The sequence below is a fragment of the Scyliorhinus torazame genome, chromosome 14, assembly GCF_047496885.1.
Source record: "Scyliorhinus torazame isolate Kashiwa2021f chromosome 14, sScyTor2.1, whole genome shotgun sequence".
Lineage (NCBI taxonomy): Eukaryota > Metazoa > Chordata > Chondrichthyes > Carcharhiniformes > Scyliorhinidae > Scyliorhinus > Scyliorhinus torazame.
Genome location: NC_092720.1, coordinates 193082344 through 193226522, shown reverse-complemented (window position 1 = coordinate 193226522; position 144179 = coordinate 193082344).

Below are 144179 nucleotides of genomic sequence, written 5' to 3'. Positions count from 1 at the left end.
TCGTCCCTCCAAAACTGTACAGGTCATGTTACTACCCTTGGCCAAAACCACCAGCATTTCCTGGTGCCGTATCCCTCTATACCCATCCTATCGATTTATTTGTCGAGATGTCTTTCAAAGCCGTTAATGTGTCAGCTTCCACAACTCCCCTTGAAGCGCGTTCCAGACACTCACTACCTTTTGCGTAAAAGATCTGCCTCGCGCATCTCATCTAAACCTTGCTCCACGCACCCTAAACCTATGCCTCCGAGTGACTTATCCCTCCACGCTGGAAAAGAGCGCCTGCCTATCCAGTCTATCCATACCCCTCATAATCTTGTAGATTGTGCTCATCATATATTTATCGTGCGTTCAGTGTTTTGCATGTACGTTTATATGTTTTCATGTACGGAGCCTTCCCAACTGCGCTACAGAATCACATACTTGTGACACTATTCCCACCCGCAAACAGAGAAACGGCCCAGTCCTCCCCCACACCTGCCTCCTGGCAACGCCCCACTTCACTTCCATTAACAAGCCGGTCCAGCCAGCATGGTGGTCCTCGGCCAAATCCTCCAAATATGTCTCTTCCCATTAGTCCCCCACCCACCCCACCCAATCCCAACCACCAACAGCCAAAGAGTAACGAAATCCTCACTCACCGTCATTGCTGTCCAGCCAACACTTGTCCGGAATACCCACGCCGCACAATTTTAAAAGTACACTAAACTCGTCCACAGGCCAATGTTCACAAACTCCTCCCAGTCCATTGTCCCTCATAAGGTCCGCCGGCTCCCCTGGCGTGCCAATGCAACGCTCTTGTTTCTGGCAAGTCGCATACAGGCGGACTCGGTAGAGTATTCCAAATTCCACCCCTTTGCAACGAGGGCCGACCTTATCTGGTTGAATCTGGCTCTCCTCTTCGAAGAAATCCCTACCCATGTCTTGGGAGACACACAGTTCAGTTCTTTCCTAGGAACACCTCTGGTGCTGCCTCGTCCATCGTAAGATATTTTCCTTATCCAAAAAGTGATGCAGCCACAGCACCATTGCTCGGGCCCTTCTTGCCGGGATGTATAATAAGTCGGGAACAAGGGATACTAGATATAAACCTAACTTCTGCAAACTTTTCAGACAACCCACCCATTCCACGTATTAATACAGTAAATATGTCGTAACTGTTTCTATCACATTCTTCTATTTCCTTAAATGAGGATAGCAGTAGTGTGCACAATGCTTCAGATGAGATTCACCCTGTACAACTGACTCATAACCTCCCTACATTTGCAATCAATTACACATTCATTTAAATGAATGATTACAAACTATTAGCTTACCGTATCTGTCGTAACTGTTTCTATCACATTCCTCTATTTCCTTAAAGGAGGATAGCAGTAGTGTGCACAATGCTTCAGATGTGATTCACCTTGTACAACTGGCTCATAACCTTCCTACATTTACAATCAATTACACATTCATTTAAATGAATGATTACAAACTATTAGCTTACCGTATTACTTGCTGAATATATATACTAGCTTCTGCGATTCATGCCAAGGACACCCAGATCCGTCTGGACCTCAGAGCTCTGCAACGTCACACCGTTAAATAAAAAACGCTTTGTTATTCTACTTTCAAGATAATTAAACAATGTTGACATGTTTGTTCAGGATTTCTGTTTCCCCCACTTTTTGAATAATGGAGTTACATTTGTTGCCTCCAATCTCGTCGACGTTTCCCCGAATCGAGGTAATTTTGAAAAATTATAACGAATTAATAAACTTCACATTAGACCCTTCTTGCAAATGTGACGTCTAGCTGGACCCAGTTTTTGTAACCTGCTTGACCTAAACGATGGCTCAGTGTCACGTTCCTGGTGACTGTATTTTTCCTCAATCGTTACCTAAGTCTCATCTAATGCTATTTCGGGATGTTAGTTGTGTCCTCTACAATGATGCCCGATACAAAATACATGTGCAATTATTCAACCATCGCCCTGATTTCTATTATCAATTCCGTAGGTGTAATTTCTGTAGAACGAACGCTCAAATTATCAATTATTTTCTAAATGAGAAGTACAAATATCTAGAAATTCTTACTCTGCGTCTTTCATTACCAGCTAGCTTTCACTCTAGCCTTTTTCCCACCTGTTCAATCTCTTTCCCATTCTTTGATGTTCTTAATACCCATTTCAATTTTCTGACAAGTCATTCGGCTTTACGCAAATAAATCACTTTTTTCTCAGTTTATTATGTCTTTCACTTGTACGGGTAACCACCATGTCTGATCTTCCGCTGGATATTTTTTCTTTCTTGTGGACCGTGTCTATACTGTGCATCAAGAAATATTCAGTTCATTTTGCCTGCCACTGAACCTCTATGATCTATCCCTTCAGCATATTTGCCAGTTAACTCTGGCTAGCTTCATTTTTGTGCCCCCTTAAGTGTGCTTGCTTTACTTCAAAAACCTCTCCTGGATGTATTTTATTCAGTCAAACTGATTTTTAACGTGGTCACATTATAAGAACAAAACAAAGAAAAGTACAGCAAAGGAACAGGCCCTTCGGCCCTCCAAGCCCGTGCCGACCATGCTGCCCGACTAAACTACAATATTCTACACTTCCTGGGTCCGTATCCTTCTATTCCCATCCTATTCATGTAATTGTCAAGATGCCCCTTAAATGTCACTATCGTCGCTGCTTCCACCACCTCCTCCGGTAGCGAGTTCCAGGCACCCACTACCCTCTGTGTAAAAAACCTGCCTCGTGCATCTACTCTAAACCTTGCCCCTCGCACCTTAAACCTATGCCCCCTTCTAATTGACCCCTCTACACTGGGAAAAGCCTCTGACTATCCACTCTGTCTATGCCCCTCATAATTTTGTAGACCTCTATCAGGTAGCCCCTCAACCTCCGTCGTTCCAGTGAGAACAAACCGAGCTTACTCAACCGCTCCTCATAGCTAATGCCCTCCATACAAGGCAACATTCTGGTAAATCCCTTCTGCACCCTCTCGAAAGCCTCCACATCCTTCTGGTAGTGTGGCGACCAGAATTGAACACTATACTCCAAGTGTGGCCTAACTAAGGTTCTATACAGCTGCAACATGACTTGCCAATTCCTATAGTCAACATCATTATGAGCGATGTACCCGTGGTGCTTTCACGAGGATTTTACCCGTGGTGCTTTCACGAGGATTGTATCACCTAATCCTACTTGATTGCGCAGTATCAGGTTTAGCATGGTGCACTGTCTGGTTGCATATGGAACGTGTTTTACGAATAAAGTATCCGTAAAATATCCTGTGAACTCTTCATCTGAGCGAAATTTTCTATTGGACTTCTTGAATCTATCTGCAGGTCACAATCCGCCATTATCATCGCTGTCTCAGTCCGAAAGCTCCTGTTGTACAGTGTGTCATCCCGTTCAGTTACAATTAACGGACCTGTATACAATTCTCAAAAGTGGCCCTGTGACTTCTTCCATTTATCATTTATCGCCTTAGCTTCTACATCCATGTTACCTGAAGTTATGCCATTACCCGTAATGTGCTCGTCACAGCACGCAGAACAGGGACATCGAGCACTCCCCCTCACCGCCATTGCCCGAACGCCCATTCCATCCATAATGTCAGACCCGAAGATTATTCAGGCCCCAATAAATCTCGACAATGCAGCTAAGTCTCTCCAATGACTATCAGATCGTATTTGTTAATTTCTATTTTCATAAACAATTATCTATTTTCTTCCGATTTCTGCATGCGTTTACATACAGAGCTTTCAGCATTCTTCCTGTGTTACTGTTCAGCATCTATCCTTGACTGTTGAGTTACTATCAGATTTGTACATCCTGTTATTTTCTGCCACGGTCTGTTTATCGATCACATATTAGAACTTTCTCACTTGTCTTCTCTCTTGACTTTGCCATATCCCAATTTTTTTCCGTTCCCCCAGCATTCTGCTTACAACTCTTTTTACATTCCTTGTTATTCGGCTCGTAACAATATCAGGATCGCAGAATGATGCAACTCGCGTCGCTGGACTGGAACATCTCGGCTAAGGGCACGGTTAATTCTGGAGCATATATTCTCATTACTAATGTTGACGAACGAAGCATTTGCATCGAATGTCTTTCTTCCAAAACTCATGTCAACTGCGTGAATCACATTGGCTCACTATACGAATCAATGACGTTGGGGAGCTCAATTCGAGATTAAGAGCGATTCCGAATCTGCAACCTCTGGCTTACGGTGCTTGAAAATGCTTCACTTCTGCTGCTCGAACTCATTTACTGGATAGACACTAGTGAATGAAATGAATAATTGCACAGCCTTCACAACCAGTTATTTATTTAACTGTTAACCAGAATTCATAGTTCGCTTTGTACTGCTGCTGAGCTGACATCTGCTCTGTAATCTGTTGGATATCTTGCCTGTTCATTGCATGTTGTTTCCACGTTTAGCATGCATCTTGTACTGAGTTCTATCTTCAGCAGGAAGAAACTTCATTTTGTGTATGCCTGTTCGAGCCGCTGGCATGATGTTCTGCACTCTTCGTTGAACAATTATATATATCTGGGTTATGTGGGTTCAATCCTAGCAATCGAATGGAGGATCAAATGCAATAGGACTTCATAAATTGTGATTTAATGCAATTCTGCTGCAGACAGCCGGAAGTGACTTATACATGCTAAGTTTGAAGCTATTCTAGGAAATCTATACCATTGTAAATTGGTGGTAGAGCAGAACTACACAGTGGAAGTTAGCCTTAAGTAGCTGGTTTAGCTCAGTGGGATAGCCAGCTGTTTGTGATGCAGAACAAGGACAGCAGCGTGGGTCAATTCCCATACCAGCTTTCTCGAACAGGCGCTAGAATGTGGCGACTAGGGGCATTGCACAGCAACTTCGTACTTGTGACAATAAAAGGCTTTTTTTATTTTAAATTTAGAGTACCCAATTTCTTTTTTCCAATTAAGGGGCAATTTAGCATGTCCAATCCACCTAGCCTGCACATCGTTGGGTTGTGGGGGCGAAACCCACGCCAATACGGGAGAATGTACAAACTCCACACGGACAGTGACCCAAAGCCAGGATCGAACCTTGGACCTCGGCGCCGTGAGGTCACAGGGCTATCCCACTGCGCTACCGTGCTGCCCATTGTTATTAATTATAAGGCGGAGATCCATTTCCACAAGGGATTGACTGTCATAGTTAGTTCCAATGCTGGCATTGATAGATTGCATCGACGACAGGTTGACAGGTGAGGACGAGTGGAAGTATACTTCATCGTGTTCGTTTCTGCACCTCCTGTCGCTACTCCAGATGAGCAGCGGGGCACTATGGGACCTGGCCTGATCGGTGCTAAGGAGCCAAACTGGTTTCGAGACGTTGATGTGTCCCACCCTGAATGATGCCGTACCATTATCCTATTCCTGCATAAGCATTTGGTTCTCAGCAAGTCGTAGTAAAGATGTAGCGAAGCGTACCCGCATGGGTCATAGCGATGCATGAATTTTTATGGGCTATGTGGAAAATTCCTGATTCCAGGCCTACCGGGTCCCCTTCCTTTACCGGTACATTGATAAGTATTTTGGTGCCGCTTCATGCTCTCGTCCGTACCTGGAAAAATAAATCAACTTCGGTTAGTTACCACCCCTCCATCACTTCACATCGTTTCTGTCTCCATTTCCGGAAATAGACTATCTACTAATATCCAGTACAAGCCCACTGACTCCCACAGCTATCTGGACTACATCTCTTCGCACCCTACACCCTGTAAGATCTCCATGCCTTTCTCTCAGCTCCTTCACCTCGGTCGTATTTGTTATGATGGTGCCACTTTCCAAAATGCGGCATCGAAAATATGTTCCTTCTTCCTCAACCGGGATTTCCCACCTGTAGTTGCTGACAGGACCCTCAACAGAATGCACTCGATCTCCCGCGCCACTGCCCTCGCCCTCTCCCCTCCCTCCCAGAACAAAGATAGAGTGCCCCTCGCTCTCACATTTCACCCCACCATGTTCTGTATGCAAAGCATAATACTCACCTTTTTTGCCAACTCCAGCGTGATGCGACCATCAAACACATCTTCCCTTCACTCCCTCTGTCAGAATTCCGGATAGACCGTTCCCTCCGAGATAATCTAGTCCATTCGTCCACCATACCCAAACCTGCCTCATCACACATGGCACCGTCCCATGAAATCGCAGAAGGCGTAACACCTGCCCCTTTACCTCTTCCATGCTAAACAACCCAGGCCCAAAACATTAATTTCAGGTAAATGAGAGTTTCACTTGCACCTCTTTCAATTTGATCTATTGCATTCGCTGCTCCCAATTTGGTCTCTATTTTAGAGAGACCAAACGCAGACTGGGTGATTGCTTTTCTGAGAACCTTCAGTCTGTGCACATTCAGAACCTTGCCATTTCAATACAACACCCTGCCCCTTTACCCAAATACCTGTCCTTGGCCTGCGCAATGTGCCAGTGAAGCTCAACGCAAACTGGAGGAACAACATCTTATCTTCAGTTTAGGTACGTTCCAGATGATTAGCACGATCTCACGTCGACCCCTTTGTTTTCATTCCATTTCATTTTAACTTTCTTTTACCATTTATTTATTTCTTGTCTGACTTTATACATATCCCCCCCCCCCCCCATCGTATCCCCCTCTCGTTCCCTTTTCTCCCCTTTGCTTCCTTTTCCCTCCACGCACATCTACATATGTTACAGTTTACACTCGGATGTTAGTTTTTCTGATGTTTCGCCTTTCACAATCTTTATCTCTCTTGGGTCTGCCTGTAGCACTCTTTCCCCTTGGTGTTTCTGGCTATTAGCATCCTCTTTCCTTGGTTTCTGTGGCTATGACTCATCTTTCATCCTCTGACTCCACAATATAAATATTTCCCCATTTCTCTGTCTTTTGACTTTAACAAAGTGTAAACTGGACTCGAAATGTTAGCTCTTTTCTCTCCCTACAGATGCTGCCAGACCTGCTGAGATTTTCCAGCATTTTCTCTTTGTTTTCAGGTCCCAGCATCTTCAGTAATTTGCTTTTATTCATTAAGTTGGAGTAATGTTTCATTAGCTGATGCGTCACGGTATGGTCAATGAGCAGAGGGATATGTTGCCTTAGTTTTTCCTGATGCCAAGGGACATGATGAGACCTATCTGCGGCATTGCACGCAAGGTGTCATTCTATAAGTATGACAAAGTCATGCTGTTTCTTCACTCGTTTGTCTCAAAGCGCTTTCAATTTGGGTATGACCCGCAGATATTATCAAGGAGGAATTCAATTTCGGCGAGCCATGGTTTTATTGATGCGACGTGGTCCACCTCCCGTTTCATTGATGTTAGACTTCCCTGCGGAGTAATATGCAAGGTTCTTTCAGAAGGCCAGTTGAGTGATAATAAATGTATTTGAGCCTGCAGTCACTCTGACCAGACAATGTAAGGACTGCAAATTTCCATACAAGCAAACAAATCGTGATTAGCATACGACTGGCTTAGTTTTCGCATTATTAATTGAATTGAATCTCGACCAGTATTAACCTCAACCTCTGAGTATTGCGAGTTCTGAAATACCCAAACAACACCGAATTCACCAGAACAGTAAGTAATTCATAATGCATAAACAGAGAGATGAGAGCTGGGAGTTTCAGGGTTTAAAAGAGCGAGAGCAGAGCTGCGTGCTTCAGTGTTTAAAACAGCGCGAGGAGAGCCGGGAGTTTCAGTATTTAAAACAGCGAGAGGAGAGCTGGGAGCAGAGAGGAGCGGACCTGCGCGGGACACTGCTGCAGACAGGAGAGCTGCTTGTCTGTTTGTTTATTTCAAATTGAAAAAAAACCCAGTAAAGTGACATCACAGGAGACTGTGACCTGATTGGCTGAAAGGCAGACAGGGATAAATGTGAATATCTGTGGAGTTACTAGTTTTAATTTGATTTGAATTACAAATTTTCAGTTGATTTGAATGACTTTGTAAAAAATTGACTTAAATTACTATTTTGTAGTTGATTTGAATTCCTATTTTTAAATTTTTTAATCTCACCTAAATAACTATGTTGAGTTGATTTAAATCACTATTATTAATTTGATTTAAATAACTTTTTACATTTTAATTAAATAACTTTTAAATTTCAATTTAATAACTATTTAATTTGTTGTCAGATCAAGCAAGATAAACACTCAGGGATAAAGCTAATTAAATACTATACAAGAGATTGGATATAATCCGACAACGACACAAAAACATCATTCTAAAGTTTAATTTTGAAAGTTTAAATTAAAGGAATAAATCATGGCAGGACAACTCCAAGGCGTAGTCTAATCCTGTTGCTGCATGTGGCAGGCTGCGGACAGTTCCAGTCCCCAGGGCATGTGTGCAGGAAGTGTCTCCGGTTACAGCTCCTGGAAGCTCGAGTTTCAGAGCTGGAGTGGCGGCTGGAGACACTGTGGAGCATCCGCGCATCGGAGAGCATCGTGGATAGCACGTATATAGAGGTGGGCGCACCGCAGGCTCAGATCCCGTAGGCAGGAAGGGAATGGATGACCACCAGCAAGAGAGCGAGGCAGGTAGTGCAGGAATCCCCTGTGGCCATTCCCCTGCAGAACAGATATACCGCATTGGATACTGTTGAGGGGAATGGCCTCTGAGGGGAAAACAGCAACAGCCAAATTCGTGGCACCACGGTTGGTTCTGCTGCAGAGGGGAGGGGTGATAAGTATGACAGTGCAATAGTTATAGGGGATTCAATTGTAAAGGGAATAGACAGGCGTTTCTGTGGCCGCAAGCGAGACTCCAGGATGGTATGTTGCCATGGACAGAAACAAAAGGCAGTAAGGGGAAACGTGTAAGGCAGAGAAGCCATAGTCAAAAATCAAAAAGGGCGGCAGGAGAAGGTACAGTGACTGAGGGGAGCTCAGTGAATAGGCCCTGTAATACTAAAAGGAATAAAACGGGAAGTAAAAACATAAATGCAAAACGACGTGGCAGGTTGTTACATGAAGATATGGGTTCAATGACTCGGAAAATTAGGAGAAACGTTAAGAGGAAAAACAACTCAGGAGAGGTTACTGATCAAGGTGTTAAGAGTCAAAACAGTGGTATACATGCCAACGTAAGTGTACTTTCGGAATAAGGTAAATGAGTTGCTGGCGCAAATCATTGTGAATGACTATGATGCAGTGGCCATTACTGAAACATGGTTAAAGGATGGTCACGACAGACAGTTAAATATCCAAGGGTATAAAACTGTACGGAAGGACAGAGTAGATGGTAAGGGAGGTGGTTGAGCTCTGTTATTTAAGGTTGACATTCGTGCGACTTCCGGTTGCGGCTATGCGGACCTAAGTCGCGCGTTCGGCAGCTCCCGCTAAACACAAACTTTTGGGCTCTTTCTAGGACCCGTAACGGCGCTTGTTCAACGTTTCCCGTTGTGGGAAGGGGACAGCAACATTCACCCGATAGTGTATGGATTGGGCCAGGAGTGCGGCGATTAAAAAAGTGGCATTGAAGCAAAGATATGTGCGAGAGTGGAAGACCAAGATGGCGGCTGGCGGAGATTAGGCAGCGGGGAGGCAGTGGGCGCAAGAGCAGCAGGAGCATCCCCAGCGCTGTTTTAAGGAACTGAAAGCAGAGCTGCTGGAGCCGATGAAGGCGTCAATTGATAAGCTGCTGGAGACTCATATGGTCCAAGGTGCAGTGATCAGGGAGGTCTGGCAGAAGGTCTCGGAGAACGAGGATGCGATCATGGGCCTGTCGGTGAATGTGGAGGCGCACGAGGTGCTCCACAAGAAATGACAGGCGAGGTTCGAAGAAATGGAGAACCGGTCGAGGCGGAAGAATCTGCGGATCCTGCGTCTCCCGGAGGGGCTGGAGGGATCGGACAGGGGGCTTAAGTGGTCACCATGCTGAATTCGCTGATGGGAGCGGGGGCCTTTCAGGGATCCTTGGACCTGGAGGGGGCCCACCGAGTGCTGACGAGGAGGCCCAAGCCCAGCGAGCCGCCGCGGGTGGTGCTGATGCAGTTCCACCGGTTTGCTGATCGAGAATGTGAGTTAACGTGGGCAAACAAGGAGCGGAGCAGCAGGTGGGAGAACGCGGAGTTCCGGATCTACAAGGATTGGAGCACGGAGGTGACGTAAAAGAGGGCCAGTTACAACCGGGTGAATGCAGTGCTGCACAGGAAGGGGGTGAAGTTCGATATGCTGCAGCCGGTGCGTCTGTGGGTCACCTATAAACCTACATCATTATTGCCAGTCCCCGGAGGAGGCGTGGGCCTTTGTTCAGGCCGAAAAACAGGACTCGGACTGAGGGTCGGGGACGAGGGGTCACGGTGGAGGGATGGTTGGGGATTGTTGTGTTGTGTTTCCAGGGGGTGTTCTTTGTTTTTCGGAGTTTGAGTGGGCATTCTTTTGATTAGGTGCGCCGAGTGTGCTCGTTGGTGGGGGGGGGGGGGGGGGGAGGGGGGGGGGAGGTGGGGGGGGGGGGAGGTAAACTGCTTGAGGGGTTGATGGTCGTATGGGGAGATGGGGCCCCGCGGGGGGTGGGGAGGGGCCTGAGTAGGGGCTAGTGGCACCGGGCCTGGAAAGGGAGCTGCGCCACGGGAGGTGGGGCTGGGCGAGTGGAAAGTGTGGGCTTTCTCCCGCGCTTAGGGTTCAAGGGGCGGGGCTGAATCTGGGAAGTGCGGCCATTTTCTCATGTGCTGGGAGTGGAATGGATGAGATCCTGCTGGTGGAAAAGGGGGGGGGAAGGGGAGTTCCACACTGCGGGTGGGGGGGGGGGGCGTGGTTGATGGAGCGGCGGGAGTGGCCGGTGTCAGCAGGAGTCAGCTGACGTACTGGAGTGTAATGGGGAGCAATGCAGCTAGGGCTGCACCTAGCTGGGGATGGGGGAAGGGGGGAAATCGGGGGGAACCGGGTTGCTGCTGGAATTGTCAAGGTGGAGCTTGAGTTGGCAGAGGAAGTCGGGCCGGGGGAATGGGTCGTGCGGGGGGCACGGGCACGTGGCTGGCCGAGGAAGGGCTATGGCTTGTCGACGGGGGAGGGGGTGAGTAGCCCCCTGATCCGGCTGATAACCTGGAATGTAAGGGGACTCAATGGGCCGGTCAAGCGGACCAGGCTGTTCGTGCCCTTGAAAGGGCAGAAGGCAGATGCTTCCGGACACACACCTGAGGGTGGCGGATCAGGTAAGGTTGAGATAGGGGTGGGGATGGCAGGTGTTTCATTCGGGTTTGGATGCAAAAAATTGGGGGGGGGGGGGGGGGGTGGCGATCTTGTTGGGGAAGAGAATGTCGCTCAAGGCATCAAGCAGTGTGGCAGACAATGGCGGTAGGTATGTGATTGTAAGTGGCAAGCTGCAGGGGGAGCCGATGGTGTTGATCAATGTATAAACCCCTAATTGGAATGATGCGGGGTTCATGGGACGTATGTTGGGCCGGATTCCAGACCTGGAGACAGAGGGCCTGATAATGGGGGCAATTTCAGCTCGGTGCTGGACCCAGCACTGGATGGCTCCAAGTCTAGGATGGGCAGAAGCTCGGCGGCGGCCAAGGTGCTGAGGGGGTTCATGGACCAGATGGGAGGGGTGGACACATGGAGGTTTGCGAGGCCGAGGGGGGGGGGGGGGGCAGGGAATTTTCAGTCTTCTCCCATGACCACAAGGCCTACTCCCGGATTGACTTTTTTTGTCATGAGCAGGATGCTGATTCCGAGGGTGGAGGAGACGGACTACTTGGCGATAGTCATTTCTGATCATGCTCCGCACTGGATGGACCCTGAGCTGGGGGAGGAGAGGGACCAGCGCCGGCTGTGGCGCCGAGAGGTGGCGTTGCTGGTGGACGAGGAGGTGAGCGGAGTGTATAGATCCGGGGGTGTATAGAGAGGTACCTGGAGGCTAATGACAATGGGGAGGTGCAAGTCTGGGTGGTCTGGGAGGCGCTGAAGGAGGTTGTCAGAGGAGAGTTGATCTCCATTAGGGCACACAAGGAGAGGGAGGGAGAGCTTAGTGGGGGAGATGGTGAGGGGGGACAGAAGGTACACGGAGGCCCTGGAGGAGCGATTGTTTAGGGAGCAGCATAGCCTCCAGACTGAGTTCGATTTGGTGACTGCCAGGAAGGCGGAGGTGCAGTGGAGGAAGACGCAGGGGGCAGTATATGAACACGGAGCAAAGGCGAGCCGGATGCTGGTGCAGCAGCTTCGGAAGCGAGAGGCAGCTAAGGAGATCGGGGGAGTTAGGAATGGCGGAGGGAGCACGGTGCGAAGTGCTGTAGATATCAATGGGGTCTTCAGGGACTTCTACGAGGAACTGTACCGGTCTGAGCACCCACTGGGTGAGGGAGGGATGGGTCGCTTCCTGGATGGGCATAGATTTCCGAGGGTGGAGGATGGCCAGGTGGCAGAGTTGGGGGCGCAGGTTGCGTTGGAGGAATTGGTCAAAGAGATAAGGAACATGCAGGCGGGGATGGCACTGGGGCCAGATGGGTTCCCGGTTGAATTTTACAAGAATTATTCGGACCTGCTAAGCCCGCTGTTGGTAAGGACATTCAACGAGGCAAGGGAAGGGGGGCTCTGTCCCCGACAATGTCTAGAGCGCTGATTTACCTGATCCTGAAGTGGGACAAGGACTCCCTACAGTGTGGGTCCCATACCCTCTTAAATGTAGATGCAAAGTTGCTGGCAAAGATTTTGGCCATGAGCATAGAGGACGCCGCAGGTCATACACGAGGGTCAGACGGGGTTTGTGAAAGGGAGGCAGGTGAATACTAATGTACGGAGGCTCTTGAATGTTATAATGATGCCGGCGATGGAAGAGGAGGCGGAAATACTGGCGGCTATGGATGCGGAGAAGGCCTTTGATATGGTGGAATGGGGGTACCTGAGGGAGGTGTTGAAAAGGCTCGGGTTCGGGTAGGGGTTCGTCAGGTGGGTGAGGTTGCTATATGAGGACCCGGTGGCAAGTGTGGCCATGAACAGAAGGAGGCCAGAGTATTTCCACCTACACCGGGGGGGGCCTGTCACCCCTGCTCTTTGCGCTGGTGATTGAACCCCTGGCCATGGCGTTGAGGGAGTCGAGGAACTGGAGTGGGCTGGTGCGGGGTGGGGAGGAGCTTTGGGTGTCGCTCTGTGCGGATGATTTGCTGCTATATGTGGCGGACCCGGTGGGGGGAATGCCGGAGGTGATGAGGATCCTTAGGGAGTTTGGAGATTTCTCCGGGTACAAGCTTAATATGGGGAAGAGTGAGTTGTTCGTAGTGCACCAGGGAGCCAGGAGAGGGGGATTGGTGAGCTCCCGCTAAAAAGGGCGGAGAGGAGTTTCAGGTACCTGGGGGTCCAGGTGGCTAGGAGCTGGGGTGGCCCTACATAGGCTTAACCTCACGAGGCTGGTGGAGCAGATGGAGGAGGAGTTTAAGAGGTGGGACGTGCTGCCACTCTACCTGGCGGGTAGGGTGCAGTCAGTGAAAATGACGGTGCTCCCGAGGTTTTTGTTCCTGTTCCAATGCTTCCCCATCCTGATCCCTGGGGCCTTCTTCAGGCTGGTTAACAGGAACATAATGGGGTTTGTGTGGGCGCAGAAGACACTGAGGGTGAGAAGGGTGTTCCTGGAGCGGTGCAGGGATGGAGGGGGGGGGGGGGTTGGCGCTGCCTAACCCCTGTGGGTATTATTGGGCCGCCGACGTGGGGATGGTGCGTAAGTGAGTGATGGAGGGGGATTAGGCGGCACGGAAGAAGCAGAAGATGGCGTCCTGTGTGGGCACGAGCCTGCAGGCGATGCTGACGGCGCCGCTGCCGCTTCCTCCAACAAGGTATCCCACGAGCCCGGTGGTGACGGCCACCCTCATAATTTGGGGGCAATGGAGACGTCTCAGAGCGGAGGTGGGGCCTCGGTGTGATCCCTGATTCGGGGGAACCCCCGGTTTGTCCCGGGGAGGATTGACCTGAGCTGGCACCGGGTAGGTATTAGAAGGATGGGGGGAACCTGTTTGCGGGCGGGAAGTTCGCAAGCCTGGGTGAGCTGGAGGAGAAGTTCGGGCTCCCCCGGGAAACACCTTCAGATATATGCAGGTAAGGGCATTGGTTCGGCGGCAGGTGGTGGAGTTCCCACTGTTGCCGGCACGCAGGGTGCAGGACAGGGTGCTGTCGGGGGCTGGGGGTGGGGGGGGGGGGGGTTGGAGAGGGGAGGATCTCGGCAACGTATCCGGTGATGCAGGAGGAGGCCTCGGTGGAGGAGCTAAAGGGTAAGAGGGAGGAGGAGCTCGGTGAGGAGTTTGACGAGGGGACGTGGGCGGATGCCCTGCGTAGGGTGAACTCTTCCTCCTCATGCGCGAGGCTCAGCTTCATACAATTTAAGGTGCTGCATAAGGCTCACATAAACGGGGCAAGGATAAGCCGGTTGCTTAGGTGCGAGGACATGTGTGTTAAGTGCTCATGGAGTCCAAAAAATCACACCCACATGTTCTGGGCGTTCCCAGCGCTAGAGGACGTTTGGAAGGGTGTAGCGACGACCGTGTCGATGGTGGTAGGTTCCAGGTAAAGCCGGGCTGGGAGCTCGCAATATTTGGGGTGGCAGAGGAGCTGGCAGTGCAGGAGGTGAACGAGGTCGATATTCTGGCCGTTGCGTACCTGGTAGATCGGCAAAGGGTTCTTCTTCAGTGGAAGGATGCGAGCCCCCCCCCCAAGCGTGGAATCCTGGATCAACAATCTGGCGGGGTTTATTAAATTGGAGAGGGTAAAATTTCTCTTAAGGGGATCGGTGCAAGGGTTCTTCAGGCGGTGGCAACCGTTCCTAGACTTCCTGGCAGAATGCTAGAAGATGGTCAGCAGCAGCAGCAGCAACCCGGGGTGTGTGTGGGGGGCTGGGGAGCGGGGGGTGGGGGGGGGGGTTCTTGAGTGGGTGTTCATATTTACCTTTGTGTTGATGAAGGCTGTTGATTTATTATTTATGTATATGGGAAGGGGTGGGGTGTTCTTTTCTTTCTGTATTTTGTTGTTGATATTTTGTGAAGATTTGAATAAAAATTATTTTTTTTTTTAGAAAGGTTGACATCCGGGCAATAGTAAAGGATGATATTGGTGCGATGGCGGATAAGGTTGAATCCATTTAGGTGGAAATCTGGAATAGTAAGGCGAAAAAGTCACTGATAGGAGTAGTCTGTTGGCCACCAAATAGTATGATTATGGTGGAGCAGGCAATAAACAAAGAAATAACGGATGCATGTAGAAATGGTACAGCAGTTATCATGGGGGTTTTCAAACTACACGTTGATTGGTTTAACCCGGTCGGTCAAGGAAGCCTTGAAGAGGAGTTTACAGAATGTATCCGCGATATGTACAGTATGTATTGGACCAACAATGGAACAAGCTGTCCTGGATCAGGTCCTGTGTAATGAGACAGGATTGATTAATGATCTCATAGTTAGGGATCCTCTCGGAAGGAGCGATCACAATATGGTGGAATTTAAAATACAGGTGGAGGATGAGAAAGTAAAATTAAACACTAGTGTTTTGTGCTTAAACAAATGAGATTACAATGGGATGAGTGAAGAGCTAGCTTAGGTATACTGGGAGCAAAGACTTTCTGGTGAAACAGTTGAGGAACACTGGAGAACCTTCCAAGCGATTTTTCATATTGCTCAGCAAAGGTCTATACCAATAAAAGGAAGGGCGGTAGAAAGAGGGAAACTCGACCGTGGATATCTAAGGAAATAAGCGAGAGTATCAAATTGATGTAAAAAGAATACAAAGTGGCAAATATTAGTGGGAGACTAGAGGACTGGGAAATCTTTAGGGGGCAACAGAAAGCTACTAAAAAAGCTATAAAGAAGAGTAAGAAAAATTATCAGATTAAACTTGCTCAGAATATAAAAATAGATAGTAAAAGTTTCTACAAATATATAAAACAATAAAGAGCGGCTAAGGTAAATATTGGTCCTTTAGAGGAGGAGAAGGGAGATTTAATAATGGGAGATGAGGAAATGGCTGAGCAACTGAAAAGGTTTTCTGGGTCTGTCCTCACAGTGGAAGACACAAATAACATGCCAGTGACTGATGGAAATGAGGCTATGACAGGTGAGGACCTTGAGAGGATTGTTATCACGAAGGAGGTAGTGATGGGAAAGCGAATGGGGCTAATGATAGACAAGTCTCTTGGCCCTGATAGAATGCATCCCAGAGTGCTAAAAGAGATGGCTAAGGAAATTCAAAATGCACTTGTGAAAATTTACCAAAATTCTATGGACTCTGGGGTGGTCCCGGCGGATTGGCAATTAGCAAACGTGGCACCACTGCTTAAAAATGGAGGTAGGCAGAAAACGGGTAATTATAGGCCAGTTAGCTTAAATTCGCGAGTACGGAAGATGCTGAAATCTATCATCAAGGAAGAAAAAGCGAGGCACCTGGATGGAAATTGTCCCATTAGGCAGACGCAGCAGGGGTTCATAAAGGGCATGACGTGCCTAACAGGGTAGTGGAATTATTTGAGGATTTGAGCACATTTCCAGTGCGGTAGATAACAGGGATCCAATGCATGCAGTATATCTCGATTTCCACAAAGCTTTTGACAAGGCCTCACACAAAAGGTTCTTGCATAAGAGAAAGATGCATTGTAATTAAGGGCAAAGTAGTAGCATGGATAAAGGATTGGTTAATTAATAGAAAGCAAAGATTGGGGACTAATGGGTGTTTCTGTGGTTGGCAATGAATAGCTCGTGGTGTCCCTCGGGGATCAGTGCTGGGACCACAATTGTTCACAATTTACATAGATGATTTGGAGTTGGAGACCAAGTGCAATGCCTCCACGTTTGCAGACGGCACTAAGATGAGCGGTAAAACAAAAAGTGAAGAGGATACCGGAAGTCTGCAGAGGGATTTGGATATGTTAAGTGAATGGGCTAGGGTCTGGCAGACGGAAAAAACGTTGACAAATGTGAGATTATCCATTTTGGTAGGAATAACAGCAAAACTGTTTATTGTTTAAATGATATAATATTAAAACTTGTTGCTGTGCAGAGACCTGGGTGTGCTCGTGCACGAGTCGCAAAAAGTTGGTTTACAGGTGCAATAGGTGATTAAGGAGGCAAATGGAGTTTTCTGCTTCATTGCTAGAAGGATGGAGTTCAAGACTAGGGAGTTTATGCTGCAATTGTATAAGGTGTTCGTGAGGCCACACCTGGAGTATTGTGTTCAGGTTTCGTCTCCTTACCTCAGAAAGGACGTACTGGCGCTGGAAGGTGTGCAGAGGAGCTTTACTCGGTTAATCCGAGACCCGAAGGGGTTGGATTACGAGGAGAGGTTGTGTAGACTGGGACTGTACTCGTTGGAATTTAGAAGGATGCAGGGGCGGGTCTTATAGAAACATATAAAATTATGAAGGGAAAAAAGAGGATAGATGCAGGAAGGTGGATGCGGGTGAATGCAGAACTGGGACGCATAGCCTCAAAATAAGGGCAAGTAGATTTAGGACTGAGTTTAGGAGGAACCTCTTCACCAAAAGGGTTGTGAGTCGATGGAATTTCTTGCCAAGTGAAGCAGTTGAGGCTCCTTCGTTCAATGTCTTTAAGATAAAGTTAGATAGTTTTTTGAAGAATAATGGGATTAAGGGTTATTCTTTTCAGGCCGGAAAGTGGAGCTCAGTCCACAAAAGATCAGTAATGATTTCATTGAATGGCGGAGCAGGCTCGAGGGGCCAGGTGGCCTACTCCTGCTCCTAGTTCTTATATTCTCATTCTTTGCAGCAATTTAAAGCCTTGGCTTTCGCTTAAAACTAATACTACCTGCCTTGCAAAGCTGAATACATTTCTAAATTATCTTTATGTGCTGGGCGGGTGATCTAATAGAGTACTTTATTCACCTCCACTGATCATTAAATTAGCCTTAGAGAGAGGGATCCAGTATGAGTGTGGTGTCTACTGAGTAAGAAGTAGTCAAAGTTCCAGACAACCAATTGTTGGCATACAATATGCATTGAGTAGATTGAACGAAGAACAAGTTGCAAAGAAGGAAATAAATGAGGGGACGTTCAATCACAACGTACTTTTGCAGAAAACTTTCACATATTAAGAGAATATAGGTTTAAAAGTAATCTGTTCAACTTGTAGTCGCGTTGATAGTGCAAAAATATATATATCGCACGGCGCCAGTGGAATATCAAAGCACCTGTGCTGTTTCCAACCTGCCGACCCTAAGACCACTCTGCCTGCAGATGTTACCCCCTATTAAGGGGATGTTGCCTCTTTACATAATGTATGATCTACTGTCCCATTCAAAGCGTAGGAGAGTGACTGGAAGGCATGGCGAGGATGGAGGAGGTGATGGTGGTTGAGTGGGCTTATTCTTTCCCCCCAGAAATCTTTGTATTGGTCTTTTCGCAGCTCGTAGATGAATCCTAACTCAGGTACTCTCAAGCTATTTCAGCAGAGAGACACCGGTCCTATGAGTGCTCCCAACCCCCACCCCCTCATCGCACACTCCGCTGCTCCCCCCAATACCAAAACGGCCACAACACACAGGCAGGGCATTAGGCGGCCCACCCAAATTTAGTGGTGCCGTGTATGGAGCATGGAATGAACCATTGCCACATTGAATCATAGACAGGTGCCAGGGCCAGAAGCCCCACGGTGCCGACCACCAACGGCACAAGGATGCAGCAATCGGGTGGCTACATGCAGTGGCAGCGACCACACGCTAACTGCAGCCGCCATGTAGTCCGATGGACCTCGTTGGACACGAGGCTGTTCACCATGTCAATATATCATCGTTTCACCGCCAGAAGACACTGGATGTTAGAATTAAACCAGCAATAGTCTCCTTCCTGCGGTGCAATCTGGCTATACGAGCTACAGCTGCTCGAGGAGGAGAATGCTGCAGCTGTGGACCATGCACCAGCAGAGCGGACTGCAGGAGAACAGAACGCAGCCGCCAAGGAAGTAGAGCTGGCTGCACAACAGACCAAGACAGAAGAGGTACTAAGCAGACGCCACATGTGGCGTTGTGTGGACCGGCAGTGCATGTCATCAAGGACCTGCCGGCCTGGGAATATCGTTGAAGACTGTGGCTGAGTAGGCAGTCAATGTGACATCTGCCAGTTCATGGCACATTGGCAATGCACGGGTATAGGGGAGGTCACCAGCTCCCAATGGACGGTAACTTGACGTCCTTATTGAACGTTCAGGGGACGGAATTCTTCCACATGTCCACTTTGTTTGCACTGAGTGCTGAATTTGGTGCATTTGAGTGCTATAGTGAGAGTTTGGTGTCTGAGGGAGTATAAGGCTTCATTTTTATCTAAAGTCTAGTCTTTCTTTTATCTAGTTAATGAACTTAAAAGTTGCTGTTTGGTTTAGAAGAAGGTGAATTTTCAATCAGCTTTAAACAAAGCTTCTACTTGTAGGCACTTGCAGCTGGAGCTTGTTAGTTAATTAATTGGATTAGGCCAGTTTTCAGAGGCTAGATTGACAGTATAAAAGTGATCCCCTACAGTGTAGACTTTGTTTGCACTGAGTGCTGAATTTGGTGCATTTGAGTGCTACAGTGAGTGTTTGGTGACTGAGGGAGTGCTGAATTTGGTGCATTTGAGTGCTATATGGAGAGTTTGGTGACTGAGGGAGTACTGAATTTGGTGCATTTGAGTGTTATAGTGAGAGTTTGGTGACTGAGGGAGTATAAGGCTTCATTTTTATCTAAAGTCTATACTTACATTTATTTAGTTAATTAACTTAAAAGTTGCTGCTTGGTTTAGAAGAAAGTGAATTTTCAATCAGCTTTAAACAAAGCTTCTACTTGTAGGCACTTGCAGCTGGAGCTTGTGAATTAGTTAATTGGATTAGGCCAGTTTTCAGAGGCTAGATTCGCAGTATAAAAGTGATCCCCTACAGTGCAGACTTTGTTTGTACTGAGTCCTGAATTTGGTGCATTTGAATGCTACAGTGAGAGTTTGGTGACTGAGGGAGTGCTGGATTTGGTGCATTTGAGTGCGATAGTGAGAGTTTGGTGACTGAGGGAGTGCTGAATTTGGTGCATTCGAGTGCTATAGTGAGAGTTTGGTGACTAAGGGAGTTAGGTGAGGAGGGACTAAGGTGCTCTTTCATTTTGTTTCCTATATTTCCGCAAAAAATGAGAAGAGAGCCAGGAGTTTACCGAGAGTGCAGCTGACTGGGAGCAGAGTCGGAGGGCGGAGATTCAGTTGGTCCACAGGGCAGCTATATTCTGTAAGGTAAGAGGGGATGGAGGCTAGGCCAGTTGCATGCTCCTCCTGTAGGATGTGGGTGGTGAGGGATACCACCGGTGTCCCAGATGACTATACCTGCGGGAAGTGCACCCAACTCCAACTCCTCAAAGACCGTGTTAGGGAACAGGAGCTGAAGCAGGATGAACTTTGGATCATCCGGGTGGCAGAGGGGGTGATAGAGAAGAGTTACAGGGAGGTGACCACAACCAAGGTACAGGACAAGAATAGCTGGGTTACAAACAGAGAAAAAGAAAAACAGCCAGACAGTGCAGGGATCCCTTGTGGCCGTTCCCCTTCAAAACAAGTATACCGTTTTGGATGTTGTTGAGGGGGGGGGGGGGTGAATGCCCTACCGAGGGAAGGCCTTAGCGGCCAGGTCTCTGGCACTGAGTCTGGCTCTGGGGCTCAGTAAGGAAGGGGGGAAAATAGAACAGCAATAGTTGTAGGAGATTCAATGGTTAGGGGAATAGATAGGAGATTCTGAGGTCGCGAGCGAGACTCCCGGAAGGTATGTTGCCTCCCGGGTGACAGAGCCAGGGATGTCTCGGATCGTGTCTTCAGGATACTTAAGGGGGAGGGGGAGCGGCCAGAAACCGTGATGCACATTGGTACCAACGACATAGGTAGCAAAAGGGGTGTGGAGGTAATATATGAGTTTAGGGAGATAGGCTGGAAGTTAAAAGCCAGGACAGACAGAGTTGGCATCTCTGGTTTGTTGCCGGTGCCACGTGATAGCGAGGCTAGGAATAGGGAGAGATTGCAGCTGAACACGTGGCTGCAGGAATGGTGTAGGAGGGAGGGCGTCATGTATTTGGATAATTGGAGCGCATTCTGGGGAAGGTGAGACCTGTACAAGCAGGACGGGTTGCATCTGAACCAAAGGGGCACCAATATCCTGGGAGGAAGATTTCCTAGTACTCTTCAGGAGGGTTTAAACTAATTTGGCAGGCGAATGGGAACTGGATTTGTAGTCCAGCAACTAAGGTAGCCGATATTCAGGACGCCAAAGCGTGTAATGAGGCAGTGGGGAAGGGAACACTGACAAAGGAGAGTACTTGCAGGCACGAAGATGGGTTGGTTGAAGTGTGTATACTTCAACGCAAGAAGCATCAGGAATAAGGTGGGTGAACTTAAGGCATGGATCGGTACTTGGGACTACGATGTGGTGGCCATCAAGGAAACGTGAATAGAAGAGGGCCAGAAATGGTTGATGGAGGTCACTGGTTATAGATGTTTCAATAAGATTAGGGACGGTGGTAAAAGAGGTGTGGGGGGGGGGGGGAGTGTCATTGTTAATTAGAGATAGTATAACAGCTGCAGAAAGGCAGTTCGAGGAGTATCAGCCTACTGAGGTAGTATGGTTTGAAGTCAGAAATAGGAAAGGAGCAGTCACCTTGTTAGGAGTTTTCTATAGGCCCCCCAATAGTATTAGAGATGTTGAGGAACAGATTGGGAAACAGATTTTGGAAAAATGCAGAAGTCACAGGGTAGTAGTCATGGGTGACTTTAACTTCCCAAACATTGAGTGGAAACTCTTTAGATCAAATAGTTTGGATGGGGTGGTGTTTGTGCAGTGTGTCCAGGAAGCTTTTCAAACACAGTATGTAGATTGTCCGACCAGAGGAGGGGCAATATTGGATTTAGTACTTGGTAATGAACCAGGGCAAGTGGTAGATTTGTTAGTGGGGGAGCATTTTGGAGATAGCGACCACAATTCTGTGACTTTCACTTTAGTAATGGAGAGGGATAGGTGCGTGCAACAAGGCAAGGTTTACAATTGTGGGAAGGGTAAATACGATGTTGTCAGACAAGAATTGAAGTGCACAAGTTGGGAACATAGGCTGTCAGGGAAGGACACAAGTGAAATGTGGAACGTGTTCAAGGAACAGGTACTACGTGTCCTTGATATGTATGTCCCTGTCAGGCAGGGAAGAGATGGTCGAGTGAGGGAACCATGGTTGACAAGAGAGGTTGAATGTCTTGTTAAGAGGAAAAAGGAGACTTATGTAAGGCTGAGGAAACAAGGTTCAGGCAGGGCGTTGGAGGGATACAAGATAGCCAGGAAGGAACTGAAGAAAGGGATTAGGAGAGCTAAGAGAGGGCATGAACAATCTTTGGCGGGTAGGATCAAGGAAAACCCCAAGGCCTTTTGCACATGTGTGAGAAATATGAGAATGACTAGAGCGAGGGTAGGTCCGATCAAGGACAGTAGCGGGAGATTGTATATTGAGTCTGAAGAGATAGGAGAGGTCTTGAACGTGTACTTTTCGTCTGTATTTACAAATGAGAGGGGCCATATTGTTGGAGAGGACAGTGTGAAACAGACTGGTAAGCTCGTGGAAATACTTGTTAGGAAGGAAGATGTGTTGGGCATTTTGAAAAACTTGAGGAGAGACAAGTCCCTTGGGCCAGACGGGATATATCCAAGGATTCTATGGGAAGCAAGAGATGAAATTGCAGAGCCGTTGGCAATGATCTTTTCGTCCTCACCTTCAACAGGGGTGGTACCAGGGGATTGGAGAGTGGCGAATATCGTGCCCCTGTTCAAAAAAGGGAATAGGGATAACCCTGGGAATTACAGGCCAGTTAGTCTTACTTCGGTGGTAGGCAAAGTCATGGAAAGGGTACTGAACGATAGGATTTCTGAGCATCTGGAAATACACTGCTTGATTAGGGATAGTCAGCACGGATTTGTGAGGGGTAGGTCTTGCCTTACAAGTATTATTGAATTCTTTGAGGAGGTGACCAAGCATGTGGATGAAGGTATAGCAGTGGATGTAGTGTACATGGATTTTAGTAAGTAAATTCAGAAGGTTCCCCATGGTAGGCTTCTGCAGAAAGTAAGGAGGCATGGGATAGTGGGAAATTTGGCCAGTTGGATAACGAACTAGCTAACCGATAGAAGTCAGAGAGTGGTGATGGATGGCAAATATTCAGCCTGGGTCCCAGTTACAAGTGGCATACCACAGGGATCAGTTCTGGGTCCTCTGCTGTTTGTGATTTTATTTAATGACTTGGATGAGGGAGTCGAAGGGTGGGTCAGTAAATTTGCAGACAATACGAAGATTGGTGGAGTTGTGGATAGTGAGGAGGGCTGTTTTCGGCTGCAAAGAGACATAGATAGGATGCAGAACTGGGCTGAGTAGTGGCAGATGGAGTTTAACCCTGAGAAGTGTGAGGTTGTCAATTTCGGAAGGACAAATATGAATGCGGAATGCAGGGTTAACGGTAGAATTCTTGGCAATGTGGAGGAGCAGAGAGATCTTAGGGTCTATGTTCATACATCTTTGAAAGTTGCCACTCAAGTGGATAGAGCTGTGACGAAGGCCTATGGTGTGCTAGAGTTCATTAACAGAGGGATTGAATTTAAGAGCCGTGAGGTGATGATGCAGCTGTACAAAACATTGGTAAGGCCACATTTGGAGTACTGCGTACAGTTCTGGTCGCCTCATTTTAGGAAGGATGTGGAAGCTTTGGAAAAGGTGCAAAGCAGATATACCAGGATGTTGCCTGAAATGGAGAGTAGGTCTTACGAGGAAAGGTTGAGGGTGATAGGCCTTTTCTCATTAAAACGGAGAAGGATGAGGGGCGACTTGATAGAGGTTTATAAGATGATCAGGGGAATAGATAGAGTAGACAGCCAGAGACTTTTTCATCGGGTGGAACAAACCATTACAAGGCGACATAAATTTAAGGTGAATGGTGGAATATATCGGGGGGATGTCAGAGGTAGGTTCTTTACCCAGAGAGTAGTGGGGGGCATGAAATGCACTGCCTGTGGAAGTAGTTGAGTCGGAAACATTAGGGACCTTCAAGATAGGATAGGTACATGGATTATGGTAAAATGATATAGTGTAGATTAATTTGTTCTTAAGGGCAGCACGGTAGCATTGTGGATAGCACAATTGCTTCACAGCTCCAGGGTCCCAGGTTAGATTCCGGCTTGGGTCACTGTCTGTGCGGAGTCTGCACATCCTCCCCGTGTCTGCGTGGGTTTCCTCCGGGTGCTCCTGTTTCCTCCCACAGTCCAAATATGTGCAGGTTAGGTGGATTGGCCATGATAAATTGACCTTAGTGTCCAAAATTGCCCTTAGTGTTGGGTGGAGGTGTTGACTTTGAGTTGGGTGCTCTTTCCAAGAGCCGGTGCAGACTCAATGGACCGAATGGCCTCCTTCTGCACTATAAATTCAATCATAATCTATGATTAATGAAGGACAAAGTTTCGGCACAACATCGTGGGCTAAAGGGCCTGTTCTGTGCTGTATTTTTCTCTGTTCTATGTTCTATGTCAATGGAGACGTGTCCGGGATCTGCCAGACCTCGGTTCACAGGTGCATCTGTGCCCTCACGGAGGCCCCATCTGCCCAGGCTGCTCAATACATCCACTTAGTTCTGGCGGGATGCATGGCGCCCTACGACCAACTGCAGATGACTAGCCCCTCCAGATACACCGAAAGGATTTCCAATCAATGAACATCCAGCTGATATGTGATAATCAGCAGTGCATCACACACGTCTTCCCCGATATCCGGGCAGTGTGCACGGCGTCTTAATCCCGACACGCACGTCGAATCATGACAAGTTGAAGACGCTCCCGCCCACAGCTGGAAGGGTTGGCTCCTCGGCGACAGGCAATACCAACAGCGGTAGTGGCTGATGACGCCTATCCGGAGGCCAGAGAATTATTCAGAGACTGCCTCGTGGCGGCTTCAAGCGTACTCCACGACATCGTTCTGCAGAGGCGCGTCGTACGAGAAGAGGTGGAGGAACGCCAGTCATTGTTCACCGAGAAGGTTGTAGGGGAGGGAGAGAATTGTCAGAACATGGAGCCAAGGAAGCATTGAGCGTCCTCACAAAGTGTGCGCCAGGACCAATGCACTTGTGACATCTGATCGCCTCCAAGTTCATCACCTGAGGTGGGAGTGGGACTTGCCAGGTGCACGGATACAGCATCCCAACCCCACACGCACCCCCCTCCCCCATAACCGGCCAGGCCCTCGCCTGAAACCCTGTCTACTAAACACACATGCCGCCTTAGGGGGTATGGGCCGTGAGTGGGCAGTAACACTGGGTCTGGTCCAAACTATCGAGGGTGATGACAACCCAGTCCGCAATGAACTCTGGTGCGCTACATCGTTAACACAATGTCTGACGTTACGTCAGTACGTTCTGCCGTCCACCTGGGTGATCCCTGCAGGCGAGCTGGCCATTCGCCTCATGGTCGCAGCAAATCCCTCCTGGTGGGGACGGGATCGGGGACGGGGGTGCAGAGGATGGTGGGCCCACGCCACCCACAAGGTCCACCCGTTCCTGCCTCTTATCTGGCCAACCTCGGCCAGCCCACCTCTGAGACCCATCTGACAGAGCACAAAGACAGGTTGTAACAGTGTGAAGAGGTATTTAATGTGAGAACGTATATACAGATTCATGCCCTAACTGCTAGAAATAAACGGTGCCCTGCATCCCTGCAAATGCACCTCGTGTCTAACTGTCGGGCCGTCAGGGCCCGAACGCTACGCCGTTGTGGATCAGCATGCGGTATATCAGGAGTGGAGGCCACCTGCTTTGATTCTCGCCCAGTGGCCTATTCCGCTTGGCGGACTTCTTCTGGTACCACGCGGCCTCGATGGGCCCGCCTGCTGCTCGTGTGTCCCAGGTGGCGTGGTGCCGCCCTGATCTGGCCAATGCCCACCAAATCAGGAATAGGAGGGGAGGGGAGTGTCTCAGATGCTGCTGTGTTAGGGCACCTACAGCGCAGGAGTCACCAGCAGGGCCCCATCACGTCCTGAAACCGTAGGCCCCTCGAGTCTCTACATGGGACTGGCGTGCGAGCAGAGGTAACCCATGGATGCTATCTCGCAACCTGGCGCTGCGAGACCTTGTGTTCACTCTGGTCTCGACCAGTATCTGCATGATTGCCGCCAGGAACGAGAGGGAGTGGGCCATCCCTGCCTGGACCCACGTCAGCCAGCGGCTGGTCAACAGCACATAAGTTCTCAGCCAAGGCCTGCTGTGGCAGGACCACGCTCAGAAGCCCTGCTGCAATTTCTAGGTGGACCTGGCACATGCTAACTACTAGTTCGGCCGGCCTCATTGCCATCAGGCCCTTCAAGACACACGTCAAGGCTCATGATTGGACGGTGGGCTGTGGTGGAATGGGGGCGCTGGGTGTGAGCGTGTGTGTGTGGGGGTGAGTGGGTATTGAGCGTGGGGGCGACGTAGTGTGAGGGTGGGGGTGAAGGATGTACGGTGGTGAGTGTGGTGTGGGGGTAATGTTCTAGAGGGGAGGGGTTGCCACACGTGTCACGGGGAAAGGTAACTACGACCACTGCCTCCTGCTCTGCCGTAGTGAATGGCTCTCTGTCCGGCGGTAAAGCTCGAGTCTTCTCCCTCTCCTGGCGTTCATGGACTACCTTCATCGGGGTGGGGGCGGGGGGGGGGGGACGACGACGACAGAAAACGACAGTGTTGGACAGTCCGACGCATGCAGCCCAGTGGCTGGGTAGCTGTTGGCTCAGTGGCCAGGGCACACGGCCATAGCAACCGCTGTGGGTGCTGGCATGTCGTGCAGTGTGGGCGTTCGACCGCCTTCGGGCTGTTGGGGTCGGGTTACGGGTATGTGGGATGGGGACTGGTGCCAAGGGGACAGCGCTGTCTCCTCTTCCTACCCGCCCTGAGGAGATTGCCCATTTTTTCCGACACCTTTGGACGATCAGGGTAGAGTACCCACGGCGCTCACCACCTGTGATACCTGCTCCCAGGGACGGCGAATGGCGGAGGAGGGACAGCCTTCTGCCCGCTCCGGGATCTCGAGCCATTCACCTCTCCTCCAGTACGTCCAAGAGGATCTGTATGAAAGCGCTTTCAATTTGGGGATGACCTGCGGAGGTTAGCAACGAGGAATTCAAGTTCGCCAAGTCACGGTTCGATTAATCAGCCTCCAGTTTAATAAATGTTAGACTTCCTAACGGAGGTACTTGCAAGGTCATTTCAGAACGCCAGTTGTGAAAATAAATATATTTCAGCCTGCAGTCAGTCTGACCCGACAATGTAAAGACTGTTAATTTCCATCCAAGCAATCAAATCGTGATCCTTATTTTTTAGATTAACGTATACTGACTGAGTTTGTCCGTTATTAATTGTATTTAAATTCGACCAGTTTAAACCTAAAGCTCTGTATTTTTCGCATTGTGAAATTCCTACAGAACACTGAATTAACCAAAAGAATAAATTATTCAGAGTGCATTATTATCTTTCATTCCAGATGGAACAAGCCCTCCGCCTCCTTCGAGTAAGAATAATGATGTATTCTTTCTCCGCCCGGGAATATTTAACATACTATGAAATTGATGCATTGACTGTAACTATTGATGTTGTGCACGTAACAGTCTGTCGGACTTCTTCCCGAGGCCGTGGAAATTTCTCAAGGTGCAAAGCAGATGAGCCATTCCAAAAGTCGTCGCTCTTCCTATTATGGGATGTGAAAGAGGTGAATAAAGCGTATCCCCTTAAAGTGTTGAAGACACCACTTAACCTTCAGGAACACAGACTCCAACTTATCCTTTGCAGCAATTTCAAATGTTGGCCTTCGTTCAAAACTGATACCTTTGCAAAGCTTACCACGTGTCTGAATTATCTTCACATAGCTGGCGATCGATCCAATATAGTGCCTTGTGCACCTCCACACAGATCATTAAACCAGCCATAGACATGGACCAGTACGAGCGCATGGCTACTGAGTAACAAGTAGACAAAGTATCAGAGAACTAAATGTTGGCATTAAATATAAATTGAAGAGATTTGAAAGAAAAACAAGTTGCAAAGAAGGAAATAAGCCGCAAGATGTATTTGCAGAAACCTTTCACATATCGAGTCAATATAGGCTTAAACGTCATTTTTACAACGTGTGATCGTGTTGATCGTGCAAACATGTCCGCATGGTATGGCAGCACTGGAATATCAAGGCAGCTATGCTGTTGGTTCTCATCTGTCAACCCTAAGATCACTCTACCTGCGGATGTTACCACCTATTCAGGGGAAGTTTTCGATTTACATAACGTCTGATCTACTGTCTAACGCAAAGGCTGGGAGAGTGACTGTAGGTCATGGGGAGGATGGCGGTTCGGAAGTGTTATTCCCCTCCGCCCCCCACCCCCCCCCCCCCCCCCCGCTTAGCAGTCATTGCACTAGTCTTCTCACAGCTCGTAGATGAACCTTGACTCGGTTACACTCAATATAATTTAAATTAACCACAATATTCTACCCAACAGGCGCAATCGACGTGTGGGACTTTTAAAAATTAAATTTGGAGTACCCAATTCATTATTTTCCAAATGATAGGAAATCTAACGTGTTCAATCCACCTACTTTTCACATCTTTGGGTTGTGGGCGCGAAACCCACACAAACACAGAGAGAATATGCAAACTCCAGACGGACAGTGACCAGAGCCGGGATCCAACTTGGGAACTCGGCGCCGTGATACTGCAGTGCTAACCACTGAATCACAGTTCTCTCCCTACGTGTAGGTCCTTGAAGTGAGTAATATACCATTCCTCGATTCCTTACTGTTTTGAATTTTACCAAAGTACTTCTATTCGAGGCCACTAAAGCCTGCTTGAAGTCAAGAAAATGTCTTCTGATACTATGGTTTTTGGAACAATTTACCGAATGCTCCTGCATGCATTTTGTCGAGGAACTTCCTGTACAAGGACGTGTACTTAGCATAGTTTTATTCCCCTCGAGTTGCAATCGCCGAGTTTCACCTTCTCTGTTTGCTTGATATTTATTCCCCGCATCCAGTCGTTCTCACCGTCCTTTGCAGTCCACAATTTGGAGAACAGACTGCAGCATCAGCGCAGAGTGTGTTCTTCCAACTATTGAACAATACTAATGGGACGCTGACGCTCTTGAATGATGTGTTTCTCTTTAGGCTCCTTGGAAATTGATGGTGGGAGCTAGGTTGGCTGATACGCAACGTGATTTTTCAGAGAATAGGTTCTGATGCCAAAGTCGCGATGGCCACGAATTTCACAGGGGCTTTTCACAGTAACTTCATTGAAGCCTGTTTGTGACGATAAGCGATTATTATTGTTATTATATTTTTATGAATATATTATTCTTATTTGACGCCAAATCGCAACTCCCAAACAGCTCGACCACGCTCTTAATGTGGTCCGAAATTCATTTGCAAGTTATTAGCCGGCATGACACGATATTCTTCAGGGTCTCCGTGATTCTACAACTCTGATGGGCTGAGTTACCACCAGCATAGTTCATTTTTCCCTTGACAAATCGTGAAGCCGGCATTGTGGGAGGTGAGGGAGCGAGAGGAGGTAGGATACAGACAGGCGCGACTTTGGACAGTGAGGCGAGAGCCTGGCCAAGCACGGTGCTGTGGGGAGGGGATGTGTCCTCTGCCAGGGCCGGCGGATGGGGGTTGATGAGGGAATTGGCCATTAGGCCGGGGTGACCCTCCACGGGACTGGGGCAGTGTCCAGGCACGGACCACCATTATCGTGACCTGAAATGCAGCCATGTTGTTCGCACCCCACTGACCACACACCTTTGCCCCTGGTTCAGCAGATTGACACCAGCCTTTTGGCTGCCCATACACCACACCCCTTCATCGTGCCATGTCTCCACCACAAAAGCAGCCACGACGCGGGGCATCAGGCGGCCCACCCAATGGCAAAAAGCACTTTACAAACTATAGGGGCATCAGGTATGGACTGCAGAGCGTACCGCTATCAAAGGCAGTATCAGTCTCCGGTGCCGTGGCATCAGAGACAGGCGTCAAGGCCAAGCGCCTCCATGGTACCGGCCACCGTGGGGGCCAGGGATGCAGAAATGTGGCGTGCATTCACAGCCGGAGGCGGCAGTGGCAACCAGAGCCACTGTTTAATCCGGTGGACGTGGTTGGACACAGGGGTATGCACCATGCTAACATTTAAGCCTTTCACCGCCAGCAAACAATGGATATTAAAATGAGAAAAAGAACAGTGGCATTCCTGCTGGTTGTCGCAGCCCTTGGGGTTGCCCTGCAGCGGTACGAGCTACAGCTGCACGCGGACGAAGACGCTGCAGCAGTGGAACGCACAGCAGCAGATCGTGCAGCAGTGGCGCGTGCCACAGAGTAACAGAAGGCATCCATCCAAGATGGAGACCCGGCTTCCCAACAGGCTAAGTCAGAGCATTTGTCAAGGATACGCCACATGAGGTGTCGTGTGGACCAGCAGCACATGTCAATCAAGGACCTGCCGGACAGGGCATGTCGTTATTGACTCAAGCTGAGCAGGGAGACAATGAGACACATATGCCAGATTACGGCACTCCTGAAACTGCAGGTGTATGGGGGAGCACACCGGCTTCCGACGGACGTCAAGATGACAGCCGTGCTGAAATTCCATGCGACGGGGTCGTTCCACGCACCATGTAGTGACCTATCTGGAATCTTACAGACCTCGGTGCACAGGTGCATCTGTGCCCTCACGGAGGCCCCATGTGCCCAGGCAGCTCAGTACATCTACGTCGTGATCAGAGGCGACCAGGATGATCGAGCAACAATGATCATCGCCAACAACGTGATGCCCGTGTCCAGGCGGATGCATGACGCTGTACGAGCACCTGTAGATAACAGGCCACTTCACACAAACCGATATGGGTTCCACTCGATGAACGTGCAGCTGATATGTGACCATCAGGAGTGCGTCACTCATGTCTGTGCCCGATACCCAGGCAGTGTGCACGAATCCCTTATCCCGGCCCACGACGATTCCTCACATGCTGAAGGTGTCCCCGCCGTCGGCTAATGGGTTGGCACCTGGGCGACAGGGTTTACCTACAGTGGTCGTGGCTGTTGACGCTTATCCAGAGGCCACAGACCGCCGCAGAGACCCACTAGAACAACGCCCATACAGCATCCAGGAGCGTGATTGAATGGTGCTTCGGCCTCTTGAAGATGCAGTTCACGTGCCTGCACCGCTCTCAAGGGTCCCTCCAATATCAAGCTGAGGGGATCGCCCGCATCCTGGCAGCTTGATAAGTCCTCCACGACATTGCGCAGAGGGGCCACGCGCTGGTAAGATAAGGAGGAATGTCAATCTTTGTTGGACGACAAGCTTGCGGGGTAAGGGAAGGATGGACAGGGCATGGAGCCAAAGGATCCAGGAGCGGCCCGACAACGGGCCAATGCATACGTGACCTATGATCGCTTCCGGGTTCATCAACTGGAGGTGGGCGGGGGACTGGCTAGGTGCATGGACACCGCATCGCATCCCCCCTCCCCATCCCGCCCCCCTCCCCTCAATCTGGTCACCATCTCACCTGATACCCCCCTCTAATAAATATATCTGCCACATTATTGGTGTGGACATTCGGATACCAGTATCACTGGGACTGGTCCAAGTGATGAATGATGATGAAAACCTGCTCTACGATGAGCTCTGATTCTCCATTGTTCTTGGCAATGTCTGAATCCTTCCTACACTTGCGCCGTCCACCTCGGCGATCCCTGCATGTGAGCCGGCCATTTAATCACATGGTTCCAGTGAACCCCTTCTGCTGGGGACCGTTGGGAGGGCGGAGGGTAGGAAGCCCACACCACCCACAAGGTTCGCCCATTCGCGCCCCTCTCTCTGGCCAGCCTGTATTAGTCCATCCCTCAGACCCATCTGGCAGAGAACAAAGTCAGGTTTTAACAGGCGTTTAATGTGACAACGTATATGCAGATATATGCCGAGCCCCTGTATCTAAACGGTGCCCTGCACCCGTACCAACGTGACTCGTGTCTAACTTTCTGGCCGACCGGACCAGGACGCTTCGTATCGTGGATCCCAACATGGTATTGCAGGTGTGCAGGAAGCCTGCTTTGATTCCCACCCTGCGTTCTAGTCACCGTTGGCAGGCATCTTATATGTTGACAGGGCCTGGGTCGTCCCACTTGCTGCTCCTGTATCCCAGGTGGAGTGGTGCAGCCATGTTCTGCAAGCTTCCCACCAAATGCAACAGGAATAGGAATTGGGAAGTGTCTGAGATGCTGCGGTATCGCGCCACGTTCACTGCAGGAGCCACCGGCAGGGTCCTATCTCCTCCTCAATCCTTGGGGACCCAATCGCCCCGAGCTTCTGCATGGGAGGAAGTTGCGAGCAGAGCTAATCGATGAAGTAACCCCGCCACCTGGTGAGGCCAGGCCTTGGGGCCCGTTCTGGTGTCGATCAGGGTCTGAATGCTTGCGGCCATGGAGCACTGGGAGTGGACCATTTCCATCTGAGACGGCGCCAGGTCACCTATTGACTCTGCCACCACCTTCTGAGTTTCTGCTGTACGAAGCAGTGACTGCGTCATCTCCCTCCTGGACTGAAGCACATCTCTCTCTTCTGTGCCATTTCATCCAGCGCTTGGACAATGCCACCCCGACGTTCTCAGCCAAGGGATGTTGTGACTGTACCACTCTCAGAGGCGCTGCTGAAATGTCCAGGTAGCTTTGGAACATGGTTGCCTCTGAGGCGGCAAACGTTTGCTGGGACTGGGATAGCGATTGTACAGATTGCATGCCTTTCGACATGCTGATCGAAAGAAAACACATGGCCCCAAAGACGCCACCGTGGATGCCATCCATGAGGTCATGGACTGGTTGACACATATGGTCCGTACCACCTCGTGCAGCTGCACGTGTTTCGACTCATCCAACTGCATCTGCAGGTGGTGGATGTTCCCGGACAAAGAATCATGGAGATTTTGACTCTGCAACTACATCTGTACAATCGATGGGACTGTACGTTCCAGAAGCCCTAAACCTGTCCGGTCCGCAGCTGGTTCCTGGCGTCAGCTGGCCCTCCGACTGTCCGCCACCGAAGGAGTTCCAACCTCCAACTGCAAATTTTAAGATGTTACATGTTGTTCATTCATCGAAATCATTAATATATGTTGTGAACAGCTTGAGCCCCAGCACCGATCCATGTGGTACCCCATTGGCTACTGCCTAATAATTAGAAATGGACCCATTAATCCCTACTCTTTGTTTTCTCTCTGCCAACCAGTTTTCTATCCACCTCAATACGTTTCCCCAATCCAATGCGCTTTCATTTTACACAATAATCTCTTAAGCGGGACTTTGTCAAACGCCTTTTAATGTCAAAATACAATACATCGAATGTCTCCCTCTTGTAAACTATACTGGTTATATCTTCAAAGAATTCCGACAGATTTGTCAATCATGATTTCCCCTTCACAAACCCATGCTGAATCAGACTGATCCTGCCACTACTTTCTAAATGTTCCGCTATAAAGTCTTTGATAATAGAGTCAAGCATTTTCCCCACGACCGATGTTAGGCTTACTGATCTACAATTTCCTGCTTTAACTCTACCTCCCTTTTTGGATACCGGATTGACGTGAGCTACACTCCAATCTGCAGGGTCGGTTCCAGAGTCTATAGAATCCCAGAAGATGATCACCAATTCGTTCACTATTTCCAGAGCCTCCTCCTTCAGCATTCTGGGATGCAGATTCGCACGCCCTGGGGATTTATCCGCCTTCAATCTCATCAATTTTCCCAGCACAATTTCTCTACTAATGTTGATCTCGCTCAGTTATTCCATCTCACTAAACCTTCCATTTTCCAGCTTTTCTGGTATCTGATTTGTGCCCTCCTTTGTGAAGACAGAAGCAAAGTATGTATTCAATTTGTCAGCCATCTCTTTGTCCCTTATGAGGGATTCTCCTGTTTCTGTCTGGATAGGGCCTGCCTTTCTCTTATCAATCTCTTTCTCTTCACACATCTAGAGATACTCTCAGTGGCAGCCTTTCTGTTTCCTGCAAGCTTCCTTTCATCCTGTACGTTCTCCTTCTTCATCAATCCCTTCGTCATTCTGTGATGAATTCTAAACTGCGCCCAATCCTCAGACCTATTATTATTATTGGCCAATCTGTATGATTCTTCCTTGGATCGGATACTCTTCCTAATTTCCTTTGTAAGCCATTGATTGGCCCTCTTGCCCGCTTTGCATTTCTGCCACACTTGAATGAACAGTTGCTGCAGTTCTCCCATGCATTCCTGGAACATTTTCCATTGTCTATCCACTGTCATCTCTTTAAGTAATTATCCCCAATCTTTCAAGGCCAACTCACGCCTCATATATTCATAAATCCCTTTATTATGATTCAGCACCCTAGTCTCCGAATCAACTACTTCACTCTCCATCTTGATAAAAAATTCCTACATGTTATGGTCGCTCATCCCCAAGGGGTCTCGTAAAGTCATATTGACAACGATTCCCTTCACATTGCACAGTATCCAGTCTAAGATGGGTGGTGAGGTTGGCGACGATGTCGGGTGAGGGTGGGGGTAAGGGGGGTATGGTAGTGAGTGTGCTGTGAAGGTGGTATTGAGGAGGGGATTGACACACGTGTCACCGGCATCTGCAAATACGAACAGAGCCCTCTGCGATACCATAGTGAATGGTCGTATGTCCGACGGTACCACTCCAGTCTTCTCCCTTTCCGGCGGTTATGGACGGCGTTCTCCTGGGAGGAGGGGGAAACGAAAAATAATAGTTTTAGACAGTCCGACGCATGTAGCCCAGGGACTAGGTAGTTGGTGGTCTTAGTGGCCAGTGCACCTGGCCATGGCAGCCGTTCTGGGTGCTGGCATGTCGTGCAGGCTGGGGATTCGGTCCCCTTCTGTGTTAGTGGGTGCAGGGTCACGGGTATGTTGGATTGGATTTGGTTTTGTTTATTGTCACGTGTACCAAGGTACAGTGAAAATAATTTTCACGCAAGCAGCTCATCCGATCATTAAGTACATGAAAAGAAAAGGACATAACAGCAATTACATAATAGGGCAACACAAGGTACACAACGTAACTACATAACACCGGCATCGGGTCAAGCATACAGGGGTGTAGTGTTAATGAGGTCAGTCCGTAAGAGGGTCGTTGAGGAGTCTGTTAACATCGGGGAATTGGTTGTTTTATAGTCTGCTCATGTGTTCTCAGACTTTTGTATCTCTCGCCCGATGGAAGAAGTTCCCGTCCCAGCCTCCCCGAACAGGCGCCGGAATGTGGCGACTAGGGGCGTTTCACAGTAACATCATTTGAAGCCTACTTGTGACAATAAGCGATTTTCATTTCATTAGAAGAGTGAGGAAGGCGGGTGGGAGGGGTCTTTCATTATGCTTCCCGCTTTCCCCAGGCAGCGGGAGGTGTAGATTGAGTCAATGGATAGGAGTTCGGTTCCCGTGATCGACTGGGCTGTGTTCACTGCTCTCTTACCTTTTCTAGCAGTCTTGGGCAGAGCAGTTGCCATACCAGGCTGTGATGCAGCCAGTTAGGATCCCTTCTATGGTGCGTTTGTAAAAGTTGGTAAGAATTTATGTGGACATGCAGAATTTCCTTAGTTTCCTGAGGACGTATGGGCGCTGTTGTGCGTTTTTGGTAGTAGAGTCGACGTGTGTGGACAAGGACAGATTTTTGGAGATGTGTACCCCTAGGAATGTGAAACTGCTAATCATCTCCACCTCGACCCCGTTGAAGCTGACAGGGTTGTGTACAATACTTTGCTTCCTGAAGTCAGTGACCAGCTCTTTACTTTTGCTGGAATTAAGGGATAGATTATTGTCGGCCCACTCCACTGGGTTCTCTATCTCCCTCCTGTATTCTGACTCATCGTGAATCGAGATCCGGCCCACTATGGTCGTATCGTCAGCACACTTGTAGATGGAGTTGGGACCAAATTTTGCCACGCAGTCGTGTGTGTACAGGGATAATAGTAGGGGGCTAAGTACGCAACCTTGCGAGGCTCCGGTATTGAGGACTATTGTGGAGGAGGTGTTGTTGTTTATTCTTACTGTTTGTGGTCTGTGGGTCAGAAAGTCCAAGATCCAGTTGCAGAGTGAGGAGCCAAGTCCTCGGTTTTGGAGCTTTGATATGAGCTTGGCTGGTATTACGGTGTTGAAGGCGGAACTGTAGTCAAATAATAGGAGCCTAATGGAGGAGGCCTTGTTATCGAAATGCTCGAGGGATGAGTGTAGGACCAGGGAGATAGCATCTACTATGGACCAATTGCGGTGGTATGCGAATTTCAGTGGCTCAATGTGTTCAGGGAGTCTGGATGTGATGCGAATCATGACCAACCTCTCGAAACACTTATTTACGACTGACGTCAAGGCTACTGGACATTAGTCATTGAGGCACGTTGCCTGTTTCTTCGTGGTCTACTTGAAGCAGGTGGGCACCTCGGAGCGGAGCAAGGACAGGTTAAAGATGTCCACGAACACATCTGCCAGCTGGTCCGCGCAGGCTCTGTGTGCAGTACCATGGATCCAGTCCTGACCCGTCGCCTTCCGAGGGTTAAGAAATAAAAGAATAAAGGGTTATGTATTTCGGGCGGGAAAGTGAAGCTGAGTCCACAAACTATTAGCCATGATCTCATTGAATGGCGGAGCAGGCTCGGGGGGCCAGATGACCAACTCCTCCTCCTAGTTCTTCTGTTCTTATATGGAACGAAGGAGGTTGAGGGGCGACCTGATAGAGGTCTACAGAATAATGAGGGACATAGACAGAGTTGATAGTCAGATACATTTTCTCAGGGTAGAGGGCTCAAGTACTAGGGGGCATAGGTTTAAGGTGCGGGGCGCAAGGTTTAGAGCGATGTACAAGGCACGTTTTCTACATAAAGGGTTGTAGGTGCCTGGAACTCGCTGCCGGAGGCGGCGGTGGAACCAGGGACGATAGTGATGTTTTAGGGGCATCTTGACAAATACATGAATAGGATGGGAATAGTGGGATACGGATCCCGGAAGTGTAGAATATTTTAGTTTAGACGGGCAGCTTGGTCGGCGCAGGCTTGGAGGGCCAAAGGGCCTGTTCCTGTGCAGTAGTTTTCTTTGTTCTTTGTTCTTTGCTCTGAACAGGGGTGGGAGAGAAAAAAGGTGAAATTACAGGTAATTTAGCTTGACATCAGTAGTGGCGGTAATGCTGGTCTATTATGAAATACATGATAACAGAACACATTGAACACATTAACATGACTGGACAAAATCATTTTTTTAGTTAAAGGCGCATCATGATTAGCTCTACAGGATTTTCTGACTAGTTATTAACGAAAGTAACTAGTGGCATGCATAAGGGACGACAGTGGATGTAGTGTATTTGGACTTTCAGAAGGCATTTGATCAGCTCCCTTTTCAGAGGTAAGTGTGCAAAATAAATACAGTTGGGCCACGGGGTAATGCATTTATTCGGATACAACATCGTTTGGCAGAGAGTAAACGGCGAGAATTAGCTGAACATTATTCTTCTGAGTGACAAGCATTGATTGCTGGATAAAGCAGTGATCAGTGCTTTGGACCCAGCTGTTATGTGAGCCTTCATTACAATATGATTAGGGTCCAGAAGTAGTATTACTTTGTTATATAGGGCCTCGTTGGGACCATATTTGGAGTATTGAGTGCAGTTTTGATCTCTCTGCATTGGAAAGGAAATACTTGCCATGCAGGCAGTGTCGGCGTTCATTACGTTGATACTGAGATTATCGGGACTATCCAACGAGGAGATATCGATTCGAACGGGCTAGTGTTTACTCAAATACAGAAGTATGAGACCAGGTCGAATTGGGATATAGAAAATCCGTAAAGGGCTGGACAGATTAAATGCAAGAAGGATGTTTCCATGTTTGGGGAATCTAGAATCATGGGCCCAGTCTACGAGTACGGTGTAGACTATATGGGACAGAAATGAGGAAACATTTTTCACTCCAACGGCTTGGAACCTATTGAATTCTTTACTACAGAATGGTGTGGAGAGCAAGTCATTCAATGTTTCTTCAATTGTATTAATGTGGAGAAAGCAGGAAGATGGTATTGAGACAGTGAATCAGTCATGATCTTATTGAATGGTGGAGGAGGATGGGAGGACCGAATACTCTTCCCCTGCTTAAAGTTTCCATGTTTTTATGTTATTTTGATTTTGTTGCTGATATAATTTTCGGTATCGGGCTGACTTTATCTCAATGAATGAAATGAATAAGGAGCAGGGTTGGGAGTTGGGCTGGTGCGGTCACCTTGTTAAAACGTAACCAGTGCTACACAGGTTGCATGAAGTAGCCATACTGGTAAACGCCGGCATAGAAATGATATCAGAAGCACAGAATACGTACGTGGCAATGGTTGAAATACTTTTTTGAAATAAATTTAGCGTGCCCAATTAATTTGTTCCAATTAAGGGGCAATTTAGCGTGGCCAATCCACCTAACCTCAACATCGTTGGGTTGTGGGGGTGAACCCCACGCAGGCACGGGGTATGGTTGAATTCTTAATGGAAATCAGAACGTTACAAAGCGAATTGCCATTGCCTAAATCATGACCTGATTCGGTACTTGAAACATCAAAGGCTTCCAGCGTAAATAATGCGAGAGAAGAGAACCTCGAGAAGAGTCAGTCACTTATTGGGAGTGTGCATCTGCTGTTGAGGCATATATGATCATCTGGTTTAGCATGCTACCATCAGGAGGCCACCATGCCTTGTTGGCAATGTTGCTGCGCTAGCAGAATGTCTTCATTATGTCGAGACATTGCTTGTCAGGCGGTTAGCATGCGCTTGCCGATTCTATTCAGCATACCTGTGGACCCATGGGACTCGATTGTACGGTTCGGGTACCGCTGGTTGCCAACGCGTTTAGCATTGAGGTCTGCGATTACGAACTTGATATCATAGCTTGGTGCTTCGTTAAGAATGTCTTACAATGAACAGCACAAGTCATCTTTCGCATCTTTACTGTCGGATTCTCCAGGATGTACAGATTACGACAGTGATTTTGTTGTGGTTTCTTGCAATCTGTTGGTCATGACGCGAAGACCTAAAGGCTTCAAGCCAATTTATACTTGCATTGACCAGGCGTGAGGATGGTGATAACGTAATCTGGATTTTTCTCATTTTCCTCCGATACAACTTCGTTGTGTCCTTGCTGCTCACCTGCCCTTCGTCTGCTTTCTATGTCCTTCGAATATATACGATGCACTGTCGATAATTGTCATCTCACGGAGCACATGAGAAATCTTTATAAAATGGAAGAAATTGTGACGTTCCAAGTGCCGATGTGGGTAATATTTTTGACAATGTAAATTGGGCCTCTTAAATTCTGATTCTCATTCATATTTCATTTATTGCTATCATGTGGCTGTCCTCGGATCTGGCATTACTTTTTTTTTCGCTGGAGTTTGCCGGTATGGATACTTTGCAATATTTGTAGCATTATACTGCGTGGTGGTATGAGCCCCATGCAAAACTCCCCCCATCATTCAATCAGGCAAGACTACAGGTAATAAAAATATCATAGAATGTATTTATAGTGCAGGAGGAGGCCGTGCGGGCCACCGAGTCTGCATCGGCTCTTAGAATGAGCACCCTACATAAGCCTACATCGCCACTGTATCCCGTAACCCAGTAACCCCACCTAACTTTTTTTGGACACTGAGGGTAATTTAGCATGGCCAATCCACCTGACCACATTACAGGCACTGTGTCTGAACGCACATAGCATTTAAAACAAAACAGTTGAACTGACAGAGAAAATCAAAATAAACAAGTGCAATCTGATTGCCATTAGAGAGACACGGTTGCAGGATGGCAGATTGGGACCTGACTATTGAACGATATGTGACATTTGGGACGGACAGGAAACTAGGAAAAGATGGCGGAGCGGCTCTGTTCATTAATGATGGCATTAGCAAGGGATAACCCAAGTTTAAGAAACCAGGATGTAGAAGTCGTGTAGACAAGAGGTGAGAAATGATAAAGGCAAAAGAAGTCACTGTGGTAATGGTGTACAGGCTCCCTAATTGTAACTACATAGTAGGACAGAGTATAAAAGAGATAATGCCAGCTTGTCAGAAAGCTGCAGTGATAATCATGGGGGACTTTAATCTACGTATAAACTGGAAATACCAGTCAAAGAGCTTTATCAGAGAGGAACTATATTATTACTTCATATTAATTCTGAGCATGTGTTTCTGTTAAATGAAATAGCATTTGTTTGAACGTACAGGATTGGGAAGTTATCGAGGCAAGTTCATTTGCAAAACGTAGAACCATAGAAACATACACAACAGGAGTAGATAGAAGCCATTTGGCCCTTCGCTCCTGCTCTAACAATCATTATTATCATAGCTGATTGTCCGCCTCAATAGCCTGATTGTCCCCTTTCCCCCAAATCCTGTGATCCCCTTCGTCCCAACTGCTGAAATCTCACTGCTTCTTGAAATTGTACAACATTTTGGCTTCAGCAACTTCCTATGCTAATAAATTCGACCAGACGACTATTCCGTGGCTGAAGAAATGTATCCTCATCTCTGTCCTAAATGGTCTACCCCGTATCATCAGACTGTTCTGGGGCCCCCAGAATAACAACGAGTACAGTGCCAGTCTACTCAACCTCTCCTCGTAATTCAACCCCTTCAGCTCTGGGATTAACCTAGCGAATCTCCTCTGCACACCCTCCAGTACCAGTAAGTCCTTTCTCAATTAAGGAGACCAAAACTGAACACAATACTCCAACCGTGGCATCACTATCACTTAGCCTCTCCAAATCCCACTGCAGACTTCCAGTATCCTCTGCACTTTTTGCTTTACCACTCATTTTAGTGTCGTCTGCAAACTTGGACACATTGCCCTTGGTCCCCAACTCGAAATCATCTATGTAAATTGGGAACAATTGTGGGCCCAACACTGATCCCTGAGGGACACCACTAGCGACTGATTGCCAACCAGAGAAACACCCATTGATCCCCACTCTTTGCTTTCTATAAATTAATCAATCCTCTATCCATGCAACTACTTTCCCCTTAATGCCATGCATCTTTATCTGATGCAGCAACCTTTTGTGTGGCAACTTGTCAAAGGCTTTCTGGAAATCCAGATATACATAAGAACATAAGAACTAGGAACAGGAGTAGGCCGTCTGGCCCCTCGAGCCTGCTCCACCATTTAATGAGTTCATGGCTGATCTTTGTGCACTCAGCTCCACTCTCCAGCCGGTACACCATATCCCCGAATCCCTTTATTCTTTAGAAAGGAATCTATCTTTTTCTTAAAAACGTTTAAAGAAGGAGCCTCAACTGCTTCACTGGGCAAGGAATTCCAGAGATTCACAACCCTTTGGGTGAAGAAGTTCCTCCTACACTCCGTCTTGAATTTACCTCCGCTTATTTTGAGGCTATGCCCCTAGTTCTGCTTTCCCCGACCAGTGGAAACAACCTGCCCGGATCTATCCTATCTATTCCCTTCATTATGTTATATGTCTCAATAATACCCCCCCCCCCACCCCCACCCCCCACCCCCGCATCCTTCTCAACTCCAATGAGTACAGTCCCAGTCTACTCAACCTGCCATCATAATCAAATCCCCTCAACTCTGGGATCAACCGAGTGAATCTCCTCTGCACTCCCTCCAGTGCCAATATGTCCTTTCTCAGGAAAGGAGACCAAGACTCAACACAATACTCCAGATGCGGCCTCACCAACACCCTATACAATTGCAGCATAACCTCACTAGTCTTGAACTCCATCCCTCTAGCAATGAAAGACAAAACTCGATGAGCCTTCTAAATCACCTGTTGCACCTGCACACCAACTTTTTGAGACTCGTGCACCAGCACACCCAGGTCCCGATGCACAGCACCATGTTTTAACATCTTACCGTTTAAATAATAATCCATTCTGCTGTTATTCCTCCCAAAACGGATAGCCTCACACTTGGCAACATTGAATTCCATCTGCCAGACCCTAGCCCATTCACCTAACCTATCCAAATCCTTCTGCAGACTTCCGGTATCCTCTGCACTTTTTGCTTTACCACTCATCTTAGTGTCGTCTGCAAAGTTTGACACATTGCACTTGGTCCCCAACTCCAAATTGTCTATGTTAATTGTGAACAACTGCGGGCCCAACACTGATCCTTGAGGGACCCCACTAGTTACAGGTTGCCAATCAGAGAAACACTCATTTATCCCCAATCTCTGCTTTCTGTTAGCTAACCAATCCTCACCCCATGCTACCACTTTACACTTAATGCCATGCATCTTTAGTTTATGCAACAACCTTTTGTGTGGCACCTTGTCAAAGGCATTCTGGAAATCCAGATATACCACATCCATTGGCTCCCCGTTATCTACTGCACTGGTAACGTCCTCAAAAAATTCTACCAAATTAGTCAGACACGACCTACCCTTTGTGAACCCATGCTGCGTCTGCCCAAAGGGGCAATTTCCCTCCAGTTGCCCCGCTGTTTCCTCCTTAATGATAGATTCCAGCACTTTCCCTACAACCGAAGTTAAGCTTACCAGCCTATAATTACCCGCTTTCTGCCGACCTCCTTTTTTAAACAGTGGTGTCACGTTTGCTACTTTCCAATCCTCTGGGACCACCCCAGAGTCGAGTGAATTTTGATAAATTATCACTAGTGCGTTTACAATTTCCCTCGCCATCTCTTTTAACACTCTGGGATGCATCCCATCAGGGCCAGGAGACTTGTCTACCTTTAGCCCCATTAGCTTGCCCAATACTGCCTCCTTAGTGATTACAATCATCTCAAGTTCCTCACCTATCCTATCCTTATTTCCATCAGTCACTGGCATGTTATTTGTGTCCTCCACTGTGAACACTGACCCAAAAAACCTGTTCAACTCCTCAGCCATTTCCCCGTCTCCTATTATTAAATCTCCCTTCTCATCTTCCAAAGGACCAATATTTACCTTAGCCACTCTTTTTTGTCTTATGTATTTGTAGAAGCCTTTACTATGTGCTTTTATGTTCTGAGCCAGTTTACTTTCATAGTCTACCTTACTCTTCTTTATGGCTTTTTAGTAGCTTTCTTTTGTCCCCTAAAGACTTCCCAGTCCTCTCGTCTCCCACTAATTTTTGCCACTTTGTATGTTTTTTCCTTCAATTTGATACTCTCCCTCACCTCCTTCGATATCCACGGTCGATTTTTCCCCTTTCTACCGTCTTTCTTTTTTCTCGGTATGAACCTTTTCTGAACACTGTCAAAGATCGCTCGGAAGGTTCTCCACTGTTCCTCAACTGCTTCACCTGAAGTCTTTGCTCCCAGTCTACCTTAGCTAGTTCTTCTCTCATCCCATTGTAATCACCTTTGTTTAAGCACAAAGCACTAGTGTTTGATTTTACCTTGTCATCCTCCAATTGTATTTTAAATTCCACCATATTGTGGTCGCTCCTTCCAAGCAGATCACGAACTATGAGATCATTAACCAATCCCGCCACATTACACAGGACCAGATCTAGGACCGCTTGTTCCCTTGTAGGTTCCATTACGTACTGTTCCAGGAAATTATCCCGGGCACATTCTATAAACTCCTCCTCAAGGCTGCCTTTACCAACCTGGTTAAACCAATCGATATGCAGATTAAGATCTCCCATGATAACCGCTGTACCATTTCTACATGCATCCGTTATTTCTTTGGTTATTGCCTGCCCTACCATCCTGTTGCTATTTGGTGGCCTATAGACTACTCCTATCAGTGACCTTTTCGCCTTACTATTCCTGATTTCCACCCAAATTGATTCCACCTTGTCCTCCATAGCACCAATATCATCCCTTACTATTGCCCGGATGCCATCCTTAAACAACAAAGCTACACCACCGCCCTTACCGTCCATTCTATCCTTTCGAATAGTCTGATACCCGTGGATATTTAACTCCCAGTCGTGACCATCTTTTAACCATGTTTCAGTAATGGCCACTAAATCATAGTCATTCACGATGATTTGCGCCATCAACTCATTTACCTTATTTCGTATACTACGAGCATTCAGGTAAAGTACACTTATGCTGTTTTTTATGTCTTTGTTATGAATCCTAACACCTTGATCATTAACTTTTCGCAATTTATTTTCCTCTTTCCCTTTCTCCTAATTTTCCTTGTCTTTGAACCCATATCTCTACATAATAACCTGTCACGTGACCTGCTGCCTTGATCTCCATTAACCATTATACTGTCCATAGCTTTACCCTTCAATCTCCCCTCCCCCCCCCCCTCCCCACCGCCCAACTTGCTAGTTTAAAGTCCTTGTGACCAACCTATTTATCCTATTCGTAGAACACTGGTCCCAGAATGGTTCAGGTGAAGACCATCACAACGGTACAGGTCCCTTCTTCCCCAGTACTGATGCCAATGTCCCATGAAATGGAATCCCTCTTACCCGCACCACTCCTTTAGCCACGTGTTAACTTCTCTAACTTTCTCAACCCCATGCCAATTGGCACGTGGCTCGGGTAGTAATCCAGAGAATATAACCCTGGAGGACATGCTCTTTAATTTAGTCCCTAGTGTTTGATAATCCCCAAACAGGTCCTCTTTCCTAGTCTTACCTATGTTGTTAGTCCCAACGTGGACCACAACAACTGGATCCTCCCTCTCCAAAATTCTTTCAAGCTGATCAGAGATGTCCCTCACCCTGGCACCGGGCAGGCAACATACCATGCGGAACTCTCGACCTGGTTTACAAAGGATGCCATCAATCCCCCTAATTATAGAATCCCCTGCAACTACCACTTGTCCTTTTGCTCCCCCTCTTGAATGGCTTCCAGTGGTCACGGTGCAGTGGTCAGTCAATGCACCCTCCCTACAGCCCTCGTCCTCATCCACACAAGGAGCAAGTACCTCATACCTGTTGGACAAGGTCAAGGGCTGTGGCTCCTCAACTCCTAAACTCAGGAACCCCCTACCTGCCTCCCTTGCAGTCACACCACTCTGTCCCTGACCACTGTCCGAATTAACAGAACTTATTCTACCAGCCTCCTGAAACAAAGCGACCAGGTAATGTTCCCCCTCCCTGATGTGCCGCAGTGTGTGCAGCTCGGTCTGCAGCTCATCAATTCTGAGCCGAAATTCCTCGAGCAGCCAACACTTGCTGCAGAAGTGGTCACTGACGGTCTCAATGGGATCCACCAGTTCCATCATCATACAGCAACAGCACATCACCTGTCCAGCCATATTCAACTAGTTAATTAATTTAAATATTTAAAAAAAAATTTTTTAAAAATATAACCTCGAGGATAAACCCGAACACCAACAAAAACACAGCACTCTCTGGCCACTCACCCGAACTCAGTCACTCACCTAAACTCTGTTCCAATCAGCACTCCGTAACTAAAGGCACTCCTGCCACACCTTTAGTGCACTCACCTCTCCCAGCACTGTCCCGGCTCTCTCCTCCCGCGCTTTCTAAATCTCCCGGCTCTCTCCTCCGGCGCTGTTTTCGCTGTCCCGGCTCTCTCTGCTCCCGCGCTGTTTTCGCTGTCCCGGCTCTCTCCTCCCGCGCTTTTTAAATCTCTCGGCTCTCTCCTCCGGCGCTGTTTTCGCAGTCCCGGCTCTCTACTCCCCCGCTTTTCAAATCTCCCGGCTCTCTCCTCCGGCGCTGTTTTCGCTGTCCCGGCTCTCTCTGCTCCCGCGCTGTTTTCGCTGCCCCGGCTCTCTCCTTCCGCGCTTTTTAAATCTCCCGGCTCTCTCCTCCGGCGCTCTTTTCGCTGTCCAGTCTCTCTCTGCTCTCGCGCTGTTTTCGCTGTCCCGGCTCTCTCCTCTCGCCCTTTTTTAAATATCCCGGCTCCCTCCTCCGGCGCTGTTTTCGCTGTCCCGGCTCTCTCTGCTCCGGCGCTGTTTTCGCTATCCCGGCTCTCTCCTCCCGCGCTTTTTTAATTATCCCGGCTCCCTCCTCCGGCGCTGTTTTCGCTGTCCCGGCTCTCTCTGCTCCGGCGCTGTTTTCGCTATCCCGGCTCTCTCCTCCCGCGCTTTTTAAATCTCCCGGCTCTCTCCATCGGCGCTGTTTTCGCTGTCTCGGCTCTCTCCTCCCGCGGTTTTTAAATCTCCCGGCTCTCTCCTCCGGCGCTGTTTTCGCTGCCCCGGCCACATCCATTGGCTCCCCGTTATCTACCGCACTGGTAATGTCCTCACACAAATCCACTAAATTAGTTAGGCACGACCTGCCCCTTATGAACCTTTCCTGCGTCTGCCCAATGGGACAATTTCCATCCACATCCCTCGCTATTTCTTCCTGGATGATATATTCCAGCATCTTCCCCACTACCAAAGTTAAGCTCACTGGCCTATAATTACCCGCTTTCTGCCTACCTCCTTTTTTAAACAGTGGTGTCACGTTTGCTAATTTCCAATCCGCCTGGACCACCGTAGAGTCCAGTTAATTTTGGTAAATTATCACTAGTGCATCTGCAATTTCACTAGCCATCTCTTTTAGTACTCTGGGATGCATTCTATCGGGGCTAGGAGACTTGCCTACCTTTAGCCCCATTGGCTTGCCCATCACTACCTCCTTAATGATAACAAGCCTCTCAAGGTCCTTGGCTGTCATAGCGTCATTTCTATCAGTCACTGGCATGCTATTTGTGTCTTCCAATGTGAAGATCGACCAAAGAAAACTGGTCAGCTCCTCAGCCATTTCCTCATCTCCCATTATTAAATCTCCCTTGTCATCCTCTAAAGGACCAATATTGAACTTAGCTACTCTTCGTTGTTTTATATATTTGTAGAAACTTTTACGATCTATTTTTATATTCTGAGCAAGTTTACTGTCATAATCTATCGTACTCTTCTTTATAGCTTTTTTTAGTAGCTTTCTGTTGCCTGCTAAAGATTTCCCAATCCTATAGTCTCCGACTAACTTTGCCACTTTGTATGCTTTTTCCTTCAACTGTGAAAAATCGCTTGGATGGTTCTCCACTGTTCCGCCACTGTTTCACAATAAAGTGTTTGCTCCCAGTCTACCTTAGCTAGTTCTTCTCTCATCCCATTGTAATCCCCGTTGTTGAAAGCACGAAACACTAGTGTTTGATTTTATCTTCTCACCCTCGATCTGTATTTTCAATTCCACCATATTGTGATCGCTCCTTCCGAGAGGATCCCTAACTATGACATCATGAATCAATCCTGTCTCATTACACAGGACCTGATCTAGGACAGCGTGTTCCCTCGTAGGTTCTATTACATACTATTCTAGGAAACAACCGCGGATACATTCTATAAACTCCTCCTCCAAGCTGCCTTGACCGACCAGGTTAAACCAATCGACATGTAGATTAAAATCCCCCATGATAACTGCTGTACAATGTCTACATGCATCCGTTATGTCTTTGTTTATTGAATGCCCCACCATAATGTTACTATTTGGTGGCCTATAGACTGCTCCTATCAGTGACTTTTTCTCCTTAATATTCCTGATTTCAACTGTATTCAAATTGCAGCGTCACCAAGACCGCTGCAACCTGTCCAAAGTATATGATATCCTCAGGCCCAACGCTCATCCCTGCAGCATCTCGACTACAAGGACACCTAACATCAGGCGTCTCTTCATTGACTGTGGCTCTGTCTTAAACACCATAATCCCAGCCAAGCATATGTATCCAAACTCGAAATTCTCGCACTCGGCTCTTCCCTCGGCATAGATTCTCTACATCATAACCCACTGACCGCAATCAGGAAAGACAAACAACCACACCACTTCAATGATAGTTCTCACTACCTAGACCTGCACGCCTGCATAATTAGTCCCATACTATACTCCTGAGACAAATGACTGTGTGGTAAAATTCGGCTCCAACTCCATCTACAAGGTTGTTGATGACACGACCGTAATGGGTCGCATCTCAAAGAGCGATGAGTCAGAGTAAGGAGGGAGACAGATAACTTAGTGGCATGGTGCAATGACAACGATCTCTCCCTCAATGTCAACAAAACTAAGGTGCTGGTCATCGATTTCCACCAGTGAAGTACTGTACACACCCACATCTGTATCAAGGTGGTGCGGTGGAGATGGTTGGCAGCTTCAAATTCCTCGGGGTTACATCACCAACAATATATACTTATCCAACTACGTCGAAGCTGCAACAAGAAAGCACAACAGCGCGTTTAATTCTTCAGGATATTCGGCATGTCCACATTGACTCTTCGCACTTTTTGTAGATGACCACAGGAAGCATCTATTTAGCTTCATCGCAGCGTGTTATGACCCAAAACCTTTATAAATTACAGAGAGTCACAAGCACAGCAGAGTCCATCGCGCTAGCCTGCATATCATCCACTGACTGTGTCTAAACCTCCTGTTGCCACAAGAACGTGGGCAGCATAATCAAAGACTCCTCCCACCCGTGTTATTCTCTCTTCCAATTTGTTCTGTCCGTCAGACGACATAAATGTCCGAGAACATGCACCAATCGATTCACAAACAACTTCTTTTCCGCTGTAACCAGGCTAAAATCTTCTCTAAAATGGCAGCAATAATCTCCGTATACTACTTCCGATATCTGTTTATGAAGATTGAAGATACATTGCGTATATCGTTTATTTACTGTGTGGTCTTTTTTTTAATGGATCCCATCCCAATTGCACCGCACCCATGTCGGCCATCCTGCCCCCCACACCTCCCCCAACCGCAAACAAAGAAACAACAACAGCCCCCCCCCCCCCCCGCAAACTCGCACACACCTTCCTCCTGGAAACACCCCACTTCACTCCAGTAACTACCCCGTCCAGGTAGCCAGTGACCCCCGCCCAAGTCCTACAAATCCTCCTCTACCCACCAGTTCCTTCTCTCCCCAACCATCCCAACTGCCAATACCCAAAAATTAACTAAAGATCCACTCACCATTATTTCTGCCCCGCCAGAACAAACCCCCCGAAATAGCCACCGGCCAGACATTTTTAGAAGCGCTCTACCCCCTCCAGAACTTCAAACTCCTCCCTGTCCATTGTCCCTCGCAAAGCCATCTGGCGTGTCAAACCTGTTAAATGTCGATGCAAAGATGTGAGCAAATGTGTTAGTGTCGCAGATAATAGACTGTGAGGAGGGGGTGACATGAGATGACAAGACAGTGTTTGTAAAGGGGCAGCAGCTCTTCGTCAAACGTGTGCCGGTTGTTCAATGGCATTATGATGCCCTCTTGGGGTTAGCAGGTAGAACTGGAGGTGGCTATGGAATAAAATAAAGCTTTAGGTCAGGTTAACTGGGCGTATTTGTACGAAGTGCTGGGCCGGATTGGGCTTTGATAGAGTTTACTGGATTGGTTTGGTTGTTGTTTAGTGCACTGAGGGCTTTCCCACTATTTTGCTCTCGCGATAGTGCCATTAGCAATGACACTTAGGGCATTGACGGGTTGGCGAGGGATTGAGAGGGGAATTATCGAGCACAGAGTCCCGTTGAATCAAAATGTTCTTCTGCTATATGTCTCGACCTGGTGGAGAGTTATGATAACATTTTGCAGTGCCTGAAGGAATGTGGCCGTTTTCCAGCGTATAAAGTGAACATGGGGAAACGTGTTCCCAATTGATGTGTCGTGATTGGACCGTGTTTGATCCAAAGCTGAAATAGTTTCGATGGATTAATGACCGTGACTGAACCAAAACGCAGTAGGGATGAGAACTTTCATAAAACCATAAAATGGTCGAATACGTATAGTGCAAAATACGGCCGTTCGACCTATCGACTCTCCACCCACCTTACGAATCGTAAGCACTGTAGGGGGGGCCATGTATATTTCGCCACATCTCTGGAACATCGTAAACCCACATAAACTGTGGGCACTGTGGAGTAATTTAGTATGATCAATCAACCTAACCTGACATCGTTCGACAGTGGGATGAATCTGGACCACCCGGTGGAAATCCAAGCAGACACAATCAGCACGTGCAAACCCCAGTCAACCAATGCTGTACTCAAATCCGGGACCTTGGCGCTGTGAGGCATCGTTGATTGCATCAGAACTAGCCCTCGGAAAGAGCACTTTAGAAGATAGAACATATAGCATTACAGCGCAGAACAGACCCTTCGGCCCTCGATGTTGCGCCGACCTGTGAAACCACTCTGAAACCCAACTACACTATTCCATTATCGTCCATATGTCTATCCAATGATCATTTGAATGTCCTTAGTGTTGGCGAGTCGAGTACTGTTGCAGGCAGGGCGTTCCACGCCCTTACTACTCTCTGAGTAAAGAACCTACCTCTGACATCTGTCTTATATATATCTCCCCTCAATTTAAAGCTATGTCCCCCCCCCCCCCCCCGTGCTAGACATCACCATCCGAGGAAAAAGGCTCTCACTGTCCACCCGATGCAATCCTCTGATCATCTTGTATGCCTCAATTAAGTCACCTCTTAGCCTTCTTCTCTCTAACAAAAACAGGCTCAAGTCCCTCAGCCTTTCCTAATAAGGTCTTCCCTCCATACCAGGTAACATTCTGGTAAATCTCCTCTGCACCATTTCCAATGCTTCCACCTCCTTCCTATAATGCGGCGACCAGAATTGCACGCAATACTCCAAATGCGGCCGCACCAGAGTTTTGTAAAGCTGCAACATGACCGCATGGCTCCGAAAATCAATCCCTCAACCAATAAAAGCTAACACACTGTACGCCTTCTTAACAACCCTCTCAACCTGGGTGGCAACTTTCAGGGATCTATATACTTGGACACCGAGATGCCTCTGCTCATCCACACTGCCAAAAATCTTACCATTTGCCCAGTACTCCTCTGTCTTCATGTTATTCCTTCCAAAATGAATCACCTCACATTTTTCTGCATTAAACTCCATTTGCCACCTCTCAGCCCAGCGCTGCAGCTTATCTATGTGCCTCTGTAACTCGTACCATCCTTCCGCACTGTCCACAACTCCACCGACTTTAGTGTCATCTGCAAATTTACTCACCCATCCTTCTACGCCCTCCTCCAGGTCATTTATAAAAATGACAAACAGCAGTGGCCCTAAAACAGATCCTTGTTGTACACCACAAGTAACTGGACTCCAGTCTGAACATTTCCCATCAACCACCACACTTTGTCTTCTTCCAGCTAGCCAATTTGCGAGCCAAACTGCTGAATCATCCTGAATCCCATGCCCCCGTATTTTCTGCAGAAGCCTACCGTGGGGAACCTTATCTAACGCTTTACAGAAATCCATATACACCACATTAACTGCTTTACCCTCATACACCGATTTGGTCACATGCTCAAATAACTCAATAAGGTTTGTGTGGCACGACCTACCCTTGACAAAATAGTGTTGATTATCTCAAATCAAATTAATCTTTTCCAGATGATTATATATCCTTGCTCTTGTAAACCTTTCCAAGATTTTGTCCACAACAGAAGTAAGGCTCACTGGTGTATAGTTCCCTGGGTAGTCTCTACTCCCCTTCTTGAACAAGGGGACAACATTTGCTATCCTCCAGTCTTCTGGCACTATTCCTGTAGGCAAAGATGACTTAAAGATCAAAGCCAAAGGCTGAGCACTCTCCTCCCTAGCTTCCCAGAAAATCCTAGGATAAATCCCATCCGGCCCAGGGGACTTATCTATTTTCACACTTTACAGAATTGCTAACACCTCCTCCTTATGAACCTCAATCCCTTCAAGTCCAGTAGCCTGAATCTCAGTATTCTCCTCGACAACATTGTCTTTTTCCTGTATGAATACTGACGAAAAATATTCATTGAGCAGCTCTCTTATCACCTCCAACTCCAAGCACAACTTCCCACTCCTGTCCTTGACTGGTCCTACTCTTACCTAGTCATTCGTTTATCCCTGACATGTCTATAGAAAGCTTTAGGGTTATCCTTGATCCTACCTTCCAAAGTCTTCTTCTGTCCCCTCCTGGCTCTTCTTAGCTCTCTCTTCAGGTCCTTCCTAGTTAACTTGTAACTCTTGAGCGCCCAAACTGAACCTTCATGTCTCCTCTTTACAAAAGCCTCCCTCTTCCTCTTGACAAGTGTTTCGACTGCTTTAGTTAACCACGGTTCCCTTGCTCGACCACTTCCTCCCTGTCTGACAGGTACATACTGATCAAAGACACGCAGTAGCTGTACCTTGAACAAGCTCCACATTTCCAATGTGCCCAGCCCCTGCGGGTTTCCTCTCCATCCGATGTATCCCACGTCTTGCCTCATCGCATCAAAATTGCCTTTCCCCCAGATATAACTCTTGCCCTGCGGTATATACCTATCCCTTTCCACCACTAAAGTAAACGTAATCGAATTGTGGTCACTTTCACCAAAGTGCTCACCTACCACCAAATCTAACACCTGTCCTGGTTCATTACCCAGTACCAAATCCAATATGGCCTCGCCTCTCGTTGGCCTATCTACCTACTGTATCAGGAAACCCTCGAGCACACATTGGACAAAAACGGACCCATCTAAAGTACTCGCACTATAGCGTTTCCAGTCAATATTTGGAAAGTTAAAGTCCACAATTACAACTACCCTGTTGCTTTCGCTCCTATCCATAATCATCTTTGCAATCCTTTCCTCTACATCTCTGGAACTTTTCGGAGGCCTATAGAAAACTAACATAGTAACCTCTCCTTTCCTGTTTCTAATCTCAGCCCATACTACTTCAGCATACGAGTCCTCATCAAACGTCCCTTCTGCCACCGTAATACTGTCCTTGACTAACAATGCCACCCCTCCCCCTCTTTTACCACTTTTCCCGAGCATGCTGAAATATCTAAACCCCGGCACCTGCAACAACCATTCCTGTCCCTGCTCTACCCATGTCTCCGAAATGGCCACAACGTCGAAGTCCCTGGTACCAACCCATGCCGCAAGTTTACCCACCTTATTCCGGATGCTCCTGGCATTGAAGAAGACACAATTTAAACCACCTTCCTGCCTGCCGGTACACTCCTGCAACTTTGAAACCTTACTCATGACCTCGCTACTCTCAACCTCCTGTATACTGGAGCTACAATTTAGGTTCCCAAGCCCCTGCTGAACTCTTTTAAACCCTCCCGAAGATCATTAGCATCCCCCCCCTTACCCCCGCCCCCCCCCCCCCCCCGTCCATCCCCCTGCTCCATCTCTGCAACCTTAGCGACCCATCTTTGGACAATGAAGGGCAATTTAGTGTGGCCAATACACTTGAACTACACATCTTTTCCCACATCATTCGATTGTGGGAGGAAATAGGAGCACCAGGAGAAAATCCAGGTAGACACGGGCAGAATGTGCAAACTCCGCAGTGTCACTCAAGGTCAGAATCAAACCCGTATCTCTGGCGCTGTGGGGCAGCGGCGCTATCCACTACGTCAGCGTGCCGTCCAAGGTTACTCAATTCATTGCTGAATAGATAGCGCCACATAGTTTCTTTAGCGTCTCCATCACCACTTTGTTGATAATGGAGTGCAGATTGATTGTACGATATTTTTCCAGTTTAGTTTGTGATGCTTCTGCGAGCTGATAAATTAGAGCAGGAGTCGACCATTCTCATCGAGCCTACTCCGCCATCCAATTGTAAAATGGTTGATCTGATTTTGACCTCAACCTCGCTCTCTGTCATCCCCGATTCAAATTTTACTTTCTTGTTCATCAATAATCAACCGAGTACTAACTTGAAAATGTATTCAAGTATTCTGCTTCCACTTGTTTATATGGAAGGGTTTTAGAGACCCACGCCCGTCTTCTTCTTCTCAAATTGATGACCACTTATTATTATAAACACGTAACACAGTGTCCTAGAATATCTGGCAACAGATAACATTCATCTTACATTTACCCGGTCAATGCTCTTCAGGAATTTAAATATGTCGTCTAATACGCTTCTAAACTCTAATAATTACAAAACTAAATTCTCTTCCCTGTTCTTTTGAGACACCTCACCCATTCCAGGTATTCGTAAAGTAAACCTCTCTGAGCTGTTGGTAACAGATTTATATATGTTCTTAAATAAGGATACCAGCAGTGCGCATAATATTCCAGATATAATTTTCCAATGCCCAGTACAACTGACCCATACCCTCCCTACATTTCCAATCAATTACACACCCTTTCCCATAAATGATAACAATCTATTATCATTCCGTATTGTTTGCTGAACCTGTGCCCTAGAATCTGTGATTCATGCGTTGGGACACCCAGATCCTTTGGACCTCACAAGTCGGCAATTTCACACCACTGAAAGAATGAGCTTTCGTTAGTCTCTCTTTCAAAATGATCATTTTTATATTTGCCCACATTATACTCCATTCGCGAGATATTTCCCCACGTAGCGAACGTAACCGCGTCTCTTTCTGCCTTCTTCACAATTTACTTTCCGACTATTATTGTATCTTCAGCATTTTTAGCAAACGTGCCATCAGACCGTTCATGGAGGCCACAACTGGTCACATCCTATCAACCAAAGAAACACCCAATGATGCCAACTCTCTGTTTCCTTTTTTACTCGGCATCCTTAAATCCATGCCAATGTATTACCCCGTACAGCATGTGCTCTTGTTTTTTGCAGGAAACTTCCATTTCACACTTTATGAAATACATAGAAATGCCAGAAAGTATGTCCACCGTTTCAGCTTTATACAAAGCACAGGCGAATCCATAAAATGACTTAAATAGATGGATTAAGCACCACTTCGCCTTTTCCGAACCATATTGACTCTGCCTCATTGTAATACATTTTTCCAAGTGACTTGTTATAACATCTTTAAAAATGGCTTTGAGCAGTTTCCTGAGGACAGATGAAAGGCATATTGGCATGTTGTTTCAGGCTTTCTGTTTCCTTCTCTTTTTGAATAAAGGAGTTAAATTTGTTATCTACAATCGAATACAACATTCCCTGAATCGAGGGAATTTTAAAAAATGATAACCAATGAATAAAATTCACATTAGCAACTCCTTTCAAGTCTTGAGATGAAGTTGAGCTGAACCCAATAATTTATTAGTACAATAGACCGAAAACGTCGCTCATTATCACCTGCCTTCACCTTCCTGGTGATTGTGAAATTCCTGACACAAAATACATGTTTAATTATTGCCACCGCTCTGATTTCCATTATCAATTTCATTGCGTATTTTCTGCAGAAAGAACTCTCACATTATGAACTATTTTCTGATGTATAAATCTGTATAAATTCTGACTATGGGTCTTTCTGTTTTCAACCAGCTTTCACTCGGACTCTAGATTTACCCTCCTGTTGAATCTTTTTCTCAGTCTTTGATGTACTTATTACCCGTTTCAATTTTGTGACTCGCTATTCTGCTTTGCGCAAATGCATCCTTTTTCTACCATTTTGATACTGTCTTTTACTTTTGTGGATATTCACAATCACTGACCTTTCAATTGGATCTTTGCTTTCTCATGGTCCGTGACTGTTCAATGCATCATGAAGTATCCAATGAAATGTCTTCAATTGAATATCTATTAACCTATCCCTTCATCGTATTTACCAATTCATTCTGGCCAACTCCATTTTCATGCTCTCATAAGTGTTCCTACTTTATTTTAAAATATTTTTCCTGGATGCATTTTTTTCTGTCAAACTGAATGTGGCAATTAATCATGTTATGACCGAAGTACCCGGGGGTGCCTTTGGAGGATGTTGTCACATAATTTTTCCATATTATGGATTGCTCCATATCTTGTTTAGCATAGCCTACTGACTGGTTGCATCTGGAACGGGTTGTTCTAATGAGCGATCCCTAAAACAACCCTTTAATCTACGTTAGCTTTTCCGATTGCAATTTTAGAATCACAAACCGCTTTTTGTCATTGCTGTATCTATCCGAAAGGCGCTTACTATTACTGTTCACTTACAATTAATGCTGCTGTGCACTATTCCAAAAAGTGTCTTCTTCCCTTTATCATTTCTCACTTCAAAGCAAGCAGCTACCACATTCTTGTCTCCAGAAGTTAGGTTAACCCCCTTGATATGCCAGTTACATCACTCCGAAACAGAGGCTGAGCAGCGCCACCACCAGCCCCCCCCCCTCCCCTCCCCTCCCCCCCCCCCCCACACACACACACACATTGCCCGAGCGCCCTTTCCTTCCAAAATGTCTCACCCCAAGAATATTCGAGTGCAATGTAATTTCGACATGCAGCTGAGACTCCGCAATGGCTATCAACCGAACGTGCTCATTGACTGGCGCAGTGATTAGCGTCACTGCCTCCCTATATCGAGGACCCGGGTTCTATGCCAGCCCTGGATAGCTGTTAATGTGATATTGAAATTTCACCCGTGTCTATTTGAGTCTCATCACCACAACGAAACGATGTGTAGAGCAGGGGGATTGTCCACGTTAAATTGCCCCTTCATGGAAAAAAATCTAGGTTCTTTAAATATAAAACAGCATCGCTCTTATTAATTTGTGCTTCGTGATCAATTATCTTCCGGTTTGTCCATGCGTTTAAATACAGAGTCTATTATCCCTTTGTTCCTGTTCAGCATCGACCACTGACTGCTGATTTACTGTTAGATTTGTAATCCCTGACCCTTTCTATCATGGTCTGTATATCGAAACCCATATGAGGACTTTACTCTTTTGTCTTCTCTCTTGTTTTGACATATCTCAACTTCCCGATTTGATTCCATTCGCCTTCTATGCTGCGTATAACTCTCTTCACAGTCCTTGTTATTCAGCTCGACAGATAATATCAGGATGGCAGATTGATGCCACTCGCCCCACTGTAGTGGAATAGCTCGGCTAAGAGCACGGCTAAAGCTAGTGTTATGCGCCAGGGTTTAGAGAAACCGAAAGTGTATCATGGAGTTCACCTGACCCACAACGTTTACTAGATTGTGGAATGGGGAGTACACGGCCCATTCTACAGGTGTGGTACAGCAGAAATGGAAAATTATTTTTTTAAAGCAAAATAATGTTTATTCTATGAACTCAAGTTAACCTTTTTAAAACATACAGTGAACATCTTAGCAACCATCAATGCAAATAACCCCCCCCCCCCCCCCCGTCCCCAAAGAATGCAACACTAGGTTGTCCTCAAGCTGACCTTTTAACATCCATAAGACTTACAACAAAACTTTTATCAAAAGCACATCAGGTTAAAGTGACTACTGAGAGCAGTTATTAGTTTTAACTCACCAAAGAATCGATTTACATTCTTTTAGATTACAGAGAGACTCTAATACATCTTCCGGCTGTGACTACAGCTATCCTGCTCTGAAAATGGAATTAAAACACACCCTGCAGCAAACAGCCTATAACGAAAGTAAAAAGCTGACAGACAGCCCAGCTCCACCCACTCTCTGACATCACTGCAGTAATAAACACCCATTTCTTAAAGGTACTCTCACTACAGATACTTATATACATACCATTTTTTAAAAAATAGCTTCAATTTCAAGATGGTTTCATTTTTCTCCTTTTCACTATCCTTTAAGAAATGCACACAGTAAATATACATTTTCGTTTCAAAAACAGCACACACAAACAGGTATAATAATCTAGTCCTTTTCTATTTTTTTCTCCTTCCTCCAACTGAAAATCTTTCCGTTCATCACATTCGTGACAAAGCATCGGCTATCACGTCTTCTAATCCTGCCACATGTACTATTTTAAAATGAAATGGCTGTAACAATAAACTCCAGCGAAACAGCCTTGCATTGTTAATCCGGAATCACTGTAAAAACGTCAACGGATTATGATCAGGACATATAATGGTGTCTGACGGATTGTTGGTCACATGAATGTGAAAATGTTGCAAAGCTAGCACCAAACTCACTTCTCCTTGTCAATCGTTGAACACCTTTTCTGGTGAGAATTCAATTTCTTTGTAAAATAATCAATAGACCGCTCTAGCCCTTCGTTGACGTCTTGTTGAAGCACCGCATCTACACCCACATCATTCGCATCAACTGCCATTTTGAATGGTTTCGTATAATTTGGGATGGCTAACACAGGAGCAGTGGTTAACACAGCCTTCAGGCTGTCAAATGCGTGTTGACACTCCGCTGTCCACTGGAATGTGTAAGGCTTCTTGACCAAGTCCGCCAGTGGAGCGAACACACTGAAATTCGGTACAAATTTCCGGTAAAACACACTCATACCAAGAAATCGCATTTTTTCCCGTCGTGTCGAGGGTATCGGAAACTCACGAATAACTTTTGTCTTCACATCCCATGGGATCATTCGACCCTGTCCAATTGAATGGGCAAGGAAAGTGACTTGGGCTTTTCCCAATTCACTTTTGGCCAGGTTTATCACCAAAACAGCCTCCTGAAGTCGATCGAATAACTCCATCAGATGTTTTTAATATTCTTTCCATGTCTGGCTGAAAATTACCAGATCGTCGATGTATACCGCACAATTAGGTAATCCTGAAGCGACATTGTTAGTTAACCGTTGAAATGTGGCTGGGGCGTTTATCATGCCAAATGACATAACTTTGAATATGTATATACCATCTGGAGTCACAAAAGCTGAAATCTCCTTCGCCCCTTCACCTAAAGGTACCCGCCAGTAACCTTTAAATAAATCAAGTTTGGAAATAAAAGCTGATTCTTCCACTTTCTCAATGAAAACCTGAAGAAGTGGGATAGGATAAGAGTCCGTTCTTGTAACTGCATTAACCTTTCTTTAGTCGATACACAACCATTGGGTACCGTCTGGTTTAGGTACCATCACTATGGGTGAGCTCCATTGACTGCAACCCACTTCAATTATGCTATTTTTAAGCATCCTCTCAATCTCTTTGTTAACCTTTGCCAATTTTAAGGTGTTAAGTCTGTATGGATGTTGTTTGATCGGAACAGCATTTCCCACATCTAAATCATGTATAGCCATTTTAGTACTTCCCAATTGATCTCCACAAATATGTCCATGTGATAGCAATAACTAAGTCAGGGCAGTCGCTTTTTCCTCTGGAAGGTAACTCAATAATTTGTCCCAATTTTTAAGAACTTCCTCATTTTCCAAATTAATTTGAGGTATGTCAAATTTAGTCATCTGGATTTGGTTTTTCACTTTGAGTTAGAATCATTCACACCTCTTCATTTTTCTCTCCTTCCCTTTCAAAGTACGTTTTAAGCATATTCACATGACACACTCGGTGAGTCTTCCTTCTATCTGGTGTTTTTACCATATAATTAACCTCACATAATTTCCTTTCAATCTGATAACGTCCACAAAACCTAGCTTTTATAGACTCACCTACCACTGGTAACAACACTAAAACTTTATCTCCACTCGCAAAATTACGAACTTTGGATTCCTTGTCCGCGGCCCGTTTCATAACATTATGTGCAACTTTCAAATGTTATCCAGCCAATTCACCTGCTCTTTTTAATCGTTCCATAAAATTTGACACATAATCCAATAATGCAATTTCCTATGTCTCACTCATCAATCTTTCCTTAATCAATTTAAGTGGTCCTCTTAACGCATGACCAAAAATTAGTTCAAAAGGACAAAAATTTGGTTGACTCATTAGGTGCATCCTTAATTGCAAACCGTGCAAATAAAATTCCTTTATCCCAATACTCTGGATAATCGTCACAATAAGCCCTCAACATTGTCTTTAATGTCTGATGCCACCTTTCTAATGCTCCCTGCGATTCTGGATGGTCTGCAGTTGAATTAAATTGTTTTATTCCTGAGTTATCAATAACTTCTTTGAATAACCTTTAGGTAAAATTCGATCCTTGATCGGATTGTATTTCTGTGGGTAGTCCATATCTCGTAAAGAATTAAGCGACTCCTCCACAATCTTTTTAGCAGCAATATTACGTACTGGAATGGCCTCTGGAAACCTAGTAGACACATCCATTATAGTCAAAAGATATTGATTCGCACTTTTCATTTCAGGAAGCGGTCCTACGCAATCAATTAGGACCTTTGTAAAATTGTCCTCATTTGCTGGAATGGGTATTAAGGGCACTGTTTTTATCACTGCTTGAGGTTTCCCTATCACTTGACATGTGTGACATGATTGACAAAATTTAACTACATCTTTATGTAGTCCAGGCCAAGAAAAACGATTTTGGATTTCAGCTTGAGTTTTCCTTATTTCCAAATTACCTCCCACTGATAACCCATGTGCAACTCGCAACACCTCCTTTCTATATCCTACCGGCAATACTACTTGATGAACATCTGCCCACTTTTCATCCGCCTGCATATGTAAAGGCCTCCATTTTCTCATCAAGACATCGCTTTTACGGTAATAACACTCTGGTATACACTCAGATTACCCTTCCGTAGATGCTTTCTGATACATCTGGTTTATTTCTATATCTTTCTGTTGTAACTCCGCCAATTTTCCTGAACTAAAAATATCCACCTCATCTTCAACCTGTTCTTGTACCTTTCCAACCATATGTTCAAAAATCGTTTCTGATAATTGCACTTAACTTCATCTTCACTCTGATTTCTCTTCTTGTCTTAACCTGTGACCTTGCGACCTTGTTCCTACACAATCCGGAAAAAAACAGAATATTCGTCCGTCAACAGTTCAGTTGTCTCATTTTCCACTGACTTATCAATTACAGTAGGCATCACCCCCACCTGAGATCCAGCTATATCATTACCCAAGATAAACTGGATTACTGAACAAAATAGTTTCTCACTTACTCCTACTACAACTTCACCACTCTTCAGTTGATTTTCCAACTTTACCTTATATAATGGAACGCTACACCTCTCACTCTGAATTCCACATGTCACCATCTTTTCTGGCAACATTCTTCCCAAACTACATAATTCCTCATCTCTTACCATTAAAGATTGACTAGCCCCTGTATCTCTTAAAATTGTGACTTCTTTGCCTACTGCTTCTTATACACATGAGTAAACTTTACCCACACAAGTCAATTATTTAAAGAGATCTGGCACCTTCTGATCAATCACCTCTTGATCAGGCTGTACAATCTTTTGCACCTCCTTCGCTTCACTTGGCCTTTCCTTTACCACTTTAACAAACCCTACTGTCCTATCCTGTTTTACCACATCAGCCTTCCCAGTGCATTTCTTCAACCGCCAACAATGTGACTTTACATGGCCTAGTTTATTACAGTGAAAACTGTTGAAAATGTTCGTTTCTTTCCACCCTCCTGGATTTCTTTTTTTAATCAGAGGTGCACTCTCTTTATTATTTCCCATCAGATCACCTTTAACTTCACCACACGAGTATTTCTCATGTCCCCAGTTTCTGTCCCTCACAGGCTGAAACTGATGTCGGAAACCAAACTTTAATTTATGAACTAATTCATGATCATCTGCCATTTCTGCTGCTAACCTCGCAGTTTTAACCCTCTGCTCTTCCATATGAGTTTGCACTACATCAGGAATTTAAATTTTAAACTCCTCCAAAAGTATAATTCCTCTGAGAGGTTCATACGTTTGCTCTATTTTCAAAGCCCTTATCCACCTATCAAAATTACTCTGTTTGATCGTTTCAAACTCCATGTATGTTTGACCAGGTTCTTTCCTTAAATTTCTAAATCTTTGTCTGGCGGCTTCAGGCACTAGTTCATATGCACCTAAGATGGATTTTTTCCACCTCCTCATACGACCCAGATACCTTCTCCGGTAGTGATGCAAACACTTCACTAGCCCTGCCTACCAGCTTTGTTTGAATCAGTAATACCCACATGTCCTATGGCCATTTAATTGGTTTAGCCACCTTCTCAAATGAAATGAAAACGGCTTCCACCTCCTTCTCCCCAAATCTTGGCAGTGCTTGGGCATATTTATATAGATCCCCACCAAGTCTTCGACCATGACGCTCTTTCTCACTATCCTCATCACTATCGACCAAATGTACCTTTCTCTTTATGTCTGCCAATTTTAACTGACTGTCATATTTCATGGCCATTTTCTGAAGTTCAAACTCTATCTCTGTAACCTTTCCCTGATCTGCATCTCCATTTCTCTTTCTTGTTGTTCTGCAAGGGCTTTTATTTCTGTTTTCCTTTCTTCTCTCTCTTTTTCCCCTCTCTCTCTTTCTCTTTCTCTTTCTTTTTCCTCTCTCTCTCTTTCATATTCAAGCTGCTTTAATGCTTTCTCATTTTCCATTTGTTTAATTTGTAACTTAATTTTTGCCATTGCCAATGAGTCAAACTGTATCTCAGGCAACTTTAAATGCTTACCCATCGCCATAATTACCTCATCTTTTTGCATTTTGTCATGTAATGTTAACTGCAATGTTTTTGTAAAATCTAACAGTCTGCTTTTAGTCTGGGTCCGTAAGGTACTGCGTGTGACCGTCTACACCCCCAAAAACCCCTGAGCCTGTGAAAAAGCCATTGTGCATAACGCACTCCCTACTTAAACTGAAATGCAACACCTGAAAAACACCCACAATATGCTCGCCCCTCACTGTCTTTCAGTTGACAAAGCCAAACCAATAGATAGATTTTTATCTTCCTCGAGCCCCCAATTTTTTATGGGCCAGGCTTTAGAAAACCCCAAACTGTATCATGGAATTCACCTGACCCACAAATTTTAATAGATTGTGGTATGGGGAGCACACGGCCCACTGTACAGGAGTGGTATAGCAGAAATGGAAAAGTATTTTTTTTTACAAGAAAAACAATGTTTATTCTATGAACTCAAGTTAAACCTTTTAAAATATACAGTGGACGTCGTAGCAACCACCAATGCTAATATAACCCCCAAAGAATATAACACTAAGTAATCCGTAAGCTGTCCTCTTAACATCCATAAACTTAAAACAAAACTTTTAACAGAAGCACATCAGGTTTAAATCACTACTGAGAGCAGTTATTAGTTTTAAATCACAAACGGATCGATTTACATTCTTTAGATTACAAAGAGAGACTGTAATACACCTTCTGGCTGTGACTGCAGCTATCCAGCTCTGAAAACGAAACTAAATCACACCCTGCAGCAAACAGCCTAAAACTAAAGTAAATAGCTGACAGACAGCCCAGCTCCACCCACTCTCTGATATCACTGCAGCAATGATCACCCATTTCTTAAAGGTACTCTCACTACAGCTACTTATGTACACAGCCATTTAGAAACACCCATTTCTTAAAGGTACTGGCACGTGAAACTAGTACATATGTTCTCAATACTATTGTTGGGGAACGAAGTATTCGCTGCACCAGTTTATTTCTTCCTGCATGAATCGAGTCGACGAAATAAACAAATCACTAATGGGGATGGCTCTGTTGGGGTTTGTATGGGATTCTGGAACGGCAACCTCTGGCTGAAGATGGCTGAAACGAATTTCGTTACGTAACTTGAGCTGACTAACTATTTAACATTCGATGTGTGACAGTTGTCGCTACTGGTATGAGGTTATGCACGCTTCATTGATCAATTGTTTATATTCCGTTTGTAGACGAACAATTGAATGGAGGATCCACTACAATATGAGTTGACAGATTGTGCTTCAGTGCAATTCTGTTACTGGCAGTCGGAAGCGACCTATGCATGCCTAGATTGAAGCTATTCTTCACAACCTATCCCACTGTAACTTAGTGGTAGACCAACGCAACACAGTGGAATTGAGCCTCTAATTTAAGGTGAAAACCGTTTTCGCAAGTAATGAGCTATTAAAATTACTTCCAATACTGGTATTGATATATGTATTGGTGGCAGGTAGATAGGTGAGGACGAGTTCAAGCATTCTTCATCGCATTCGTTTCTGCACCACCTGTTGCTGACCCAGCAAGGCAGCTAGGCACTATAGGACCTGGCCGGACAGATACGTCGTGGTGCTACCGAGCCAAAATGGTTGAGGTTCTTTGAAGTGTGCCAACCGGAGTACATGCTGTAACATTATCTCTATTCCTACATTTTGAAGTTGGTATTCTCTCACTATGAGCAATAATTATTTAGCTACGATGTCACGGTACGGTTAATCAGCAGAGGGATACTTTGCCTCTGTTATTCCCTCTGCCAAGGGATATGATGGGTCCTATTTTCAAAATTGCGAACTCCTGAGTCAAGTGCCTTCCAACTGTTTTCCACTACGACCACTACACTGCTGATGGATATATCTGGTGCTTTGCGTACAACGCATAATTACATGTGTATGACAAAGCCATGCTGTTTCTTGACTAGTTTGTGGGAAACGCTTTCACTTTTGGGATGACCCATACACTTCAACAAGGAGGAATTCAAGTTCCACAAGCCATGGTTTGAATGATGCAATGTGGTCCACATCCCGTTTCCCTGATGTTAGACCTCTTTGCGGAGTTAATTACAATGTCAGAATGCCAGTGCCGGGAAAATAAAAATATTTGCGCCTACAGTCACCCTTGACCCGACAAAGGAAGGACGTTAAATTTTCTTTCAAAAAAACAAAATCTTGATTCATCCTTTTTATGATGGGCGTAGTTTTCGTATTATTAACTGCATTTTAGCTCGACAATTTTTGAACCTGAAACTCTGTGTTTTGCGCTTTCTGTCATGCCCCCCTACAACGCCGAATTCTCCAGAAGAATAAATAATTCATGATGCATTATTGTCTTTAATTCCAGGTGAAACAAGTGCGCAAACTGCTTCGGGTAAGCAGCATAATTTATTTTTTCTGCGCCCGGGGATATTAATCATACCATTAAATACAGACATTGATGGTCGCGATTGGTGCGCAGCAGACAACAGTCAGTCTCTGTGCCGGACTTTATCCTGCTGACGAGTAAATTACTCAAAGTGGGAAGCAGAGGAATTATTTAGAAAGTGCACGCTGTTCCTAATATGGGAAGTAAAACTCAGTACTTGGCAATGAAGCATATTCTGTTAAAGTACCAAAGACACCACTGAACATTCAGGAACATCGATTCCAAGGTATACTTTGGAGAATCTTCAAATGTTGGCATTCGCTTAAAAGTGAGACCACGCTTCGTTTGTAAAGCTGAACACGTTTCTGAGTTCACTTCATATGCTGGGCGGGTGATTCAATATAGTCCCTTTTGCACCTCCATTGATCATTAAACTAGACTCACAGAGTCGCACCCAGTACGAATGGGGTGGATACTGACTACGCAGACAAAGTATCAGAGAAACAAACGTTGGCATTAAAATATAAATTGAGTAGATTGAAAGAAAAATAAATCGGTAGTGAAACTGAACCTTGGCAGTGGCATAACTCAATTTGGCGCATTGGCATTCATTTGTGCACTTCGCGCGATTTCCTTCAGTTGAACTTCCACCACTACTCATTTTCCAATGATCCAAAGTCGGAAAGAAATAATAGGCGTTCGGCCACAGCGTACTTATGCAGCAAACTTTCGCACATCAAGTCAACAGAGGCTGAAACGTCATTTGTACGATTTGCGACAAAACGTTGAGAATGAAACCGAAATTAATGATGGAGTTATTATTGATACAGGATTGCGTGGAGGATAAAAATGGAACAAAGCAACACAATCTGGAGACTCAGTCCAGCATACTGAAAATATTTAAATGCCATTGTTCTGTGATGCTTGCCGTAATTTCAAAATTATATAAATAGGCCAGACAGATAGGATTGATTTACTGCGCTCACCCTATTTCGAACATCAGGCAGCACGGTAGCATAGCGGTTAGTACTATGGCTTCGAAGAGCCAGGGTCCCAGTTTGAATCCCGCTTGGGTCACTGTCTGTGTGGAGTCTGCACGTTCTCACCGTGTCTGTTTTGGTTTCCTCCGGGTTTCCGGTTCCCTACCACATTTCAAATATGTGCAGGTTAGGTGAGTTGGCCATGTTAATTCGCCCTTAGATTATATGGGGTTGTTGGGTTACAGGGATAGGGTGGAGGTGTGGGCATAATAGGGTGCTCTTTCCAAGAGCCGCTGTAGTATCGATGGGCAGAATGGCCTCCTTCTGCACTGTAAATTCGATGATAAATTCTATTATCGCTTGTATTGAACAACTGGAGTAGTGGGCGGCGCGGTGCACAATGGTTACCACTGATGCCTCACAGCCCCAGGTACCCGGGTTGAATTCCGGTTTCGGGTGACTGTCTGCAGTTCGCACTTCCTCTGCGTGGATTTTCGCAGGGCGCTCAGCCTTCCCCCCACAGTGCAGAGATGTGCAGGATAGGTGTTTTGGTCATTCTAAATTAACCCATCGTGTCCAAGAGGTTCGGTGGGATTACGGGGATACGGTGGAGGCGTGACTTACTTGGGTGTTCTTTCTAATGGCCGGTATAATGTAAGGTCTATGATTCTAGAAAGTCAGTTTTCTCACCATTCTCAGCTCAAATGCACGCACCCAGATTTCTAAATTTACGATTATTAGCCCTTTCTAATGAGTGGACGCAAAACGCGGCAGACATTACAAGACAGAATTACTTACATTAATATAGAGCGTGCCGCAGATGGCCAGGTCAGCAATATATGCGGAGAGAAAGCGAGAGGAATCGCTGATCTGATAATGCAGTATGCTTACTCACGCAGATGCCGCTTGCCATTTCGTATTTTCTCTTTATTTCTTCATTTTGGCGAATCTGTGCGATTATTCAATGTACAGCCAAGCGATGGGCTGCTGTCTCAGAAACCGGTACAGTTTGGTTTGGAAGAAAACAATCGTGACCGACCGGGATGTTATCTGTTCCAGTAATTCGGCTGTCTACATTGAAGTTAATGTTAAAAAGAAGTGAACACAACACTGCTGACACAAATTGAACAAGATTGAGGGCAACATGAGAACTATTTCTTTCATTTGTTTCAAAGTCCAATTTGCGGGAAATTTCGCTGTTTGTTTCAAATTCTTTGCGGAATATATTCTCATATGCGGACCCTTCGATGACTCTACCTCCAGACATTACTTGCTATTAAGGGGAAGTTGTCGATTTACATTGTGCCTGATCTGCTGTCCACGGAAAGCCTGGGAGAATGACTGTTGGGCGTGGGGTGGAGGGCGTGGTAGTGGTACAGTAGGCACATTTATCCCTAACAATCATCGTATTGAACTCACTAGCTTGTAGATGAACCTTGACTCAGGGTGCGATTCTCCACTCCCGCGCCGGTTGGGAGAATCGCCTGGGCTGCCGAAATTTCCGGGGACGCCGGTCCGACGCCCTCCCGCGATTCTCCCAAGCGGCGGGAACGGGCCGGTCGTGTTTCGCGGGCCGCATGCAGGGGAATCGCCGCAGATACCCAAAATGGCGATTCTCCGGCACCCCCGTTATTCTGAGGCCCGGATGGGCCGAGCGGCCAGGCCAAAACGGCGGGTTTCCCCCAGCGCCGTCCACACCTGGTCGCTACAGTCGTGGGCGGTGCGTGAACGCTGGGGGGGGGGAATGCGCTTCACCTTGAATGTGGGGTGGCCCGCGATCGGTGCCCACCGATCGTCGGGCCGTCCTCTCTGAAGGAGGACCTCCTTGCTTCCGCGGCCCCGCAAGATCCGTCCCCCATCTTCTTGCGGGGAAGATTTGGATAGGACGGCAACCACGCATGCGCGGATTACGTCCGTTATGCGGCGCCGGCTGCGTCATCTATGCGGCGCCGCTTTTACGCGGGTGACAATGCCTGGCGCGGGTAGATGACGTGGCCCCGATACTGGCCCATTGTCAGGGCCGGAATTGGTCGGGACCAGGCCCATTCCGCGCCGTCGTGAACTTTGACGGCATTCACGACGGCGCGGCCACTTAGTGCACGCAATATTTGGGCAGCATGGTAGCTCAGTGTGGCTGCGCTGTTGCTGCACAGCTCCAGGATCTTAGGTTCGATTCCCGGCTTGGGACACTGTCTGTGTGAAGCCTGCACGTTCTCTCTGTGTCTGTATGGGTTTCCTCGGCGTGCTCGGTTTCCGTCCCACATATCCCGAACGACGTGCTATTAGGTAATTTGGACATTCTGAATTCTCCCAAGTGTACCCTAATAGTCGGCGGAATGTGGCGACTAGGGGCTTTTTCACAGTAACATCATTGCAGTGTTAACGTAAGTCTAGATGTGACAATAAAGATTAATATTATATTCCAGCCAGCAGATGGAATTAACGTGTATATCTTTGAAGTTAATAATGTACCACTCCTCGAAGCCATGCTCTTTTGAAATATACCAACGTTAGAAGCTATCAAGCGCCTGCCTGAAATCAAGCATAAGACATTGGAGCGGAAGTAAGGCCATTCAGTCCATCGAGTCCACTCCACCATTCAGTCATGGCTGATTTCAACTCCATTTACTCGCTGTCTCTCCATAGCCCTTAATTCCTCGAGAAATCAAGAATTCATCAACTTCTGTGTAAAAAAGGCACTCAACGTCCCGGCCTCCACCTACCTCTGTGGCAATGAGTTCCACAGACCCACCATTCTCTGGCTAAATAAATTTCTCCTCATCTCTGTTCTAAAGTGACTCCCTTTTATTCTAAGGCTGTGCCCCCGGGTCCTAGTCTCCCCTGCTAATGGAAACAACTTCCCTCCGTCCACCCTATCTAAGCCATTCATTATCTTGTAAGTTCTATTAGATCTCCCCTCAACCTCCTAAACACCAATAAATATAATCCCAGGATCCTCCGACGTTCATCGTATGTTAGGCTTCCCATTCCTGGGATCATCCGTGTGCATCTCCGCTGGACCCGCTCCAGTGCCAGTATGTCCTTCCTGGGGTGTGGTGCCCAAAATTGCTCACAGTATTCTAAATGGGGCCTAACTAGTGCTTTATAAAGCTTCAGAAGTACATCCCTGCTTTTATATTCCAAGCCTCTTGAGATAAATGACAACATTGCATTTGCTTTCTTAATTACGGACTCTACCTGCAAGTTTACCTTTAGAGAATCCTGGACTAGGACTCCCAAGTCCCTTTGCACTTCAGCATTATGACTTTTGTCACCGTTTAGAAAATAGTCCATGCCTCTATTCTTTTTTTCCAAAGTGCAAGACCTCGACTTGCCCATGTTGAATTTCATCAGCCATTTCTTGGACCAATCTCCTAAACTGACTTAATCTTTCTGCAGCCTCCCCACCTCCTCAATACTACCTGTCCCTCCAACTATCTTTGTATCATCGGCAACCCTAGCCAGAATGCCCCCAGTCCCGTCATCTAGATCTTTAATATATAAAGAGAATAGCTGTGGCCCCAACACTGAACCCTGCGGGACACCACTCGTCACCGGTTGCCATTCCGAAAAATAACCTTTTATCCCAACTCTCTGCCTTCTGCCTGACAGCCAATCGTCAATCCATGTTAGTATCTTGCCTCGAATACCAGGGGCCCTTATTTTACTCAGCAGTCTCCCGTGAGGCACTTTATCAAAGGTCTTTTGGAAGTCAAGATAGATAACATCAATTTGCTCTCCTTGGTCTAACCTATTTGTTATCTCTTCAAAGAACTCTAACAGGTTTGTCAGGCACGACCTCCCCATACTAGATCCATGCTGACTTGTCCTAATCCGACACTGCACTTCTAAGAATTTAGAAATCTCATCCTTAACGATGGATTCTAGAATCTTGCCAACAAACGAGGTTAGGCTAATTGGCCTATAACTTTCCATCTTTTTTCTTATTCCATACTTGAACAGGGCGGTTACAACAGCGATTTTCCAATCCTCTGGGACTTTCCCTGACTCCAGTGACTTTTGAAAGATCATAACCAACGCCTACACTATTTCTTCAGCTATCTCCTTTCGAACACTAGGATGTAGCCCATCTGGGCCCGGAGATATATCAATTTTTAGACCTCTTAGTTTCTCTAGCACTTTCTCCTTTGTGATGGCTACCATATTCAACTCTGCTCCCTGACTCTCCTGAATTGTTTGGATATTACTCATGTCTTCTACTGTGAAAACTGATGCAAAGTACTTATTTAGTTCCTCAGCTATTTCCTTGTCTCCCATCACTCGGTTACCAGCGTCTACTTTTGTCTACTTTTGCCTCCCGTTTGTTTTTAATGTATTTAAAGAAACGTTTAACATCTTTCCTAGTGTTACTGGCTAACCGACCTTCATATCTGATCCTCTCTTTCCTTATTTCTCTCTTTATTATCCTCTGTTTGTTTTTGTAGCCTTCCCAATCTTCTGACTTCCCACTACTCTTTGCCACATTATAGGCTTTCTCTTTTGCTTTGATGCATTCCCTGACTTCCTTTGTCAGCCATGGCTGCCTAATCCCCCCCTCTGATAAGCTTTCTTTTCTTTCAGATGAACCTCTGTACTGTGTCCTCAATTACTCCCATAAACTCCTGCCATTGCTGTTCTACTGTCTTTCCCACTAGGCTCTGCTCCCAGTCGATTTTCGTCAGTTCCTCCTTCATGCCCCTGTAAACCTGGTCATCCTTTGCAGTCCAGAGTTTGGTGAACTGGCCGCATCATCTGCGATGAGTGAGTTCTTCCAAAGTTTGAACAATACTGCTTGGATGTTAGCGCTCTTCAAGGACGTGTTAGTGTTCAGGGTATTTGGACGTGTTTCTCAGATTCTTCGAGGTAGCCGTTAATTATCTGAGTTACTATGCTGCCATCGAACTGGAATACGGAGCTAGATTCTGCTGGTTGAGGGTCTCCTAAACTTTGATCACCGAGCTCGCTCTCTGATCTTCATCTGGCAATAGCGCATAGCCATCGCTGCCGTTGATTTTCACGTTGTTGCTGATTTTTGCAACCGTCAGTTTCCCTACAATCTTTGTGACCAAATTGAAGTAATTCCAATGTGTTTTGATTCTCGTGCCTCCTTTCCATTTACATCTACCATTCCCATTTATCTTTCTTGTGCCTTTCCTGGACGGCTTTATCCAGTCTTCCTGACAACTCGACAGCTTCTTGCAGTTCCTTAATGTTCTTCTTCAGATCAAAGAACACAGAACAAAAACAGTACTGCCCAGGTAAAGGCAAGCTTATGCCGATCATGATCCCGTAACTAAAAAACCAAAGCTCTGCCCGTACTCGGTCCGTTTCCCTCTATTTCCTCCCTATTCATGTACCCATCCAAATGTCTCTTAAATGTTGTTCAGGTTGTTTCTTCCACCACATCCTCTGGATACGCGTTCCAGGCACCCGCACTCTCTGTGTGTAATACTTACTTTAAACTTTCCCCCTCTCACCTTCAACGGGCGCCCCTTTGTAATTGACACTTCAACACTTGGAAATAGCCTCTGACTATCCTCCCTGTCAATGCCTCCAATAATTTTGTAGACCTCTATCAGGTCTCCCCTCAGCCTCTGTCTTTCTAGTGAAAAGAATCATAGTGTATTCAACATCTCATAGCCAAAACCCTCGAGACCACGTAACATTCTGGTGAACCTTCTTTGCACTCTCACTAAAGTGCCGAAGTCGTTCTGAGAAAGTAGTGACACGGACTGTGCGCAATACGTCATGTGGGGCCTAGCCAAGGTGTTTTATAACTGAAACATGATTTCGCAAATAATGCACTAAATGCCCTGCTGATGCAGGTAGTCGTGCCATAAGCCTTCTTAATCACCTTGGCACCTGTCTTGAAACTTTTAGTGAACTGCTGAACTGTTCGCCCTGATCCCTCCACATGTTAATGTTCATTAGAGTTCTGCCTTGTACAGTAGAGTTCATATATAGATGTGATCCTCCAAAATGCATCACATGTCATTTGTCCGGTTTAAACTCCATCTGCCATTTCTTTGCCCCAGTTTCCAGTCTATCTTTATATATTTTTGTATCCTCTGACAATGCACGGAACAATCAACAACTCCGATAATCTTCACGTTATCCGCAGTTACTATTCAGACCACCCACTAATAATTTACTCCAGATCATTTATAGATATTACAAACAACAGAGATCCCAGCGCAGATTCCTGCAGAACACCATTCGCGACAGACCTCCATCCTGAAAAATACCCTTCGACTGCTACTGTCTGTCTTCGAGAAACAAGTCAGTTCTGGATCCATCCAGCCAGCCCATCCCGAATCTCATGTGATTTTAGTTGTTGTACCAGACTGCCATGCGAGACATTTTGAAGCACCTTACTAAAGTCCATATAAACGAAAACCATAGCTCTTCCGTCATCAACTTTCTTTGTCACCTCTCCAAAGAAATCAATTACGTTGGTGAGACATGACCTTCCCCGTACAAAACCATGCTGCCTGTCACGAACTAGTTGATTTTCCTCCAAATGTGCATATATCCTGACCCTCAGTATCATTTCCTAAAGCGTTCCCACCACTGATGTCAGGCTCACTGGCCTATAATTTGCTGCAGTATCCCTGCTTCCTTTCAGAAACGAAAGAACAACATTGGCTATTCGCCAGGCCTCTGGAACCACGCCAGCTGTCAACGAGAATGTGAAGATACCTGTTAAGGACCCAAATATTTCTCCCGTTGCCTGCCACAGCAATGTGGCAGCGATTCCATCCGCCACCGGCGACCTGTCTACCTTAAGGCAATGTGGGACCCTCAACAGTTCCTCCTTTTATATATTGACATTCTCAAGAGCGTTCACGCACCCATCCCTAACCTAAAAATCCATCATGTTCTTCTCACTGTTGAATTCCGATACAAATTACTCATTAAGGATTTCACCCACTTCCTGTGGGTTCACATATAACTCCCCCCCCCCCCCCATTGCCCTTGTGTGGGTCTACTACTTCTCTTGCTACCATCTTGCTCCTAATATATGCATAAAAACCCTTAGGATTCTCCTTGACCATGTTTGCTGAAGACACTTCATGTCCCCTTTTAGCCTCCTAATTTTAAGTTTAAATTTCTTCCTACTTTCACTCTGCTCCTGAAGGGCTTTGTCAGCTTTTAAATCCCGAGACCTATCGTATGCTTCCTTTTTCATTTGGACCAAGCTTACAATTTCCAGTGTCATCGATGTTTGCGAATCCTGCCATTTCTATCTTCACATTTGCCTGTCCTGCGTATTAATCAACTGGCCTTTAAAAGTCTCCAACATGTCAATTGTAGATTTGCTCTCAAATAGCCGCTGACAGTTCACATTCCCCAGTTTCTGACTAATTTAGAGGCAATTCCCCCTCGCCCAATTAAGCACACTCACACGCGATACCACACAATGACCACCCGAAATCATATGTAATAATGTTCGCCCAGCCCAAAATGCTTCCCCACTGAAATAACAATAACTGGCCTGGCACAGTCTCCAATAGCAAGTCTAGTATTGCCCGACCCTAGTTGGATCGTCAACATACTATATCAAAAAGCCCTCCTGGACACATGAAACAATTGCTCTCCATCCGAGCCCCTGGCTGTAATGGATTCCCAGTCAATTACCCTTATTTGTTTCACAACTTTTCAATATCTGTATGCACAACTGCTCCACTGCCTTCAGCGAGCTGCTTGGCAGTCGAGAGTACACGCCCACCATAATGATTACACCCTTATCAATCCTGAGCGCCACCCATAATGCCTCACTGCAAATCCCTCCAATATATCTTCCCTCAGCACAGCTGTGATCTGCTCGCTAATCAGCAATGAAACGTCCCCACTTCATTTGTTTCCCCTTGTGACCTATCTAAAATGATAATATCCCGGAATATTACGCTGTCAGTCCTGTCCATCCTTTAATCGTGTAATTGCAAGTGCATCAAAGTTCCATGCAATAGCCCAGGCTCTCAGTTCATCTGTGTTCCCTGTTATACTTCTTGCATTGAACGAAAGGCACTTTAGAAAAACAGTGCCGCTGAGCCCTGCGGCATCCCGCTGCCTCCTTTTACACTGCATTCTGTTGATTTAAATCTCACTATTTTTGCTTGTCCCTCACTTACTGGCTTTCTGGCATGGTTCTCAGCCTCCTGCCACACTCGTTCAATCCTCAAAAAGAGCACCAGCCGAACAAACCTCCCGCCCAGGTTATTGGTGCGCCTCCGGTTCTCATGCAACCCGTCATTCCTACACTGGTCGCACCTTCCCCAGCAGACATCCATGTGATCCATATATGAAAACCCCTTGCTCCGACACCAGCTGTTTAGCCACGTCTTCAACTTTACTATCTCCCTGTTCCAAGCCTCCCTAGCACGTGGCACGGGGAGTAATGCTGAGATTACTGCTCTCGAGGTCCTGTATTTTAGCTCCAACCTAACTCCCAGGAATGTTTTTGAAGGACTTCTTGTCTCGTCTTGCTTACATCATTCGTACCAATGTTGACAATGACACATGTCTCTTTACCCTCCTGTTTAAGGTTGCACTGCAGCAGTTTAGAGACTCCAGGGCGTTGACACAAGGGAGGGAACACACTGTCCTCGAGTCGATTTTGCGGCCACAGAAACGCATGTCTGTGCTCCTGAATATCGAGTCACCTATAAACTAACACTCGCTTGGACTCTGCCTGACCGTGCTTTACAGCAGAACGAGTTATGCTGCAACAGGTCTGGCTGCTGCTGTTGCTAACTTTTGGTTGGTTCAATTGGCTCTGTTTTATAACCTTTGCTCTCGAGTCGCCAGGTATCTTTATGATACCGCGACGAGGTTCAAGTTCACGTAATGATCAATAACTCAATACACCAATTAGTAAGATTCAAATCAATACACATTTATTATACACAGTAAATCGCTACTCATGCATAGATTCTACATCTAAGCTATTTCTACAACGAACATGACTATACTTAGCTTCGGACTGGCCCACCAGGTCAGTGGAATAAATGGCCTTTCGTTCGGGTTCTGAGTCTGCGGGATTCAAAAGCTGGTATGGACTGGTAAATAGGAGCGCCTATCTCGTAGCGAGCGTTGACTTAAGACTTACTTCGTTGGAGCGGCATCTGGACAGGTCACTCTCAAGGGTTGCTTTACGTTGCTGAGTGACCCTGTCAAGAAGGACGATTTGAACTTGGGGGCTTAACTTTATAGTCCCCAGGGGCTTCCCGCCTTTCGGGGCGGACCCTGTACCTGGTTCCAAGTGATTGGACTTCGTTCCAATCGCTTGGTTCGATTTCTCCAATACTGGAGCGGTTCCCTGATCGATGGGCGGTCTTGAGGTGTCCGTTAACCTCTTTTGTGTTGGCTCTTGCTGGTGCCGAAGAGTCTGGCTTGGCCTTGTTTGTCCCAAATGTTTCAATTGTTCCCGGGGATGGCTCATTAGTATGTAGATGGCTGCGACATTATTATGCAGATGGCTGCTTGTATTGCTGCTGTCTGGGCTTTTGCAGAGTTTAATACACAGTATACTTGCACCTGCTAGTTTCTGCCTCTGTTGGCTGAATTTCCCTTCAGCCTTTGCTGTTCTCCATTTTACGTCGGGAGTTGGCCAACCCACATGGCTACATTGCTGGCATCTTCCGTTGAGAGGCTATGCCCCCCAACTGTATCTAAAACGGTACACCTGTTTTAGACGGGAATAGCAAATGAGGCTCATGTCTTACCTGCCTGCCTTTCCTCGCGATCACCCATCCACCTTTCTGAACCTCCGTTGTGTCCATCTCCGTGAAGCTGGCGTCTATCACACTCTCCACCCCTTGTATGCCCCGACATCTGTCCACCTGTTGCTCGAACCGAACTATGCGGTCTATGAGCAGATGCAGTTGGTCACACATCCCACAGTTACAGTTGTCAGGGGCACTAGAACGCTCCCTGATCTCCCAAATCTGCCGAAGGAGCATAGCAGAGCCATCACTGCCAGCTCTACCCACGTAGACTGAAGAAACACATAAGAATAAGAATATAACCTTGCGTGACCTTCACATAATGAATGTATTAGGTACAGGAGGAGGGAAGTGGAGACATTAATACAGTGTTTCAGGCGTAACCGCTCCTTGACTCCATTTCTTCGGCTACCAACAGTACAGTAGAGATGACTGGGTTGACATCTCCCAGAATCCTCTTCCGCCGCCTCTGCTGGATGACCTTCCTCATATTTTCACTGGAGTTTTAGACTACCTACCATACAGTCTTGGTAACTAAGTTAACTTCTCCCAGAATTCTCTTTTGCCGCCTCTGCTAGCGGATCCAGTTGATCTTCGCCAGCAGCTTTTCATGAATCAAATTCCAGGTAGGTTAGTGAGCCATTCTTTGTGTGTGTTCCTTTCTCGGTTCTTTTAGGACATCTGCACTCTGTGTAATTACTGTTTTGAAGAATTCCTGCTGCACTTCGATGATGACTAACCACATGAGTACTCCGAATCTCTCGAAGACAATCAGGTGACAGCTGTGCAAAAAGGTCGTGCGTTTATTGTTCTCAATTGCAAACGGCCAAATCAATGCAAGTGTGGAAGGATATTGGCGGAAATTTATGGTGTGGAATCTGTATAGGGGGATATAAGAAAGACCAAGGGCAGAAAACGTTATTGGGGGTTCTCTGTAGGACCGCAAACAGCAGTGGAGATATAAAGGAAGGGACAAAACAAGAAATCAGAGATGTATAAGCAGGCGTACAAGGGAGACCATATGTGAATAGTTTACACTTCGATTGGACAAACTAAACTGGAAATGGCGTACTGGCGGATAAGTTGATGTAGTGTGCACGTTTCGTGTAAAACAATTCCTTGTGGAACCAATCGTTGAACTTTCTATTCTCGGCAGTGTATTGTACAATTGGAAAGGATTAATTTAAAAATCTTTACGTATGGAGTCCCTTGGAGAAGAGCAACCATCATATGTCGAATTCCTCAAAAAGATGCAGAATAAAGACGCCTAATCAGAAATTTTGGTCCTTAAACTAAAGAAGGTCCGAATAGGCAAGATTAGATTGGGTTCTCTACGAAAGGAGGTCAGGACCATAGGTAATGGTTCATATTTAGTAACCGTCTGCATGAAAAACAACAATTATTAATTGCCGTCTGCTGATAATATAAAGAGCACAGGTGGCTCTTTACGATTTGCAAAATTATTTAGGAATAATATTAAATCTAAAAAAGAGGCATGTTACATTGGCAGGAAAAGCAGCAAGCCATGGAATTCGGAACATATTAGATATGGGCAAAGAAAGCAAGAAATTTGATCAAGGGGGTAAAGAGAGTCTGAGAGTACAATTACTTTGGTTCTCTCCTCACAAAAGCTTTCTATAGGTATGTCAGGAATAAGCGAATGACTAGGGAAAGAGTAGGACCAGTCAAGGACAGGGATGGGAAATTGTGTGTGGAGTCTGAAGAGATAGGCGAGATACTAAATGAATATTTTTCGTCAGTATTCACTCAGGAAAAAGATAATGTTGTGCAGGAGAATGCTGAGCCCCAGGCTAATAGAATAGATGGCATTGAGGTACGTCGGGAAGAGGTGTTGGCAATTCTCGACAGGCTGAAAATAGATAAGGCCCCGGGACCTGATGGGATTTATCCTAGGATTCTCTGGGAAGCCAGGGAAGAGATTTCTGGACCTTTGGCTTTGATTTTTATGTCATCATTGGCTACAGGAATAGTGCCAGAGGACTGGAGGACAGCAAATGTGGTCCCTTTGTTCAAAAAGGGGAGCAGAGACAACCCCGGCAACTATAGACCGGTGAGCCTCACGTCTGTAGTGGGTAAAGTCTTGGAGGGGATTATAAGAGACAAGATTTATAATCATCTAAATAGGAATAATATTATCAGGAATAGTCAGCATAGCTTTGTGAAGGGTAGGTCATGCCTCACAAACCTTATTGAGTTCTTTGAGAAGGTGACTGAACAGGTAGATGAGGGTAGAGCAGTTGATGTGGTATATATGGATTTCAGCAAAGCGTTTGATAAGGTTCCCCACGGTAGGCTATTGCAGAAAATACAGAGGCTGGGGATTGAGGGTGATTTAGAGATGTGGATCAGAAATTGGCTAGCTGAAAGAAGACAGAGGGTGGTGGTTGATGGGAAATGTTCAGAATGGAGTACAGTCACAAGTGGAGTACCACAAGGATCTGTTCTGGGGCCGTTGCTGTTTGTCATTTTTATCAATGACCTAGAGGAAGGCGCAGAAGGGTGGGTGAGTAAATTTGCAGACGATACTAAAGTCGGTGGTGTTGTCGATAGTGTGGAAGGATGTAGCAGGTTACAGAGGGATATAGTAAAGCTGCAGAGCTGGACTGAGAGGTGGCAAATGGAGTTTAATGTAGACAAGTGTGAGGTGATTCACTTTGGAAGGAATAACAGGAATGCAGAATACTTGGCTCATGGTAAAGTTCTTGAAAGTGTGGATGAGCAGAGGGATCTAGGTGTCCATGTATATAGATCCCTGAAAGTTGCCACCCAGGTTGATAGGGTTGTGAAGAAGGCCTATGGAGTGTTGGCCTTTATTGGTAGAGGGATTGAGTTCCGGAGTCGGGAGGTCATGTTGCAGCTGTACAGGACTCTGGTACGGCCGCATTTGGAGTATTGCGTACAGTTCTGGTCACCGCATTACAGGAAGGATGTGGAGGCTTTGGAGCGGGTGCAGAGGAGATTTGCCAGGATGTTGCCTGGTATGGAGGGAAAATCTTATGAGGAAAGGCTGATGGACTTGAGGTTGTTTTCGTTGGGGAGAAGAAGGTTAAGAGAAGACTTAATTGAGGCATACAAAATGATCAGGGGGTTGGATAGGGTGGACAGTGAGAGCCTTCTCCCGCGGATGGAAATGGCTGGCACGAGGGGACATAACTTTATACTGAGGGGTAATAGATATAGGACAGCGGTCAGAGGTAGGTTCTTTACGCAAAGAGTAGTGAGGCCGTGGAATGCCCTACCTGCTACAGTAGTGAACTCGCCAACATTGAGGGCATTTAAAAGTTTATTGGATAAACATATGGATGATAATGGCATAGTGTAGGTTAGATGGCTTTTGTTTCGGTGCAACATCGTGGGCCGAAGGGCCTGTACTGCGCTGTATTGTTCTATGTTCTATGTTCTATAAAAAAGGCTAGAATAACATCCCAGAGATGTTAGGGAACCAATGATATAGTGAGAGGGAGTAATTGGAGGTCATCAGTATTAACAAGCAAATGGTGCTGGGAAAATGAACGGGGTTGAAGGCTGAAAACTCAACAAGGTCTGATAACCTACATCCGGTAGTAGTAACTGATGTGACCGTGGAAGTACTGGATGTAATGGGGGTCAACGTCTAAAATACTATAGATTCTGGCGAAGTACCAACAGATTGGTTGGTGTTAAATGTAATCCCGCTTGTTAAATGGGGAGGGAGAGGAAAAAGGGAAACATTACAGATCAGTTACATTGACATCAGTCGTGGGGGATATGCTAGTCTGTTATAAAATAGTTGAAATTGAACATTTGGAAGGCATTAATGGGATTGGACAAAGACAGAATTGTTTTATGAAAACCACATCATGCTTAACTCTACGGGAGTTTTTGTTTTCAGGAAATAACTAATGGCATACACAAGGCACTACAATGGATGTGGTATATTTGGACTTGCAGATGGCATTTTATAAGTGGTTGATTTGCACACTTAAAACAGTCGAGGCAGGGGTAATGTATTTACTTCGATAGAACATTGATTGACAGACAATAAATTGCAACTGGCAATTAATTGGTAATTTTGTGAGTGGAGGGCAGTGCTTGGTGGGTAACGCAGCAATCTGCTTTGGCACCACCTGATATGTTGGCCTTTATTGTAAGATGATCTGTGTTCAGACAAGGGGATGTCTCACTGCAGTTTTTTAGGGCCTCGGTGAGACAACATCTGGAGAATTGAGTGCAGTCTATCTCCCTGCATAGGAAAGGATATACTTGCTTTCCACGTTGTGCAGCAGCGGGACATTATGTTGATACTGGAGTCCACGGGATTATCCAATAAGGAGAGATCGGTTCTAATGGCCTTGTGTTCACTGGAATACAGAACAATAAGCGAAGATCGAATTGAAATGTAGCGAATCCGAAAAGTGATGTGCGGATTAAATGCAAGAAGGATGTTTTCCCTGTTTGGGCATCTAGAATCATGGTGCCCAGTCTCAGGGTACGGGGTAGACCACTTACGACAGAAATGAGGAAACATGTCTTCACTCCAAGGATTTGAACCGATGAAATGCTTTACCACAGAAGGCTGTGGAGACCAAGTAATTGAATGTTTCTTCAATTGCATTCACGGCAATTTGGAGAAAGCAAGAAAATGTGATTCTCGGCATTGGTCTGAAATTATCTCCAAAAATAAAATGAGTAAAGGAGGAGTAGGGCTCATAAAGTGACTTGATAAAAAGTAACCAATGCTACAAAGGCTGCAAGAAGTAGCCATGCTGCTAAACTCCGGTAGAGAGGGGATATCAGAATCGGGAAATATATACATGGCAATGGCTGAAAGCTTAATGGAAATCAGACCATTGACAAGCGTAAATAGCTCTCCCTAAATCATTACCTGATTTGGAACTTGAAACCTTAAACACTTGCAGCGTAACAACTGCGATAGATGAGAACCTCGGCAAGTTTAAGTCAATCATTGGGATTCCGCGTTCTGCTGCTGATGCATATATAGTCAACTCATCAGCATGTTACCACCAGGAGACGAACATGCCTTGTTGTCAATGTCGTTGGACTTGCTATATGTATTCATTATGTCGAATCCATTGCTTACAAGGCGATTAGCAGATGCTTGCCCTGTACATTCAGCATACCCGTGGACATATTGGGCCCGATTGAACTCTTAAGCCATAGCCCGTTGTCAACGAGCTTAGTATTGATGTCTGTAAATCCGAACTTCAAAACATAATTTGCTGCCTCGGAACAATGTTTGGTACAAATCACCTTTCGTATCCTTGATGTTGGATTCTCCAGGATGTACAGATAATGACAGTGATTTTGCCATCGGCTAAGTGGAACCTGATGGTGATGGTGCGAAAATCAACCGACTTCCACCGAATTAATAATTGTACTGACCAACTGTGAGGACGGTGCTAACACTATGGGCGTGGTGCTCATCCTTCAGGGGCTGTTTAGCAGAGGGCTAAATCGCTGGCTTTGAAAGCTGACCAAAGCAGGCCAGCAGCACGGTTCAATTCCCGTACCAACCTTCCCGAAGAGGCGATGGAATGTGGCGACTAGGGGCTTCTCACAGTTACTTCATTTGAAGCCTAGTTGTAACAATAAACGATTTTCATTTTCATCTGAAACAGCTCCGTTGTGTCCTTGTTGCTCATCTGTCCTTGGTCTGCCTTCCCTGATATGTCCAGTTGATGGATTGTCATCTATCAGAGCACCTGAGAAATCTTTATACAATGAAGAATTTGTGACGTTCCAAGTTCCGATCTGGGTAGTGATTTTAACAGTGGAGATTGGGCTTGTTACATTCGTAATTCCATTTATATTTCATCCATTGCTTTGATGCGTACATCTTGGATCTGACATGATATTTATTTGCTGGAGTTTGCCTGCACGGATATTTGTTGCTGTCTTTTTAGCATTGTTAGATTTGTACACTGTGTTGGCATCAATCCCGCGAGAAAAACACCCCTTCATTCAGCACGGGATTTGATGGAATATACAGTTTTGTATAATAAGTAGTTTGGAATGGCAAGTCAAAAAGCTTGATCAGAGAGAAATCATATTATTATATGTTTATGATGAATATTGGTTCTGTGACAGTCACTAGCCAGTGTCTGAACATATATGATTTGGAACTCATCGAAAACTGTTCATTTAGTAGAAATATAGAAACATACAAAATAGGAGCTTTAATAGGGTGGCGCGTGGTGCAGTGGTTGGCACTGGGGCTGCGGCGCTGACGACCCGAGTTCGAATCCTGGCCCTGGGTCACAGTCCGTGTGGAGTTTGCACATTCTCCCCGAGTCTGCATGGGTTTCACCCACACAACCCAAAGATGTGTGGGTTAGGTGGATTGGCCAAGCTAAATTGTTCCGAAATTGTAATAAAAAATAATTGGCTACTCTAAATTTATAAAACAAATAGGAAGAGGGCATTCGGCACTTCGCGCATGCTTTCAAGTCCATTTTGATCATAGCTGATCATTGATCTCAATAGCCTGATCGCTCTTTCCCCAATATCCTTTGATCGTCTTCGCCCCAAGTGCTATAATCAAAATGCTTCTTTAAAACATTTGGCTTCAACTACTTCCGATGCTAATGAATTCTGCAGGCCGGCCATTCTCTGGGTCAAGAAAGTTATCCTAATCTCTGTCGTCAATTGTCTACCCCGTATCATCAGACTGTGACCACTGGTTCTGAGGAGCCCGCTATCGGGAACATTGTCATTGCATGTACCCTGTCTAATCCTGTTCGAATGTTATAAGTTGCTGTGATATTTCTCCTCCTTCTGCTAAAATCCAGCGAATGCAATCCTAACCTACCCAATCTCTGCTCATCCGCCCGTCCTTCCATCCTTGGAATCCGCCAGGTAATCCTTCGGGTACTCCCTCCAGAGCAAGGAAAGGAGACAGTATTCCATTTACGTCCTCAACAATACCGCCACACAGGTCCATTGAAGATGCTATCTCCCTGGCCCTGCAATGAACACTGAATATCTCGACGACAACGACACCAATTTCAGGGGTCTGTTAGTTGACTGCAGCTCCATAATCCCAGCCAAGCTCATATCCAAGCTGCAAAATCTGGTTCCCGGCTCGTCCATCTGCACCGGGATCATAGAATTCCAGACCCACAGACTGATATCAGGAAAGATAAACATCAACAGTTATTTCACTCAAAACTTCTCCAGAGTAGAATGTACTCACAGTTTCCCAGTCCATAGTCCTTCCTCAAGCCCCTCGCCTCCTCTGGCGCATCAAACCACCGCTCTTCTTTCTGGCAACTCACCCATAGACTCTTCAAGTATAATACCCCAAAGTCCACCCCCTTCGCAATGACGAGCAGTTCTATCCGGTTGAACATGGCCCATCTCCATGTCAATTCCGCACCCAGGTCTTGGTAGAACCGCAGCTCACTTGCTTCCCACGCAGAGATCTTGGTTTGCCTAGCCTTCGCAAGATATTTTCCTTATCGAAACAGCGATCCATCCGAACAACCATCGTTGGGCTCCATGATCGTGGGGATATATAATAAGTCTATCTTAAAGGGAGTGATCCCCATCACTGACATTGTCGAAGGAGTCCATTTTGTTGATTTTAAAGAAGGGTAAGGACACGGAGCAGTATGCACCATACCGCCCGATTTCGCTGTTAAATGTGTATGCAAAGGTGCGCGAACATATGCTAGTTTCTCGGATATAGGACTGTGTACCAGTTGTGAAATGTGAAGCTCAGACGGGGCTTGTGAAGGAGCGGCACCTGTTGTCAAATGTGTGCTGGTTGCTCAAGTTCGTCATGATGTCCTTGGAGTGGAAGGAGGTAGAAGTGGTGTGTGCAATAGATGCGGTTAAGGCGTTATATATGATTGAATGGGCGTATGTGGAGGAAGAGCTGGACTGTTTCGCGTTTTGCCAGGGTTTTGTGGATAGTGCGCAGCTTTTGGATAGGGCGCTAATGCCTAATATACGGACGAACGGGACGAGCTTGGGATACTTCAGGCTGCCTTGGAAGACGAGGTAAGGGTGCCCGCCCTCACTGCTGTGTTTTGCCCTGCGTTAAAGCCATTGGTCATGGCGGTTAGGATGTTGAGTTTTTGTGGAGGGATTGAGTGAGTCGGGATCGAGCACTGAGTGTCGCTAAATGCTGATTATCTGCTGCTGTTTATCTCGGCCCTGGTGCTGAACTTTCAAAGTTTCACCAAGTTCTTTCGGGAATCAGGCCATTTTTCAGGGTATACGTTGAAAATAGCGAAATTGACGTGTTCCGAATTTGTGTCATAGGGCAGGAGAGGAGGTTGGGGGAGTTGCCGTTACGGTTTGTGGCTTGGGTATCCGGTACCTCGGCACACGGGGCGGGGGGAGGGGGGCTACCTGGGCCCAGCTGCATGAATTGAATTTGGCACGACTGCTGAAGTGTATTTAACCGAACATTAAATCGTGGAATGTGTTTCCCTTGCCACTGGCTGGGCGCATGCAGATGATTAAAATGACGGTGCTACCCACGTCCCTCCTCGTATTCCAGAACCGCACTATCGTTCGTGTGGGCGAGGAAGACACCGTTTGTGAGGAGGATGTTTTTTGAGATGGGGTGAGTCGGGGAGCTGGCATTGCCGAGTTTGCTGAATTATTACTGGGCCGCAAACATCACAATAATCAGGAACTGGGCACTGCACGAGAGGTTGGTTTGGGAGTCGATGGAGACAGCATCGTATCTGGGAATGGGTCTGAGCACACAGTTGCTGGCATCCGTTCCGTTATCGCCATCGTGGTATTGACTAACCCTGTTGGTCGTCTCAGCTTTGCGCGTGTGGAACCAGTGTGGAACGCAGGCAACATTTTGGGTTGAAATGCATGTCTACATTCGCGCCGTTGCGATAATCATAGGTTTCCGGCCGCATGTCTGGATGCGAGGTTCCCAGGCAAGCAGCAGGTGGCTCAGAGTACCTCATGGACCTGCTTCTATGGAATAAATAATTTACCTGGATGAATTTGAGAAAACATATTAGTTGCCTGAAGGAAATGGGTTCCGGCACTTGCAGTTCAGTACTTTTGTGAGGAAAGAGGTTCCGTCGTCCCAGGGCGTTTACCTCCGGTGCTACGATATATGTTGTTGCCCGAAGATGGCATTTGGGAGGGGACAGTGGCAGACATTTATGGAGAGCTGGTGGGAGAGGGAGGGCAAATGGGAGGAGGAGTTCGGTGGGGAGCTGAGGGCCGGGTTGGGGAAGAAAGCCCTGGAGAGGGTAAAGGCAACCTCATCGTGTGCTAAATTAACCCTCATCCAATCTAAGGTGTTGGTGCAGAGGGCCCACGTTTGAAAGGGTCGACGGGCTCCTTGCAGGGGTGGAGGAAAGGTATGGGCGGTGTTTGTGTGTGGGGGGCGGGCGGGTTACAAATCACGTCCGCATGTTCTGGGCGTATCCAAAGTTGCGGGTGTTCTGGCAGTGATTCCCGAATTGATATCAGAGGTTCGGAGTTTCGGGGTGGCCAGACTCCGGAGGTGTCGCTTTCCGAAGTATCGGAAGAGCCGGAGTACGGTGGGGAGAAATGTCTATGTCCTGGCCTTTGCCCCACTGCCAGCCTGAAGACCATTCCCGTTGAGTTTTGGGGACTTGGTCCTGCCAAACGTGAGGTGTGTGTGTGCGATCTGACAGAACTCCAGCACTTCGAAAATTTTAAGTAGACTTACGGGGAGTGGAGGAGGAGGTGGAAGCCGTTTATCGACTTCTTTAAAGTAAATTAAGGCATGGTTGGAGGCGACGAGGTGATTTATGACTTTTATTTTTGTATTTTCATTGCGTCGGGGGTGGGGTGGGAAATTAAGGGAGGAAAACTAAGGGGTTGAGTTGTGGCCGCGGATGGCTTGTGTTTTTGTATCTGTGGTTTTCTGGTTTTCTCATAATTTTATGTACATACTCAAAATGCCTTTACTAAAAAAAATCTGAAAAAGGATGGACGCCCGTGTAGTGTATTCGCTCGATTCCGTCAGGAATATCAATACAGCCCAGGCATATTCAGTCGAAAAAGGGCAAACAAGGCGAGAGAGATTTAAATAAAGTGATTTATACCCAACTGGTACATGTATTTTGCATCACATCTTATGCTGTTTAGAGTTCCATTACGGGAATCCTGTTCTACTCGCAGAAACAAATATACTGTGTTGACATTGGTGGTGTGCATCTTATGGAGCCCTATTCAAATTGTGCCCGTGTTATTTTAAGCAAGGGATCAAGAAGATGCATTTTGGAAGCTTCCGAGAAAAAAAGCAGACTACATGCGAAAGCAGCACAGATAGCACATGTTTCAATTATGTAGTCATCGTCGGCAATGTTAAATAATGCGCTAATTTCACGTGTGACTGAAAACACGTTAGGTACATATGTCAACAATAAACTAGATTAAGTAAGAACTCTTCCATATAACAATTAATACGTACAATGAAAAGTGGGGAGATGAGATTAAAGAATAACACATTCACTTGAGTTGCAACAACGTTTTTACTTTCCATTAATGACTGCGATTTTCGTATCGTAAACTTTACCTCGAACTGCATCACCTCAGTTGCTGATATTTAGGAACAGAATGCTACTTTTTTTTCATAAAACAGAAAATGTATCAATTGAGTCCCGATTGAGTTGCAGCTTACATTTTGGAACAACGGTTTCTTCCCATCATTAAATTTTGGATTGATTGCACTTTAATATTAACTTTAGCTGGCCCATAACAAATGGTGCGTCACCCATGACACGCGTTTCCAACCAAATGGAATGTCTTCTATTACGATCACATTCGCAAAAGCTGAGTCAGAAACGGAAAACAATTAAACTGGATGGAAATGAGAGCGACGCAGGTGTATGTTTCACTGTGACAATTATATAGCAAACCCTATATTTTGCATTAATCCCTATTTATGCATTACTTTTCAAAAGAATGTAAAGCACTTCTCCAAAAAACAAGTAAGTCGCATTGGACAGTTCCAATATTTGCATCTACATCTTTCACTTTCAAGAGTAACACTATTCAAATACAATTTTCGAAACGGAATATCGTTCACATGTAATAAAATGTTACACTATTTCAATTGAAAAGCGTGGTCACTTTCCAAGTGCACTTTGAAAGACATCTTAATAACTCGTAACTAAATTCAACTTTCCAGCAATTCGCATCTCCAGATGTCAAGGCGAGAGATTCAGTGCGGACTTTTGCATATTATATTACACTATTCAGGAATTATGGGGTGGCGGGACGGCCCATCCTGGAATCTGAAGAGTGGTCGGAGTTATTCTCTGTACCTTATCCATTGGACCCTACGTCGAACATTAATTCAATGGAGGCGGGAGCAACGTCCTCAGTTTTCTGCCTTCAGTCGAGAGGACATCCCACCTCAGAAAACTGCGCGCCAATCTAACTGGCCAGCAGTTGTCTCGTCCCTGCAGTGTTGCCTCTAAGATCGGGAAGAGTTGTGTGGCCCAACGGAATAGACAAACGTGGTGACTTGGAAGGGGGGGGGGGGTTGGGGAAGGGAAGGAGAAGCAACAGGGACTTGAATTGCTTGAGGGGGCTGGGACACGATGCAAAAAGAACTGTTCCCATAGTTTTCAACTTGATATTCGACGGAACCCAGACATTAAGTGATCAGGAAAAGAGCAACGATCAATTATGGTCGGGAACGTCATCCAACAAATATTGCATTAATTTTCTCCCCCAGAACAACGCCACATCACATGCACACGCACACCGGGGTCTACATGTATCATGATTGCATGCAATGTTGTTCCAGCAAAACAACAGTGTTCTGAACTGAAAAAGAATCAGAAAACCTGCAATTGTGACAGTTCGTCTGTTCTCTCAGGACTATGTGCAGGAAGACAAAGCAGCATTTGCCTCATCATTTGTCCATACTAATTGATCAGCGAATATCGCAAACAAATTATCTGGTCATTTTGACGTAACTATTTGTAGGACCCACATATTTGAAAATTGGGTGTTGCGTTACATACATTATCATAAGTTGGATACATTTCGATGCGAAATCAGAAATTCAGGGAGTTAGGCTGTAAACTAACAAGTAGGAACGCTTCGGTTGTAATTTCTGGATTGCTGCCAGTGGCACGCGCTAGCGAGTATATAAATTGGTGAACAGTGCAGATGAATACGTGACTTAAGAGTTGGTGCAGCGGGGGGGGGGGGGGGGGGGTTAGATTCCTGGACCACTGGGACCGTTTCAGGGGAAGGTGGGTCCTGTGCAAACGGGACGGTCTACGTCTGAACCAATGCGGGACCAATACCTTTGCTCGTGTGTTTGCCCGTCCTGTTTGGAGGAGTTTAAAGACATTTCGCTGGGGGAGGGGGGGGGGGTGGTGGTCACAGACTGTTCGCAGGATCGAGACACAGTGTTACACAGGAAAGCAATCATGTTGCAGTGAATACAGCGGTAGTACGTTTCGCGAAATTAAAACAAGACTGAATGGTCCCTACTTTCATCCCGGGAGCACTACAGGGAAAATGAATGAGTTCAGGGTGAGGTTGGACACGTGGAATTATGATAGTACCGATCACGGAAACGTAGTTGAGGAAGGGGCACGATTGGCAGCTTAACATCCCGCAATTCAGAATCTTAAGGAGGGACAGTGGAGGGGACAAAAGAGGGGGAGGCATTGCACTATTAGTTAAGGAGTCAGTCACTGCATTAAGGTGAGATGATATATTGAGGGTGGCGTTAAATGAAGCTTTGTGGGTAGTGATTAGGAACAAGAGGGACAGCCACATTTATAGTTGTTTATTATAGACTCCCAGACATTCAGTGGCAAATTGAGGAGCAACTATGTGCTGAATTTGCAGAATTGTGTAAAAATAATAATCTGGTAATTATACTGATTTAAACAATCCCAACATTAACTTGGATAATCAGTGTTTCGGGGGGGGGGGGGCGGTTTAGATTGAGCTGAGTTCTTACAATATACACAGGGAACATTTTAGCTCAATATGTGGATGGTCCAAAAAGTGATGGTGCAGTGCGGGATCTAATTCTGGGAATGAGCCGGACAAATGGTTGATGTGATGGTGGGCGAGCACTAGAGTGATAGCGACCACAACATGGAAATAGACAAATTGCAGGACAAGGTCTTGGATTGGGGGAGAGCAAACTTTAGTATAATGCTGCAGGATCTGGCCAAGTTAGATGGAAGAAGTTACTGTTGGCGTGTTCTACAGAAGAACAGTGAAGTGTGTTAAAATAAGGAATGGAGATGACACAGACCCAACATGCTCCCTCTAGGGTAATAGGAAGGAGCTACAATACTCAACAACTATGTCTGACTAGATATATTCATGACGCAATGAGAAGGAAGAGACAGGCTGTTAATAAGAACACGGGGAGCAGATGACCGGAGGTACTATTGGAGTACAGAAAGTTCAGGATGGAGGTTAAGAAAGTAATTAGGAGAGCAAAGTGGGGATATCAGAAATTCCTAGCTTGTAAAAGTAGGGAAAATGCCAAGATATTCTCTATGCCTCTGAATGGGAAGGGGATAACTCTGGAAAGAACAAAGAACAAAGAAAAGTAAAGCACAGGAACAGGCCCTTCGGCCTCCAAGCCCGTGCCGGCCATGCTGCCCGACTAAACTACAATCTTCTAAACTTCCTGCGCCCGTATCCCTCTATTCCCATCCTATTCATGTATTTGTCAAGGTGCCCCTTAATTGTCACTATCGTCCCTGCTTCCACCACCTCCTCCGGTAGCGAGTTCCAAGCACCCACTACCCTCTGTGTAAAAAACGTGCCTCGTACATCTACTCTAAACCTTGTCCCTCGCACCTTAAACCTATGGCCCCTAGTAATTGACCCCTCTACCCTGGGTAAAAGCCTCTGACTATCCACTCTGTCTATGCCCCTCATAATTTTGTAGACCTCTGTCAGGTCGCCCCTCAACCTCCGTCGTTCCCGTGAGATCAAGCCGAGTTTATTCAACCGCTCCTCATAGTTAATGCCCTCCATAACCAGGCAACATTCTGGTAAATCTCTTCTGCACCCACTCAAAGCCTTCACATCATCCTGGTAGTGTGGCGACCAGAATTGAACACTATACCCCAAGTGTGGTTTAACTAAGGTTCTACACAGCCTACATGACTTGCCACTTCTTATACTCAATGTCCCGGACAATGAAGCCAAGCATGCCGCATGCGCCCTTGACTACCTTCTCCACATGTGTTGCCCCTTTCAGTGAGCTGTGGACCTGTACACCTAGATCTCTCTGACTTTCAATACTCTTGAGGGTTCTACCATTGACTGTATATTCCCTACCTGCATTTGACCTTCCAAAATGCATTACCTCACATTTGTCCGGACCTTCCAAAATGCATTCCCTCACATTTGTCCGGAAAAACGTAGGGTCCATTAGGGACCAAGGAAAGAATTGATGGGTGGAGCCAGAGGACATTCGTAGGGTGCTAATTGAATGCGTTGCACCTCTCTTCACCAAACCGAATGAGGAGGCAGGTATTGAGCAGTTTGTCATCGGGAGGGACAAGGTATTGGAGGCGTGGAAAGGCTTAAAAGTGGAAAAATCTCCAGAACCGGTGGATTTGTGTCCCAGGTTGCTATGGGAGGCGAGGGAGGTGATTACAGAGGCCGTAGTCCAATTTTTTAGTTCTTCTCTGTCCACGGGGTAGGTACCAAAGGACTGAAAATCGCGAATATGGTCCCACGAATTGAGGAATGCTGGAAGGATAAGCCAGTGAACTATATGCCAGTGAGTCTCACGTCAGTTGTGGGGAAACACATGGAGAAAACACTTGAGAGAATTTATCTGTACTGGAAGAGCCAGAGTTTGATCAGGAATAGTCAGCATGGCTTTGTCAGAGGAAAGGCATGCCTAAAAAAATTAATAGATTTTTCCACCACGTTACTAAATGTGCAGATGAGGGTAGCACAGTTGATCCAGTTTACATGGATTTCAGTAAAGCATTTGACAAGGTCCCACATGGGAGACTTAGAAATAAGGCAAGTGCACATGGGATACAGTGGAGCTGGTTAAGGTGGATACAATGCAGGCTGAGCTGTTGGAAACAGAGGGTGATGACAGACGGCTGCTTTAATGACGAGACGCCAGTGTCCAGTGACGTAACACGGGATGCTGCTGGGTTCGCTATTATTCGTAATTTATATAATGACTAAGATGACCATGTGGGGAGTAGTTTGCGGATGACACAAATATAGGCCGGATGGATAACAGTGAGGCTTTTAGTCTTGGGTTGCTAGAACATCTAGACGGGATAGTCAAATGGGCACAAAAGTGGCAGATTGAAATTAATCCTGAAAAGTGCGAGGTGTTATACATTGGAGTGAGCAATTTGAGAAGGATATATTCAGTGAATGACACCACGCTGGTAAGTCATGAAGAACAAACAGTTCTCAGCATGTTTGGAAACACTTGCCTTGTCATACATGACATAGATTACAAAAGGAATTCATGTTGGAGTTACGTAGAACATTCGTGAGACCATAGCTGGAGGTCTGTGTGCAGTTCTGTTCGCCATGTTATAGGAAGGATGTTTCTGCGATAGTACATTTAAATTATGGAGAGAGGAATTTTATTTGTATGTGGCACGTGGGTGTCGCAGGCTGTGCCAGCATTTATTGCGCATCCCTAATTGCCTGTGAGGGAAGTTAAGAGTCAACCACATTTCTGTGGGTCTGGATTCACATATTGGACAGACCAGGTTAAGATGGCAGATTTCCTTCGCTAAAGGAGATTACTGAACTATATCTGGATTACTAGTTCAGTTACAATACCATTATGGTACCGCGTTCCCATGGATAGGCTTGGGTTATTTTCACTGGAGCAGAGGATACTGAGGGGCAACGTGTTCGAGGTAAACAAGATTATGAGGGCCACGGACAGGGAGATAAAGAACAGCTGTTCCCCCTAGTTTGCGGATAGAGTGGCGGTGTGGGCTTATGTAGGGAGCTCTTTTCAAGGGCTGGTGCAGACGCAAAGGGCTGAATGACCACCTTCTGCACTTTGAATTATATGATTCTATGATGGGTCAGTTACGAGGAGACAAAAGTTCCAAGTCGGGGCGGATGGTTCCGGGGGAATTTGAGGAAAAACGTTTTACCAGGAGTGTGGTGACTGTCTGAAACGTCCTGCCTGGGAGGGTAGAGGAGGCGGGTTGCATCACATCCTTTAAAAATTACTTGGACGAGCAGTTGACACGTTTTAATATTCAAGTCTTTGGACGAAGTGCTTGCAAATGGGATTCGGATTTGCAGGTCAGGTTCCATCCATGAGACGGCGCAACTCGATCGGCCAAAGGGCCTTTTCTGCACTGTATTTTTCTGTGATTCTGTAAAGTACTTATTTCGCTATAAAGTCATTTGGAATGCCTTGAGATCGTGAAAACGATCTGTGCCGAAAAATAATCAAGGTAACAAAGCAGAATTTCCGAAAAGCAGACATACGGGATCGATGGTTCCAAAAAGTCAAAAGGTCAATTCGTAAAAAAATAGCTGCAATGAAGACAAAGGGAGGTAAATCAGGACAGACTGCAATAACTAATTGGAGAGATTGTTACCTCACTACCCAGTGCTGTAATCTCGTGTGAAAACTAAATGAAAGGAAGATTATTACGTAGCCATTCGTGGAACGGCTGGAATATTGAAGAAACGACGAAGGAAATGTTGTGTCACTTTCTGTTTACAAAAGTTCATGTGATGATGTGAGAGTTCGTGAAACTGTTAGTCATTAGAAATGCGATCTCTTGCCGCATTTCACTGATCGAGGAAAGACGCATTCAAGCCCATTTCAAAAATTATAGTGTGGGTAACGAAAATGCATAATCGCATCAATTAATTTTGAGGCAAATGCTGACTGGGAATCCTGGTTGTGGGGCGGTTGGGGAGTAACATTACTGGCATTGTCTTCCACATATTTTGGATCTTGCATGGAAGCAGCGCAAAGCGAGCCCATTGGCAGCATGGTGCTGATCCCAGTTTAGGATGGAAAGTTAAAGTATTTCAGCAGAGGGACACCGGATAGCTACATCTTTGACCAGGCGTGCAATGGAAAATCGTAGAATCATATATATGTTTGTCTTGAATAAACATTTCAGTCTTAATCTCAGTTCATCATGATCAGTGTGATGGTTTGTTTGATAACCTCTCGCAATATTATATGGAGCCTTGTCTTACAGAACAAGCTGAGTTACAGGCATCCCTTTTCACAAGCAAACATGAGCTTCATTCTGAACAATAGCGTTATGCTTGGATAATCATTTCTGGAAGTGTTGATGGGGCGATGTTGGTAAAATTAAGTCAAATTACAAAGCGTAAGATTGTATTCGGAAGCAAACTCTACGTATTTCCTTCCAGTGAGACAGCTCCTACTAAAAGATGCAGGTATGTGATGACTATCGGGATCCGGTTCTCTTGGTGAGAAAATATTCTCAACGTTATTTGTTCTTTGAGCTAATATGTTCTCCACTATATCATTCTTAATGTCAACTTCCTGAATGCACATATTTAACACACCTTGTTAATATCCACTACACACAGCGTACTCTGTCTCCGCTGCACAATTTTGAATTACAGAAACACGCGAACATATTAGGACCAGGTGGATGTCATTCAGCCCCGCACGTCTGATGAACCATTTGCACAGCTCGCGGCAGATCAGATTCTGCACTCAGATCCAAATCTTGCCTGACGGGAAAAAGCGGCCACATCTTGCTTCCAAAGAATCCATTCACCTCAACCTTAAAACTATGCAAAATATTTTTGTATCAATATCTTAATACCGTGAGGGAACACGTATTTGAAAACGATGACCCCAGTTCTAATTTATCATGCAAGAGAAAATATCCACTGTTCATCTACACTGCCAATTCCGTCGTATATGTTTCAATGAAATTGCTTCTTAATTTTCTAATGTGCAGCGGATACAAGCCTAGCCTGTACAAACTTACCTCAGGTCAAAGCACACCCAATTCCAGGTAGAAACGTTTTCTGAAGGTCCTCAGGGAATTTAAATATCAACCACATTGCCTATGTGGGCGGCACAGTACCACAGTGGTTAACACTTGAGCGCCTCGTACCAGATTTGATTCGTGGCTTGGGTCACTGTCTATGCGTCGTCTGCACATTCTCCACGTGTCTGTGTAGGTTTTGTCTCGGTGCTGCGGATTCCTCCCACAAGTCCTGAAGAAGTGTTGTTAGGTGAATTGAACATTCTGAGTTCTCCCTCCGTGTATCCAAACAGGCGCCGGGTTTTCACAATAACTTCACTGCAATGTTAACGTAAGCCTACTTGTGACAATATGAAGATTCTTATTATTATGCGTCGGGAGCCACATGCTTTCTTCCCTAATGTACATTAGCGAACCAGATGGCATTTTGCGTCAACCAAATTCGTGGTCAACACTACATTTCTATTTCTAGATTTTTATTTAATTCAAATTTCACCACCTATTAAGGTGGCACTCGAACCTGGATCTGTAGACCATTGTCTTGGGTCTCTGAATTATCAAACCCGTGACAATATATTGTGCCACTCATCTACAGCAGTTAAGGTGTAAGTCAGTTAGTTATTTCGCTATAAAGTCATTTGGAATGCCTTGAGATCGTGAAAACGATCTGTGCCTTTTTCATTCAGTTAGACACACAATATATTATAGCTCAGTATTAACTTTCTTAATAGCTTATTGGGCCTTCATCCTAGCTTTTTTCAGTTTCATGTACTTGGGCACCCTGAGCATATAGGAGCTCTGCAATCTCCCACCAGAGATTATGGACACATTTTTTCTAATTTTTCTTTCCAAAGTACATAACTTCACACTTTCCTAAATTGTAATCTATTTTATTCAGATATTGTCCCATTCGCATATCCGATCCCTGTCTTTTTGCAGACCGGTTATTTTCCATGTGCACATAACTTTCCAACACATCTATGCGCCGCCAGAAACTTTGGCATCCATCGCTTTTTGCCCACAATCAAATTGATGTATGCAAACTATAAACATTTACGGTCCCAGGAAGACTCCCGATTACACAAAACCTGTTACATATTGCCATACAGGAAATGCCCATGTGTATCGACATATGCTTCCCACTATGCAGCGAATTGTCTAGCTCTGGCAATATGTTGTCTCGCTGCTATTTTCCGCACGTAAATGATCAGTGGGTGTGATCTCTGCGCAGTGAACCGAATTTATCTTGGCAACTATAATGCCAATAAACAAAAATTCCATAAATCGCGTCAGGTTCTTTAGATGTTCCATAAATTTCAATACTTCAGATGTGTTGGTATTAACAATGCAAGTATACGTTTCGGACCAGACCCGTCAACAACCGGCTGTAACCCTTTCTCAGCAAATTTCAATTTAACTATTATTTTATTTCATCATCAGCGCAGTTATTCCTTGGTTTTATGTATTTGCACGTTTAAAGAATATGCGAGAAGCAACCAGCAATTTTAACATGCCGTGTTGCTCTTGACTTTGCTTGAAAGAGATAATGGCCCTGCAGGACAAGTTGAAGGAAGCTGGTGAGTTTGATCATTCGAAATGTCTTTTGTTTATCCGAAAATTCTGTTGATATTTCGTGATGTTTCCAGCACTCAATTATTAAATTCGCCACGATGTACATTTATCTTCCATATACTGCTTAACCTTCAGTATCACGTAAGTTGTATGTAATTGTCTCTCTGTTTGAATGCATTCTGTACCCTTACATCAAGGAAAAAAGCACTTTATTTGTTGTGTTTTGCTCCTGAACAAAAAGATAAGGTTGATTTTTCCATCTTAAGACTTCTGAAACGTCGTATTAAACTATTCGCAACGTTTAAAACATTCGTTCTTTCACTTGTATAGCAAAATGTAAAGTGCTGATGTTCCCGAATTAGTGTTGATTTGTTTCCTTGACAATGAAAAATATGAGTCTGTGCCAGATAGTTTCATTCGAAGACAAATTTTTAAGCAGAGATCAACTCTTAACAACGTGTTCTTTTTGCACCGTGCATTTGTCTTGACTCTATAGATGCGAAAAACACATCATCAGGTATAGTGAAGGTCGTAGTTTTCTTCTTAACTTCAGGAAAATATTTACAAACTATACAAATTATGAGATCATACGTCGATCAGAGTTCCTTGGCGAGGCAGAGTACGGAGGAGTTAGCCGTGGTCTGTCATTGACGTCTGTCAGTTAACCATTCTAAAACTGCATGTATGATAGTTACGAAGTAACATTTTTCGTTTTCACGTATTCGGCAAATTCTATGTGTCCACTATTGCACCAAACAACTTATAGATAGCATTATGCGATCCGTGCCATGATATATTTCATTTCTCATTGCAGGCAAACAAGCTAATCAGCTCGTTGGTATGTATTTGCAGCGTTTATTTTTAATTTGTGCAATTGTTAAGTGCACACTAACGATATTGAAATATCATGAGAGGAAATTTTAGCATAGTCAATAATTTAACGGAAAATGTCATAATTTCAGCTCCATCCTGGGTATGGTCCGCATCTTTCTCAATTTCTTTAATAGTTACTTAATTACTTGTTCAATTTCAGAATGACTGATGAGCTTAATCATAGCACGAGACTGGGGGAAGTCAACTGTTTACTGTACTGGGACAGTGTAAATAAGAAAACCTCGTGGAAGCTATTCACTCACGATGTCTCTTTATTAAATCCCCATTGACATTCAGTTCAGTTCAAACTTCGGTTCAAAATTATACAGCGTCATGTTTACTACAATTTGGACTACCACCGACTGCCTTGTCTTTGGAGTCTTGTTGTTTGCTGTATATTATATGTTTGCATTGCTGAATGGCGCCATCCATCTTCCACCTGATTTTAACTTTTATATATTTATTGATATTGAATACAGTACATTTGGATTCGTCTCTTGCTCGTCATCGGAATTTGTGTATTCTGTATCCGGATCATGCCCTTATTGAAAGGGACTCGCCATTAAATATTAGGTTGTCAATCATTTATTTAAAATTATAATCCACAGGAACACAATTTCTATTAAACGAAGTGAAAGGAGCAGTCCTTTATTGTGATGAGGAAGGCTTGTTGGACATGGGTACCAGTATTGCCTGTAAACCGACATCTCCGTGTTGTAGTCCCATCGCAGTATCAATTTACAAACTGTCCCATCATGCACCAATGGCAGAGGGTAGTAACGATAAATATTCTTGTTCAGCCGTGTGATAGAAATAAACTGGAACCTCTGCCATCACCATCGATAATTCCAGGCTACCACAGAAATATAAACCATACTTCCACAACAAAACAGAACGCACTTAATAGATGGAGACATTCTTCCTTCAGTTTATTTTTCTATGATGCTGACACTTCTACTATCTATGGATCAACCTCCGAATGTTCAAATAATTTCACACACGTTGCACCGTCGAGCAACTGTCGAGATGAGCAGAATATCTGAGCGGTTTACAGAATTGTCACGTTCTGCCGTATGAAGGGCACTTTCGACACTTTGCAATCTTCAACAACTTTAAAATGTGAAAGTGTGTCATCGCAAACAGCAGTGATGTCAGACAACATTTCGTTGCAATTTATTAAGCCGCTTACTCACATTTTATGTTTTCAGTTCTTAATCTGTGACTATTATAATACAATCCGTTCATCCGTCAGGATTTTTAAATTGTTGACTGTAATATTTGTTGAAATTTATTTGTACCATAAGAATGCAAACGACTTCTTCAATCGACCAGTAAGTAATGAAGCATTATGTTCGTAAAGTTAACAGCAAATTATGTTGTGTAACACCAACTTGCAGCAACGCGCCAGTGTACATATGCCTTCCTTTAAGATATAAAAACGGCAAACCCAAAATCAAGAAATTGAATTCACGCTGGTTCCGGTATAATACGCTAACCTCAGAATTACGCCGATCAGCTCATGATATATATTCAACTTTGCAGTTTCTTGTCTGACAAGGCTGACCCCACAAATTCCTTTGAGCGTCTCCAAAAACAGATATGTCGCACAGGCTTTTATTCAATGTTGATCTTGGCATATCTGACATTAAAGCTTTATGATAGTATATCAATAGCGGCAGCACAGTGGCGCAGTGGTCAGCAGTGCTGCATCACGGCGCCGGGGTCCCAGGATCGATCACGCCTCTGGGTCACTGTCCTGTGGAGTTTGCACATTCTCCCCGTGTTTGCGTGGGTTTCGTCCTCACAACACAAAGATGAGCAGGGTAGGTGGATTGGCCACATTAACATTGCCCTTTAATTGGAAAAATTAATTGGGTACTCTAAATTTATAAAATAAGAATAATATTATGTCAAATGTGCAAAGGCGTCAACTTTCAGATGTCAACGATTACTGTAAGTTTCAATAAAACAATCTGGTCACTTCGCAACTACAGTTTGAAAGAAATTGTTAAAATTCGGAAATAAACGTAACTATTTTCGCAATTGTCAACTTCAGTGATTCCCTTGCGACATATGGAGATTACGTGTACATACATCATGATTTTTGGGATGACTGTGCCCCTTCCCACCATCTGAATAGCTAGAATAGAACACATCAGCGATGCTACAGCTTTCGCTGCAGCCATTTACTGCTTCATGGAGTGCAATCTGTTCGGGTAGCACAGTGGCACAGTGGTTTATCCTTATTGCCTCACGGGGCCGAGGTCGCAGGTTCGATTCCGGTCTGGGTCACTGTCCGTGTGGAGTTTTCACATCCCCCCCCCCCCCCCCCCCCCCCAACCCGTGTTTCCGTGGGTTTCGCCCCAGAACCCACATATGCGCAGAATAGGTGGATTGGTCACGCAAAATGGCCGCTTAATACGAAAAAATGAATTGAGCACTTTAAATGTAAAAAAAAAAAAAAAATTTGTTGGAGAAACATTCCGAGCCCTCCGTCTTCCACTCACTCAGGAGGACGCCTCGCCTCATGCAGTCGCAGCACAATCTAATTGGCCAGAAGCTCTCAAGTCCCTGCAGGGTCAGAGGTTACAATAGAAAAATTGAGACTGTATGCTGTCCTCCAAAATATATGTCCACCGAATCCTGAAGCAGGTACGTGTGGGGCGTCTCAGGTTCGATCCCGGCTCTGGTTCACTGCCTATGTGGAGTTTGCACATTCTCCCCGTGTTTGGTGGGTTTTGCACGCACAAGCAAAAGATGTGAATGACTATGATTTAGTGGCCATTACTGAAACATGGTTAAAGGATGGTCACGACAAGGAGTTAAATATCCGAGGGTATCAAACTATTTGAAAGGACAGAGTGGATGGTAATGGAGGTGGTGTAGCTCTGTTATTTAAGGATGACATCCGGGCAACAGTAAGGGATGACATCGGATCTATGGAGGATAAGGTTGAATCCATTTGGGTGGAAATCAGGAATAGTAAGGCGAAAAAGTCACTGATAGGAGTAGTCTATAGGCCACCAAATAGTAACATTATGGTGGGGCAGGCAATAAACAAATCAATAACTGATGCATGTAGAAATGGTAACAGCAGTTATCATGGAGGATTTAAATCTACATGTCGATTGGTTTAACCAGGTCGGTCAAGGCAGCCTTGAGGAGGAGTTTATAGAATGTATCCGCGATAGTTTCCTAGAACAGTGTGTAATGGAACCTAGAGGGAACAAGCGGTCCTACATCAGGTCCTGTGTAATGAGACAGGATTGATTCAGTATCTCATCGTTAGGGATCCTCTCGGAAGGAGCGATCACAATATGGTGGAATTTAAAATACAGATGGAGGGTGAGAAGGTAAAATCAAGCACTAGTGTTTTGTGCTGAAACAAAGGAGATTACAATGTGATGAGAGAAGAACTAGCTAAGGTAGACTGGGAGCAAAGAATTTATGGTGGAACAGTTGAGGACCAGTGGAGAACCTTCCAAGTGATTTTTCACAGTGCTCAGCAAAGGTTTATACCAACAAAGAGGAAGGACGGTAAAAAGAGGGAAAATCGACCGTGGATATCTAAGGAAATAAGGGAGAGTATCAAATTGAAGGAAAAAACATACAAAGTAGCAAAGATCAGTGGGAGACTGGAGGACTGGGAAAACTTTAGCGGGCAACAGAAAGCTACTAAAAAAGCTATAAAGAAGAGTAAGATAGATTATGAGAGTAAAGTTGCTCAGAATATTGGTCCTTTAGAGGATGAGAAGGGAGATTTAGTAATGGGAGATGAGGAAATGGCTGAGGAACTGAACAGGTTTTTTGGGTCGGTCTTCACAGTGGAAGACACAAATAACATGCTAGTGACTGATGGAAATGAGACTATGACAGGTGAGGACCTTGAGATGATTGTTATCACCAAGGAGGTAGTAATGGGCAAGCTAATGGGGCTAAAGGTAGACAAGTCTCCTGGACCCGATTGGATGCATCCCAGAGTGCTAAAAGAGGTGGCTAGGGAAATTACAAATGCACTAGTGATAATTTACCAAAATTCACTAGGCTCTGGGGTGGTCCCGGCGGATTGGAAATCAGCAAACGTGACACCACTGTTTAAAAAAGGAGGTAGGCAGAAAGGGGGTAATTGTAGGCCAGTGAGCTTAACTTCGGTAGGAGGGAAGATGCTGGAATCTATCATCAAGGAAGAAATAGCGAGGCATCTGGATGGAAATTGTCCCATGGGCAAACGTAGCATGGGTTCATAAAGGGCAGGGCATAACTAATTTAGTGGCCTTTTTTGAGGACATTAACAGTGCGGTAGATAACGGGGAGCTAATGGATGTGGTATTTCTGGATTTCCAGAAAGCCTTTGACAAGGTGCCACACAAAAGGTTACTGCATAAGATAAAGATGCATGGCATTAAGGGGAAAGTAGTAGCATGGATAGTGGATTGGTTAATTATTAGAAAGCAAAGAATGGGGATGAATGGGTGTTTCTCTGGTTGGCAATCAGTAGCTCGTGGTGTCCCTCAGGGATCAGTGTTGGGCCCACAACTGTTACAATTTACATAGATGATTTGGAGTTGGGGACCAAGGGCAATGTGTCCAAGTTTGCAGACGACACTAAGATAAGTGGTAAAGCAAAAAGTGCAGAGGATACTGGAAGTCTGCAGAGGGATTTGGATAGGCTAAGTGAATGGGCTAGGGTCTGGCAGATGGAATACAATGTTGTCGAATGTGAGATCATCCATTTTGGTAGGAATAACAGCAAAAGGGATTATTATTTAAATGATAAAATATTAAAACATGCTGCCGTGCAGGGAGACCTGGGTGTGCTCGTGCATGAGTCGCAAAATGTTGGTTCACAGGTGCAACAGGTGATTAAGAAGGCAAATGGAATGTTGTCCTGCATTGCTATAGGGATGGAGTTTAAGGCTAGGGAGGTTATGCTGCAATTGTATAAGGTGTTAGTGAGGCCACACCTGGAGTATTTTGTTCAGTTTTGGTCTCCTTACTTGAGAAAGGACGTACTGGCACTGGCGGGTGTGCAGAGGAGATTCACTAGGTTAATCCCAGAGCTGAAGGGGTTGGATTACGAGGTGAGGTTGAGTAAACTGGGACTGTACTCTTGGAATTTAGAAGGATGAGGGGGGGATTTTAAAGAAACATATATGAAGGGAAAGATTATGAAGGGAATAGATAGGATAGATGCGGGCAGGTTGTTTCCACTGGCGGGTGAAAGCAGAACTAGGAGGCATAGCCTCAAAATAAGGGGAAGTAGATTTAGGACGGAATTTAGGAGGAACTTCTTCACCCAAAGGGTTGTGAATCTATGGAATTCCTTGCCCAGTGAAGCAGTAGAGGCTCCTTCATTCAATGTTTTTAAGATAAAGATATATAGTTTTTTGAAGAATAAAGGGATTAAGGGTTGTGGTGTTCGGGCCGGAAAGTCGAGCTCAGTCCACACAAGATCAGGCATGATCTCATTGGATGGTGGAGCAGGCTCGAGGGGCCAGGTGGCCTTCTCCTGCTCCCAATTCTCATGCTCTTATGTGCAGGTTAGGTGTATTGACCATAGTAAATTGCCCTTTGCTGGAAAAAATGATTTATTTTTTTCATTTTTTAAAACAGAGAAGTGATGGCTTAGGAATATGGGTAGTACATATTTTTTTTAATTTAAGGGCCAATTCTCTTTCTTCCAGTTAATGGGCAATTTGTAGCGTGGCCAATTGACCTACCGTAAACATCCTTGGGTTGTGGGTTGGGTCGCATGCAGTCATGGGGAGAATCCACAAAATCCTCACAGACAGTGACTCGGGGCCATGATCGAATCTGGCCGTGAGGCAGCACTGCTGACCAGCGCACTGCTGTGCCGCTCCTAAATAAGTGGAGGACTTCTGATATCTCGCTGTCCATCGCTTCCATGCAACTTTCATCTATGTGGATGTCCACTGAGTCAACTGTGCCAGAATGCCATGATTTGAGCTCAACCAAAGTGGAACGACACAGTGAAAATCGGGCGTCAACAAGAATGCTGTTTTGCAAGCCCGTGTGTCAGCCACCCTTCTATACTGTGCCATACCTGGGCAGTATCTCGACGCCACGTTGAGGTACCTGAGAAACTTCCATCAGCTGTGCTTACCTCGCACCTTTGAGAACATATGGAAGATCATCGAATGGCCAGAAATCGTTACCGTCGGTACGATCTATTCTTCCATCTGTTGGATGGCCAAGGCTCGAAGGGCACTTTGAGGAAAATGTTTAATACGCTCAAGGACGCTTGAAAGCTCCGCGGCATTAATATGGTTGGTTGACAGCAGAACACTTCTGAACTCTCAGCATAGCTCCACCTGTTCCATCAAGGACGCAGAATGGCAGTGGCGGAGGAAGGAGAGGAAAGCGAACCTTGGGCTGCGAAGTCCGCTATCTAGCATAATTGCATGCTCTCACTTTGCAATAACCTGAGAGTTCAGAATTGGGCTCCTCTGTCTTCGGAAGCCTTACTAAGCCAAACGTTCGTCATCCTCCATTTCAAAGGACTTGCGCGGCTGACTTAATTGACCAGAAAGTGGTTTGGAATGTTGAATCTTTGTGAAGATGACTTAAGCCAAATAATGAACACAAGGACATAATTAAGATTTGACAAACTATGCAGATGGCCTCTGACACAAGGGAAGCTAGTGACATGTGCACATGGATTTAATTGTTAACACGTCCATCAGCAAAGAAAACAAGTTCCAAAAATTACTGGAGAGAGTTCTTCGAGACAGGATCTACTCCCATTTGGAAGCAAATGGACGTATTAGTGAGAGGGAGCATGGTTTTGTGAAGGGGAGGTCGTGATCCACTAACTTGATAGAGTTTTTCGAAGAGGTCACTAAGATGATTGATGCAGGTAGGGCAGTGGATGTTGTCTATATGGACTTCAGTAAGGCCTTTGACAAGGTCCCTCATGGTAGACTAGTTCAAAAGGTGAAGTCACACGGGATCAGGGGTGAGCTGGCAAGGTGGATACAGAACTGGCTAGGTCATAGAAGGCAGAGAGTAGCAATGGAAGGATGCTTTTCTAATTGGAGGGCTGTGACCAGTGGTGTTCCACAGGGATCAGTGCTGGGACCTTTGCTGTTTGTATAAATGATTTGGAGGAAAATGTAACTGGTCTGATTAGTAAGTTTGCAGACGACACAAAGGTAGGTGGAATTTCGGAAAGCGATGAGGACTGTCAGAGGATACAGCAGGATTTAGATTGTTTGGAGACTTGGGCGGAGAGATGGCAGATGGAGTTTAATCCGGACAAATGTGAGGTAATGGATTTTGGAAGGTCTAATGCAGGTCGGGAATATACAGTGAATGGTAGAACCCTCAAGAGTATTGAAAGTCATAGAGATCTAGGAGTACAGGTCCACAGGTCACTGAAAGGGGCAACACAGGTGGAGAAGGTAGTCAAGAAGGCATACGGCATGCTTGCCTTCATTGGCCGGGGCATTGAGTATAAGAATTGGCAAGTGATGTTGCAGCTGTGTAGAACCTTAGTTAGGCCACACTTGGAGTATAGTGTTCAATTCTGGTCGCCACACTACCAGAAGGATGTGGAGACTTTAGAGAGGGTGCAGAAGAGATTTACCAGTATGTTGCCTGGTATGCAGGGCATTAGCTCTGAGGAGCGGTTGAATAAAGTCGGTTTGTTCTCAGTGGAACGAAGGAGGTTGAGGAGCGAACTGATAGAGGTCTACTCAATTATGAGGGGCATAGAGAAAGTGGATAGTCAGAGGCTTTTCCCCGGGGTAGAGGGGTCAATTACTAGGGGGCATAGGTTTAAGGTGAGAGGGGTAAGGTTTAGAGTAGATGTACGAGGCCAGTTTTTTACGCAGAGGGTAGTGGGTGCCTGGAACTCGCTACCGGAGGAGGTGGTGGAAGCAGGGAAGATAGTGACATTTAAGGGGCATCTTGACAAATACATGAATAGGATGGGAATAGAGGGATCCAGACCCAGGAAGTGTAGAAGATTGTAGTTTAGTCGGGCAGCATGGTCGGCACGGGCATGGAGGGCCGAAGGGCCTGTTCCTGTGCTGTACATTTCTTTGTTCTTTTGTTCTTTGTTCATTAAAGAAAACGTCAGGGAAGGTTAAAACTAACTGCAATAAATTTTGGATGGATGGGGCATCTCACAAGCCATAGTTGTAATGTTGTAAGAACCCAAACAGAGAGGACAATCATTCCTATATTGGGATTCTGTGAATTATGCAACAGCCGGTGACGATGTCATTAGGAGCTAATTGATTTTTGAACGTCTTTACGTTTACAAAGCTCAAGCGACGATTGTGAAGTGCGTGAGTGTATCAATAAATGGAAATCAGCACTCGTGCAGGATCTTCGGGAACCCCTTTATCGCTGATGGAAGGAGGAGACTTTGTATGCATAGCAAAGGATGTTAGTGCAGCTCAGTAACTTGCGCATAACATAATTACTTTCGAAGCAACTCCCGAGTAAAACTCGTGTTAATGAGAAGTGGGATTGCATATTACCGGTATTGTGTGTGTTGCATTTCTGATCTTGGCTGTAAGCAATACAAAACAACACATATGAAATAGTGTTGTTAAAAAGGAAGTCTGTGAAGAATAGCACGATAATTCAGAACGGCCAACACGGAAATTTTTTTTGAGTCAGAGTGGAATTATAATTCGCAGAATTGTATAACGGTATTGATTTCAATGCAGATTTCAATGAAATCACGGTTAAGCGTGATCAGAATAACGATTCGGTCGATGTCGTTCCCCATAATTATTTGGGACTATGTCTTACACCACTATAGGTGAGGGGCTAGCGTCGAGCTATTCATGAACTCGCAATTCTGAGACCGAGTGTGATGCACCGGAGGACCAAGTACTCGAATCGACAATGACAAATGGTGAAATGTAAATGTAACGAAAAGAAAATCTGGAATCATAAATGTTATGCTGACCATTCTCATTTGTCATAGACACTAATCTCCAGTAATGCCAATTAGGGACGGAACTCTGCCACCTTTACTAATGGGCCCGATATTGTACTCCAGACCGATAGCAGCGAGGTTGACTCTTGTATGTTCTTTAAAATAGCCATCAAACCACTCGGTGCAAGTGTAATTACGGATTGGCAATGAATCGTGGCCAAGAACTCACAGCAACGTCATGTAAGTAAATAAAAAACAACCGTGAGAACGTTCAGAGGTGGAAAATCTGTGGTTTAGTTACAGGCACTTGAGCTTTATTCTGGGAAATTGAGCACTGGCTTGGTAATGATTTCCCGGAACATCAATGGGACTGTTTATTTTTAAATGTAGACTACCGAATTCCTTTTTTCCAATTAAGGTGAAATTTAGTGTGGCCAATCACCTACACTGCACATCTTTAGCTTGTGGGGGCGAAATCCACGAAAACAGGGGAAGAATGTGCAAACTCCACATGGACAGGGACCCCAAGCCGGGACCATGAGGCAGCAGTGCTAACCACTGCGCCACCGTGCTGCCTCTCAATAGTACAGTTTTAATTAATAATCGTTCAAATGAAATACTATTTCATTGTGCAGGAAATAACAACATTTTTGGATTGTCCCCTTGCCTTACAGTGAGGCAGCTCCTGCAAAAAGATGCAGGTATGTTGTTTCGATCGGAGTCCGCAAGGATACGGGTCCATTGCAGTTATCTAATTTCATAGATTCCAATAAGTAATTAAATAGTAGATTGGTGATTCCGAATATTTTGCCTCCTTTAAATCTCTGGGGAACAAATAAGTTAAACAACAATATTATTTGTGTAAACTCGTCATTCACGTTAGCATTATTTTTTGAGATTGTGACATGCTAATGTGTTCAATGCACAACGTTATTAATATCCACTGAACACACTGCTGCAGGCTCCGTATTATCTTCATAATTATCAATCTTACCAACCAACTAATATGCGAACATTCGAAAAATGTACAGGAGCAGTGAAACAGCCCCTCGAACCTGCAGCACCAATAACATCGATATTGATTTGACCCTATCCCAAAACCTGAATCACACCGAACCTCAAGAATCTGTCACCACCATTCTTACCAAGAAACTACTCGCGCGACTGAAAAAAAAATCAATGTCTCCAATTCTAACACATTTTCAGGAAAAGCTGCAAAAACTCACCACGCTGTGCGAGAAGTAAAAAAAAAAGCCCGACCACCGTTTCAAATGGCCGCCTGCTTATTTTTAAATGGTGTACCCTAATTATCAACATCCCACAAGAGAAAGCACCTCTGCACTTCCATCCTGGTTAATTCCAGGATCTTATGCAGTTCAATCAAGTATCTTACTGTTTTTATCACCAGGGGTTTCTGGGAGTAATTGAGGACACAGTAAAGAGGTTCATCCCAAAGAAAAGAAAGGTTATCAGAGGGGGGATGAGGCAGCCATGGCTGACAAAGGAAGTCAGGGAATGCATCAAAGCAAAAGAGAAAGCCGATAATGTGGCAAAGAGTAGTGGGAAGTCAGAAGTTTGGGAAGGCTACAAAAACAAACAGAGGATAACAAAGAGAGAAATAAGGAAGGAGATGATCAAATATGAAGGTAGGCTATCCAGAAACATTAGGAATGATAGTAAAAGTTTCTTTAAATGCATTAGAAACAAACGGGAGGCAAATGTAGACATTGGGCCGCTCCAAAATGACGCTGGTAATCTAGTGATGGGAGACAAGGAAATAGCTGAGCAACTAAATAAATACTTTGCGTTAGTCTTCACAGTAGAAGACATGAGTAATATACCAACAATTCAGGAGAGTCAGGGGGCAGAGTTGAATATGGTAGCCATCACAAAGGAGAAAGTGCTAGAGAAACTAAGAGGTCTAAAAATTTATAAATCTCCGGGCCCAGATGGGCTACATCCTAGGTTCTAAAGGAGATAGCTGAAGAAATAGTGGAGGCGTTAGTTATGATCTTTCAAAAGTCACTGGAGTCAGAGAAAGTCCCAGAGGATTGGAAAATCGCTGTTGTAACCCCCCTGTTCAAGAAGGGAACAAGAAAAAAGATGGCAAGTTATAGGCCAATTAGCCTAAGTGCAGGGTCGGATTAGGACAACTCAGCATGGATTTAGTAAGTGGAGGTCGAGCCTGACAAACCTGTTAGTGTTCTTTGAAGAGATAACAAATAGGTTAGACCCAGGAGAGCCAATGGATCTATCTTGACTTCCAAAAGGCCTTTGATAAGGTGCCTCACAGGAGACTGCTGAGTAAAATAAGGGCCCAAGGTATTCAAGGGAAGGTACTAACATGGATTGGCGATTGGCTGTCAGGCAGAAGGCAGAGAGTTGGGATGAAATGTTCTTTTTCGGAATGGCAACCAGTGACGAGTGGTGTCCCGCAGGGTTCAGTGTTGGGGCCACAGCTGTTCTCTTTATATATTACCGATCTAGATGACGGGACTTGGGGCATTCTGGCTAAGTTTACCGATGATACAAAGATGGTTGGAGGGGCAGGTAGTATTGAGGAGGTGGGGAGGCTGCAGAAATATTTAGACAGTTTAGGAGAGTTGTCCAATAAATGGCTGATGAAATTCAACGTGGGTATGTGCGAGGTCTTGCACTTTGGAAAAAAGAATAGAGGCAGGGACTATTTTCTAAACGGTGACAAAATTCATAATGCTGAAGTGCAACGGGACTTGGGAGTCCTAGTTCAGGATTCTCTAAAGGTAAACTTGCAGGTTGAGTCCGTAATTAAGAACGCAAATGCAATGTTGCCATTTATCTCAAGAGGCTTGGAATATAAAAGCAGGGATGTACTTCTGAAGCTTTTTAAAGCACTAGTTAGGCCCCATTTAGAATACTGTGAGCAATTTTGGGCCCCACACCTCAGGAAGGACGTACTGGCACTGGAGCGGGTCCAGCGGAGATTCACACGGATGATCCCAGGAATGGTTGGCCGAACATACGCTGAAAGTCTAAGGACCCTGGGATTATATTCATTGGAGTTTAGGTGGTTGAGGGGAGATCTAATAGAAACTTACAAGATAATGAATGGCTTAGATAGGGTGGACGTGGGGAAGTTGTTTCCATTAGCAGGTGAGACTAGGACCCGGGGGCACAGCCTTAGAGTAAAAGGGAGTCACTTTAGAACCGAGGTGAGGAGAAATTTCTTCAGCCAGAGAGTGGTGGTCTGTGGAATTTATTGCCCCAGAGGGCGGTGGAGGCCGGGACGTTGAGTGTCTTTATGACAGAAGTTGATCAATTCTTGATTTCTCGAGGAATTGAGGGCTATGGAGAGAGTGTGGGTAAATGGAGATGAAATCAGCCGTGAATAAATGGTAGAGATGACTCGATGGGACGAAGGCCTTTCTTCCGCTCCTCTGTCTTCTGGTCGTATGGTCTTAAATGGAATATTTATCTCAGAAAAGACGAGATCAATTGCTGGCATTACACTGGTGCAGTTTAAATGCTTCCATTGCATTTATATTCCTTTTGAATAAGGTGACCAATGCTGTACACATTAGTCCAAATGTGGTCTCAATGTTGCCATGTACAACTGGCGCATGACCTCTCTACTTTTGCATTCAATTGCACTTGTAATAAATAAAAACATTATTTTTTGCGAGTCATGTTCTGGGGCATCTTTTTTCCCCCTGCACCTCGGAGATCTGCAATCCCTCGCCATTTAGATAGTGTGCGTGTGTCCTATTCATCCTGGAAAATAGATAATTTCAAATTTTTCCACCATGTAACCCATTTTGTCAGATATTGTCCGATTAAATTAACCGATGTCGACATTTCCGTAGACTCCTTATGTCCTCTGCTCAACTTCAGCATTTCCCCCTGCAATAAACGATAACATTCGCCTGACATTTCTAACACTCCATCTTGGCGTAAACTGGCTTCATATGTTTCTAGCAAGATCTTTCGATAATGACGTAGGACATGTCAACAGCCTTTGCCTGTCCACCACAAGCGTAGACTGTAACCGTTATGCAATTTCATTGAAGTTGATCTGATTACAACATGAAAGAAATTAAACTTCACGGGCATTGCAATGCAATACTACGTCTGGTAGAAATTGGAATTTGAACACATTGTGTTCCTCTTGCTTGAACACGTTAAACACTGAGTGTAACTTTAGGGCAAACAGTACTATTGAAGAGCATGAAAATTAAAATATCTGTGACGTTTCACTTTAAATATACATCATTAATGGGACTGATGCAGACATCGTGCCCCACATATTCAAATTAACCAGCCACCAAGAATTGATCCGAATATTATGATGGTGGTCCGTTTTTTGGTTCTTTTGTAAATGAAGAACGAGGCAAGCAGCAGAATAGATTACTAGATTTTTTTCTGAATCTGGTTATGTTGTTAAAAAGACCGTCAGCATATTATCTTCCGAATTTGCCATTGTTCATCCATTAACAAAAATATATATTTGAAGTGGATGTGTGGACTTTTTAAATGGATGTATATTTCTTGATTATTTTATCAAAGCAACAGATCAATCAATATTCCATAAAACACTAAACACCGACAACGTTTGCTTGATTTAGGAACAGAAAATGCAGTAAAATGTCAACAGGTTTGGTAGTACCTACGGAGAAAGAAACAGAGTTAACGATTCGTGCCCTTACGGCTCTTCAAAGCGTCCTTCTGAGGCGTCGAACAACGCGAAACGTTAATTCAGTTCCTTTCTCCATAGATGCTGCCACACATATTCAGTTTTTCGTTCATGTTCTCTTTTCATTTCAGAGGACGTAAACTCTAATCGGCAATTCTAATATACCGTTTTCATGTTGACTTTGCTTCCAAGAAATAATGGACATGCAGGCAAAAGCGAACGACGCTGGTGAGATTTGTCATCTAAAATATATGTTGATATTCCGAAAATCCTCTTAATTTCTCCTAATACAACGCATTGGCTTCTTTCGCTGACAGCGTGCATTGATCTTCCAGATACTGCCGAGCAACATGAAACTCTTAATTATTTGCAAAGTATTTTTCTGGCTGAAAACATTCATATTCTCTTACATTAAGTAATATTGACTTTAATGCGTGTTGATTTAATTATGTTGATTTTGTAATGATAGCTGATATGCCGCATCTACTTTATACTGATCGGCAGTATTCGAGGAAGCAATTCTTTACCTTGTCTAAATAAAGGTAAAGGGTGCATTGTTCTAAAATCGTGTTTTACTTTTTACGCAGCCACCATCATTGTACAGAACGTTCAGTCGCAGATCCACATCAATTAGAATGCCACTGCAAATTGGTAGACTCGTTACAAGACTATTCAATGCATTGTCGTCGCACTATTCAGCGTACATTTCTTTTTTTGACTTACCTCTACAGTGCCGGGCTCCAATGGAACTTTAGCAGGTATAGTACAAATTGTTACATTTCAAGGCGAACTTCGCCAAAAATAGTTGCAAACTATACCAACGATGAGATCATAAAATGGGAGGAGTTGGCTGACGCACAATAGGATGGAACGGTTTGACAATGGCATGTAGTTGACTGCTCTGAAATGAACGATTCAAAAACGAGCGCCTGAGGAAATTGGCCATTTGGCAATTGTTATAACGCACACCTTTTTTCACGTTTTCGTATTTTTCTCTCTGCCCATTGTTGCAGGAAATATCTTATATACATGATTTGTTTCATCAGTCATGCCATGATCTTGCATTCTTATTACAGGCAAACAAAATGAACAATTTGTCGGTACATATCTCAAAGTACTCATGTGGGAAATATTGAGAGGAATTATAGCATATTGTAATGTGTACTGTCATAATATCGTTTCCATCTTGCACATTGCTCCACGTTTCTGGGAATACTCTTGATATCAGCTGAATGGTTTGTTACATAGAAGCATGGAAAATAGAAGCAGGAGTAAGCTCAGCGCCCCTTCCAAACTGCTCTGCCATTCCGATAATCATGGCTGATTATCCAAATTAATAGCCTGATCCCGTTTTCTCCGCCCCCCCCCCCCCAATATCCTTTGAGATTCCCCTCCAGGGAAGTGCGATATCCAAACGATTCTTGAACGGCAACAGTGTTTTAGCCTCAACTGCATTCTGTGCTATGGAAACCCAGAGGCCGAAAGCTCTTTTGGTGCAGAGAGTTTTCCTCATCTCAATACAAAATGGTCTACCCAGTAACCTAATTTATGGCTCTTTCTTCTGGTCACCCCTGTCACCGGGAACATCCTTGTTGCATCTCCCCTATCCAGTGCTGTTAAAATTTTATTGTTTCTATGAAATTTCCCCTCATTCTTCTGAACTCCAGCGAACAAAATCGTTACATTTCGAAATGTTGGATGACATTGAAACGTTCTGCCTTACCATCGCGAGCGCCACTGAATAGCATACTGAACCACTGGAATCAAAACATCACAAACAAGTCATTCATACTAAATTTCTTGTTATCAAATCCCTACTGACTTTGAATTGTTACTGGTTGCCAGTTCATTTTATATTAAGAATTGTACAGGATAAACTTCGTTCCAGATTGACGAGCGTTAATTTCCAGGTCTTTGCAGGCTTGGATGTCCGCTGTATGCTGACATTTCCAATTCCTGTTAAGGCACTGTGTTAATTTAACATTCATCGAACCATGGAATCCCAAGAGAGCATAAGGCTGCCATTCGGCCGATCGACTCTGCACCGACCCCCTGAATGATCACCTCCGAAAGCCGATTTAATAACAATTCTATTGTCACAAATAGGCTTACATTCGGACTGCAATGCAGTTACTGTAAAATGCCCCTATATTCCGGTGCCTGTTCTGTTAGACAAAGGGAGAATTCAGAATCCCCAAGTGACATAACAACACATCTTTCGGGACTTGTGGGAGGAAACCGGAGCGCCCGGAGAAACCCACGCACCCACAGCGAGAGCTTGAAGACTCCGCACAGGCAGTGACCCAAGCTGGGAATCGAACCTGGGACCCTGAGTCTGTGAAGCAACTGTTTCAACCAATGTGCCACCGTGCCGCCCCGGGCTATCCCCAAAACCACATCCACCGTTCACATTAAGCCTCAGATTAGCATGGTCAATCTACCTAACCTGCATTTCTTTGGGCTCTTCCTAAATAGTACAACCACGTTAGCTGTTATCCAGTCATCCAGCATCTTCCCCGTGCCTAAGGAGGAAATTCCGTTCAAAGCCCCTGTAATTGCTTCCCTCGCTTCCCACAGCAGCCTGGGACACAATTCATCGAGACGTGCCCATGTGTCCACTTTTAAGCCTGCCAGGACATCCAGTGCCATGTCACTGCCTGTGTCAATTGGTTCACAAATCTCGGAGTCTATTTTCCTGAGTCCCAATACATTGCTATTATCTTGAGTGAAGCGGAATGTGAACTTTTCGCTCATCACCTTATCAATGCCGTCTCGTTCCACCAACATATTTCCCAATCGGTCTCGAATAGACCCTACTCTTTCCCTGGTTACCCTCTTCCCATTAATGTACTTTCAGAATATATTGAATGTTCCAGAAATTATTAGCCAGAGCTTTCTCATAACCGCTCTTTGTTGAGCTGAATGTTTTCTTAATCTCCAATATCCGGTAATACATCCGCTGATTTTCTCCCATTGTACCTGATAAAAGGTTCGCTTTTCATTCCCATCGTATCCTGAATAGCTGTGGTTTCCCGGGCTTGCTGCTCCTTCCTTTCACACTAATAGGAACATGTTAGGCATGTACCTTGCTCATTTCGTTCATGAACAAACCAGACTGCTGTTCTGTACATTTCCACACAGCTGGTTGTTTTCAGTCTACCTTCGCCAGACCATGCCTTACTTTTGTAAAATCTGCTCTCCCCAAAACGAAAATCATTTGTTTTGCAACTTCTCTATGTTTTTGTCCACACCAAGCTTAATGTGTACCATATTGTGCTTGCAATCACTAAGCCATCACCACCTCAACCACATTCACGCTTCATTCTCCAGAATTAGATCCATCACTGCGTCATCCCTTTTCTACCCACGACATAGCATCCTCAAGGTTTCTCATACCTGATGATGTAATCCATAAAACTTTCCATTCACCACTGAAATTTAATCAGAGTTATATCTGAGAACAGATACAAAATAATATTACATCTGAGATTATATCTGAATGAAGATAGGACAGCACGGTAGCACAGTGGGTTGCACTGTTGTTTCACAGCACCAGGATCCCAGGATCAATTCTGTCTTGGGTCACTGCCTGTGCGAAGTCTGCACTTTATCCCCGTGTCTGCGTGGGTTTCCTCAGGTTTCTCACACAAGTCCCGCAAGGCGTGCTGGTAGGTGAACTGGACATTATGAATTCTCCCTTTGTGTACCCGAACAGGCGCAGGAACAGTGGCGACTAGGGTCTTTCCACAGTAACTTAATTGCAATGTTAATGTAAGCCTATTTGTGACAATAATGATTATTATTATTATAAATTAACAAATTGGAGCAGGTGATTTACATTTGACCATAAAACGTTCACCGCCAATCAGTAAGATCATGGCGCACCTTGTCTGGAAAAGGATGTTCTTGCTCTCCGGGAAGCGCAGAAAACGTTTGCCAGACCAATTCCTGAGCTGGCGGGACGAACGTGTGGGGAGAGATTGAATCGGTTAGGGTTGTATTCGCTGGTTTACAGAAGAATGAGTGGGGATCTCATAGAAATCTATAAACTGCTAACAGGACTAGACAGGGTAGATGCAGTAAGGAGTTCGGTTGTGTGCAGAAACAGGTGTCATAGTCTGAGGATACGGGCAGATTATTTAGAGCAGAGATGATGAGGAATGTATTCACCCAGACAGTACTCGGCCTGTGGAATTCGTTACCACTGGATGTAGATGAGGCAAAAACATTGCATGTTGTCAGAAGCAGTTCGAAATAGTACTTAGTACGAAGGGGCTCAAAGGATATGGATGAAAGCTGCAGGAGGCTATTTGGTTGGATGATGAGCCATGATCATAACGAATGGCAGAGCAGGCTCGAACTGCTGACTGGCACCCAGCTGCTCCTATTTTCTATGTTTCTATACCTGATTTTGGCCTTAACCCAATTTTTCGACCTGACACGGTCAGCCGTTGTTCAACTCATTTCCAAAGTATCCATGTTGAAATCGAAACATGTATTGGGATGAAATATTATTGTCTCATTGCTCTGGTTTTCTGTTTCTTGATACTGACAGAATCAACCTCCTGACTTCGGAGAGATTTTGCACAAATTGCACGTCACGGAACTGTCGAAAGAAGGAAATTATCATCCCTGTTTACGTGATGCGTGCCCTGTTTCTCTGCAAGGACGTCTTGCACGATTCTTAATTTTCAGAACCACTTTACAAATCGGCTATATTCGAAATGTGTAATCGGAAAAAGCAGTAAAATCAGTCTTAACTAAATAAGATTTATGAAACAGGTTGCTAATATCAAATCTTTATTGATTAATAGCTTGACATTGTTGTTTTATCATTTGATCCTCCAGGTCTTAGTGTTTACTTACGGTGTTAATTATTATTTTTTAAATTTTTTGCCATTAGAATGCAAAAAACTTCTTCAAATGAGCAGTAAGTAATGTAACACTATACGCATCACCAGATGATGCGGTATCAACTCAAATTACACGATGGCACCAGGACACATATGTCTTACTTGAAGAAATACAAACCGCAGCCTCAAAGACAGGACATTTCAGTGACTTTGCATCATTAAAATACGTTGGTCTCAAACCTTTTCTGACCACATTCTGCCGAAGTCCTGGACATTTATGTGAAGATGTACAGGGAGGTTAGGAGTAGTACACAGGCCCTCTCAAGCCTGCTATGCCATCATGGCTGATATGCTTGGAACTCAAACCAAATATTAAGAAAAAGACCAAATCATGCCAAATCTGTTCCTTATTAGCTATCAAATCTTCAATCCAGTCCAATATGTTGCCCCTTAAACCCTTTCAAATAACCAAAGATGCTTTGATGTGTCACCATGACAAATGCTACTGAAAATGAAAGTGCAGTAGATTGAATATTTTTCATACCAGGTTGCTTATTTTAAATCACTGGGCGTATTTTTATGAATGGACAATAATAATAAAACAGAATAGTAGAAATGTTCAACAGAGGAAGGGGGGGGGGGGGATAACTCTTGCAAAAAGAGAATTTGAGTTCACTTTTCGTGTTTATTGCCTTCCCCGATAATTGAAAACGTAGAATTGTGAAAAAGTGGTATAACTGTGCGGAGGAAATAAGGAGACGGCTAAATGGAAGCCAGTTGATGTGTTGGATTATCACGTTGCTTTTGTGGAGAATAGAAAAACGGTGATTGTGCAAAACAAAGTGAGGTTATCAGGAACCAGTAACACAATAAAAGCATAAGTGCCTTGGGAACAGAAATAGAAAGGCAGAATATTATCGACAGCAGCCATGCAAAAGCAGTAAAACAAGCAAAAATGCAACACGGTTCTGACGGGACATTACTGAACATACTGTCAGAACTTCCATATATTCATATCGATCGAGCAATATGTGCTGTTTGTTGAACATACGTTCAACATTATGGAAGAATAGTGACGGAGCTAGGGAACAGAAATATTTGAATAACCAATAGAGCGGAAGATTAAAATGACCAGCAGCCGGCAGCAGAAAAGACCAGCAGATGTAGCAACAGAATTAGGCGATTCGGTCCATCGAGTCTGATCCGCCATTAAATCACACTTTGGCTGATTTTATTTAATCCTTCATTTCTCTCTTATCCACATTATCCTTGATTCCTTTACTGATTTAAAATTGTTCCCCTCAACTTCGAAAATAACTAACGACAAAACCTCTGCAGCTCTCTGTGGTAACGGATTACACAGATTCGCTACCTTTTAAAAGAAGAAACTCCTCCTTAACTGGCAGACTGTCCTTAGAAGACCATGAGACATAGGAGCAGAATTAGGTCACTTGGTCCATCGAGTCTGCTCCGCAATTCAATCATGGCTGATATTTTTTTCATCCCCATTGTCTTGCCTTCTCCAAATAACGCCTGATCCCCTTATTAATCAAGAACCTATCTATCTCTGCCTTAAAGACACTCAGTGAATTGGCCTCCACAGCCTTCTGCGGCACAGTGTGCCACAGATTCACCACCCTCTGGCTGGAAAAATCCTCCTTATCTCTGTTTTAAAGGTTCGCTCCTTTAATCTGAGATGGTGCCCCCTGGTTCTTGTTTTTCCTACAAGTGGAAACATCCTCTCCACGTACACTCTACCCAGGCCTCGCAGTATCGTGTACGCTTTAATAAGATCCCCTCTCATCCTTCTAAACTCCAACGAGTTGAGACTCAGAGTCCTCTAAAAGGTAACAACCTATCAGTGTCCACCATGCCAACCCCCCTGATAATTCCTAATGTCACAATAAGGTCGGCTCTCATTGCGCTAAACTCCAATGAGAACAGGTACAACAGAATCAACCTCTCCTCACAAGAAACGTCCTCCATACCCGGGATTAACGATCTGATCCTTCACTGGACTGGCATTAATGTCACTATATCTTTATTAGAAATTGGAAACAAGAATAGTTTCACGAACCTCAGGAACGTTGATATTTTGGAGAAGTTGGGCCTGTCCTGATTGAGGAGTTTCAAATTCATGAGGTGACTAAACAGATTAGATGTGGAGAAACTGTTCTCATTCATGGGGATGCGGTGGCTCCATATGGGATGGCCGAGGCTCCTACTGTACTACCTCTTAGATCCCTCTGCCTGCCTCACTTATAGATATAAAATCATAGAATCCCAACAGTGAATAAGAAAGCCATTCTGCCCATCGAGTCAGCACCGACCATTCAAATGAGCACTGCAGCCATGTACACCCTTCTCCACCCTGTACTATCTCTGTTGCCCCATAACTTTTTATTTTATACATTAACAGCAAACAATTATTTTTATTACAGTTAAGGAGCAATTTAGCCGAGCCAATTCACCTGCCCTGCGCATCTTTGAGTTGTGGGGGTGATACCCACGCAGACACGGGTAGAATGTGCAAGCTGCCGACGGACAGGGACCTGGCGCATCTGACACCACAACCAATCCTATACATCCATAGACACAAAGGGGCAATCTATCATCGCCATCCACCTACACATACATCTTTGACTGTGACAACCTCACACCCTCCTGCCCCTATCCAGTCACACCCTTGTGCACCTGACCAGTGAGCGAACTCAAGGTATTCCATGCAGACTGCACTTTTGCAGCTAGTTTGTATACTCTCTGGCGTTCGTGTTCAGGAACGAGTCTTAACAAATGAGTAACTTTCTTAATTTACACATCCCACCTGTTCCCTCGGAAACCTATTTAATTTTACTTTCGTTAGGACTGATATACGTTAAATGTCTGCCCTTAAATTACCAGAAATTGTGTTAGATTTTTAGAAGATAAAAGTTTCTCATTGATTCTGTTAATCTCCAGTACTTACCTCAAAACCAGAATCTCACAACTGCAGCAAAAACCTCCATAAGAACTGAATGAAACGATTCTACAAACCGGTTACCAACATAGAAGACAAACTTGTGAATATCCACAATTGATAATTTATCGGTTATAATGATGTGATGAAGAAATATTATGTATGTGAAGAACTATTGATATCGCAGCTCCACACACATCAATAACACGAATCAGGATTCATTTAGCAGCAAATCATTCAATTAATTCCTTCAGAAACAGACAGTTTCCAGCATTTGTCGTACTCTGTATTCCACTTTCAAAGGAAAATGGACATCAATAACTGTTGCTGGGTTTAGTGCCCATGGGCAAAACAACCTCTCAACATAGGCGCCAAATGAGAATGGTTGTGTCATGAAAACGTGGTGGTCTACCCGTGGATTATCCTCGACTCATTGTTACAAACGACCCTATTCCTGTTCAGTGACTGGTAAGGGCCACTGATGTGCTATCTCTGTGAAAAACCAATAAAAATGCGGTGCTAAAGCGGGAAAACATAGACTACGCACAATGCAAATGATTGTCGAAAATGGTTTAACGTGGTAAAAGGAATGAAATCATAGAATTTACAGTGCAGAAGAAGGCCATTCATCCCAACGAGTCTACAAGGTCCCTGAAAAAGCACCATACATAAGCCCACACCTCCACCCAATTCCGGTAACCCAGAAACCCGATCTAATCTTTGCACACTACGGGGCAACTTAGCGTGACCAATCCACCGAACACGCACATCTTTGGACTGTGGGAGGAAACCCGAGCACCCGCAAGAATCGCACACAGACACGGGGAGAACGAGCAGACTCCGCACAGACGGGCGGACTCCGCACAGCGGAATGAAGCTTTAAGCTAAGTTATAGGGCTGTCGACCAACTGAACAGTTTATCTTCCTGGATGATGGTGAGCTTCTTGCGTGATGAAAGTACAATTAACTTGGTGGATGGTATTAGTTTCATCATACTCCATCAAACACACATCTATTGAAATCACATTTGTCATCACTTGATATTTGGTCTCGTAAGTAATGGCGGTTCAAGTGACCAACTAAATGTTCTGAACTGTTTTCCGTCTGTCACACTTTCAGACAGTGAGATTCAGATTCCCACCCTCCAGGTGAAAGAGGTTTCCCCACAAATCTCCTCCAATTATCTTGTTCCTCGGGTGGCTGTCTCATGGCGCCGAGGACCCGGCTCGATCCCAGCCGCAGTCCACTGGCCTGTGGGGTTTGTACATTATCCCATACCGCCTGAATCTCTTCCGCACAACTCAAAGTTATGCAGGTTAGATGCCACTAAATTGCCTCCTCAATTGAAAAAAATAATATCTTGCTCATTACCTTAAATTAATGACAGTGGACATCGATCCCTCTACTGAGGAGCAAAGTTCTTTCCTAACTACCGGCTCTGTATCCATCATTATTTTCTTCCTCTCCACGAGATTCCCCATCGCTTTCTCTTCTCTAAGATAAGCAAACACTGCCTATCGGCCCTCTCTTCATAGCTGACACACCAGCCCAGGCAACATCCTGGCGAATGACCACTGCACGCTTCCTCGTGTAATCACATCACTCCTGTGGTTTGGCACACAGAACTGCACACAGTTCTTGCGCTGTGGCCTGACAAGCGTCCATTATACCTTCCTTGTTCATAGATGCAATGCCTCACCTAAAAAAGGCAAGTATCATATATGTCCTTTCAAGCCGGCTACCCTCATGGACTTGGCATCATGCACCCTATGGTTCCCCCTATTCCTCTGCACTTCCTATAATCTTGCCTTTCATTGTGTAAATAGTTGCCTTGTTCATTGTCTCAGAATACATCACCTCACACTTTACAGGGTAAAATTCTGTTACCAACGTTCTGTACATCTGACTCGCCCCTATATCACCCTGTAAAACATGGCACACCTCCTCATTATTTAACAGAACATTATTATGCGATGTTACGAAATTACAGATTGTGTCCCTCCTTTCCCATCGCGGTCATTAATATACACTGCAGACAACAAGAAGCACAGCACGGATCCGTGTGTTACACCACTGGACACATGCTTCCAGTCACAAAAACCTTTGACCAATATCCTCTGCATCCTGCCATTAAGACAATTAGGGGACCGTTTGCCAATTCTCCCTGGATCCCATTGGCTCTTATCGTTGTCATCCATTTGTTGAGTAACAGAATTAGCACTAATCTAACAACCGATATGCTGAGATCAAATACAACGCAGAATCGTTGACGTGGGTGAACTACCTTTACTGGACACAGAAAAGCGGTTCCGCAGACTTGATCATCAACCTTCAAATTTGTGCCAATTTTCAGCGGGTGTAATTCACAGGTGCATTGAACTCGGATCTATTTTGGATAACAGGGATGACGTTCAGGGATACTACGTGTATTTTAGAATTAGGGTTACGTTCTGCATTAACTGAATATGTGTTTATTGCTTCATATACTTAATTGTCTGAGAGTAGCGATGTCATGATTATGTGTGTTAATCGTAACTTTAATGTAATAAGTAGCAGTTAATACTTGTGGTACGACGACTATATTGTTTATTCCCACTGGTGTTTCTCTTTACTCCTCACTCCATTGCAAAAACAATACTGTACATTCCCACAAACTAGTGTTCTGAGTTGGGATACACTCGGAGATAACATCAGCATGATTCGTGAGATAAAACTGGGTGTCGGACGAGATCCCAAAACGCTTCAGTTGTTGGGTGTAGGACATTTTTTACTTTTAAACAGAACGAGAGGGAGGAACACACGTACCCAAGTAAGAACGTTAGTCAAAGTATAAACGCAACAATGATGCATCTTTTAAAACTCGATCTTATCTGCAAGTCGACAATATAAACTCAACAAGTTGAAAAGTGCGCCTAAAAGCAAACGAATGGAATTGACAGTTAGCGTGCAAGTCGTCTTATCTGCAGGGTTTGATAAGCCCGACACAACTGACAGCTGAGCAATACATTTAAGTTTACGAGAGGGACTAGCCGGACCCAAAATTTCAAGAAATGAGGAAATTGAATTAATGGACTTTCAATTACGAAGCGCCACAGAAATTAAGAATTTCGTGATGCAAGAAAAAGAGAGGGGAAAAAAAAGGACGAGTGATGGAAAGAGAGGGAAGATAAACAGAGAGACTGCTTCCCTGTGAAAGAGAAGAGACAGTGTTCAAACGGGAAATCCAGCAAGCTGCAAGGTAAGACAAATATAATGAAAGATGGACTTTGGAATTTGCACGCAAGCAGCAGCAAATTAAAGTTCAGAGGAAACGGCGGAGAAAGGTGGTTTCAGATGGGAGTCAATTAGAAAGATATTCAGATATATACAAGCACTCCCAAGAATTCCATGTTTGCATTTCAGCATAAAGAACTGGCAAGACATTTTGACCCTTCCCTTCCAGACTAAAAGGCAGATAGTGAGGTCTATGTGTCCTTGTCCGAGGAACGTTCTGGGAATTATGAGTGACTAGGCAGCAAGCGATACCAATCTAATTTCGATACGAAGAGCATTGGCACCCACCAGGGATGGACATTTCTGAATAATTTGCACAGGTGCAAGTGATCAGCAGATGTTCTTAAAAATGATGTCCTCTGGAAGATTATTTTAATGTGGACAAGACAAAATACAAAAAAACTATTCACATTCTACGAGACAATTTGTTGTCCAGTAGGGATAGTAAACCAAATGTTTCGTGTGAGCAGATTTCACGAAGACACAACATAAATCTCTTCAGTAAAAATACGCTTATGGATTGGGTTGAAGACGAAGGATTTAGTGGTAGGCGTAGTAGATTACCTGCCCATTGCGGGCATTACATTAATTCTCGGAAATGGTATTTCAGGTTCCCAGCTGTTGGTGATGCCGACAATGAATTCTGACACAGTGGAATTACATACAGAGCACTATGCAGTATCTATGGAATGCGTGCGCGCAATCAGAGTATCCTACCCTCAGATAAAAGAGGGAAAAGTTGCGAGTCCAGGTTGCGGCACGGAAGTACAGATTATATGATCTTCTTCGCCGGTGCTAATTGACTAACAGACATGATTGTCCTCTTCAAGAAATAGCTGTTACTGTTTGTGGGTTGTGTCGGTTGTTGTGTGGTTTCTGAGTCTACCCAGAGTCGCATCTTCGACCTGTCCCTTTGCAGGAGTATTAGGGAGCTGGGATCGTTTCTTGCATGCTAGATCGCTGATATACCTTTTTGAGACTCATTTTCCAGGCCCCCTTTGCGTCACGTGTCCTTGAAGAATTGTGTCCCTTTAATCAGGAGGTTCATCCAAGTAGGTCTCTTCTGAACAAGGATCTCCCAGGCGTTGACATCTATGTTGTCATTCTTGAAATAAGCCTTATGGTGTCTTTGAAGCACTTTCTTTGTCTTTCTCTTGTTCAGTAGCCTTCATTGAGCTGCGCAAAGAACATTTATTTGGCAGTCGGGACGCTGACATCCTCAGCTTATGGCGGGCCCAACGTAGGTTGATTTGGATGACGATTGCCTCGATACTGCTGCTCTTGGCTCCTTCACGGAGACCTAAGTTAGCACGCCTTTCCTCACCACCGAATCGGAGAGTCCGTCTCAGACAGCGTTGATCACATTACTCCAGGATCTAGAGGTGATATCTGGTCCAAATCTCTGAGCCAGAGGCAAGCGTCGGAAGGATGACGCCTTGCACAGAAGGATCTTGCTGTACGGACGGATATTGTGGTCATCAAAGAATCTCATCCTTAGTCCACCGAAGGAGGCACTCTCGGACTGGATAGAATGTTAGATCTCCGTATTGTTGTCAGTCGTATATGAGAGGTGGCTCCCAAGGTGTGAGATGGCACACGTTCGGAAGGATCCCTCCGTTGATCTTGATGGATGCAGGGACCCAATCGTGACCTGGGAGGTTTGCTGTAGGACTTTAGTCTTCTTGAGATTGAGGCTCAAACCAATTATTTGGCATGCTTTCAGGAAGGTGTCAAGCCCGATTTGGCGGTTCTCTTCTCAGAGAATGCAGATGGCGAGGTCCCTACACTGAAGTTCCATGAGCAATTTTAGTATCGTTTTCTTATTGAATGTCAACCTGTTAATGTTTAAAACGTTTCGGCCCATGCTGCAGACGCAGTCTACTCCACTGGGACGCAATCTATTGACAAGGTGAAGGATCGTAGTGATGAAGATGGAGCAAACAATAGAGATGATGAAACATCCTTGCTTTACTCCAGTCTTGATCTTCGAAGTTAATTATCTTACTTCCCTCGGTGAGGACTGTTGCTGAAATCTTGTCACGGTCAAGCCGGATGATGGTGATGAATTTATCTGGACAGCTGGATTTTGACCTGAATTCCTTTGCATTTCACGATTCACTGAGTCAATACCATTGGCCACATTAATAAAGGCCATTTAGAACAGTTGATGTTGGTCCTCGCATGTGTCTTGTAGTTGGCGAACAGTGAAAATCGTCTCTGCTGTTCCACGGCTTGTTTGGAAGCCACACTGTTGAAACTGTACTGAACAACATGCTTGGCCAGAACATTAAAATTGCTGTGTTCCGAGAATAATAGAAGCTACGGCACAGAGACAGGCCCTACGGCCCAAAATAGAATATAGAACATTACAGCGCAGTACAGGCCCTTCAGCCCTCGATGTTGCGCCGACCTGTGAAACCACTCTAAAGCCCATTTACACTATTCCCTTATCGTCCATTTGTCTATCCAATGACCATTTGAATACACTTAGTGTTGGTGCGTCCATTACTGTTGCAGGCAGGGCATTCCACACCCTTACTACTCTCTGAGTAAAGAACCTACCTCTGACGTCTGTCTTATATCTATCTCCCCTCAATTTAAAGCTATGTCCCCGCGTGCTGGGCATCAAAATCCGAGGAAAAAGGCTCTCGCTGTCCACCCTATCCAATCCTCTGATCATCTTGTATGCCTCAATTAAGTCACCTCTTAACCTTCTTCTCTCCAACGAAATCAGCCTCAAGTCCCTCAGCCTTTCCTCATACGATCTTCCCTCCATTACCAGGGGTCATTCTGGTAAATCTCCTCTGCACCCTTTCCAATGCTTCCATATCCTTCCTATAATGCGGTGACCAGAATTGCACGCAATACTCTAAATGCGGCCGCACCAGAGTTTTGTACAGCTGCAACATGACCCCCATGGATCCGAAACTCAATCCCTCTAACAATAAAAGCTAACACACCGTACTCCTTCTTAACAACCCTCTCAACGTGAGTGGCAACTTTCAGGGATCTATGTACATGGACACCGAGATCTCTCTGCTCATCCACACTGCCAAGAATCTTACCATTAGCCCAGTACGCTGTCTTCCTGTCATTCCTTCCAAAATGAATCACCTCACACTTTTCTGCATTAAACTGCATTTGCCACCTCTCAGCCCAGCGCTGCAACTTATCTATGTCCCTCTGTAACTTGTAACATCTTTCCGCACTGTCCACAACTCCACCGACTTTAGTGTCATCTGCAAATTTACTCACCCATCCTTCTACGCCCTCCTCCAGGTCATTTATAAAAGTGACAAACAGCAGTGGCCCCAAAACAGATCCTTGTGGTACACCACTCGTAACTGGACTCCATTCTGAACACTTCCCATCAACCACCACCCTTTGTCTTCACCCAGTTAGCCAATTTCTGATCCAAACTGCTTAATCTCCCTGAATCCCATGCTTCCGTATTTTCTGCAGTAGCCTACCGTGGGGAACCTTATCAAACGCTTTACTGAAATCCATATCCACCACATCAACTGCTTTACCCTCATCCACCTGTTTGGTCACCTTCTCAAAGAATTTAATAAGGTTTGTGAGGCACGACCTACCCTTCACGAAACCGTGTTGATTATGTCTAATCAAATTATTCCTCTCCAGATGATTATACACCCTATCTCTTATAAACCTTTCCAAGATTTTGCCCACAACAGAAGTAAGGCTCACTGGTCTATAGTTACCGGGGTTGTCTCTACTCCCCTTCTTGAACAAGGGGACAACATTTGCTATCCTCCAGTCTTCTGGCACTATTCCTGTTGACAAAGATGACTTAAATATCAAAGCCAAAGGCTCAGTAATCTCCTCCCTAGCTTCCCAAAGAATCCTAGGATAAATCCCATCCGGCCCAGGGGACTTATCTGTTTTCACCCTTTCCAGAATTGTTAACAGCTCCTCCTTATGAATCTCAAGCGCTTCTAGTCTAGTAGCCTGAATCTCAGTATTCTCCTCGACAACATTGTCTTTTTCCTGTGTGAATACTGACGAAAAATATTCATTTAGCAACTCTCCTATCTCCTCAGACTCCAAGCACAACTTCCAACTACTGTCCTTGACTGGCCCTACTCTTACCCTAGTCATTCTTTTATTCCATGTCAATCAAAAAGCCCATCTAAGCTAACTCCCATTGCCTGCATTCGGCCCATATCCCTATAAACCTTTCCAATCCATGTATCTGTCCAAATGCCTTTCACATTTGTCAATATCCCTGCCTTAACCACTTCCTAGAGCAGCTCATACCGCATACGTACCATTCTCTGTGTAAAAACGTTGCTCCACAGGTTCCCATTAATTTTTTGCCCCTCTTTACTTAAATCTAAGCCCTCTAGCTCTAGATTCCCCAATCCCGGGAAAAAGAGTGAATGCATTCACCAAATCCAGATCTCTCGTGACCTTATACACCTCGCTAAGATCATCCCTCAATTCACTACGCTCCAAAGAAAAATGTCCGAGCATGACCAATCTCACACTGTAACTCAGTCCCTTGAGACCAGGCAATATCTTTATAAATCTATTCTGCCCTCTCGCCAGTTAAATAACATATTTCCTAAAGCGGCCAAAAGTGAACACAATACTCCACGTGCTGTCTTACCATGGCCCTGTACAATTGGAAGGTAATTTCCCAACTCATATACTCAATGGGTGACTGATGGGGGCAATCATGCAAAAACGCTTCTTCACTGCCCTATCTAACTGTTACTCCACGTTTAGAGAACAGTGCATCTGAACTGCAAGGTCCTTCTGTTCCACTATACTCCCCGAGTTCCTACAATTCACCGTGAATGCCCTACCTTTATTTGATCTTCCAAAATGCAGCACATCATACTTATCTATATTGAACTCCATTTGCCATTTCTCGTCCCAACTCCCATCTTCCTCACTGCCAATGATACCATTTATTTCGTGTAATCTGCAAACTTGCAGATCTTGCCTTGTACATTCTCATCAAAATCGTTGATACAGATAAGAACAGCAATGGACATAGCGCTGACTCGTGAGGTATACCACTAGTCACAGGCCTGCAGTCTGACAAGCATTCTTCCACCATTAGACTGTCTCGTACCATCAAGCCAATTGTACGTCCAATTTTCCAGCTGATTCCATGTGATCTAACCTTCCAGAGCAGCCTACCATGTGGAACTTAATCAATGGCCTTACTAAAGTCAATATAGACAATGCCTACCACCCTGCCTACATGAATCTTCCTGGTCACTTCATCAAAGAATTCGAACAATGTTTTACGGCGTGATCTCCCATCTACTGACTAATCCGATTCAAAACCTGCCTTTCCAAATGCCTGATTCCAAATTTCCAAATGCCTGATTCCAAATTCCCAAATATCTTGTCCCTCAGAATCCTCCCGAGTAATTTACCCATCACAGATGTTAGGCTTACCGTCCTATAATTCCCAGGTTTTTCATTGCAGCCTTTTTTAAAGAAGGCCACAACATTTTATACCCTCCAGTCTTCTGGCACCTCACCCGTGGCTAACGATGATGCAAGTATCTCAGCCAGGGCTCTCGCAATGTCTTCTCTAGTCTCACGCAGTATGCTTGGACATAGCTGATCCGGGCCAGGAGATTCACCCACCATCGTCATTTTAATACGTCTATCTATGATGATAACCTCCTCTACTGTGGTGCGAACTTTTCCGAATCAATCGCCATTAACCTTCCCAGGTTCCCAACTCTTCATGGGTTTCTACACGGTGAACACAGAGGAGAAATATGCATGGAAAGAATCACCCACCCTCTGCCATTCCGCACATACGTGTCCACTTTGGTCCTATTATCTCCAGCTATCTTTTAATTTAACATACTTAAAAAATAACTTTGAATTCACCATAATCCTCTCAACCAAAGTTACATCATGCACCCTTTTGCCCGACGTATGGCCTTCTTGTGCCCAGCCCTGTATCCCCTATACACCTCTAGGTACCTCGAGCAGCTTACCTGAAACGTGCTCCCTCTTTTTATTGGCCCAGACCTCAAACTGTTTTGAAATCCAGGGTTCCCCACTCCTGTCGGCCTTGCCCTTCACCCTAACAGGAACATATAAACCCTAAACTCTCTCTATTTCACATTTAAAGGCCTATCAGTTGCCGGTGGCACATTTGTTCTCAAACAAGCTATTCGAATCAACCGTTGGAAACTCCTCTCTAATTCCATCAAAATTCGCCTTGCCCCCAATTTAGAAATTGCACCTGTGGACCAATGCTTGCCCTTTCCATAACTACTGTATAATTAATGGCACTAATGCTACTTGTGATAAAATGGCCCCTGCCGCCACCTCAGTTACCTGCCCTGGCCTATGTCCCAAGAGTAGGTCATGTTTTGCCTTCGCCCGAGGAGGATCCTCCACATACTGTCTAAGGAAACTTTCGTGAACACACTTAACAAATTATCCCACATCTAAGCCCTTAATATTATGGCAGTCCCAGTCTATGTTGGGAAAATTAAAATCAACTGCAATGACAACCCTATTTCTCCTACGAATCTCCCCAATATTCCTACATATTTGTTCTTCCTATTGCCGTTGACTATTTGCGGACCTGTTATTCAAGCCAATAACGTCACCACTCCCTTCTTATTTCTTAGTTCCACCCGCAAAACCTCTCTGGATGACCCCTCGGTTATTTCGTCTCTGACAATGGTCGTGATGCTCCACATAATCAAAATTGCATCTCCCCTCCGCTCTTTCCTGCACCTCTGTTTCGCCTGAAGCACATGTACACTGGAACATTAAGCTGTCAGTCAAATCCCGCCCTTACCCATGTTTCAGTTTTAGCTAAAGTATCCCAGTCCAACACATCTATCCATGGCCTGAGTTCATGAGCCTTACCTGTCAGGCGCCTTGCATTGCAATTGGGTGCAATTTAGTTCAACATGTTTTGCCAGCACCCTGCCGTGTTCCTGCCTATCATGTCGATTTAGCTGGCCTCTGCTCAGTACTGAGCCTCCTTTCAGCCCCTCACTTGCTTCCTTGCTGCTGAGGATCCCAATCCCAGCCAATTTAGTTTTAACCCTCCCTTGTAGCACTAGTAAATGTGCCTCCAACTGCCCGTTGAAAACTGCTCCTCCACAACCACTTCCTGTAAACAATGACTGCCCGATGCCAATCTTCCTGGCAACAGCCAATCAGCACCACCGCTGCGCTAGATCGTGTACTGGAGAAAAGCAAAATACAGAAGATGCAGACTATCTGGAATAATAGAAATATAAGCAGGTAAAAATATGCTTCTGAAGCAACTTCACATTATATTTTATTTAGAACTGGCTTTCAGTCCTCCATTTAAACGAAAGAACCCTTAAAGTGCTGAAGGATGCCCTTTTGCCCATCGAGTCTGCACTGACTATTTGAATGATCGCCCTACCCCCGCCTTATCTTTGTAACCCCACCTCAACTACACATCTCTGCACTGGAAGGGGCAATTGTCGCATTGTCAATCCACCTAACCTGTGAGAGGAAACCGCAGAACCTGTAGAAAACCCACATGGACTCGGGGAGAGAGTGACACTCCACAGAGACAGTATCCCCATGCCAGAATCGAACCCTTGTCCCTAGCGCTGGCTGGCAGCAGTGCAAACCACTGTGACATTGTGTCACAATGTCGCCCTTCTTGGCAATGTCCGTAGTCATTACTCTTTTCAGTATCTTGATACATTGAGTTCTGTAAAGCATAGTGAATCGAATTGATGAATGGCTCGTGAGATCTGATATACGCGGCGTTGGGGAAAGCCCAAAAGAAACATAAACCCCACACATATGACTGCAGTTGTTGAAAAATATTCCAGCGAATTATTTTGCTCTGACGACGTCGGAACTCTGATCGCTGAAGGCGTTTTTGTTCTGTTTTCTCCGCCTCGACATAGTTCTTAATTTGTTTAGCTGGATTCGCAACTGGTTGTATTGTGTCTAAAGATCGTCCATCTGATCCATTAGATGTGGGATCACTTTGCTTTGCCGACTCTATGTATACCAGTGTGTCCTGTCTTGTGCTGCAATTTCACTGGTACGGCAAACATTTTTTCTGTTGGGGGGCGGTGGCGATATATCTCATGCTCTACTCAAGATCTGCTGTCCTGGAGTTAACTTCCGAATCGTGTTTTAGGTGTTGCAACATCAATTGTAACGCAGCTGTCTCAGTGAGCGACGCGCCAATAACATTTCGGGGAAACCAAAAATGACTATGAACAAATACCGCTGTCAGCAAAGCTCACGCACTACGAATAAGTAATAATACTGTCAATAATAATAAAAATGACGACAGCGGATGTTGCGGGGTCGCTTGGCATTGTCTACCGTCGTTTTTCTTTACGGAACCTTCCCGGATTTTTATTTTCCTACGAGCAGTTGTGGCTTTTCTGTCTTCCATCTCCTCCATCGATGCTTTTCTGACTTCCCCGGTGGTATTGGCTCCTACCCTGTACTGAGGCCCTCTGTATGTTGAAAGACTGGCTCGCCGAAGGACAGGAATTACTTCTGAGTTCAATCATTAAAGCTAGAACCGCAGATGTGATAATTTCAAAGGAAAACTTAACCAGCTGAATGCAGTAATTGAAAGATGACCCCTTTAAGCTTATTTCGGCAGATTTCGGAGGTAGCCTGAACAAGCTAATTGAAATGAAAGAGCATTTATAAAACTGTGACCCTCTTCTTTTCCTACATTTTATAAATGGAGTAATGATTCTGAGTAACGTTTCTGCTCCTCATATTCTTACCAAACGACCAGATGACGGATATCTGCCACGTGGCTTTAAAGGCGTTAAAGAATGACTGAATTATTTTAGGAGTTTGAAACGTGGTCCTGGAAATATGATTGGCATTTAGTACCATTGGCATTTAATGGATAATTTAGTGGTCAGTCCTTAATTAAATTGTTTTTATTTTCGTAAACATATTATCTGATGTACGAGCAAAATGACAGTTAACTATATATTATGGATGATTCTTATTGAGTGAAACGGATATTCTACAATGATATTGAAGTTATATTTCCCGGTTCCAATTTCAATGATAATCAATGCACTAATTTGTCAACTTGCATTACAGTGAGACAACTGCTTGCTAAAGATATCGGTAAATTAGTTCTAAAAGCTGTATGTAAGCTTGTAAATCTTGGGAATTTTCAGAAACAGTATTTGATCTGGTGGGTTTAATGGCCAAGGATTGCTGTGGCGTTTCACATTTTTCAAAAAATTTCAACAACGAAACATGATTTAAACGATCAAAGGCCTGGAGGAAAATGGATTAATTTCATTTTTTAAAGCAGGAAAACTAAAGGTTCAAGCCAGTGTCAATATTACAACGTTTTATTGATCTGTCGCTCATTGTGAACGGGGACATAACGGACCAGAACGGCCAAAAGTGATTTTCGCATTCAACTGCATTAAGACAAATCAGAAATTTACGAATTATTGTTGATTTTACCAGCAACTTTTTGATAATTACACAACGCTCATATTGCAAGTTAATAAAATGTGACTGCATATATTACACATGAAATAACTTAAATATGAATTAAATATAAAAGATGGCAAAGATTTGTTTCAAAGAAGTGAAACTTGCTTTCTCGAAATCATAGGTTACCGCACTCAAAGGGTACAGAGGGAACCAATTCGGTCCATCCTCTCTGAATAAGCTCTGCAAAGGATAATATGGCATGTTGCCATTTACTGCCTTTTCCCAGAAGCTCAGCACATTGCTTCGATCGAAGTAAGCATCTAATGTCCTACTTGATGTCTCGATTATAACCACCTCCATCACACTTCCGGGAACTGTATTCCAGACCCGAACTACACTTTGTGCAAAAATGTTTTTTTTTTCAACATATGTGCTTCATTTGCAGATCACTTTAAATCTGCGACCGTTGGTTCTTTGTCATTTTACGAGCAAGAGACTCCCCCTTGTCGACTCTGTCCGTAAGCTTCTGTACAAGACAATCGACCGTAATATTCACTTCATTCGTACTAATATTTTTCAATCAGCTTTAAATTTATTTGCGAATATGAAATAAATATTGTTTTCAATATTTCCAACATAAGGGATAGCCGTTAAACTGCCCGTAAAATGTGTGAAGCATATCCTCAGCATTGAGCAATACTGCAACATAGGGGCTGGTTTAGCACAGGGCTGAAGAGCTGGCGTTTAAAGCAGACCGGCAGGCCAGCAGCACGGTTCAATTCCCGTACCAGCCTCCCCGAACGGGAGCCGGAATGTGGCGACTAGGGACTTTTCACAGTAACTTCATTTGAAGCCTACTTGTGACAATAAGCGATTTTCATTTTTCATTTCATTTTCAAATAAATTGCATTAATATCTAAGTAAATACCCCATTATTTTGAACAATATGATGATAAATCGTTGACAGAGAAATGGATCTTACCTATTGCCAAGCAACTGCAAAATTTAAACCCCCGTGTTAGCATAAAAAACAATTTTGTTACAATTGCACTGGAAAACGGACATTTGATTGATTGAAAGCAATTGAAATAAAATAATAATTTTCTATCACTTTGACAAATTCGTGACGCCAACTTTAGGCGAGCCGATGAATTTAAAAGTGTTCCATCATGAATCCTAGATAAAGAGGTATAAATGTAACGTAAATTGGCAGCGAAAGTTCTTCATAAAATTGGAAAAGTGTACAAAGGAATCCTTCATAAAAGCAAATTACTGTGGATGCTGGAATCTGAAACCAAAGAGAAAATGCTGGAAAATCTCACCAGGTCTCGCAGCATCTGCAGGGAGAGAAAGTGGCTCTTTTCTCTCGCTTTACTATGTAATCTCCCGGAGATTAATCTCCCTGGAGATACTTGAACAGAAGCTGCCAGACCTGCTGAGATGTTCCAGCATTTTCTCTTTGGTTGCGCTATTATCTCTCTCTACAGATGGTGCCAAACATACTGAGATTTTCCAACATTTTCTCTTTGGTTGAAGAACTCCTTCATATTTGCATAAAATGAACTAATGATGAGAAGATATCATTTTTGATTCAGTACATTTGAAATGTGATTTCAAAATACACTTAGCATATACGCCGAAATATAAGGATGCTCGTCTTCTCTCTTCTTGGTTGCAGAAATAGCAAGACTGAAAAAAAGTCTCGAGGATGGTGGTACAGAAATCAGTTCACAATTTATTATTTTCGTTGTTACACACGTGAAATCAGGTATTTACGAGATACATCACAGACCTGGTGTAGCACAATTAATGACGATGAAATGGCACGACGTTAAAAGCGAATCATTTTAATTTAGGGACGCACTTTCTTTGCACATGCATCTGTTCTATAAAGAACAAGGCTGCCTGATGAAACTATTCGAACTGCTAATGCCGTTTTCTCGGTTTTCATATAGTTCTCCAGCTGACCACTTGAATGAAAGGGTAGTAACAATCGATGGGTATGGGTATGGTACTAAATGTGAACCTTTACTCTGCTTTTACTAAGGAAAACGATTCGGCCTAGGACATGTGAAAGAGGAAGAAGCGAAGGCGTGTGATACCTTTCAAACTGGTACCGATATTGGAAAGGGATGCTCGACTTAAACTTGACCATTCGTCATAATATTTCGAGAATTCAGAGTAAGAGGTGAATGGCATTATCAGAATATTAACAATAATAAGAATAAGAAGAAGAATGAAGAAGAAAAAGATGAAAAATAATCTTTATTAATGTCACAAGAAGGTTCACATTAACACTGCAATAAAGTCACTGTGGACATCCCCGAGTCGCCACACTATGGCGCCTGTTCAGGCACGATGAGGGATAATTCAGAATGTCCAATTCACCTAAGTGACACAACTTTTGGTACTTTTTGGAGGAAGCCGGAGCGCCCAGAGGAAACCCAAGCAGGCATGGGAGACATTCAGCCTCGGTAGAGACAGTGACCCAAGGAGCGAATCGAACGTGAGCCCCTGGCGTTGTGAAGCAACAGTGTTAACTACTGAGCTACATGATTTTCCTCATAATTGGAAACATGCTCTGCCGAAGAAAAGTGCTATGTCTGCATTTAACGCAGTTTACCTCTGACTTCATGTGTAGACCTTCCCTTTCTAATCAGCGGTAATAGAGTCATGGCCATCGAGTCGTAAAGAACAGAAAAGGACCACCGACCCTTCCCATAAGCACCGATAATAACTGTCCCTAATCTCTCACTAATCCCATTTACCAGCAGCTGTCCCATTACCTTGAATGAGAAAGTGTTTCAAGTCTACATCCTGATGCTTTTTAAAGTTTGTGAGGATTGCAACCTCCACTACCTTCCCAGGCAGTGCATTCTAGATTCTCATCACCCTGTGTGGAGAATATTTTTTTCGCAAATCACTTCAGAATCTCCTGCCCCACAACCTTGTGATTTACTACTCAACTAAATTTCCTATTTACTTCCTATTTCCCCTGTCCAAACATTTCTTAGTCTTATGCACCTCAAACATACCCCCTCAGCCTGATCTGCTCGAAAGTGGACAATGCAAGCCTAACCAGTCTTTCTTTACAACGTAGATGTTCCATCCCAGGCAACATCCTGGCGAATCTCCTCTGTATCCCCTTCAGTGCAATCACGTCCTCCCCACACTGAGGTGACCAGAACTGCACAGTATACTAGATGCGGCATAACCAACGTTCTTTATAGCAGCAAGATAACCTTCCTCCAACTGTATTCTCTGCCATGACTGATAAAGGCAAGTGCCCATATGTCTTCTTAACTACCCTACTTACCTTCTTTGACAAAGAGTTATCCATACACGAAACATTAGGTCCCTTTTTTCTCCACAGATGCCGTCAGAACTGCTGGATTATCGAATGTCGACTGTTTTTGTTTCTATTTTAATGCTTTGTCGCTGTCAGGGACCTATGGAAAAATACCCGAAGATCCATCTGTTCCTCTAAGCTTCATAGTTCCTGCCTATCATTACAGACCTCCTTGGCCTGTTTCTTCTCCCAATGTGCCTCACCTCGCATGTATCAGGGTTACATATGACCTTCTACCGGTCTATCAACTTGACCAATCCGTCTATATCCACTGTAGCGTAAGGCCACCTTCTTAATTGTTAACCAGCTTACCGATATTGCAGTCGTCTGCAAACTTACTCCCACCTTCTCGTCAATATAATGCATACATATAACAAGCAAGACGGGACCCAACAGTGACATATGTGGCCAACTCCTGCCTCTATCTACTAGCTGTGAGGCCTTCTCTGGCATTAGACATTCTGATTTAACTGTTGCTTTATTGTGCCATTCTCTATTTGTAATGTTTATTTCACTGCTTCACGTCTCCTCTGAGCATTTTGTCACGGATATTAATTATGAAACTGACGTCTATCATATAAATCATGTTTCTCTTCAGTGCAGTCTCTACCGCTTTTTCTATGAGAGGGATCTGGCATCCTTTGCCCTGACGTCCTCAACGTGGGAATGTTGTTCGACTGCAGATGGACCATTTTCACTTTAAATGTAACACAAGATTAAATTTCAGGATTTCTATGTGACTCATCATATCCAAGTTACTCTCCGGGAGATACTTGAACATCAATACTGCCCCACCTTCTGTGAAGTCACATGTATTCCTAAACACGTGCACCATTAACCGAAGAAAAATCTTTACATATATCCCGATTAACAATGATGAGGGAGCAAAGGCACACACACCAGTGAGGCATGTTCATCCACCTGCGATAATAGAAGCGGAATGGGTAGTGCAGATGACCATTTTTCCGGAGTCTAAAGCATCACACCTACCAGACTCAGTTAATCCCATTGATGTTCACAAAAGGCTGAAAGCACTAGATATAAAAGGAAAGATACAGAGATAAGCTCCCAGCGGTCATCTGAAAACCAATGCTTCCCATAAAACAGGGTTCCTTGATAAGCAGTAACTATGCAGATACAAGAGGACATCGTCCAGGTAATTTAAACAAAAAACCTCCACCTATGTGGCGCTCAAAGAAAATCATTACGCACCAATTCTGATTAGCGGATGCCCGATCAGTCTACACTGAGTCATGAGCAATGTAACAGAATGAGGAGATGGCAGTCTTAATAAGTGCAACATACTGAGCAAAATACGTGATCAAAGATGACGAGTTTTAGTTTCGTTCAGGCTGTTGACTTCGTTGATTCACGAAGAGGCAGCATGAAACTGCAGCAAGCACCCAGTAAGGTTAATTACACGTATACTACTGAAGCAGATTAGAGCATAGGAACGATGATGGCTTACTTCAATTTCTCAACGCCTTTGAATGACCACAGCTGGAGAATTGAGTGCAGTTTTGGTCTCCTAATCTGATTTTCACACTGTGACAGAGGTTTACCGGACAAATCCCTGGAATTACATCCTTGTCTAACGAGAATAAAATGAGGAAACTGTTGCTGTAACCGCCGAGGGGAATAGAAGATTAACTAATTGAAACTTGCATGATTGTTACAGTGCGTGATAGAGTTGATATATTTAGGATGATTCTTATGGCTGGTGAAATGAGAACTAAAGAGTACCGCCTCTGTAAAACAAAAGGTCACTTCGGATCGATATAAAGAGGAGTTTTTCAATGAAGGATTGGTGAACCTTTGGAATGTCCAACAAGGATGGCTTTGAAACACCAATAATTGGGCGTGGTCAATAAATAATCTATAAATCTCTGAATTGCTGATATCAAGGGAAATGGGGGATAGTACAGGAAAATCACAATGCGAATGAAGATCATCCATGATCTCGTTAAAACGTAGAGAACACTGAACAGACCAACGGTCTAGTCCTGCTGCTACGTTCATATGTTCTTATATTCCATTCGGATACTGACTGTTAAATGTTTTTCCAGACAACACTATCCGCAAAAAAGACTCAGGTAAGCAAAGTGATTGAATTGCTGACGCTTGCTTTTCAGAATAACTTCATTGCAGTGTTAATGTAAGCCTACGTGTGACAATAAAAGGATTATTATTATTATTATTAAGAGTCAAACACATTTCTGTGGATCTGGAGCCACATGTCGGCGAGAACAGGTATTGGTGACAGATTTTCTTTCCTAAAGAACAGTAGTGAAGCAGATGAGTTCTTACGACAATCGTTTGATGGTGCTAATTGAGACTTCGAATTACAGATCTTCGTTGAATTCAAATTGCACCATCTGCTATGGCGGGATTAGAGCCCAAAGCATGACCCCGAATCGTTGGATTAATCGTTCAGAGATAATACCACTATGCCATTGCCTACCCAGTGTTACCTATGCCAGCTGTGGCTCAGGTAACCGTATTCTCATTTGGGAATGAAATATATTCGAGTTCAAATTCCACCCAGAGCATAATTAGAAAACAATCCTAGCTGCCAGTGTAGTGATGATAGTGAGGAGGCAGTATTGAACTGCTGAAATGTGCAGGCGTTAGGGTAAGGGATAAAATCGAGGCTACCTCTGTCTGATTCTATTGAATTTAATATGATGATGATATTATTGGAAGAAGAACCTGGCATTCACACCTGTGCTTGGGCAATATTTATCTCTCACACAACATATCAAAAGCTGATGCTCGTCGTTATTATATTAGAGTTGTTATGGGCTTAATGAACAACAATTTGCTACCGCACTTTTGGCATTGCAGCCACTACTATATGTGCTGACAAACATTTGAGACACACATTGCACATGAATACCTTTATTTCGATGACGTACGTTGTTTATTTTGATGATGCTAGAAGCGGTCAGGTAAGATTTACTGAGAAACCAACAATAGGAATCCGTGGACCAAAAACGGAATCAAACAATCAAATTGCTAATACCCATAGGCCCATCATTTTTCAAATCTGTTCTTTGACTAACCAATTTTCGGTGGATTATCAAATATTGCATATTCAGAGATCCCATTAGCTGGAAAACTTGTTTTCGTCACTTTGATAATAAACAGCTGAATGCTGCCCTGCAGTTGACTTTGATTATCGTTGTTTACAGCGACAATATTGAAATCATGTTGACGAGAGAAATTAGCTGCATACCTCAGAAACCAGTGATTAATCAATCTCAACAGCAAAATAAAAGTGACGACCAAGTTTTCACGCTTCAATAAGCACTTGTACATGCTGCCTTGAGATAACAGATTGAGTTGCGGCATGTAAAATAAGCTACAAATGCACATATATAAATGAAAGTCATCCAAGGTATCAAATTTGAAAAGTGGCTGGTCAGTGCACAAGTAGGCACCTTACAGTGCATCGCTGAGAAGAATAGTTTCCATTATTGCTTGATCGCTCCGCCGCTTTTGCATGATTTCACTAGGTGCATAAACTAACAGACGTTGGGAGCAAACATCTGAGTCAATGGAAAATGGTTACCACGTTTTCCAGCTCACCATGCTTAATTTAATATGGAGAGTTTTAGATGCATATATGAAGGGAGAAATAAACAATAATTGCATTACCAAACAATTCGGTCCATTTAAAGCAAAGCCACAGAAGTTAGAAATAGTTGGTGAGCTGGGTGGAAAAATATCTTGAGTTGTACGGTAGGAAAGCACTGTCATGGGTGGACACATTGAATCATGTTTTCATGACAGGGAGTAATTATTGCACACAAAGCGAAGAAACTGAGCAACGCTTTGCCACAGCTGCCACGGGGAAAGCTTCGGTACTGATGCCATAGACCCTAAACAGAGCAAGCACACTGGAACATGTACTTTGCCATATATGTTGGAGGGACGCTACAATTTCAGTTAAGTGGGGCGATATTATTCGGTCCAATAACAAGAAGAATGGCGAACATAACGAGGGCGACTAATGAATATACAAATTAGCAGAATGAATAGGGAACACGTTCCTTCGGGCCAGCTCAATTATTCAAGACGGCGGTGCCTGAATCAACTCCACATTCCCACCTACCCCCGATAAACGTTCGTCCCCGTTGCTTGTGATCTTGAAACTATTACCAGGTATCTCCCGGCCGAGCGCCGTGGGAAAGCTAATTGCACATGTTGCGTTTGGAACTGCAAATCTCGGCTAAATACGTCTCCTTAAAAACCGCAGACTGGTTTCAGAGATCGAAGACGCATAATTCAAATTATATTTTCGTGTCTGCAGTGGTAATTGCAATGTCTATAAAATAGTGGCCACAGCAGATTTCATTCATACATTTCAACCAAGCATTCCACTATTAGAGCAGAGTAATGTAACTTCGTTGCTAGATAAAGGTGGTGCCAGGCTAGGCTATTTAATGTGCTCTCCACTGTTACTGTAAGTATGCCAGGTTAGGATATTTATGATTCTGCAACAAATTAGAAATGTTACATCTGCTGTGGGGTGAAGTAGAGTTATGTTATTGCCCGGACACCATTTGTCATATTGTGCTTGCTATGGCCATGTATCTTCAGCTCATCTAAAGTGGGTCTCCACCTGCACAGCAGAACTGGTGGAAGCTGTGTAACATTATGCTGCTGATATCCAACCAGAAGGTAAACTGTGAGCAAGGGTACAGAAAAATGAGTTGTTTTTCTGGGACTAGTGCTTTGGAGGGAGTAATTTTGTTGTCCAGGCAGTTACGAACGACATAGAACTACGTAATAGGCTTGGCTTGAGGAATTATGGGCAAGATAACGTTACATTAGAATGCAGAACCTCAGAGGTCATAATCACTGATCCACGAAATAAATGGTCCCAACTAAATGAGGTAGGAAGTAAGGTCTGGCTCAACAATTAGCATGAACCAATTGCATGTAAATTCATGGGACCTGGAACCATTACTGGGGAAAGCGGGACCTGTACTGGTGGAATAGTCTTCAATTAAACCGTGCAACAATTACTAATCAAGCGGGACAAATACACTGCTATAAATGCAATTTATTATGGTTACAACATTTGTTGAAAAAACAATGTAGGAGAGAGTTCTCAAGAGAATAGTGGAGGGTTTATAGAAAGATTTTCAAGATGTTTCTCAAGTGGGAAGAGCTTTCGCTGATGGGATATACGTGAGAAAATGCGAATTTGTCCACTTTTGAAGACTGGGTAACCAGTTTCGTGTTTACATTTGGAGATTGCAAGAGCATCTAAAGATGAAGTGTAACACCTCAGCATGTCGGTACTGCAAATAGTAAGAAAGGCAATTTGAATATTATTATTTATTTCAAATGGAAATAAATATAAGGGATAAAGAGTTTTCCGGCACTTGCACAGAATGTTGCAGAGCCGACTCCTGGTGTCTTTTGTACAGTTTCGATCTCCTTCATTAATTCATGATAATTGAATCTATTTTATAATCGGGGAAGACAGGGAAGTTAAAAAAAACATGCGATTTGTATTCTCTGGCTAGGCTTGCATATATTACGCAACCCTGAGTCCCCTTGAACAGCTAGGGCCCGTGGGCCTGGAGTTACATGCAAGCATGCACGTTTTCTTCACCGAAAAGACTCACAGGGCGTTTCGTTCCACAACAATTATTTCATTATCATCATTTGACTTTAATTTCAGGTATTTTTCTGTGCGCCGTCTGCCGTTTGGGGACTCAAACCTGGATCTCAGACTCATTATCCTGGGTCTCTAATCACTGCCAGCTTAAATTAAAAACAACTATTTGAAAGAGAGGTGCGCGTGTTATCCCGTAATATAAACGCTTTTGGGGAACTGTGAAAATAAAGGGAAACGATAGTCGAACTCTTCTCAAATCGACGGTATTGCAAGGATAGATAGGAATGCAAAAGGGTAATGGAATCAACAGAAGGCCAAATTCCAGAAGCATGAAGATACATATCAAGGTGAGGTTTAGTTAAAAAAAAAACAAGACTGCCAAGAAGAGCGTTTGTCTGAGGCAAGTGGTGCAATGTGCAATGAAACTGGATGGCTTTACTTCGGATGACAATTTTATCACTTTTCAACCATGCTTCAGTAAAGGGCAGGATTAATAAGTATTCATCCGAGTATGACATGTCCACCAGAAAGCATCACTGCGATAAAGCCAGTTTGATCTCATATTCGTATTTGGTATATTGATTGTGAGATACATATTGCCCGAGACACAAAGAGTAAAAGGCATTCCCAACTCAATTTATTTCAGATAGCCAATTGACTTTTCACTTACTCCAAGGTAGCCGAGCGGCAGGGTGGTTTAAGGTATCACCCAAGTGACTGCAGTTCTGATTGTGGAAAGGTACCTCGGTGCTGAACTGAACTAGAGCAATAGACGCGGTTCTGATCCATTTGCGCTAGCAGGCTGAATCCGCAACCTTCGAGCACAGTGTGTGATAGAGACAGGCAAGATAGAATGCCAAAAAAAAGGTCAGGCCAATTTCTCAGTAATATAAAGAGGATGAGCAACCAGGGAGTGGTTGTTCAAGGCAGCGGAGCTGGTGGGCTGATGTGGATTAAGATTCAATGCGAGGAGTCTTTCAGATAAAACAAATGGACTTAAAGCTTGGATTAGTACTTGGAATTATGCTGTTGTTCCTATTACAAAAACTTGGTTGAAAGAAGGAAATGTTTAGCAACTAAACATTCCAGTATTTAGATGCTTCAGGCAGGATATAACGGGATGCAAAAGGAGTGAGGGAGTTCCATTGTTGGTTAAGGAGGATATTACAGCAGTGCTGTGGAAGGACACCTTGGAGGGTACAGGCAGCGAGGCAATATGGGTAGATATCAGGAAATAAAAGGGTTATATCACAATGTTGGGAGTTTACTAGAGACCTCCTAATAGTCAGCGGGAGATAGAGGGGCAGATATGCAGACAAATCTTGGAAAGATGCATAAGCAATATGGTTGCTGTGCTGGGTGATTTTAACTTTCCCTAAATTGACTGGCACGCATTTGCTGCTGGGGGCATGGATGGAGAAGAATTTGTAAGGAGCGTTCAGGAGGGTTTCGCAAAACAAGATGTAAATAGCCCAATTCGGGAAGGGGCCATATTAGACCTGGTGCTGGGGAATGAGCCCGGCTAGTTGATCGAAGTTTCAGTAGGAGGTCATTTACGGAACAGTGAACATAATTCTGTAAGTTTAAGCTGCTTATGGAAAAGGACAAGAGTGGTCCTCAGGTGAAGGTGTGGGGGAAGACTAATTATAATAGCATTAGGCAGGATCTGCAGAGTGTTGACTGGGCGAGGCTGTTTGAGGGAAAATAAACATCCGGCATGTGGGAAGCTTTCGAATATTAGTTGATTAGAAGTCAAGACCGGCATATACTTGTGAGGACGAAAGATGAATGGGGCAAGTATCGGGAATCGTGGATAACGATTATGAACCTTGTCAAATTGAAAAAGAAGCATTCATAAAATCATAGAATTTATAGTGCCGAAGGAGGCTATTCTGCCGAGCGAGACCGCACTGGACCTTAGAAACAGCACCCCACCGAAGCCCACACCTTCACGCTATTCCCATAACCCAGTAAGTCCACCCAATCGTTTTGGACGCTAAGGGCAGTGTAGCATGTACCTAATTTGCACATCATTGAACTGTGGGAGGAACCCGAAGCACACGGAGGAAACCCAAGCAGAGAAGGGGAACATGTACAGACTCCACACAGAGAGTGGCACAAGCCGCGAATCGACCTGGTCCCTGGAGCTGTGCAGCAACTGTGCTAACCACCACCCATTCGTGAACTCTAAAATGCTTAGGACAGATGAAGCCCTTGAAGAATATAAAGCAAGTAGGAAGGAACTAAAGGTAGGAGTTAGGAACGCTAAAAGGGACCAAGAAATGTCGTTTGCAAACATGATTAAGGGAAATCCTTAGGCGTTTTATACATATGTAAAGAGCAAGAGGTTAGCCAGAGAAAGGGGTGGTCCATTCAAGGATATTAGAGGGAATCTACGTATGGAACGAGAGTAAATGGGAGAGATACTTCATAAATATTTGGACTCAGTATTCACCAAAGTGAATGATTTGGTGGATGAGGAGTATAGGGTATAGTTTCGATATACTGATTCATGTTTACATTAATAAAGAGGAGGTGTTGGGCATCTTAAACAGAGTAAACTAGATAAATCCCCTGGGCCTGATGGGATCTATCCCGAAATATTGAGGGAGGCAAGGGAGGAAATTACTGGGGCATTAACAGTAACCTCTGTATCGTTATTGGCTACAGGTGGACTTCCAGACGACTGGAGAGTAGAAAATGTAGTTCCATTGCTTGAGATTGGGAGCAGGGATAATCAAGGAAATGCTCGGCCGGTGAGCCTTATGTCAGTGGTGGGAAAATTATTGGAAACACTTCTTAGAGATAGGAGCTACTCACATTTGGAAACAAATTGACTTATTGGTGATCAACAGTATGGTTTTGTGAAGGGGAGATCGTGCCTCACTGATTTGATCGAGTTTTTCAAGGAAGTGACAAAGATGATAGATGAGGGAAAGGCAGTGGATGTTGTATAACTAGACATCTGTAAAGCCTTCGACAAGGTAGCTCATGGTAGACTCGTACAAAATGTGAAGTCACATGGGATGAGGGAAGAGCTAGGAGGTTGGATACAGAACTGACTTGAGTACAGAAGGCAGACCGTAGCAGTGGAAGGGTGTTTTCTGAATTGAAGGATGTGACGCAGCACTCCACAGGTATCAGTTCCAGGGCCGTTGTTGTTCGTGGTGTATATCAATGATTTCGAACAAAATGTAGTTGCTCTGATTAGAAAGTTCGCAGCTGACGCAAAATTGGTAGAGTTGTGGATAGTGAAGAGGATTTTCAATGTATACAGCTGGATAGAAACTGGATGGAGTATTGGTGGGGGGAGAAATGGCAGATGACGTTTAATACGGACAAGTATGAGGTGATGCACTTTGGAAGGCTGATTTCATGTCGAAATTACACAATAAATGGCTCTGGACGCGCATGTTCAGCGATCAGTGACAGTGGCAACGCATGTAGATAATGTGGTCAAGAAGGCATACGGCATGCTGGCCTTCATCGGTCGGGACATTGAATCTAAAAATTGGCAACCCGCTTTGCAGCTGTAAAGGACCTTAGTTAGGCCTCATGAGTCGCCACACTATCATAGGATGTGAATGATTTGGAAAGGGTACAGACACGGCTGACTAGGATGTGGCGTATGGAGTGAAGAAGCTATGAGGAGAGCTTAGATAAACTCGGTCTGTTCTCACTAGGACGACGCAGGTTGAGTGGCGAAGTGATAGAGGTCTACAAGATTATGATTGGCATGGAAAGAGTGGATAGTCAAATACTCTTTCCGAGAGTAGGAGAGTCAAGTACTAGGGGACACAGGTTTAAATTGTGTGGGGGAAATTGTAGAACAGATATGCGAGGCACAGAGGGTTTTAAAAAAAGAATTGCGGTGCCTTGGGAGACGTTGGGAGCAGCTTGGATAGCGGCATTTAAAGGGCACCTAGACAAATGCATGAATAGGGTGGGAATGGAAGGATACCGTACCTGAAAGTGCATACGGTTTTAGCATAGGTGGGTAGCATGGCCGGCGCTGGCTTGGAGGGCCGAAGGGCCTGTTCCTGTGCAGTATTGTGCTTTGTCCTTTGTTCCTAGTTTTTGTTCTACACCGAGCGAGTAATTTGGAGGCGTGCAAATCAACACATCTATAAATTAAGCACATTAGGGAAATAAGTAGAGATTGTACCACGTCTAATTTTAAGTGGGAAAAGCATTGAACTTGTTCCTGTTCAAGAAGATACTGCCAAAGATAATATTGAAAATAATTATTTTATAGACATGTCCGACCATCTGAAACGTGATGGTGAGTTACCTGATAATGCAAGATAATACTACGTTGAAATGTATTCAATATAATCACATAATTTTCGGAATTTAGATGTAAAATCAAAACTCGTTGCATTGACTTCCATTAGATTAAATCATTTGACACCTACACATAGTTATTTTAAATCATTAATCCGAATTCCACATTGTATTTTAGTAGTAAGGTAATCTACTTTCGCACAGAAGCACATAATTATTATGGCACAGAAGGAGGTCATTCGGCCCTTTCTCTCTGCGCCGGGTTTCAGAACGAGTATTGTGAATTGCGGCCATTCTCGTGTTACATCCCGGCACCCGTATACAGTGATCTGTTCAAACAATTATCTTATACGATCTCGATGGCTTAATTGAATGTGTCTCAACAACATTTCCAGATAGTGTATTCCAGATCTGAGCCACTCGCTGTTTGTTTGTTTCTTTGTCTCCCATGCATTACCTCTGCTGGTTTGGAATACATTTTGTATGTATACGATCTAGATCACAACACTTTTTACGAGCTGAAACAGTTTCTCCTTGTCTACACGTTCCAGCCCCTTCATGATACCGAACACCTCAATCACGTAGCCTTGTTATATAGAAGGAAAGTGTCCTAAACTCTCCAATCTATTCTCTTACTGGAAGTTTCTCAATACTGGATCGATTAGCGCAAACCTCACCTGTACTTTGTGCAATTCATTAACATGCTTCCAATGGTGTAACGTCCAGAACTTCTCAACATACTCCAGCTAAGTGCTATCTCGTCCCTTTAAAAAAGTTTAAATAACCTCCTTGCTCTTGTATTTCGTGCCATTATTTTTTTATTTAAAAAAAAAATTAGATTACCCAATTATTTTTTTCCAATTACGGGGCAATTTAACGTGGGCCAATTCACCTACCCCGCACATATTTGGGCTGTTTGGGCGAAACACGCGTAAACACGGGGAGAATGTGCAAACTCCACATGGACTGTTACCCAGAGCCGGAATCTAACCTGGGACGTTGGCGCCGTGAGGCAGCAGCCCTAAGGACTGCGCCACGGTGCTGCCCTATTCCGTGCCTTTATTAATAGCGACTTTATGCGTTCTAAAATGCTGTTTCCACCTGTCCAGCGATCTCCATTCATACATGCACATTCACATCCATGTCCCACTGCTCCTGTCGACCCTGAAGAATTGTTCACCTAATATAATCATTTTCCAGTTCTTCCTGTCTCACAC